General features: G+C 41.2%; 9 protein-coding genes across 9 annotated transcripts; 4 read left to right on the top strand and 5 right to left on the bottom strand.

The window, feature by feature from the left end:
- Window positions 1–8,497: 8,497 nt before the first annotated feature.
- On the bottom strand, window positions 8,498–19,989 carry zdhhc8a (zinc finger DHHC-type palmitoyltransferase 8a). The gene is made up of 10 exons (XM_063889041.1): window positions 19,640–19,989; window positions 12,843–12,964; window positions 12,591–12,748; window positions 12,045–12,217; window positions 11,828–11,930; window positions 11,320–11,411; window positions 11,097–11,226; window positions 10,862–10,976; window positions 10,311–10,423; window positions 8,498–10,198 (listed from the first exon to the last, which is right to left on the bottom strand). The coding sequence occupies exons 1-10, from the start codon at window positions 19,741–19,743 to the stop codon at window positions 8,918–8,920; spliced, it is 2,391 nt and encodes a 796-aa protein (XP_063745111.1). The 5' UTR covers window positions 19,744–19,989; the 3' UTR covers window positions 8,498–8,917.
- Window positions 19,990–21,557: 1,568 nt separating this feature from the next.
- On the top strand, window positions 21,558–22,682 carry LOC134868792 (rhodopsin). The gene has a single exon (XM_063890095.1). The coding sequence runs from the start codon at window positions 21,558–21,560 to the stop codon at window positions 22,680–22,682; it is 1,125 nt and encodes a 374-aa protein (XP_063746165.1).
- An 811-nt stretch (window positions 22,683–23,493) lies between these two features.
- nup155 (nucleoporin 155) lies at window positions 23,494–34,485 on the bottom strand. The gene is made up of 34 exons (XM_063890197.1): window positions 34,355–34,485; window positions 33,931–34,097; window positions 33,149–33,286; window positions 32,932–33,028; window positions 32,755–32,825; window positions 32,572–32,664; window positions 32,136–32,399; window positions 31,973–32,046; window positions 31,778–31,869; window positions 31,589–31,686; window positions 31,323–31,490; window positions 31,105–31,205; window positions 30,756–30,926; window positions 30,554–30,664; window positions 30,267–30,361; window positions 30,096–30,181; window positions 29,766–29,907; window positions 29,574–29,640; window positions 29,372–29,487; window positions 28,901–29,004; window positions 28,631–28,764; window positions 28,286–28,477; window positions 27,820–27,958; window positions 27,572–27,707; window positions 27,329–27,482; window positions 27,137–27,241; window positions 26,749–26,903; window positions 26,513–26,642; window positions 26,306–26,419; window positions 26,077–26,197; window positions 25,855–25,965; window positions 25,379–25,515; window positions 25,132–25,238; window positions 23,494–24,360 (listed from the first exon to the last, which is right to left on the bottom strand). Exons 2-34 carry the CDS (start codon window positions 34,070–34,072, stop codon window positions 24,222–24,224), a joined length of 4,104 nt encoding a protein of 1,367 aa, XP_063746267.1. The 5' UTR covers window positions 34,073–34,097; window positions 34,355–34,485; the 3' UTR covers window positions 23,494–24,221.
- A 923-nt stretch (window positions 34,486–35,408) lies between these two features.
- Window positions 35,409–55,080, bottom strand: LOC134868527 (nipped-B-like protein). The gene is given in 48 exon segments (XM_063889731.1): window positions 35,409–36,409; window positions 36,829–37,017; window positions 37,109–37,283; window positions 37,377–37,569; window positions 37,572–37,737; window positions 37,829–37,975; window positions 38,056–38,256; window positions 38,440–38,547; window positions 39,116–39,306; window positions 39,479–39,652; window positions 39,771–39,861; window positions 39,943–40,097; window positions 40,411–40,504; window positions 40,603–40,743; window positions 41,498–41,634; window positions 41,737–41,845; window positions 41,962–42,015; window positions 42,108–42,206; window positions 42,291–42,425; window positions 42,772–42,918; window positions 43,171–43,269; window positions 43,354–43,456; window positions 43,549–43,763; window positions 43,926–44,012; window positions 44,110–44,253; window positions 44,360–44,492; window positions 44,600–44,682; window positions 44,782–44,905; window positions 45,023–45,123; window positions 45,240–45,320; window positions 45,417–45,568; window positions 45,682–45,913; window positions 46,003–46,089; window positions 46,181–46,281; window positions 46,371–46,460; window positions 46,552–46,623; window positions 46,896–47,072; window positions 47,234–47,365; window positions 47,472–49,022; window positions 49,112–49,636; window positions 49,754–49,844; window positions 49,930–50,048; window positions 50,915–51,063; window positions 51,149–51,248; window positions 52,415–52,515; window positions 52,693–52,858; window positions 53,635–53,782; window positions 54,855–55,080. Coding segments are annotated over 47 exon segments (8,139 nt in total). The 5' UTR covers window positions 53,699–53,782; window positions 54,855–55,080; the 3' UTR covers window positions 35,409–36,055.
- A 2,631-nt stretch (window positions 55,081–57,711) lies between these two features.
- On the top strand, window positions 57,712–60,702 carry mlana (melan-A). The gene is made up of 5 exons (XM_063890173.1): window positions 57,712–57,938; window positions 59,047–59,139; window positions 59,318–59,414; window positions 59,636–59,743; window positions 60,404–60,702. The coding sequence occupies exons 2-5, from the start codon at window positions 59,051–59,053 to the stop codon at window positions 60,470–60,472; spliced, it is 363 nt and encodes a 120-aa protein (XP_063746243.1). The 5' UTR covers window positions 57,712–57,938; window positions 59,047–59,050; the 3' UTR covers window positions 60,473–60,702.
- A 47-nt stretch (window positions 60,703–60,749) lies between these two features.
- On the bottom strand, window positions 60,750–71,042 carry LOC134868840 (uncharacterized protein KIAA2026). The gene is made up of 10 exons (XM_063890172.1): window positions 70,552–71,042; window positions 69,276–70,008; window positions 68,568–68,768; window positions 66,870–68,485; window positions 66,699–66,760; window positions 66,456–66,545; window positions 66,188–66,303; window positions 65,787–65,992; window positions 63,827–65,629; window positions 60,750–63,307 (listed from the first exon to the last, which is right to left on the bottom strand). Exons 2-10 carry the CDS (start codon window positions 69,995–69,997, stop codon window positions 61,458–61,460), a joined length of 6,666 nt encoding a protein of 2,221 aa, XP_063746242.1. The 5' UTR covers window positions 69,998–70,008; window positions 70,552–71,042; the 3' UTR covers window positions 60,750–61,457.
- A 1,716-nt stretch (window positions 71,043–72,758) lies between these two features.
- On the top strand, window positions 72,759–95,289 carry LOC134868598 (E3 ubiquitin-protein ligase UHRF2-like). Its single transcript, XM_063889849.1, has 16 exons — window positions 72,759–73,076; window positions 79,475–79,870; window positions 81,062–81,381; window positions 87,906–88,124; window positions 88,339–88,448; window positions 88,574–88,760; window positions 89,971–90,094; window positions 91,352–91,459; window positions 91,689–91,793; window positions 91,919–92,025; window positions 92,218–92,380; window positions 92,565–92,702; window positions 92,843–93,074; window positions 93,286–93,434; window positions 93,832–93,930; window positions 94,026–95,289. Exons 1-16 carry the CDS (start codon window positions 72,924–72,926, stop codon window positions 94,170–94,172), a joined length of 2,757 nt encoding a protein of 918 aa, XP_063745919.1. The 5' UTR covers window positions 72,759–72,923; the 3' UTR covers window positions 94,173–95,289.
- Window positions 95,290–99,054: 3,765 nt separating this feature from the next.
- oaz1b (ornithine decarboxylase antizyme 1b) lies at window positions 99,055–103,353 on the bottom strand. The gene is given in 6 exon segments (XM_063889474.1): window positions 99,055–100,172; window positions 100,309–100,394; window positions 100,718–100,890; window positions 101,133–101,210; window positions 101,212–101,263; window positions 103,152–103,353. Coding segments are annotated over 6 exon segments (645 nt in total). The 5' UTR covers window positions 103,277–103,353; the 3' UTR covers window positions 99,055–100,041.
- A 2,648-nt stretch (window positions 103,354–106,001) lies between these two features.
- On the top strand, window positions 106,002–125,948 carry LOC134868535 (endoplasmic reticulum metallopeptidase 1). The gene is made up of 15 exons (XM_063889747.1): window positions 106,002–106,317; window positions 108,905–109,209; window positions 111,252–111,379; window positions 111,524–111,629; window positions 111,869–112,015; window positions 112,174–112,266; window positions 114,775–114,987; window positions 115,432–115,652; window positions 117,593–117,767; window positions 118,159–118,349; window positions 118,693–118,845; window positions 119,651–119,853; window positions 119,949–120,064; window positions 120,715–120,878; window positions 121,689–125,948. Exons 1-15 carry the CDS (start codon window positions 106,043–106,045, stop codon window positions 121,863–121,865), a joined length of 2,667 nt encoding a protein of 888 aa, XP_063745817.1. The 5' UTR covers window positions 106,002–106,042; the 3' UTR covers window positions 121,866–125,948.
- Window positions 125,949–127,318: the final 1,370 nt, after the last annotated feature.

Below are 127,318 nucleotides of genomic sequence, written 5' to 3'. Positions count from 1 at the left end.
TTGGTTATCTGACATCCACTGCTCCACTTGACTTAAAAATACCGGCTGATGATCAGCTATCATCTACGGACCAGAGCTAACTCTAATCTGTCTTTCATTTTCTGTCTTTCAACAGCAGCCCTCCATCAGTGACCCTGGAGCATTTAGAGATTCTCCTCATCTGCATATTTGTTCTCCTGTTTTTCGAAACTTTGCTAATAGATAGTGGTTTGTTATCTTTGAAGCAAACACCTTTGCATTTTTGAAGTGAAAGGTATAAGACCTCTTGGCTCAGTCATCCTTTTCTCTTTTTCATTTTAATACCTTGTTGATAACGTTCCAGTTAACAATACCTCCTTGATATTTCAGAATATATACTCAACAGAACAGTAGCCAGGGAAACTGTTAAGGGCAATTAAAAAAGAACCTTGATTATTTTTCAGACATCCAAAGAGATGAGTGATTCTTTTGATCAGTTGAAAAGCTCCCTCAAGGGAAGAGCTATCATTTGAGACATCTCCTTTAATTGAAAAAGAAAAGAGTAGATCTTGTATTGTGGAATTAAATTATCATCTATGAAACAGCATGTTTTCACATTAGAAAGATTTACTGAGATGCGAACAAGGATCCATTTGTTCCAGAAATGATTACCGCTGTTCGCTGCTCTCCCACTGCTCCATATTCACACTTCAAGTTCCACCAAATGGAAAATACCAACATTAAGTGTTTTAATGGTTTTGGGTCACTGACGGACACCAGAGTGGCTTTTTATCACCAGGTGGCCTAGCTTTTATTCTGCTTAACATTCTAATGGAATTTTTGTTTTACTTGATATCCAATAGAGATACAGAGCAGACCAAAACAAAGCTATTCAGTGCAGACATATAGATATAGAAAATGTATAAATAAACCCAATGTCTACTTAGTCACTGGAATTTATTTAGCTAAAAGCTGAGGTCGGCATACCAACATGCTAACATTGAGTATGCACATATTCTAACTAACACCAAACACAAAGTCCACCTGAGGCTGATGGTAAATTATCTTTGCAGGTATTTGGTATCAGTGAGTGTTCAGCTGGCTCTTCACACTGGCGCTACATGAAAAGTCAGAAGATTAGCATTCCACTTCATCCCGAGGGCTGGAAGTGTTCAAACTTGAAAGAAAATGCATTCAATAGTCTACCCAGTCAACCCAGCACTATTGGAAATTGAGGAAATTGGAATTGATGGATCAGCCAAGTGATTACAATTAATCAAATAACAGATTTCACAGTAAGCACGTTTTATTTTTGAAGATTTTTGAAGTCAAAAAACTGTGGAAAAGTCAGTGCCAACCGATTCATCCACTGGGGAACATTAAATAAATAAAAAAACCTGACAGAATCTCTCCAACAGTTCCTATGTATTTTTGTTTGGAATAAAAATTAGATCGACATTGCAATCAAGTGAGCCATGCTGCTAGCATATGGCTAAAAACAAGGTGAAATACTGTTGCAAGTAAAGTATAAACAGGGCAGATTGTCAGAGCAACAGACAACCCTCTGAGGAAAGTATGTTAAACCTTCCTCCATACGGAATTTCATTCTACAGTGTTTTCAATTATTGTGATGTAACTTGAGTAAATATATAAGCTGTACAAAAAAGCCTCTCAGTTTTCCCCCATTTCATCATATATGTCTATTTTTTTTTTTTTGGTTATAACTTATAAATTCTAAAAAGTGACTGCAAAAACTGTATGTATCTTTGTTAGATCAAATACCACCAAGCAAACTATGTGTTTTCAATTGTAAAATGTACATTATGTGAACTTTCTCTGTGCATAACTTTGCATGAGTCATCTGAACCAGCAGTGAAGTAAAACACCAAAAAGTAACCCACACAGGTGATTGGGAGTCAGTGTGAGATAGCAGTGACTGACACCTTAGCGTTAGAGCTGAAAATGTCACTGATGATGGATGAGACCTTTTCATGCTTAAAATAAATTATACTGGAGTTATTGACATTCCATCAGGGTGTACAATTTTGGAAATGACTTAGAGATTATTGCACTTAATGTGACAAAATGTCAGCTGTATGGATCTGAGAGCCAAAATGAATGTTTCATTTATTATAAGCCTGTTGTCGCTTACAATCTGGCAAATTTTACCTGATACCACCTCACGTGACTTGGGTCTGTGTGCAACAGATTGCAAACACAGACAGACAAGTCTTTAACACAACTTTTTCCTCAAGGACTTCTCTCTGATTCCTCTCTTCGGGCTGAATAGAGAAATGTTTCATTGTTGGGCCTGCAGCAAGGACTGCTGTGACAGGTCTGTAACCACCTGATTTTCAAGCGTGTCTTGCCTGTAGGCTCCGTCATTTTCACTAAATTGCTTTTAACTTCTAGGCATTTGCATGCCCCCCCCCTGTGAACTCATTACTCGTCCATCCGGATAAGTGCGCCTTCTGGATATAAACCCCAAATGACCGTTTTTACCCATGTGGGCCATCACAACACACCTTCATGGACTCCCTGCTTCAATGTTAACCTACTTTGGGAGCCGTCTCCCTTAGGTCTGCTGCACGTATAATTACCATACACAGATGTCATTAACATCAACCACTTTCTTCATGTCAGCTACAAACACCTTTATTCCACATGCCGTACTGAAAGCCTAGCATCTCTGGCAATTACGTTTATAATGGACATATTCAGCCCCATTCAGAGTCGAAAATGTTTTATATTGCTGCTCATTCACCTCCAATTTCAATTCAAGGTTCAATTATTGTCATTGTACAACACAGTGAGGGAAAAAAATGCAAGTCCCTTTAGGATGCTCTACATTGGAAAAAATGATGTTTTATGGTTTAGTAAGCTGCCTGGGCATCTATTGTACTGTATCTGTAGAACTGTTGCAACCTTTTGTCCCCTTACAATCTTATTTGTTTAAATACTTGTCAATCTGCTGAATGGATTAACAGTCACATGTTTGTCAAGCCCATCAAACCAGTTTCTGTGGATCCTTTACTTGTTCAGTGTTGTAGGTTATTTTCCTGTTTGTGAGATATTTTAGCCATAGTCATCAAGGCTGCCAGTGACATCAGCGAGATAAGGGGCCCGTTTAAAGTCAAAGACATAAAAAAAGTCTATTCTATATCAGCGTAGCCCTAAAGATGGAGATCAGTACTGGAGAGCTGACCATTTATTATTCTGTTTACTTAAAAAAACTGAACTGGCTGAAATCCAAACAACCATCAAGGTCTATTTGTGGTAGGAAGTAAACGCCTGAAGGAGTTGAGCACTTCCAGGGATGAAGAATTTTAAAGAGGACTATTCTCTGTTCAATTATTGCAGGGAACATTTATCAGTGCTGCAAATTCATTAAATGTGTTCATGTGTAAATTAATTCTGCATAAACAGATAAATTGCAAGGTTTTATTTGAAAAATCAGCAAGTTGGGAAGCTACATAGCAAACAGTTGAATACTGTATATTTTGTATTCATATCCTTGCAGCACCCTGGCCTGGGGTCTTATTACCCTCTCGTTCTCTACATATATTTTCCTATAATTACTTAATAAAAAATCTGAAAAACCTACCGGTACCTGAATCCACAGCAACGACTACCCTCATACTTTGTTGCCACCAAGGACTTTCTGTGTTTGGATAGAAGTGCGATCACGTTGACTTTTCTTTTCATGTTCTCCTACAGTCTACCTGGGCAACTAATGTAGCTTTGAAGTATTTTCTACAATCTGTACAATGATTTATTTTCGGTTCCTATCGCCTGGCCTGATACCACACACAGAAAGCTATATTCTCTGTAACCAGCCAGAAGAAATCCAATTGTGCTGAATGTATTGATGAAATAAAAAGAGGAGAAATAGCTAAACATTCTTGCAATCAGACACATCAGCTTTATGAGTACATATCGTTTTGTTTAAGCCCTCATCGCCACAATAACTGGATCGAAAATTGGCACAACCATGTGACAGAGATGAATCTAATTATTGCTGCCCATTATCTCAACACAGTCGGCAAACCACACAGAAAAAGACATATTACATTTTCAGCATGTATGGAACTGAATGAATTGAAATGAACAGATGCCCACACAGTCTTTGGTGCTCAGCGGGGAATTGTACATCCTTTTCCTGTGTACTCTGCCACACAGAGGCACATTCAGTGCAGATGTTTGTCCTAATTAAAACCCACACTTCTCCACCTCTGCTCTGCTCAGGCTGGCATGTGGAGCTGAGGCTAATTCAATTTAATGCTGAGACAAAACATCCATCAAGAGTTTACAAAAAATATGAAATTGGTGCCAGCAATGTGTTAAATTCTGCTTGTATTTCAGATGGCCCCTTTACACACAGTGCATAATAACACTGGAAATACCAGAAAAGGTCACCAGAATCGGCTTCAGATGGGAAAGGTCACATTTCATTTTCATATTTAAATATTCAAAGATGATCTAATCACATAAGCAACATCAATTTGCAGAAATATAACTGGAAATCAGTAAGTTATGCTACTTCTGGAAAGGATCCAGTCAGATTGAGAGTTTGTCCTCAGACTATAAATGACAAAGCAGCACCTGACGTCCTGACCCTCACATCGACTGCTGCTGCACACCCTTGGTGAGTTTTAGGAAACAACTACCAGCCAGGATCACACACAGAAGAACAACTTCTCCCGAGGCGGCACTACAATACATCCCTTCTCTGTGATTTGATTAATAATGTAAATATTATAAAACAGCCCCCCTCCCATCCAGAGGAGAAACCATCCAGGGCGCCATTAATCCAACTTCTCTTTGTCAACAGTGACTGCAGCAAGTGCTTAATCACACCGAGGGAGAGCCCGGGGAGGAAATGAAATGCATCAGTGGCACTGCAGCTGAAAATGACAATCAGCCAGTTCAGAGATGCCTCTGATGATCAGGCATATCAATGAGCTGAGAGAAAAGAGACTGAGAGGGAGGGAGAGAGAGAGAGACAACCGCTGCTACAGAGAGAGTCGGTGGCACAAATGTAGGTCAGTATGCAGCATCGCTAGAATTATGATAAACAATTTAGGTGACTTGAAAATTGAGTAAATTAACCCAAGTTTAGGAGTCTATGTTCCTCAGATGAACCCTCACACTATTCATTCTTTTTGTATTGCTCTCTGTTTATCAAAACATTATGCATTATGCAAGAAGAACCATGGCAACGGAGAAAACCTGTGGTCCAGAGAAAGAAAACAATGTATATATATGAATGAACTATAGGAAATGATCACCTAATTTTATCATTGTTATTAGATCTAATTGTTTTGGCTGCCTCCACTTCACTGAAGATGCTGTAGACCGTTATTACTCACCAATGACCGCACACAAATTAGTTATATGTAGCCTAAGGATAAAGAGACCTAACAAAATAATTGAACGAGTGAGGCCAGTTCACCCAATGTATAAAACATCCTCATAATGGTATCTAGCCATGAAAAGGGTTCACGATGTTTTTTGAACAAATCAGAAAAAACCGAGACTGTTGAAAGTCTACACACCTTTTGAAGACTGAAAACCCACTTGGTTGGACACAAATAAAAATAGGTTATTTAAAGATTTAGCTCATTTGAACCTCAAGCAGCAGCAATAACAATGGTTTGGCTTATTTGCTTGCATGGTTTATTGTGCTTATTGCAAGTCGTTTTGGATAAAAGCTTCAGCTAAATAGAATGTAATGTGAAATAAGACATGTCAATTTGTATTATTTTGATTTCATAAAGGCCCCCTTGTTTTGTAGCTGCAACACCATGTGGTATCCCTCTATAACCACCTACAGGCTACATGACATAGAATCATTATGAGAGAAAGAAAGTAGCATACACAAGACAAGAGATACACAGTTTGAACAACAATCCATATTAGCTTTCTACTCATTTTCTTGTGATTTAATCACATAATATGATCCGTATAAACACTCGTCTTGTCATGCAGCTAGCTTGTTGAACTAGCCATCACACACACCGTTAGCTAATTGGCTGCCCAGCTGCTGCTCATTAAACAACACACACTCACCTGCAGGTATAATTCCGCTCCATTAAGATGCAGGTTTGATGAACTTCAATTTCACTGCGTATACAACACTATCTGCCCATGACTTGTTATAATCGGTAGCTAAGGTTTGTTTACTCCACCTTGTTCAGGTGCAGGGACTAAACCTGCCACCTGCTTTCAATCAACCAGAGACACGCCCCTCCACTTCCCTCAAAATATGAACAGAATATTTGCTTTAATTTTTGACAGCTGTGTTTTTTACCAGCATAAAGACAAAAAGAACATCAGAAGATCAAATGTTTATCCTAGCAAAAATAATTTTAACAATTTTAGCTTGAGCAAGCAGGTCAATAATATGGATGTGAACTTGATTTTCAAACAGGGATGATTGTAAAGTGTTTCCTTTTGAAACTGTGTCTTTTTATTTTATTGTTATACTCTTATTTGAAGTGCTTTTAAATTGGTGTAATTTACATTTTGAACATAAGAAAAACGAATTAGTGTTTTCCAAACTGAGTGGGATAGGACATTTTTGGTCATGAAAATCAGTGTTTACAGAGGACTGAAATAAAACGTAGATGCCCTCTTACACACAGCTAGCATTTGTAAGGTTCATCCACTCTCCCGATCATTATGGAGCCCCTTTGTGGGAGGAGAAAAACATTTCTTATATAAGAATTATTAAAGAAAGGTTATATTCACATTCAATATGAATAGAAGGAACATTTGCAGGTACCAAATACTGTTTCAATGTGGGCATGGGATAAACTGTGAAATTGTCGTTTAATAAACAGGATATTTTTTAATTCAAGGCAAAAACATTTTTGAAGAGAGATTCAAAATGTAATCATTTGAGGCTACCTAAAATGATGAAAGGCTCTCTTTTTTTCTTGTAGAGCTTTGAATTTTTATGACGACAGGTTTTTCAAACTGCTGTAGCTTAGACAATGATTGCAGCGGTTTCTGGTCGATATTGCACTTTTCCTTGTAAAAGTGTGACTGTAAAAGGAAAATAATCGCTGAGAACTAAACCACTTGAGATATAGCCTGCATATTTGAGTAGAGGATGTCGATGAATCTTGTTCACATCCCTCTTCTAATGATGCTTTAGGCCTCAACATATTCAACAGCTATCTCTTCTGAATTCCTTACAGCCGTCTGCACAATCTCCCGAGTGAAAAGACTGTGTAATATCATTTGCAATCTTGTTTGACATAATTTTGGCAAGAACTAAATGCTCCAATGAATCCCGAACAATGCTGTTTACACTTTCCTTGTTATTCTCTGGCACTCGAACTGAGAGGCTTTTTTCTGTTCATGCATCACATCTTTGTTGTTGTCAGGTCTTTAACTAGGCATTCACAAGCAAGTTTTTTACATCACTGAATTAACCGGTCTGATGTGAAATCTGTCAGTTCCTCAGCTGTGTTGTAAATTCCTGCCAACAGTTTAAATCACTAAATCCTTTCAAGCTTTCCTGTTGTCGAGTCTGCACCTGCTATAAGGTCAAGTGCAACTATAACTCACATGAAAAGCTTCAACGTCAAAGTCAAGCCTTGTCATTTATTGCCTAAACACAAAAGTGTATTTGTCTATCACGGCGATAGGTAATTTCTGCCGCAAAGACCCTGAATGACTCATGAGGCTGTCCTGAGACTGAAGGCCAGCCAGAAGAGCAGACGTTTGAAGAAAAATGCAAAATGAGTCACTGGATTTCTCATCTGACCCTAGAAAAACATAAAGCCACACTTCCTACAGATGCCTTTTTCTCTTGTAGATTAAATGAAAAAAAAGGAGGAGATTTGTGCCTTGTCAAGTTTTTATATTCTTGATTTTCTTATTATTTTTTAGTGTGAACTACCTGTAGTGATAATAAAATGCAGTGTGAAATGGACTTCCTTAAATATAGGGCACACTATCCAGCCGCCCTAGGACTTTTCCATTAGTTGTAGTCCGTGACATCGACAACATGCTGTTTTTTGGTATTTTCCACACAATAGCATCATCTGCTGGAGCTCACTGCCTAACCAACGCCACTCCTCCTTCTGAAACTGTTCACTAGAGGGTGCCAAACTCACATTCAAAGCAGAAACTGGCATTGCAGATCCAGTGAATCAATCCACCACATTTAGATGTATTTTAAACTTTCCTTTACATGCCTTTTTTTTTCAACGAGCGCTTCAATCACTGTTGCATAGGTGTATGAGCCGTCCCAGTTTCTAATAGAAATGACTGTAAAGTGTATAGCTGCTATATTTCAGTAAAGCATGTCATTTGTAATGAGAACAAATTATCTTTAGGATTTGGAGCAAGTGTTGTAGTATAATACTCTGTAGCAAGTTAAATGACCAGCAGCAAATGCATTTTTCTTTTTGCAACTTAGAGCAGCAGGTGCTTTAAATATGTAAAACCTCATCCATTTTATTCTGCAAAGCTGCGCAGGTGGCTTTACTGGCAGCCATTCAGATAAGAAAATAGCATGAAACAGAAATGAAAATTACAAAATAAGTTTATTCATATAAACAACTACAAAATTCTATTAAAATGGGTGTTTTGCAGCGGGAGACATATTGGATGATATGGTATTACATTGTTTCACAAAAGCAATATCAAAACACATACAAACAGATAATAAGTTAACCTGTATTCTTCACATAGCTCTTCTGGTTTGACTGAGTTTTTGTAGAGCTCACTCTGTGTGTAAGAGGAGGCACGACTATCCTGAGATTCACCGTTTTGCAGATTTGGAACTTGGAATAATTCTGTTATTGTCCTTCATGTGTATTCACCCACACCCTCCCACAGATGAAAGTCCTGCATGGCCTCTTATTTACAAAGTATTTGGGAACTGTGAAGACCGAGACTAACACTGCATAGATGATTCATTCACACCATCAAAAACATGGAGTATTTATTTCAGGGCTCCCAGAGTGACTGAGTCCTTCCCCTCGGAGGAGAATGGGAGGGAGGATCGTTTTGTGGTGGCATAGGAGGCGTACGAGGGGGTGGAGGAGGAGGGTAAACGGGGCAGAGTGGATGTAGAGGAAGGGAGGGGTTGAGTCTGTCTGTCCGGAGGGCCGTACGCCGGAGAGGAAGACCTGCCCTTGCTTTGCAGGCTGCTGCTGCTGCTGCTCTGCAGAGGGGAGCTGGAAGTTTTCGGGCCTCGAGTCAGAGACGATGTGGAGGAGCTGGAGAGGGGTGAGGTCCTCAAGCCGTACCCGAGGATGCCTGTACTCATCAGGAACTCCCTGGAGCCGTAGGCCGGAGGAGTCGGTCCGCGGGAGCCCGTGGGTCGGGTGTTTTCCGGTGGTAGACTCCTCCTGCTGGGAATGTCATAGATCCCCACATCTGGGCCATACATGGCCTGGGACCTGGCTTGGAGACGCAGCATCCTCTCCCTATCATCCATCTCTCGTCTCTCGTGGATCGATGCCATGATTGTTTTGGAAAAGCTATCATAGCGTGCAGTGGAAGACTTCTGAGGCGTCAAACCCTGCGGACCCAGATCGCGAAGACTGTCTCGGAGACTCTGAGAGGTCAGATCTCGCATCGCCAGACCTGGAGGGGCAACTTCCCGTGATGTTAAGCTTTGGGTGGCAAGGTCCCTCGGCATCAACCCTTGAAAATTAGGAGAAGGGTCTCTTTGGATGAAACCTTGGAAAGACGGTGAGGGATCTCTAGAGGAGAGACCCTGCATTGAGGGGGAGGAGTCTCGAGGCTGAGGGGACTGCCTGGTGACGCCCATAAACACGGGACTGTAGCCGTGAGGGGAGGCCCGCTGCACCACAGTCCCGTCTGAGCCCAGAGTCATATAGTGAGGGTGGTAGCTGACCGGAGGAGCCCCTCTCTGTGCCAGGAACTGAGGGTCTGCAGGGTTGATAATGTTATCGTAGGAGAGGCTGCTGCTGTGGTTGGCAAGCAGGCTGGACGAGTTGATGATTCCCGGTGGGGGATTGGATCCCAAACCATCACCATGCATAGGTAGGTGGGATTTGCTGCCATGGCGATTGTTGTGTCTGAGGGTGAGTGAGCGGGAGTTGAGCGTCAGAGAGTTGAGCTGCAGTAGGCTGGAGCTGGTGTTGGTCTGGACTGGAAGGCCGGCCTGCTGGCTTCCTCTCGCAGGGCTTTCTTTAGGCTCCGAGCGGGAGTCATGACCGTTGGTGTTTCCTTGCTGCTCTGATGTCTTCAGCAACTAACCAACATCAGAAAAACACACACACCAAGTCACACAAGCATAACAAATATGGACTTAGATATAGATGTAAATATTTCAACAAAAAAACACAAATCAAACTGAAAATCACCTGCTCCGGGGGAATGGGTGACGATCCTCTGGAGATGGCTTCCAGGACAGGCCGTAGCTGCGGCACAGTGGGAATGGATACAGGAATGATAGATTTGGTATGATGTCCCATCTCTGAAAAAGAGAACACTCTGTGAATAATTGTAGGATACAGATGAAAGATTCCATAAAAAGACCAACTAATGTTGAGTTAACTGGTATAATAAGTACCTAGTGAATATCTCTATCTTTAAAAATCATGTTAAAAATGTATATTTTACATTTCACAATAATAAAAAATGACATCCTAGACACCTGGGAACTCTAGTTTTTAGTAAACATACTTTAATAGGAGGAAAATATAATTATATTCTAGCCTCTATCCAGTACGTATTTTGGCACCATGATTACAACCCTATGCTGTTTAGTCTTTAAATAGGACTGGACAAACACTCATACTTCAATTGATTCTGCAGGGTTATAAAACTATGCGAATACTATACATAGTAAGTTAAGTATGCAATCAAAATATTTGTCTGGCTGGCAAATTGTATACGTGTCATCCAACAGTACCATCCATAACAGTAAATTGGCTTTTCAGCATGCCGTGGTCGGGTTTGGGTGGCAGCGGTGGAGGAGTCTTTATCTGTTTGATGTCTGACAGCTCCACAGCTCCGGCTGACGTTCGCTGGCAGGAGTAAAAAACACAGAGCATGAGTGATCTGATCTCTTGACAACTGGAGTTACAATCCTAAGATGTCATATGAGAAAATATTTATCTTTGAATTTGGCATTTGTTCATGCGTACTTTGTTTTGAAGATCCTGACTCTGTATCCCGTTGTCCTTGACCTTCACCGGCCTCTGCCTGTCAATCTCCGGTCTGAGGAAAGGAGCCTGGACATGGACCACTGCTTTCTTACAGGGCCTCGCTGTGTAGCTGGAGTCACATGACAAACAGGGCGTCAGCCAGTGAGTTAAAATCTTCCTGAAAATCTGAAGATTAAGTAGAAGTACCGGTAATGGATCTTACTTTGGAGAGATGGGGCTGCACACCAGATACTCCAGATTGTTGCAACAACCTCGTGTGAAAGGATTTACTCCTCCTTGAAACTTCCCAGTGACCTGTGGCATCAGGAAAAGATGACAGAACACATGTTTTCATTATAATAAGATGTAAATAAATCATGTCAGGGATAATACGTTGGAATAACATAGCTGGGAAATCTAGGGATGGAACGATATAGGATTTGATCTCGGATCGCATTAAAAACACATAATAAGTTGATCAAGGTGATTTTTATCTAGATAATCATGAATGTAATCACAGTAATTACTATAAAAAGCTGATACTGGTTTGAAAATACAGAAATTACCATGTAGGAAAGGAATGTTTTAAAAAGGAAGTGTTTCTTGACAAAATTGAAGGTAAAATGAATTCAGCAAAAAATGATTTACAGAATTGTCATGACATGACATTTTTCTTGGCTAGTTGAGTGTTTCAGAACCTAATAAAGTTCATTTTATTAAATCAAACTGACTTGTTCATTTGTGGTGCGTCCCCGGGACACCAGGTACAGGTGGAATCCAGCGAGTCCCAGGACCGGGATGATAAACAGCCCTGATATACTGATCACCACCAAACTGTACATGCTGTTAAGGAAAACTGCTTCATATAAGTCTCATTTAATGTTGATATATTTAAATAAATGCACAGATAGATGCACTCTCACACATCTTCAGAGTGTGTAAGGATACGTGACAGTGCAGTGCAGCTTCCATAACTCGTCCCGGTGATGCAGGACGTATATGAGGCCAAAAGTGAAGACACAGATCATGTGAGCTGTCAGCGACAACAGAAACAGGAAGAAGTAGCGGTAGTTTCTCCTCCCGATGCAGTTATTCACCCAGGGACAGTGGTGGTCAAAGTCCTGAGGGGACATTGTGGGAGAAAATTAAAAGACATAAAAAAGCACACCTACATAACGCAGCAGTATCCGATGTGCTTTGTAAATACACTTTGTTTAATGCTGGCGGTTTGAACCCTTTTTCAAATTGCATTTCTACAGAGACCACATAGGACCTCAGAAAAGGATTAACCTGATTAATGAGATCTCTCTCGCTCCATCACACTCTGTCCATCATTCACTCTGCAGAAATCCCCTTTATTGACTTTCCCCCCACACACACACTGCTGCACTACCCCAATCTGTCCATCCACGCTGTTATCACTCATTCTCTACGACTGATTTTCTTACTAAAAACTATTGATGCCCAGTCTCTTCTCTTAGATTTTGCACTGACCTCCACACAGTGATCACAGACGCTGCAGTGGGAGCAGCGTGGAGGTCTGTAGAAATGACACGAGGCGCACCACTTCATCCGCACCTGGACGCCCTTCACGTCCACATTTTTATACAGCGGAGCGCGGAACTCATCGTCCTTGTCCTCGTCCTCGTTAGCTGGAAAAGCACATATGAAAATGGTAAAACAACACCTCCACCAATCAAAAAGTATATATTTTACTGTGAGCATAACATCACTTTGATTACTAACCTATTGGGAGCACACCAGCATCCATAAAGGTTGCCATGGTGAAGTTGGCCAGCACAAAAAGGAAGAGGATGGCACAACATGGTGGCACAGCAGGGCTGATGTTCACACCCAGCCACGGGCATCTGAGTATACAAGCACAACTGAGGGTCAATTCAAAGCAGAATGCGTTTTGTAAATCAAAGCTTTTCCAATGTGTTTTGAGCCTTGCAAGTATCCGTCGTGTAGAAGTCGAGGGTAAGACAAAGCAGGGCGACAACAAAGATTCTAAGGGATAATCTTCATCCCATTTATTCTGATGGGAGCAGAGGATCACAAAAGTAATTGTTTACTGTGAAAGATAAGCATGTATTAGTGCCCACAACAAGGGATTAAATGATGGGGTCTCCACTGGCAAAGGGTCTCTGAACCCTGGAGTAAAGGCACGCAACTTACTCTAGCTGTGTTACACAATGAAGCAGGACTGGATACCACCACTAAGATTTGTTTCCATTATCCAGTCATTATTTGGGCATAAAATGTCAAAAATATTGAAAGATGCATGTTGAAGTTGGTCATTGTTGATGTGAGGTTGCGAACGATCCAAAACTCAAATATATTTAATTAACAATAGAATTTAAAACAGCTTTAATATGTAAACCCTCACTTTTGTGAAACTTGAAATAGGAAAACATCTGGAATTTCTTCCAGAGAACATTTACTCAGTTTTTATATAAGGTGTTTGATGTTGGGACAGCTTAGATGTTCATTTAGATGTTATCCACTGATTAATTGATTAGTTCAATTAATCAGTGGATAAAATGTTAAATAGGGTGTCATTTTTTGAAGCAAAATGGCAAACATATACTTCTTTCTGCATTTCAATTGTTACAATTTGCTGCTTTTCACCATTTTTAAAACACTATTAACTGAATATTTTTAGGGGTGCGTCTGTTGGCCAGAGAAAACAAGACATTTGACACATTTGTGGTTGTTTCTATCTCGGAAAAGCACTGACCATAATAAGAAGTCAGATAGCCATGATAAAAGTTTCCAATTCAATTAAATGCAATTCAAATAGATAAGAAGATTAAATAAAGCAGATCGAATCTAATTCATGTAGGTGCTTCTTAACTCATTTTACAAAAGGACAAATGGATTTAAGTATAACATCTTTCTTACTGGACCTAAAAATGTTAGAGAACCCTCACTTTATTTCCCACCGACACACTGTGTGTGTTTTGAGTTATACTGAATGGGAGTATGATTATATCTCTGCTGTGTGAGATTAGAGGGAGGGGTTGTGTAATCAGGTTACACAGAGGAAAATATTCACTTGATTATATTAAAAGTGTTTGATTGAACATCACATGTTAACCTACTGTGTGGGAATTTTCTATTTGAATAAGCACATTTTAATGTTTTTGGTATGATATAGTTAGAGAAAAAAGTGCCTGATAGGACTGTTGAAAGGACAAAGGTATAACAGGTGTCTTAATACATTTTCTAAATCTCTTTTTCCACATATATTCTCCATGGGCAAGTTACCCTTAAATACATTTGAGGGATTCAAACAAAAGGTCTTATGGAAAGTGAAAACTCTGAAAAAATTCTAAGTCATCCGCTTCAATTATGCGCCTCATCCCAGTGCAGCTCCAATCCCCAAACCCCCCAGCTGGTTTAAGGCTGTGGGGGAGGGGTCCACCCCCCTCGAGAGGAATGCCTGCTGATGCCTTGCCAGCTGCAAACCCAGTAATCCCTGGATTATGATCTCTGGATTACAGACCATTTCTGCCCGTCCAGTGCATTGTGGCTTCCTCACGTTAGATATTAAACACAGATCGGGAGGTCACCATATATCACACCACACATTACTGTATACTGTATATCATGACCAATCGATTCACTAACGGCTTACCTGAAGATGAACCCCTTATAGATCGTGAGGAAAGACTGGAAATAAAACAAGATTTTTTTTGTAGACTTCAACAAATTTAGAATAATGTCATTATGAGGATCTTAAGATGCAGGGAAATGTGACAAAAAGATTAAGGAGAATAACATGACCCCCCTCTAGGCTAGTATTTAGGATATGTATCAAACTTATTCTCACTAAATATGATCTTGTGTTAACATGTGCTTATAGCTGATCAGATGCATTAATCTGTTTTAACTTGAGCTGGTTAGTTATAGCAGTCAATCACATCTTTCTACGAAAAAATGCCAATAAAATACATCCATTCAATCCTTCAATCATAAATTATAACCCTTAGATTTTGAAATGTTATAATATATCTGATGTTCTCTATTATCCCTTCAGATATTTGAATACATTCACCAAATTAGCTTGTTATGACAAATACAGGCCTGTTCCAAATCAATAATGGCGCTGCAGATGAGGCACTGAAGGTGAACTGGAAGCATGTTAAGAGTTCATCCGTCTGATTTCTTATGCACCAGATTACAGCGTGGACAGCCAGCCTCCATCATCGCTCTGAGGCCATCTGGACCTCAGGGAGAAACAGTTCATTACACTGCAGCGCGGAAAGACAAGCCCCACCTAATGAAACAGCCCGGACGGAGCTGTATTAAATCACACAGAACAGTAAGCTGCTCTCGCAATCTGCACGCTGCCCCCATCCCTGCAGTGGGTCAGTGGCACAGCAGACGCCGCACAATTGGTCAAGCAGCGAGCTCGCCACTGATGACAGCCAGAGCTCCCTTTTCTCAAACCGGCTATTGTCACGGTTACATAAAGGACATCACTGCCATGTGATGTGTCAGATTTATAAATACATCAGGGCAGAAAGGACTGGGGTTGCATGCTTTCACACAGACTCATTTGATCCAGGACTTGGGTCATCCTTATTTCCTTATCCATGTTCTCGCTGTGTATTATCCGATAGAGATGAAGTACATTCAGGATTATGATTGTGGAAAAGTTCTAAAAAATGCTTTCAGTTATGGAGTTATTTTTCTGATTCACACAAGTAAAGCTTTCCTTCATAATAGAGGATAAGGATCTGTATATTCCATATTTCGATTTTAATAGTTTTTTTTATGTTTTTCAAAGCAGAAACAACACATTAATCTTCACAAATGAAAGTTGAAATCTTAAATCCTGTGTGTCCCTCTCCCCTCTTTATCAAAAAAGACTGGAATCACCCTCAATTGTCACTAATTCATCATCACAGTCAGGATGGTGGAGTGGTAAAAAGAACAGTAACTTATTCATCTTGCATCATGTCTTACTTTAGTGGATCATAACACACCTGTTTGAAAATAACATGCTAATGCTGTTCAACAAAAGACCACAGTTTTTCTATGGATGTCAGTTTCTAAACGCACCCAAGGCCTAGCCAAGCTAATCGCCGAGAATGCATATTAGCTACTGAAGTGGAGTGAGACGTCGGCAGGTAATGAAGGTATAACAGTTGCGAATCAGTGCAACCACAAGAGATCCATGAGCATAGAGTTGCACATGAGCACCAAAAGTATTACGCTGATGGGCCCAGTAGTATGTGAGTTTAGCTGCTGACATACAGATGCACACACACATACACACACACACACACACACACACACACACACACACACACACACACACACACACACACACACACACACAACCAAATGCATGATCTCCCACCAGGCTTATGCTTGACGGAGATAATAAAAACAGTCGTACTCAATTCAATGAACTCAGGGGTTTATCAACTTAACCTGCAGCTCCTCTTCAACATTTCACATCCAAAGAATAACATTCCTGTCTGCAGCGTTTCAACATGCACGTTCCAGCTCGAGCATATCACAACTGTGGGCTTTTTTTCTACAGATTTCTGTATTCTAAAGCAATTTTCTGAGCAAGAGCAAAACACAACCTAATTAGCAAGGGACATTCTTCTGGTCGTTCTGATGTCAGTGGTCTTTGTTGGGCGTAGGCGAACAAGAGTTTAACAATGCACAAAACCTTGAGCGCCAACCCAAACAACAGTTCAAGGTCAGAGGAACAATAGCAGGAAATGATGATGAATTTTAGGAAAACAAAAGAGCCTTTTTAAAGGTTGTTTTCTTACTGTTCCAAACCGGCAGTGGAAACAGAAATGGAATGCACACTTCCACTATTAATGTACTTACACACACTGCATGAATATTGGATGATAAGATGAAAGACGTTACATGCCTGCAGGGTTTATGATACAAATTATGGGTAAAAGGGTGCATCAAGCGACCAAAAAAAAGGACTCAAGGCTGGATGATTTTCTTGAGTGCTCCCATCATTCACAGCAACCAGGGGTAAAAACAAGGTGAAGTTTTGACAGATGACAAGCGGTGTCCCTTTGACTCAGTGTTACAAAGACGAGGGTGACAGAGCATGGCACCTGTCCATCTCTGCTTCTGGGGGAAAGGAGTCACTGTCGCTGCGGTTGCTGACTTGGTAGACACACAGGATATCACACCGGATATTGGTCAAGTGTAAAATGTTTTGGTCTGAGTATTTTCCTAAGTTTAACGTGGAAAAAACGATACAACTTCAGGATGAGAACATTTTAATAAACTTTATAGATGATGGATTTGATACAAATATTGTTTTTTCTTTCCAACATGTTGTATTTGGGGGAACATGTCACAACCACAAGAAGAAATGGACTGACTCTAAACTACATATTGCACGTTTCTACTTAGAATTACAACAATATGGTACCCCTATTGAAAAGTGTATTTGATCAATATTTTAAATGAAATATTACCTTTTGTAATTATCACTATTTTTTGACTCTGTATTTGTTCCTATGTACCCTAACCCTTGAAGTCAATGTTTTTTATGTATATAATGTTTGATATGATTGACATATTTCCTTGAATAAAGATAAATATGACTCTCCCTACATTTTGAAATATCGCAATAACAATGTGCAGACCCTCACTATTGATTTATTTTAAGCCATGAGCTCTATTTTACTTACTGCGTTAATTAAAAAGATGGTTAGGTTATAAGATCAGTTCAGCTGGAATGCAACGAATGTCCCATAAGAAGCCGCAGATTCATCACTTGTTCTTTCAATCATTTGCAGTGTCCTGGTTTTGCTGGTTTAGCAATCCAGTCCCAATTAAGAAGTCTCATCTCAATCTATCACGTCAGCAGGTCATTGATTTCTTTTTTCTCTCACTGAGAATGAGTTGGGTTCATCTGGGTTTTTTCACCTTTTCTGGCCTGTGAGCCTGCCACTACTTCCAGAAGGCTTCATGACCTCAGCATTAGCTGCTGTGAATATTTTTGTATTATAAACAATTCCAACTCCCTTTAAGTCATGTCTTATATTACTGAAAGATAATAAGACAATAGTTGGATGTAACCATGCAGCACATTTGAGTTTGATGAGATTTGCTGAGAAATTGTATCTAGTATGTGCTTGTTATTATTAATTTAGACTAATTGTGTCTGTGTGTATGGTTTCATTACAATATGATATGATCTTATTGAATTAGCGCTCAGTCCTACCCTAAAGTAGAGAAAGTGTTTTATATACTTCTCACATATAAAAACTAAACTCAATTTCTGTTGAATATTTGTTTTTCGCAGGATCTCCAACAATCTCCAACAATCAGTTATTTAAAAAAAAGATCTATAAAGAAAAGAAAAGGGGGCTATGAAAAAGATAATGGAGCTTTCTGAAAAAAATATTAAAACTACTTATATGCATTTTTTAGTGAAATTCATTCCAAGTGAATTCACTGACCCCCAGACTCCATTTTTTCCAGATGGGGGATCACATGGCATTGAAAAGAGGATCCTAATCCCAATCTGGTGTCAGATTTCCAGTGGAAACGGTGCACTGCTGGAGAACACGGAGAAACTAGGACAGATATGGCTACAGAGGTTAAAGGTCAGTTGACTAGCATGGAGCTGATGAGGTGGGAGCCTTCTCAGTAAGTCATATCATGTCAGAGGGGTTTTCATTTTGAAAGGAGAGTAGCCTACTGTTATATGTGGCAGTGGTCTGTTTTTTTTATTTTGAATTTACAAGTAAAGCCTTTGAAATATTGATAAATCTGACAAACCTATAGGCCTCATTTAAATTGGATTCGAGGGTATTATGAGATATTGTGTTTCATTTTTTTCTGCATGCCAGCGTTGGCTTTAGTGCAGCCTCCCACTAGTTCCTCACAAATAGGTCAGAAACAGGAGGCTAAAATTATCCATTTCACCACCTCTTCACCATGTTGTATTGAAAGTTAGATTTCAAATCAGCTTTTCTGATCCTTCCACAAACCAGAGAGTATTGTTTTCTTTCAGTTATATTTATATTACCCATGTGGGTCATAATGACACTTTGATACATGTTGATTGTGGGTGGCTTATCCCCTCAACTGTGCCTACTCCGAGTCCTCAGGGTGCACTGGGCAGGCACCCAGGATAGCCCACATTGAGAGCCAACAAGGTCAGATATACCGTCTGCCAGCAGGGTGAAGTCAGTGAGGAAGGAATGGTTGTTTTGTACATTTATAGTTAAATGGTTTTATGCTATTCGTAAAGCAGTTTTTTTTTTTTTTTTTGTTGTTATTTAGAATTAAGTAAAAAACTAAGAATGTGTAAAATACTGTACAATATTCAGCTTACAACCATGAAAGAAGAGAATTGCCAACATGTTATACTCAAAATCCACTTCCACATGCAAATAATGACATCGTTAAAGGAAAGAGTACCTGATGCATGGTGGATGAACAGCGATGGGTGTCAGGATGGATGGATGATTTTTTTCTGTTGCGCAAACCAACAGTGCATGTCTCCAACTTTTCATTTGTAGGGTCGCACTTACGTGAAGACGAAGAACAGGGAGGTGGAGCCGACTAGGAGGCAGGCGGCCGTGCACACCGGGATGAAGGCGCTGGGCTTCAGGGAGTCTGCGCCGCTGACGGGCATCCTGTCCTCTCCGCACTCATCAGAGTCTCATATTAACGGGAAGGACAGCGAACGCACCGCGCAAGGACCTGTTTGTGTGTCTCTTTCTCGCGGACTCAGCCCTTCGTCAACCTCAGGGAGCCGGAAAGCGAAAATCATAGTCGAAAAAGGAGTAAAAAAGAAAAAAATCCTGAAAGCTGAAAGCCCGCAGCGGCACTGCTCACTCCCGCATGCCGTCCTGTCCGTCTGTCCCGCAGGCAGCAGCCGCGCAGATGCCGCCTCTGGTTTATCCTAAAGGTGGAGCTTTTACTCATGGATCACGTGGAGCACTACTACACCATACCAGAGCCCCGCTGTGAACTAATGATAGCTTCTTCTTCTTCTTCTTCTTCTTCTTCTTTTTACAGAATTAATAGGCAGCCATGTCTATTCTTTGCCATACTAACAGATGTTATTAAATGCATTTCATATCTAAAGAAAGATCTGATCAATCCTTTTTAGAGCAATTTTTTTCATCCCATGTCAACGCTTATTGACTGCTTTTTAAATTGATTTAGATTGAACATCCAGTTCAAACTTCTTATCAAAATATTTAAATAATGGCTTTATTAGTTTGGCCTAATAGAGAGGATTATAGTCTTAGTTAATTTATCATTCTTTTCCAATTTGACATTTTATTTTTATAACATTATTTTAACTGCAACATGTAATTTAACATACATAAATAAACCACTGAACTTTAGCAGAATACCTTTTTAACGTGCTTTCAATTGACAAATGCAGACAAGGTGGCTTTAGAAAACAGCAAGGAACCCATGAGCATTGATTAATGGATTATAATGACACATTAACCATTTGTAAGGACCTTAGTTCCTCCTGTATTACCTTTTATACAAAAAGAAAAAACAACAAAGAGAAGTGGTACCAAGTACCACAGAAACATGTTACATTTAAAGGGGGAATGCCACAGTTGTCAGACATTGCATGTGGTACACTGAAAATACTGGAACATTGAGTTTAGTTAAATGTATTATTTTAACACATTTCCGTTAACTGTACTATTAGGTTAGTTGAAAGCAACAATATTAAGTTGAACCTTAATTTGAAATGTTTTATTTAAACTTAATATTATTGTTTAAGTTTCAACTAACCTAATACAGTTATAGGACATTTGTTGACATACTACATTTAATTAAACTCAATATTTCAGTTTCTTTCAGCGTAGTGTAATAAAATGATTGTTTTGAGGATAAAAGAAGAGAAAAACAGGAATTTGTCTCACCCCCGGGTGTAAAACCATGTCCAGCTGCATCAAGCTGGAAGATAAGAGGTTTTTTTTCACAGATTATAAAAAATTAAGATCCCAACTTCACTCAAGAGTTTATTTTGTCTTGTGCAAGGAAGCAGAACTGAACTGGAGAGATGATAAGGGTGGAATCCTTCTTAACCTAACCTAACCTAACCTAGAGTGTAGAGACAGATAAGTGTTTTTCCACCCATCATAACATTTAGTTTGACACTTATCAGAGGACTCTGAGCTTAACAGTTAACAAGCTTGCTTAACAGGAGGTTCTTCAGGGTTATTGATTGCTGTTCAGATACTACTCAAGGGTAAGTCAGGGGAAGCTCATTGGGTCATGGTCTCAGTGGGACTAAATTGTGACAGCTCATTTATGGAAAACAACAGTGAGATGTTTGAACTCTACAGTGATTGGGCCTGGCTTCTTACCTACCTCTATAAATATCTAAAAGAACAAAACACATCACAAGATAAGGGAACTGTGAGCCCAGTCGACCGAGTAGTGAAGATCAAGTGTCAACTGATGCTGTGAGCGATGGATGCTGAACAGCTGATTGAATCCCTTATCAGGTCACTCATGTGTTTGGCGGGAATTCTGGGAAACAACATGCTGGCTATACGCTCCCTGCCTGGGAAGAAGTCTGGAATCCGCACCAACGAGTTGCTTTTCATCAACTTAGCCGTTTCGAACCTCATCACCAACTACCTGGTTGACCTGCCAGACACCATAGTAGACTTCGCTGGACGTTGGTTCTTTGGGGAAACATTCTGCAGAGTGTTTAGTTTTTGTGCAAACCTCTCGGAAACCAGCAGCATCTTGACGACCTTCTTCATCAGCATTTTCTGGCACCAGAAGCTGGTGGGCTCCCTGAAACGTGGAGGAGCCCCAGTGCAGCTGGACAGCCTCTTCTTGGTGGGCTGTCTGACGGCTGGGAGCTGGACAGTGGCTGTGGCCTTTAACGTGCCACACTATATCTACGTCGGAGTGGTGAGGGGAAATGAAAGTCACTTAGACTGCGTTGATATGTTTCCTGAAGCAACAGCCGCGCAAATCTATGAAATATTCTATCTTACCCTGGCTAATGCTCTCCCTATTGCTGGTATTGTATGTACCTGTGTACAAATTGTCATCACTTTGTTTCAAAACCAGAACCGCATACGGGGTCATGATTCCGACGCTACGAAGGCGATAGCTGAGGATAAACATAAAGGGGTTGATAAGACAAATGATGACAGATCAGTCAGCACTATTGCTGTTGGAGGCAACACAAAAGACTCTCCAATCCAAGTTTACACGGGCGTGCCTCCTTCTTCTGGTCCAAATGGAGGCCTGACGGGTAACAACACCCCTTTCAAAAAGGAAACAAACACAGACAGCGATGATGGACCACCACCAAAGCCTTCAAAGTCCAGCAAAATGCCAGCTAAGCCCAGTCACTCTGCAGGCGCTCAGGTGAGGGCAGCCAAGAGCGTGGTGGCTGTAGCCAGCGTGTTCGTGGTCTGCTGGGTGACTCATCTGCTGCTCCGCATCACCAACAACATCCACACATCGTCCATGGTGAAGGAGGTGGCCAGCTATATAGCAGCCTCCTACACCTGCATCATCCCCTACATATTCCTGTACGGAGTGAAAAAACTTTCTTGCTCATGCAAAAGGTAGAAATGTGTAGACAGAAGCAATGATCAGATTGTATAATTTAAAACAGCCTTTAGTTCTGCAAGAGATAGGGATGAACACATAAGGGTAAAGTGTAAAAGTTCTCGCCAATTATGAGATAATCTCCTTTTTTTCCTTCAGTACTAGTTTGAATCTGAAATGTTTAGCAGTATAGTCTTTAACTAAATCGTTTCTGAAACCAAACACCAAGCATTCCCTAGTTCAGGTCTGCGGAGATGAGGATTTGCTGCATTTCCTTCCCCTTATGTGATGGTAAACTGAATATTTAGGGGGTTGGACTGTTGTTCAGACGTATAGACACAAGTATAAAAATGTTGGTAGTGGAGAAAATAGAATACTGCAGTTCCCAAGAGAACAAAACATGACTGTATTTTAGCTACCTGTTGTGCACAAAGAAGCATGAAGACATTATAAACATTTAAAGTTCCTCACCGATTACATTTCTTTCCTATCTGGCAAATGTATGCGATATTTTGTGCGTGTACTGAGATATCAACCCACTATCAAGTAAAAATGATTGTTTTTTTTATGAGGCTACAAATTGTGCACTTGAGTGTGAAGCTAATTGGAGAAAGTACTGCACTGTTGTTGGTGACAGTCAGAAGTCCTGAGTGCCCTATGCAATTAAAGATAATTGTGTGACTAAACAGTGACACCATTAAGTCTAATATTGCACTCCCTGTGCAGTGTCACATAACCAAAGCAATTAACTCCTCCATCCTGCTGATAATTATTTGCAATGTTTACTTTTCCTCGTGTTTGCAAAACATCCACACACAAAATCCATGACACGTTTTATTTCTTTATAAAAATGTTTTATGTTTTTTTTCTCAACGTTTTCGGTGTAGCACTGTGAACCGCACCGCGATAAAAACTGGCTCTACATTCAAAACAATCACTTAAATTGATCAGCCAAAAAGACAAAATGTAAATAATACACATGGGAAAAAATGTTTAGTTGTTTGAATGACCTTTGGGAGAAGAGACGACATCATGGCCAAGATATTTACATAATTACAACATCCATCTCTGGACTTTGTTTGGAGGCAACGTAGAAAAATGGGAATGATTCCCCTGTGATCAAAAGGCTTTAGCCAGGTATCGTTACCAAGGGTAGACATAGGAAAATATCCCAAATTCATTATCAATGACTGCCTTTTCGATATATGAAAACTCTTGTGTAAAGTAACCCAAATATCTCTTACATTTTAGATATCCATCTTTTCGACCCCGCAGTAGAACACAATGCAGATAACCAACTGTGCCTTGCTTTGCACGTCGTATTTCAGCATAATGTTCAGACTTATAACAAAATGTATTAAATAAGTTATAAAACTTTCGGTCTCCCTCCTCAGAAGGCTGAAGAGTTATCTGCGACCAATGTCCGTTACAAATCACTCGCTAAGCTGGAACGTATCAAACCGAAAGGGAAAACGAAGCAAACTCGATCAGCTGTTTAATTAGGGCTAACAGTGCAAGACCCAGAGGTCACCTGTCCCTTGAAGAACGGCATTGCTAACGTCAGTGGAGTTTCTCCAGCTTCGCCTGCAGAGACTTGAAGTTTCCGATGGTTTGTTGAAGGGCCGAGTTGGGGCTCAGAGACTGCAACTCCACCAGGTATCCACATATGTTGTCCAGACACACGTTAGTGAACCGGCGTCTGAAATGGAGGGAATACAAGCCGTTAAACCGAGTAGGTTTATTGCTAGTTTGCTCAATTTAAAAAACACACTAGGTGCCTTCCTGAAGCTGATATGAGCTTCTGTATTTCTTATTTCTTTCTTCTTTCACCGGACAGCGTTTGATGGCTGAGATGCAATGTAGGGAAATTTGTAGTTAAACGACATAATATTCATCAGTGTTATCCATCTTTTACATTAAAATAGCTTTAGGAACACATTGCTTCACAGCCTGAATGGTCAGGAGTATGTACAAACCGCTCAATAAACATACAGGCATGTGAGCATTGTTTAAAGAGGTTTCTGTGTACTGTGTTGAGAGGGTAGCTGCTGGTGGAAGCACAAAAGTGATTGACAGACACGATGAGTTGCCTAAAGAATAGCAAAAAGGCCTCGCCCTGCACAGAAAGACATCCGAGTATGATCAGGATGAGAGCTGTTTTTCCAACGATGATTTTTCTGCTGCTCTTACAGGAGTTATTGGAAATGTAAATTATTCCTCCAGTGTACAAAGTGGACGGTTTAATCTAACACCACATTTACAGTTTAGGATCTTTTCTAGAGAAGCTCAAAATAAAGTGAGTGAATGGGGAGAGGTTCTTGTTTTGCCCTTGGAAACTTAGGTATGATACAGCGTTAGCTACTACATGGATTTAAACCAGGGGCCATGCTAGCGTCTCTGTTAACACACGCCCAACACTACAGCACCCACTGCAGGCTGGCAGCTGAACAGCTCCTACAGCAGGGATTACCTGTCATAGGTCGGTACTCTGCTGGGATCATCCACGTATCCTGACAGAAGAACGTGGATGCACTCCACCAGGTGGAGAGGTTTCTTCAGCCGCTGCCAACAGGGATCCTACAGGCATCGAGGCAGAACGGTGGATTAAATAAAGTAGTCTTCAGTCCACAAAAACAACAACTGCTTCTTATAATCATGCGCATACATTTCAGAAAAACTATAAACAATTAAGCATTAATGTTTTTTTAAGCATGTACCCGGGTTTTGAAGAGCTGGTCATAAACCTCGAGAAGGCGCGGTAACTGTACTCCAATCTCCTGCATGGTGCAGGTGACGAAGCCCACGTCCCAGTTTAGCCGACACACCTCCTGCTCTAGAAACTTCACCAGGAACTCTGAAATCACAGGACAAAAGGACACTTATTAACATTGCAAAGTCAGCAATGTGTTCATCACTGGGGGGGTAGGATTTTGGATTGGCATAATTGACTGAGTGCGTGTGAGTTAGTCCCAGGGATGTATATAAAATGAATCACTGTCTCCGCAGAGAGGACAGGTTGGAACAGGTTGTCAGTTGCGAGGGTAATGAGCATGACCCTGCAGGCCTGCGCCCGCGAGACGCCATGAGATAAATGATGCAAAGGGGAAGTCTAATTATATTACTGTTAACAAAGTACGACGGAAAATACTAACGAGGAGAAAATGAACGTAATTACAGGAAGGTATATGCTCACCCAGAGGGAAATATCTTGGTGTTCCGGCGTATATTCTTCCCAGTGAGACCAGTTTCAAACTCAGAGACCTCATCCTGTCTGCTGGACTCATGGCCACGCTGTCCCCCAGTTCTGGAAGAGCCGAAACAATCATCACGCACACATGTAGCTAATAAAAGGCATTTTAAAAGGTTTGGCAGAAGCACTTTTTCTTTTTTTGTTCAGGGTTGACAGGTCACTTGCCTTTCTCCATGATCTCCTGCCACAGCGAGTGCACCAGGATTGGGTCGGAGTGTCCCGCACAGTGAATGATGGCCAGTTTGCACTCGGACAATCTGAAATGGTCCGCAAACTCCCCGTAGAGCTGCATCACAGAACAATAATCCAGCATTAAAAAAGATTCCCTTTCACTTTAATGAAGATCTTCCCTATCCCCAAGCCTCCTCATCATTATTCTGCGGCTGTGCGTTACCTTGGTGATGTCCATGAGCTCAGAGTCCAACTGAGAGATGACATTTTTCACTGAGGGGTGATGGGAGTACTGTCTGATCAGGGTGTCCTGGATCTGGACTTGAATACGCACCAGCTGGGGAAGGGGAACAGAACACAGGAAAATGAGCGGTGACGACGCCTGATCACTCCTAGATTTCTCTCGGCGTGATCGCTGACACACGCGTACCTCCATCTTTTCTTCCAGCTCGTGGAGGAACTCTCCGTCGGACGCCTGAGCCGAGATGCAGGAGGAACTCTTGGCAGACAGAATGGCTCGGGCGATGTACTCCAAACGCTGCTTGAGTGAGATCTCAGTGCTGCAAAATCAGAGAAGGAACATCGTTTTAGTCCAACGTCAGTGTAAATCCATTTCTGGAGGCATGTCATTTGAATCCAATTATTATCGCTGTTGTGAGAACAAACCTGTGCATGTCAGCGAGACGGGCGAGTACGTGAGCCGCTTTGCCGAAGTTACGGTTCTTCTCGTAGTAGCGCCACAACAGGTCCATGTTGTGCACCTTACTCTGGTCCTGCTTGATCATGTGCATCAGATGTTCCTCCAGGTACGGGGAATTCACCTGAACAACCCAAACAGCTATCAGATATATGACCAGCGATAACAAAAAAAGGCTGAATAGTGTCTTGATTCATCAGAAAACCCAAAAGTTGACTAAGTTTGGGGCCATAAACTCTGAATAATTAGCTCATTTTCAAAGGTCTGGGGTTTTTGATTAAAATAGGCAGGGAAAAAAAAGCCTAGATACTCAAAACATAAACAGGAAAAGAATTAAGACAAAGATGGAATCCATACCTCTAGCAGCTTGTCAGTCAGGTCGGCCTGAATCAGCCAGTTGTACAGAGCGATGTGGAACAGCTCGTCCTGAGAGCGCTGGGCCAGACCCAGGATCTGCTCAAACTACAGGGGAAACATAGTCATTAATAATGCAGATCCTGAACACTGCTGTGGTGAGAACTAAGCATCAACTGTCCCCTTTACACTCACATGGGCCGTAGCTTCTTCGTTACTGAGCATGTTGGGGTCAGAGGTCATGACAGGAGGCCCGGGCTGCTTGGGTACGCTGGGGGACTGAGGGGCCGCCTTGCTCTGGTTCACCAGCTCCTGCATGGTGTCTGTGATGCACTTATAACAACAAAGCCTGGAGCAGACGGAGGAGGGGGGGAGAACATGTTGGAGGAAATGGCTTTCAACGCTGCTGATTTGTGTGCCTTTTGTTTCCTGTGTTACCTTTCGTGGAAGGCCTGCTGTCCCGCCCCGTCCTCCTCGGGCTCTCCGTTCTTGTAGAAGTGGGGCCCCAGCCTCTGCGGGTCCTTCTTGTCCGCTGCTGTGAGGCACAACTCCAGAACGCCCTCGTAGAAACGCACTGAGACAATATAAAAGCATTAGTAATGAAAAAACAAACAATGGACATACATAGAGAATGTGAGTGTGTGTGTGTGTGTGTGTGTGTGTGTGTGTGTGTCGTGTGTCCTCACCTTGTCGGTACTGGGAGCAGACCAGCGGCAGATCTGTGTGTTGGCTGATCTGCTGATAGAGCCGTAGAGACTCCTTCAGTGTTCGCTCTTTATCTGCTTTATTCTGGATCTGCTTAGAGCTCTGCAGCAATTCATTAGCCTGAGTGGGAGACAAAAGCAACAAATTAGGACACGCGAATCAATGCGGCTGAATCAATCCCTTTTAATGACTCTGGTGCACCCAAAAGCACCCTGAAGTTTGCAAGAGATGTAAAAGCACAAAGACATCAGTGAAACTAAAACTCAGACCCCGAAGGCCATAATAAAGACTTGAGGGCGGGTCATTGTTTGTTAGGATAGTCGTTCAATTATAATAGTCAAAGAAAAGGAAAAAGGTTTGAAGAGGTCCTACTTTATCCAGAGCATTTTGAAGGTCTTAACAAGAATATATTATATTATAAAAACCGATAATACTTAATGTTTGTACCTTGGAGCAGACGCTGTCGTCGCTGCTGTACAGCAGGGGGCAGATGTCGCGCAGGTGATTGCTGATGGCCTCCACAGACGCGTTATCTTTGATGTAGACATTAATGACGGCTGTGATCAGCGCTCCAGACAGCTCCTTGCCCCGGATCACTACATCCTTAAAACTGGCTGCCTTCATCTGTTCCTGAAACTCCTAAAAACAGAAAGAGTGGCAGTGGGGCGCAGGAGTAAGAGAAAGCATGGAGGAAACACATAGTGTACAGTGTCTAAAGATGAAAACTTGAAATGCACGTGGATGAGTAATGCAGAGAGGATGTAGGAGCATCTGGTTGAACACATGTTGTACCTTTGGCAGCTCAGACATAATGAGGCTGAACTGATGGTCACAGAGAAGCTTCAGGAGGGCCAGAGTCTGGTAGGAGCGATGCACCAACTGCTGGATGCCCTGCAGAGAGACTTTCTCATACACCTGAGCCTTGGCTGGAAAAAGACAGAAACGAAACACAGAGATGCAGGAATAAGCATGAATAAAGACATCAGTAATGAGAGACATCAAGATTATTTTCATTTCCATTCTATATCCAGAAGAAAGGGGTAACCTGCCCTCATTACTCACTGTGATATTTCCTCTGGAGTTCCTGCTGGACCTGCTGAGAGTTGGTTCCGTCAGGACGCATAAATCCAAGCAGCCTCTGCTGCAGGTTGGCAGGGGAGCTGAAACTGACAGGGAGCAGCACAGATGTTGTTCAGTAGAGTTTTATCAGATCTAGTCCCTTTTTCTTGCACGTTTCATGTAGTAAGTACTATCAGTGACAACGTAGAAGTAATAATGAAAGGGAACGTAGTTTGTTGTCACGTTAGGCCCTAATTAAAATGCACTATTGATCTATTTCTCAGTATTTATTCTTATCAGCCCAAAAAGGATCAATACAACCACCTGTTATTACATGACCTTAGTCCTGTACATCAACTTATGTTACCTAAAGGGTCAGGAAATGTGTGCACTGATGCGTGTGAGAATTACAGAACCCATCAAGACACCCATTAGTGCAATGTCAGACTGATGAAGCTGAGTAGGAGGTCTTACCTTGCAGCACCAAGAGCGGAGGGACTGAACTGAGAGTTCTTATCCAGAAACTCCCTCAAACCGCCGAGCTCCATAAGTACCGACTCCAGATCAAATGAACTAACGCTGCTTTCCAACTGTGGAGACGACAGATAAAAGGAAGTGTTATCGAAACCATTACTACCGTTATCCTAAAAACCTCAACTTTTAAACTGTTACTCACAATAGTGACCGTCTGACTCCCATTGGCCACGGTTTTCTCAAAAGCAAGACTTCCATCCCAAATATTTCTGTTCGAGAGAGGTCAGCAGGGAACAGGGGAGAAATGCATGATCAGTACTGACTCAGACTTAAGAAGAACATATTTTAGAGGCAAAATGTGTCGATGTGACTACCAATGACAGGATTTACTTACCCAAGAATGCGAGCAAAGTAGATACAGATGCCGTTGTGTTTCCCTGAGAAGATCACCTCTGGGCCGGCAGTCATGGGTGTGATGGGGGCTGACGCAGGGTGCATTGGTGTGAAAGGTGAAGCCAAAGCTGGGGGCACGATGCCTAAGGGCAGAGGAAGAGGAGTGACTACATGTTTTTTTATAATAGAAATGATAAAATGTGGTGTTTGGAATGCTTAAGCAATAGATTCTGTTTGTATACCCCAAATAGTCTAATACTCACAGACGGGGTGAGTTTAAGCTTCCACGTTAGTTTTAATTCCCCCCACTCAGTATTTATATATAATGTACCTGGTGCTGGAGAGCTCATCACGGGTCCAACGGTGCTCGGAGATGCCATGGTTCCGGGGAATCTCATCTGTGCTTCCCCTCCATATCTGATCACCACAACAACAAGCGTTTAATTGTATGTGCCGGGCAAGTCATTGTTAATATGAGCATGTTTTAAAGATGTTTTCTGACCTGAAGAAAGCTCTGGTGGCCCACTGTGAAACCTCTCTGTCACAGGCGGCACTGGAACAGGCCAGGATCAGGGCTGTGCCGCAAGCCTGCTCCTCCTGTAGGGAAATTAACTCAATGATATACTGTGGGAAGCATCTTTGCACACTGCTGTAAGGCTGTATAAATGAAGTGATGATGCGTGTGTGTCATGCAGGCTGCTGGCTTATAGTGTGTAGCCTGAGAACATGTGTGTCTCATACAGGTTTAAGGGGATTTTAAACATTTTATAGAGTGAAAAAGCTTAGTACCCTGTGCAGCTTGAAGAAACGCTCCACCTCTTCACTATCTCCTCCGACACAGCTCACCAGCAGGTGGCGCAGCTGGTCTACGGGCCGCAGTTTTTGGAAGATATGACTCCCCTGCAGGACGGCAAGGAGTCTACAGTTAGTATTCATATTTTTGTCACACTTCGATTGATTGTGTGTGCAACACCATGGAAGCAGTTTTGACCTTTGCAGAGAGAAGGACAAACTTCTGGGGAGGGATGTTGTGCTGCTGGACCACCACAGGGGAGTCTGTGATGGGGATCAGGGCCATGTTCAGAGGAGAAGATATCTTGGACGGTCTCTCCTCATTAATGGCACAAAGAGCCCAAGAGTGTCCATCCACATTAGACATCATCTGCAAAAGAAGAGGAGAAAAAAGAGCCATGATGTAAGGTTGTTTCAGTGTAGCCTGGCTTTCAGGTGGTAAAAACTCAGCCAAAGGGAAATGATTTCTGACCAAGGAAATAGTATAAATAGCAGTAACAGCCAGCCTTAACTGACACCAATTTATTGTACATTTCTTATGAGCCCACCTGAGTCTCCATCAAGGGCTTCTTGAAGGGGAAGGAGTCATGGTTGATGCACCAGAGGATGTCGCTGTCTTCTGTCTCTGAAGCAGCCATCAACAGAATACCTGCAGGATGTAAACAAAGAAAAGACAAACGCTATTACAGGTATTATTTAATATTGGGGGTTGTTGACTGTTATTGGGTCCTTGTGGTGAACTGAATAGCAGATAGAAGAGTTTTACCATTGCTGTGTAGTGCCTTATGGACCTTTGCAGGTTTCTGGAGGGTGGAGGATGCAGAAAACCCGGGCGGCAGGCGGACATGGACCAAAGCCAGCAGGGTAGGTCGCACTGCCAGATGCCTCTGGTGTGGCTGGGCGAAAGGTGTAGTGCTGAAGTAGAGACGCACACCTAGAGGAAGGGATATGGTGCACAAAGTATAAAGATTTCATATAATCAACACACATCTTACTGTTTTGCTACCTTTCGTTACTCTATGATGTCTTTACCTGCATGAGTGACAGCGAGCAGGTGACAGTCTGACGATTCAGATCTGTCAATCACAGAGATCTGGATGATAGGTTTGAAGACTGAACGATCTATTGTCCTGCAAACGAAGGACAGACAGAAAATGATGTATTATCCCGATAAGGGATGTGAAACAAACACATTTAAGGATCAACAAACCCCGGACATACCTGGCAATGTTTCCAGCCGCAGCAACGATTGTGTTCTGAGACATGGTTGCCACACGACTCATGCCCTGCCCATCAGTGCCCAGGTCATACACCTGAAACACAGACAAGTTAATAACCAATTAATCACTGATATGTTCCCTAATTGATCAGAAACAGCACCACATGTGAAAATGTGAAATTTACTAAGCGCTATACCTGCAGGACGCCTTTCTCTGAGCGTGTGAAAAGGGTGTTGCGGGAGTTATCAATCGCAATCTGCACTATGGGGTCTGTGGAGGACAAGGACACCAAAAAGGTTACATTTCATTTGAATTAATGAAGAACCTTTTTTCACATGGAATTCTGTCCCTTTCCTCACCGTCTTCAGAGAAGGAGAACTGGAGCACGGAGGGCACGAGGAAGGACAGAGAGCTTTTAGAGTGATTGATCTTTCTGCAGCGCTGGCTCAACCATCCCGCCTCGGCCTGGTAAGCGATCTCGTAAAGGCAGCCGTCCTTTCCTGCCATAAAGATGCGCCCCAGGTCTGTGGAGGTGATGGAAATGATGTACGTGTTGTCTGTGGGGATGGAGAAGAGGGGGTCGGGAAGCAGCTGCATCGCACCAGACATGCTGTCATTCAAACCTGCGACAAAACAAAGTGAAAGGTCAGAAAACAGTCAAATGTGTTGACCAGTGTTACTCAAAGCCCACAATGACTTCCACTAATGTCTTGTTTATATTTCTAATACATTAACTCTCAAAACCAGAAAATATTCACAATAAGCTGGAACCACAACATGTAAAGGAGGACTCACCAGCCTGGCTCTTGGGGAAGCTCAGCCCGAGGATCACTACATCCACAGAGGTGGCCAATACTAATAGGTAGTGGATATGTGGCTGTAAAATCCCTGAGAAGGAAAACACAACAGATAAACATTATTCAAATGAAAGCGCTTAAATAAATAAAAAAGAGTAATCAATGCTGAGTTTACACATACCTTGTTTTGGTTTTACAAGGCCCACTGCGAGAATCGTTTCAATAAGGCCATCAAAATAGGCCACATCGCCTCTGCAAGGAACAAAGTAGAAAAAGCAATTCATTTAATCCTCTGCGTGAGCACTTCAGCTGGTGCTCATGATCATCACTGTGTCCCTTATAAAGTACATGCACTCACCCATCCTCATAATTCCACATAAAGATGTCATTGTCAATAGTCAGCCATGCTCGAGAGATCTCTGGAAAAACTCCCATCATGCAGTTACATTGCATATCTGTGAGACTGTTAAGTTGAAACTCAAATTCAACACAAAACAAAAAGAAAGTGGCCAACTAAACTGTGTGCCATATGCTTGATGGAAGCCTAAATATTTTCTGAATGATCAAAAGGATACGGCTGAACTGCTCCACCAGCTCCGGCGGCAGAGGGACTCGGCGGACTGCACTGAGCTCCGGGAGGTTTGGCACACTGAGTAAACCCGGTCCCTGGAGCGGGTAGTCCATGTCCGACACTCCAGAGAGGGATGGCATATCTGTCAACACATACAATAACAACAGATCAAGCACTATCCAGGGCAACATTTAGTCACAATACAACAATTTTAAACATCAAGGAACATTTCAGAGGGAAGATTTTGTGTGTTTGAAATGTTTTCAACATTCTACCTGGCCTTTGTTGTTCCTGTTAATAAAAGGGCCATACAACTGTTATGTTTAAGAGGTACATAGTTTCCAAAAGGCACAGGATTAACGAGAACACATATGATGTCTGTAAATAAATGTAGTTAGTGTTTGATCTTTCTCTTTATACAGTTAGTGTGAAGAACCAATCTAAATATCAGTGTATTATTAGGAGTTAATATGGAAAAGGATCTCTCTAATCGTGATCAATGTTTCCTCTAACAGTGACTGCCTTTACTTTCAATAGGACATGATCATATCATATTCAATTACATAGGATCATTCCTGGGAAATGTATTTACGTTAAAACAATCTATATAAGCAAAAAACACCATTCAGTAAAACCTAAAGCATTATTTGCTTTCAAAAACATGATCATACCTCCTACGTTATCCCATCATTTGTACTTTGGCATGGCAGCCCAGGTGTAAACAGAGCCACATAAGTTTGATAGCTACAGCTAGGTTTCTCTGATCCATCCCTCCAAAAGACTCACTGTGACAGGGGACGCTGAGCAGCTCCGACAGGTCAGGAAAGCATCGGTCCTCCTGCAGGTGTTTGTCGATCAGCCGGGAAGAGTTTTCCAGCGCTTCGGCGAGTGCAGCTGCGGGGCTGCTGGGTCCAGCGCCGGACGGCATGGCTGAGCTACCTCCGCTAACTTACCTACAGACAGAAACCGTTGAACCAGAGTTTAACGACAGTGTAAGCAAAGTTAAGCCTGATTTTAAATCGTAATAATAAAGATTTATACTGCCAACTTCGCAACAAATCAGACGTTGGTGCTAGCTAATGTTAGCAGACTGATGGAAGACTACCGGTTAGTTAGCCCACTGCTAGCAGTCACGTCTTATTATTTAGCATGCAAGCTAAATGCTAGCTAAGTGTAAATTAAGTGTTGTAAAGTGAACTCTTTGCTTTACCCAATTGAAAAGATTCCGCGTAGTAATGGGTTATTTGGCAAATAAGTTTTGTTCGCCACTTGAGCAGCAGAATTTGAACAAATACATATAACCAGCAGCCCGCCAACCTCATGCACACACAGCGGCAGAGGTGAAAGGTTTTTTTCCGGTGGAGAAACTTCTTCTTCGTCTCCCAAATCTTTAGCTGACTGGGACAAGTAAAACGTTATGATGCCACCTACCGGCCAATGTTATTTTATCTGACAGCACAAGGTCTCTAAAATTAATAAAATAAAAATGAAATAAATAATTTAATTCAACTCGACCTGTTGCCTAAGTGTGCAGCGAAGAGGTAAACTTATTCTATCATAGAATATATATTGTTTCTCTTCGTAAAAATATTGCAAGTTGTTTTGTTTTTTATTTCAGCTTCAAAATAAATAAAAATCTGATTCCCTTGACATGATTTATAATAACTTTGTAGCACTTTTAAATGTTATAGTAAACGTGCATGTTATGAGGTTTCCATCGGTTTCCAAGAACTTCCTGTGTTTCTCTGTTTTCCAAAAACGAAGTGACTTTATAGCAGTCATAACTTAAAGCATAAAGAGAGGGGAAAGGAAGCAGAAAAGGGGCATTCTTGTTCGAATGAATAATCATCTGCTTGATCTAAGCCAAAAATACAAAAAATTCTAAAGAGAACCAGAAAATTGTACACAGTGCCTCAAACACTAGTGGAGAAAAAGATTTTTATAAAATGACTTGCCAGCTGCTAATGTGCACATCTTTCCAGTCATAATCAAGGCAAGATGATCTGTGATGGAAAAACATTGGCAGCCTAATGAGAGAATTAAATAACCTTTTAAGATGGTGTTCCTGAGTTATGGTTTCGGATAGAGTTGTTCGCCTACCAATTAGATCTGTAAAGAAACCCTCCAACACTTTCTTAACTATTCTAAATCTCCGTCAGACAGGTGGGCAAATCACAGTGCAGCCAAAAAAAAGAAGAGGCTGTCGTTTTTCAAAATGACACAATAACTTTTCTTAGGTGAGGAAAAAAACGCAAACAAGTAACAAAGACGTAAGAAAAATTTATTGCAGTATTTGTTTCACCAGAAGAGCGGGGGATAATTTTTTTCTTGCTGTGTTCTATAACATCAAAATCTATATTAAAAACAATATAACTTCCCCTGCATATAGGCACAGATACTGCACTGCTCTTAACATAAATAAAACATATCAAAGATACTCCATTACACAGTGTAGGTAAACAACAAAGTGTTTGAAACAAGAACAAAAAGAAAGCTAAAAGTTCTTGGAGCTCAGGTCAAGTGAATAAATCCATCTGGTGCTAGTTTAAACTCCAAAAACACTTTATTAAGAACATCATCATAACACTAATTTCCAACATTCAGTTTACTTTTTTACAGAATTATGTTCAGATATAAACATGTGTTTAGTTAAACTATGATACAGTGGGAGTAAAAATCAAACAACGAAGTTGCTGCACAACAGCGAAGGAACTCCCACACAATGTTTTCCCAAACATTTCCTTCTTGTGTTTTTCTCGTGTTTAACTTAAACATGTCTGTATTCAAACAGATCACAATACTTCTCCTCCATCTGGTCCTTACATCTAAAGAGGTTTGATTTCCTCTGTGAAACATACTGGGTCCGCACAGGTTTGGGATGTGAGGGGTTTCTGTCCGTTTCATTTGACTCTTACTCCCCGTCCTTGACAGCGTATAGATCCCGTAACGTCTGTGCCACTTTGTTCGACAGCTTCTGTCCACTTGCGAAGGATATTTTCTTGTAAATGATGTCTGATTCTTTGATGGTGTCAACCCAAGGCACCTTTTTGCGACCTTCCCGTTTCTTTACCTCCGCCCAGGACCCAGAATAAGAACCGGTCATCCAGTGTATGCTGTAGCCAGTTTTGATCCTCTGGATGACCCTGGCGATCTGTGGTCTGTCTTTGAATTTGGGACAGCAGAGGGCAATGATGTCCATGGCCTTTACTCTCTCCTGCAAGTTGCCTGTGTCCTCTGCCGACTCAACGCCTTTCTTCGGTTTGCGCTGTTGACAGAAGAAAAAGAGGGTGTCCCACATGAATAAAAACCTTATTACACAGGAGACACCACAGGAAAAAATTCTGTTGGGATAATGTGTGAAGCTGCAGTAAAATAGGAATCAAAGTTGAGTTTCTGTCTGCAACAATACATTTAATCCAACATTTCTTTGATTTTGGTGGAGGTCAGGGGCATTACATGGTCATATCATGTCAAATTGACATTCTGTACGGGTGGACAGAATATATCCTGTATTTAATCACGATAAAACATTTTCTCTTTTATTTCTTATGAACCTTCCTCAATCCTTCTGGTTTTTAACTTCAATTTGATATCCACCTCACTATTGCCCAAGTTGATGTGGTCTTATTACAGCAGAGTTAACATACACCTATGAGTGTTCTAAATTTGTTTTAAAACTCCTACCGCAGGGGGCTCTTCAGCCTCACTCTCCTCCTCCTCTGACTCCACTGGAACGGTGTGGTTATTGTGGTTGTGGTTCACTGGTTTTGGGCCCTTCAGCAGTGAAGTAATGGCTTTGTTTCTGGCGTTTGCATTTGCTTCACCCTCTTGGTCCTCTTCGTCACGATCCAAGTGCTCCATCAGGACCTTGAACTAAGAGATAAAACAGCAGATGTATTCGTCAGACTCCTGAAACTGAAACATGAATAAACATTAACTCAGAACATGGTGCTTGAATGCTTACATCCAAATACTGTTTCACAATATTCCTCTTGGTCTCGTGGCTGAGCTCCGTGTTGGCGAGATCACTCTTCAGGTACAGCAGTGTCTGGCCGGGGTTAAAGTGCACCTTAGATTTCCTGTTCACTGCCTTGTCGTACACTTTGGCAGACTCTGTCGGGGAATACTTCTGGATTTTGCTGAAACGCAAACAAAAAATAAGTTTAGTCTCTGTCATATAATCAGTTGCATTACTTAGAGTGGTCAAACCGTCCATTTTCGATGAGGCCTACCTGTCTGTTAAACCGTACAGATTCTTCAGATGTTGTTTGAGCATCAGCAGCAGCAGAATGCCCTGTGAGGAACTGGCAAAGTCCAGAAGAGGGTTGGAGTTTTCTGGCAGACGGCACATCACTGCATCCTCATCTTCAAAGTCAGAGTCATGATCCACAGGTTTCTTTCCCCTGTGCACAACCTCCTCATCTCATCACTGCTGCTGCTGCTGGAGGAGCTGCTGCTCTGCTCATCGTCCTCGTCTTCATCGTCCTCATCCGAGCCGAGCTGTCTCTTATGATGCTTCTTCTTCTTCTTTTTCTTCTTCTTCTTTTTTGCCTTCGTCTTCTCTTCCTGATTGACAGGCTCCTTCCGTAAAGACTGCACAGAGAAGAGAACACATACAAATTATTTAGAAGATTTATCACCCAAGCTTTTATTATCGTCGTAGAAATTAAACAAAGCTTCGTACCTCCTTGAAGGACTGGAGCAGGTTGCTGCCAGACACTGACAGAGTGATATCCACATGGTGCATAATGAAAAGAGGCTCCTCCTGGGTCTGGTAGGGGAAACAGGCTAAGTTGTCTGCTACGAACAACAGCATGTTCACCTCTATTTTCTGCGGGAGACAAAGAGTAGAAAATGGTAAATGAACTATGCATGACCAGCAGGGAAGCTTGGACCCTTGAAGGAACTTACTGAGCTGTCATCAAATAGGTTGAGCAGGGAAATGAGGAAAGCCCGTCTGTGTTGTCGGTTCCCTCGCACCAGAGCGTAGAGATGAGAGCAGAGCGCAGTGTCTGTGTCATCCTGACGAAAGCCTCGAAGCAACGGGCCTTTTGATCCATTTATGGCCTGTTGCACCTGATAGGACATCTTTAACCCTGCTACGGCCTTCATCTGTGGATTCACAAAGAAATACAACTCAGGATGCATGCAGATAATAGAGATAGAAATCCTGCCGATAACTATCACACATCTAGGAATAGTTTGAACAAAGTACACTATGAGATGTGTCAGAATACCGAAATGTGAAACCTTTCCACATTTAGTTTGCCGTTAATAAACCGTCAAGTCACTCACGTGGATGAAGCCTATATATTTCTTGTCAATCTCCACCAGTTGTTGATCGGCCTTGTTCTTCATGGTTGGCTCTGGGTCGGTTCCCATGGCAATCAAGTATGGCACACACTAAAAAAAAAAAGGATTTCAAATCAGTGAACAGCTCATTGGTGCTGAACAAGGACAAATAAATACATTTCTAACTAATATTAAAGTCAGTTTGCAAGCTTTTAATATCTTCACTAGTTTATTTATTATACACAAGCAAAGTTTCTGTCTATAGTATCCCCAGCACATCATTGGACATGGTCAGTCCAGATATAAACTGCTCTTCCATGTGAATCGAGGTGTTATGAAGAAATAAGAGGAATTCATGCATGAGTTGATGAGATTAACATATCTGTATTTAGCTAATGAATTGTAAAAACCTCCAACATTTTATGAGATTATCAACTGTTACTACAATCCCTGTCACTATGAACTTGAATAAAATCTTAAATAAGAACCACAAGCCGAGTGTAAATATGAACCTTTAGCTGTTTTAAAATGACTCTTCTATCTTTTCACAGCCAGTTTGAATGTGATTTATCGTTCAGAGCAAGTTGTGACTATGGGATGAAATAAATCAGTCAGACATCTTGCTTCTAAAATGTGTTGTATATGTTAGTCTTGTGTGAGAGGGCTGGCGTTAGCATACCTGCACAGGATGGATGAGGCCCTGGCTGAGAGTCAGTATGATGACGCTCAGGGCAAAGTGGCGAACGGTGGACTGTGAGTGGAAGAAGGACTCCAGCACCTGCTTCAGGTAGATCTGCATTATGGAGCTGCTCATGCCTGATGAGATGTCTCCCATTTCTTTCAGATCCTCCTCCTTGGCTTGACTCTTCCCTGAATTTAAAAATCAGCTTGATCAGTCTTAGAAGGTGCTACACATGACATGCTGACATAGAACATTTAAACAAAGCATTAAAAATATGGAGAAGCTATGAACACAGATTAGTAGGGATATTGTCTTTATTCCCAATGAGGGTGACAAGTGGGAGGATTTTGTTAAACTCACATTCACGATCAGCCACCTGCATTCGAGAGTCCTCCTCTTGCAGGTATATCTGCAGGTTCTTCAGCACCTGGATCTTCCGACTGACCGAAGTGTTTTCCTCTGACAGGGTGTTGTTATACAGGACCTTCACATCCTGCATAAACATGAGCTCTGGATGCATGATGAACTGGAAGCCTTGAGAGAATGGAAATCATTTAAACACGATCAATATAGAGGAATCTAAACCCAAAGACATGTGCAAATACAACAAGAAATTACAGTGATCATGTGATGTTAGTCTGAGATAACTTACCTAGACCTATGATGGCCTTGATCTGGACCTCTTCATCTTCATGAGTGGTGAAGTACAACAGAAGCTCCAACACTTTGTCCTTGATGACGATCTAGGTGGAAGCAGTGAGTCAGTTATGAGTCAGGTTCAACAGAAGTCAGGCGCATTCTTTAAGCAGAGTGCTGCTGTTTACCTTGTTAGTGCCCTTGAACTCCTCTTGATCAAAGTCAAAGTGTCGGCAGAGAGCCCCCACTGTGAAGAGTGAGCGCAGGAGAGTAGGTTTGTTGGTAGCCAGGGTGGAGCTGTTGGGGTCCTCTTGGTGCTGGGTCTTCAGCTTTGCTAGAGCTCCTGTAGAAAGATACAAATTGGCATTGAAAACAAACTTCTGTTTCCCTGGTTTATACAGATCAGTTACAAACATCTGGATATCAAATTTGTTTGGTGTGTTCAAAGCTCTTATGTACGTCCATGCGAAATGAGAAAGGGAGTGAGCATAACGTAACCCTTTATATTTGAAGGTGAATTATCATGTCAACAATAATAATCCATACGATGTGTTGGTGTATTTTGAATTGTTCTTCCCACGTCAAGCTGAATGCTGATTCTGGTATGAGAAAATGTGTGCTGCTTATGTTATAATTGATGTTTACAGAAGCCTTACCATAGTAGCGATTGAAACAAGCCCAGACAAACTTGTAGTTGTGTGTGACCTTGTTCACCACAGCACCAAGACAGCTGACACAGTGTTGTACGACCTGAGAAACACACACAACAAATGGCATCAAATTCAAATCTGTAACCTCAGAGCATGTTTTCTTGGGATATATTTGTGAAAGCTGTGAATCACACTGACCGTCATGCCATATTTGATAATGAGCTTCATCAAGTCTTCTTCTATGGTGGTGAGGAAAGTCTCACTTGGGTGCTCGATCAGAGGCACGGCCAGCTCCAGGATCTTTGCCACGTTACAGATCACCATGAAGTCGTTCTGGGTCTGAAATATAGATACAGAGACAGCTGCTCAGTCCAAAGCGGAGCTGCAGAATAAGTTTGTAGATAAGTAATGCCTTACACTCCTCCTATTTGCACAAGAGCGTGGGTTTCTTAATGAGGCCTGGTTGTAACTTTAACATTGTATGGTTGATCGTACAAAATAGAGTTTCTAAGCTTCATTTTACAATGTAGAGCAATAGAGTATTGAACATTTAGTATTTGAGTGATGGGATGTTTTGATTACACAAGTGTGTCTAGTTATATACAGCCACATTTTTGTGGTCCAAGAAAACAATTGATTTCTCACAATAACAGCAAATGTGGGTACAGGAAAAGACTGCGTTCATTTCATCTGGCTGCCACTAGATGGCCCTATAGCACAGCATAAAAACTGGTATTGTTCCTTTCTGTCCTGAGAGCAACAAGATTCAAAGGCCTTATTGTCATATGCACAGTAGCTACAGTGTAGATTTGGCAATGAAAAACTCCCCGGGCTACTCCAACAATGCAACAGGAATATATATATATAGAACATAAAACTAATAAAACCAATACAAATAGTGAAAGAAATAACAGAATAGACATAAAATACTGCAAGCACACTACGGAATGTAAACAAACACTGAGATAAAACGGATTGGAGAGGAAACCAAAGACACGGCAGCCATCCCCACCGGCGCCATGCTACAAATGATATCTCGTACTTTTAGAAAAGTAAGAATTTTAGACTATACATAACATAAGATGATACTCACATTGCTCTTGCTGGTCAAGTAGGGCTGCATGGTCATGGCGTGTTTGACCATCAGCTGTGCTCGGATCTTGCAGAACAGGTACAGAGTGGTGATGCATGCTACCAGACGACCTGAAGTGACCCCTTTGTCCTCACAGTCTGAAATCACAAAGAGCATTGATGAGTCTCAGTACAGTAATGTTTGACACAGACACAATGCAATACACATTTAGTATGCTAATATAGTATTGTTTTTATTACCTGCAAGAGTGTCTTCATATGTCAGTATGTGTTCCACTAGATTGTCCACCAGCTGAACACAGGCCTTCTTGGCGGGTTTGTACGACGCTTGCTCTTCAGACTTCAGCAGCTGAACAGATTTAATACAGAAGTTAGACACAGTAAGATGCCCGAAAAAACAGCTATCATAAAAACAAACACACTGATGGTGAGATACCACGACAACCACACAGGTCAACAACTCACATTTTGGAGAAGCTGCTCGAACCAGTCGTAGCCTGAATCTTTACATGCAGACACCTGGGATGAAATCAAAGCATGATACGAGTCAGGAAATTAAAATGTCAAAACAGGACAATGTTTTCTTATCTGGAAGACACGGTCATACGCACCACATCTGTGATGTTCAGGATCTTCCGGGTCATGGCGTTTTTGTCATGACTGGGTGTGGGGGTGAACCAGATTTTCTGGAATGTTTCATTCACCAGTTTCTGCATGTGAAAAGAAATGTATATTTTAAAAAAAAACTAACAGTGCCTCATGCAAGCAGCATTCAGATCATAACACACACTAACCTTGATACCCTCTTCATCGTTGACCCTTCGGATCATCCTCACACACATCTCAGTGACCTTGTGGAAATCCGGCTGCTCCAGGCAAATATCTCTCAAGATCTTGATGACCCTCTTCCTGACACTAATACCCGTGTCCTGTGTGAAAATGGATTAAAGGGAAGGTCAGCATAGATAGAAATATCTTTCTCTATTGCATTTCCAAACTGCTTAATTGTTGTAGTTCTACATTTGATCTGTAGGTGGCAGTGTGGGAGAATAGCTTTAACCTCAGTTGAACTTTTGCACTTTAAATGAACTTATTGGTCCGAGTTTGCTGAAGTCAGTGGGAAGGTTCCACTTCAGTTTGACTTATGTTAGCCATTGCCACTTCCACAAACCCCTAGGAGGGCAATGATGTGACCCAATCATTTTACCACCTGAGAATGAGTTGAAGCTCTCATTGAAGTGTTCAAAATGTAAAGAGAGAAGCTTAAGAAATTACCAATATCCTTTCGATGAGCATGTCATAGTACTGCTCAATGAGCTCCGGTCGACTTAGCACAAAGCGGCCCAGCAGCTCCACGGCAGCCTCTCGCACACTGGTAGAGTTATCCATGAGGCGACAGTGAACCCCACGCTGCATGTCCAACTGCAAAACAAAAAGGTTAAGAGACAAGTCAAAGCAAAGAAACAACTTACTGAACGTTAGGGCTGCTGGTTAGAATGAAGTAAACTGGTGACATTGTAATGGTACCACACCCAGGATTAACAGAATTTCCTGTTATTATTGTTAGATTCACAGTAAAAAAAAATGTTTTATATGTAAAATAAAAACATTTAGTGCTACTTCTATCAATCCAGTAGTATAAGCATCATGTAGCAACAATACAGGATGACTTACCCGTGCCAGAATACTTGGATCCACAGCTACTACTTCAGACAAACACTTCATGGCTTTAGTTCTGACTGCGATAGCACTCTCACCAAGCACCCTCAGAATCTATTACAAAAGATTTAGAAAAGTTAGTGACTACCAACACAACAAAATCTCTCACTGACCTTTATTTGCCACGAGTCCTCTCACCTGTGATAGATAAATATCGAAGCTCTGTGCAAACGGCCTCATGGAGGCCAGATATCTGACAATCAGACACGAGTCCTCGTATTCTACTGTGTCAGAGTTTACCCTGGAAGAAAAATCAGAGAGGAGCGTTCAGACACAGGATTGGAGATAAAGTCAACAAATCAGTGCAGTGATCCAGAGTGGAGTAACATTTACCTCAGAGAATTGAAGTCTGATGGTGATGTCCTGATGACTTTGCGGAGGAATTTCTTACGTGACTCGGACCGCTGCATAATCTCCTCAGTCGAGTCTACTTCCATGGAATGATGAAGGCCTTTCACTTCCTCGTCGTCATTCTGAGACTTTATCGCTTTCTCGGCCTCAGTAGTAGCATCCCTGAACCACTGGGCGATATAAAACTTCCTGGCAAACTATATGAAACAAATGCATACGTATGTAATTAAGAGGAAGATAAAGTAAAATACCAATCAGACATCAAGGAACCCTGAGTATCAATTCCTCACAGAATCATCAATGTTACTGAAAGGAATTCTGTACATTCGCAGTTCAGTGTATGAATATGAAACACTCACCACTAGGGATGGTTCTGTCTCAATGTTTTCATTAAGGTAGTACAGCAAGGCCTTCTGGAGTTGCTGGATCTCATCGCTGCCTTGAGTCTGTAAGGAAATCAATAAACCAGAAGCACCTCAGAAGCAGTTCAACACCAGTATTAATGTGGCTCCCTGAAAGTAATTGAGTAATCATCTAGTCTACCTCTTTGAGGATGCGGTCAATAGCCTTTTGGTCCATGTTGCTATTGACAGCATCTTTGCGCAGGCGAGATGCCACGGTGCCGAGGTAGTCGAGCGACGCCACCCTGAGCGCCATTTCTGTCTGCTTGTTACTGAACTGGTGCACCTGGAGCACAAGAAGTGGGGCAGAAATGTCAAAGAGGAAATCACTAGCTCTTTCTCCCGGATAGAGGATGGGTGGGGATACATTTAAAGTGATTGATGTGACTCACCAGCAGCCGGCCCAATAAACTGAGCAGCAGTTCAGCGACGGGCCACTCGGGCCTGTTGACTGCAGACAGCAGGTCATGAACAAAGTTCTCAAACAACGGCCTGTAGTCCTCCTCGCCCTGCTTACTGCCACACCTGAAACACACAGAATACATATATGTTTAATAATAGGTCTGAACACCAGTTTAATTACATTTTTCTCAGACGAAAAGGATACGGCACATAGTGTTAAAGTGACTTACTTCTTGAGAAAAACTGACAGGAAGTTCTGAGCTGTCCTCATGGCAGTTTCAAAAGAGTTTGTGATGAAGACATCTTTATCCACCTAGAGAAAAAAAGCACCCAATATGTTAAATCATTTCTGAATAGAAGCATAATTTCCAATAAACACGGTTTTAATATTTTCTAAATCTGTGGTGGTTACCTTCTTATTATGATCATCGTCTCCGTCCTTCTCTGAGGGAAAGTGAACCACACACTGGATGAGCTGAAGAACCAATGCGGTGACCATCTGGATATACACATCTCCTCCTGAATCGTTGTTTAGCCTGGGGGAGAACGAGACACAACTAGTGTTAGATTTACAGAGAATCGGGAAAGGACTTAATTGATAACATTTCTGATTCGTGTTATTTTATTTTAATGTTCACTACAGATATAGTAACCTGAAGTTCCTGAGGCTGCGTTTATTAGTTGGCAGTCGAGCCAGGGAGGTGAAGATCTCCTCTAGGATGAGTTGCCTGTGCTTCTCGTAGCGAGTGAACACCTGAGGAAGTGGAAAGCAAAGTTAATAAGCAAAACTTAACAATCAAAACACTGTGTGGCTAAATAGCAAAACTGGCTGCTGGAATCAAACGAACATTGCATGCCATGGAGACTTACCGCTGTGACTAGTGTGATGGCGCATAGCTGCAGATCATTGACATTCTCCACAAAGAAAGGTGTTATTCCCAGGGTCGACACCTGAAAGTGGGCACAAAAGCAATCAGGTGTGTTAGAACTCAGAGGTTAAACACAGTCAGGAAGTGAAATGATGAAAGGCAGGATAAAGAGTGTCACCTGGAGAATGGTTGTGTCAGTGAGCAGCTGGATCTCCAGCAGCTCTGACATGTTGCTGACAATATCACACACTTTGTTGTAGAGCATGACCACCACCTTCTGCTTGTGGCTGGAGCTCTTTGCTTTCTTGGACTTTGGAGTGTGCGAAGATCCTTAGGTGAGGAAGACAAAGAGAAATCAGAGTTAAAAAAGAGTGAACACATGCACAAAAACACTCCGTTAGATCAAGACTTTGTAGAAAAACTAAGAAGAAAAGTGTGCTGACCTCCATGGGGGTCCGATCTGTAGGCGGGGTCATACTGAGGGTACAGAGAGTTCTGCAGGTGGTACTTGGAGTACTGCAGCACCCTCTCAATCACGTCCTCTATGTAAACAACCTTGGGCATGCGTGGAGATGTCATGATGTTGAGTGCAGTCAGACAGGCATCAGCGGACTTAGCCACACGCTCCATGATGAGGTCACGCCACAACCGCTCCTCATCCAATGAATCATTATCCTACAGATTTTTTTTAAAAGGAAAAAGGTTACTGAAAAGCTCAAAAATAAAATCAGGTAGGCAACAAAAATGAGTACCTGGAAACTTACATGATTCATTAGCGTGGTTAGTTTGACGCTGTCCTGAATGTTCTTCTCAAGGATGTTCAAGAATTTCACCAGTTTGTCGGATGGAAACTATGGAGCAAACGAATGAATACCTTCAAACTTACACAAGCTTAATATCTACCTGTGTAACCATGTCAGTGCACAGACAAACTCCTCTTACCTTGTGGAAGATGCGCATAGCTTTGAGCTTAGTGGAATCACTGCAGAGCTCACTCAGCTGGTGCTTTCCGAGCAAGAGCTCTTCAGGTATGCCATCGTCATCTGCTAGTGGGCAGAGAGTTATAATAGTCACATTATTTTCTCAACAGTTCATCAAATGTCACGAAAATGTGGCAGCACTAAATGTTCACCTGTAGCAGTGAGGTCCACATCCTCGAGGCTCTCAAGGATGCTGTCCACATTGGCCATGAATCTCTTAAATGAGGATGAGTCCATCTTTTCTGTTGTATATAAAACAAATTGATTAAAAAAACTGATTTGGCTTTAAAATGTACAATTATTGTACAAGTAATCATGGTGGTAAAACAATACCCTCTGGTGTCAGTTTGCAATCATACGCCTTCCTGTTTTTCTGTTTCTCCTTCTTCTTCAATTTTCTGGCAGCTGAACAAAAGGAAAACAACATTTGTCAAATCCTTGCAGCAACTCACCCTGAAGCTCTGAATATTTATTAGACAAAGACTTTGGCCAGATGGATCATTGATTTGAGATGGCAATAATTTGAATGACAGCTGCCTGAAACAGCAATCACAATTTCCATTGGCCGACAGCATTCTCGTTTGTAAGGTTAAAACTGAGGTCATCTCAAAGATACTTAACAACAAACTCTTTATCCTTTGATTTATTTATATTTAGCTCATGGAAAATAAACTCACAATCAGTCAGGCTTGGAGTCGGGCTGCCTTCATCTGATTCACTTAGTTCACGGTGGCGGCCACCGGACCCCCGGCGAGCAACGTGGGAACCTCCACTTCGCCGGTGCTCTCCAGAGCCCGCCCTCTTTTCGGACTTAGATGGTTTGTCGTGACTTTTCTTAGACTTTTTCTTTGGAGCTGTAACAACAAGAAAAACACAGAACCCAGGTCAGAAAATAAAGTTAAAAACATTTTCATTTTTTATTAACTAGTGTATTCGTTAAACAATATTATAGCATAGGAAGTGCTTTTTCACATATTTTGTGGTATGTACAAGCATTCTTAGGTTGAATACTAACACTCATTTTCAGAGTAATCTTCATCTTCAGCTTTGTCATCTTCTTCATCATCATCATCCGACTCGGCGTACTTGGATTTCTTACTGATCATACTGTGATTTCGCTTGTTTGTCTTCTCACCAGAAGACATTTCTGTAAGAACAAGAGGTGCGTTAGTTTCTTGCACAGACACATCTGTACTTAAATATCCATCCACTACAGTTCTAGGGACATATTTCATCAACAAAGTGAATCGTACCTCTCCCTGAGGTCTTGGATTTGTGTGAATTCCTGCTTTCCTTGATGATGGTTTTGACTTCATCGATACTGAGTTTGTTGAGCACCACCAGGGGTTTGGCTCCCTTGTTTAAGCTCTCCACCAATGACACTCTCTCCAGCCTGACCAGGGGCTCGCTCTCTGTCAGTTTGCTCAGGATTTGGGGCTCTTTGTCTTTCGCATCGCGTTTCAATTTAGGGATCACAAAGTTCTTCAGACTCGACTTGCCCCCCAGCAGGTAGGCGGGGAACTCGCTCGGTTTCGCCTCCACAGGCTGCTGTTTGCTTCCAGCTGGGCCAGTAACGACGCTCTCCCCACTTTTCCTCTCTTTCTTATTTTGGGAGTTTTGAAGGCCGGAACTGTCTTTCCTCTGTCGGCCATTGAGGTCAGCGGATTTTCTGCTACCGTCCTGCTTCACTCTCGGGCTCTCAGGTTTAGTATGCCGGTCAGGAGAGGGTCTGTTGCAGTTTTCCCTTGACATCTTGTGCTTCCTTTCCCTGTCTCTTTCTTTATCTTTATCCTTATCTCTCTCTTTATCTCTGTCCTTATCTTTCTCTTTATCTCTGTCCTTATCTTTCTCTTTATCTCTGATAGTTTCTCTATCTTTCTCTTTATCTCTGATAGTTTCTCTATCTTTCTCTTTATCTCTGACAGTTTCTCTATCTTTCTCTCTCAAAGTTTCTCTATCTTTCTCCTTCTCTTTATCTCTGTCCTTATCTTTCTCCTTCTCTTTATCTCTGTCAGTTTCTTTATCTTTATCTCTGTCTTTTTCCTTATCTCTATCTTTCTCTCTTACCTTATCCTTTTCTCTTTCCTTATTTCTCTCTTTTTTCCTTTCTCTAATCTTATCCCTATCTCTATCTTTTTCTTTATCTATGTTTTTTTCCTTTTCGTTATCTATATCTTTTTCTTTATCCTTATCTTTTTCCCTGACTTTGTCTTCTCCATGTTTGGAGTTACGCTCCGCCTTGCTGGGGGTTTTCGGAGTCTCAGGTTGGCTGACGTTGGATCGATGACTGTTGTGGTTCTTTTCCTCTTTGTGGCGTAGGTCTGAATGCTTGTCATGTTTCTGACGCGGTGTTTCTGGCTGTCTGTCAACTTGTCCCTTGCCACTGGTAGCTTTGCCGTCATGTTTGTGTTTGGAATCACGCCGGCTTTCCTGCTTCTGTTTGGGGGTTACAGGTTGCCCCTCTGAGCCAGACTTCCTGGGGTTGTCAGATGGCTGTTTGATGATCCCAGGTCTGTTTTCAACAACTTTATCTGCATTTGCATCAGTCTTAGAATTTATGTGCAGTAGGTGGTCCTCACACATCTTCTGTGCTTCCAACACCACGACAGGCTGTCTTATCATTCTGCCAGCTTGCTGCAGATCAATACTGACCATCAAAGCAGGCCGACCGGCACCGTTACTCGCAGCATTCGTCTTCTTGGGTGTCAACTTGCTGTCAGCGTTGCACACTTGTACAGCGTCATTGGACTCAGCTCCGGATTCCTGAGGATACGAGTCTTGCTTTCGTTTCTTCAGTGGCTTATCTGCAATTTAAAAAAATTGAAGATTAGATCTTCTACCAACATATGGAAACTGATACAGAAAGCACAAGGCAAAGGCGGAAATACATTACCTTTATCCTGAACTTCTTTAGACCACCTTTCTCTCTCGCTGGCAGACTCACGGTCTATTCTCTCGATCTCCGTTAGTGTGTCCATCTCAGCGTCATCAAACACAACCCCGCTGACGCCTCCGGACTCCTTAGTGTTTGGCCGAACAGGAACCTGCTGACAGTTGGGCTGCTCCTCAGCACCTAACTTGTGTGACAAGTCCTGGGCAGACCTTGACAACTGATTAATGTTATTATACATCAGATCAGTTTCACGGTCTGAGTCGACCCGTGACCTGGGAGGAGTTTCTCCAGTTTCATCCAAGTCGGAATACTTCATTCGGGACAGTTTTATAGTAAGCTTGGCAGACTGTTTAGATGGAGAACTGACAATGTCGTACGAGACATCCTTATCCGTGTGCTCATTTTCTTCTTTACTCCTTTCCTTCTGCTTCTTTTTACGGTCCCCAGAGCTGAGGAGCATGTCAGCTGCTGCACCTGGCGGCCCATCGGGTGGAGGAGACTGCATGATGAGGGGTGGTCTGGACCCTGTTTAGACAAAAACACATTTAAGGTTAAGGCCACAGCACAGAATAACTCTTTGCAAAGAATGTACTGAATAATTGTGCATTACTTTTTATTTAAATTAAGAAGAATTGATCATACTTTTTGCAGCCTCTTCACTCCCAGCAGGGGAACACACAGACTGTGGGGATTTCACTTGGAAGGTGGCTGCCCTCATGGAGGGGTCATTTACCTGTTGGAACACCACACATTTAGTATCACGTTTAACAGTCAGCATCTTGTAATTGTATGTCCGATAGATTGATTCAATGCAATACCTCATTCCCCAGTCTGTGAGCCATGTGGATGTAGTCCTCATCTGAGCCTAGTCTCGCATTATGATTGGATGAAGTACCTGACAGCTGACCGGAGACCTTGTTGTCATGGATGGTTCGAACTTAAACAGAGCGAAAGAAAATATCCAGGTTAATAAGTGGTGACGTGCAAATGGCTCGTGTCTCCCTGAGAGATAGATTTATTATATCCACTTTTATAGACAGCTGCAGTTTTACCATGTTACATATAGAAAGTGTCAGCTTATCGATTGACCACAGGCTTCCACAAGTTCATTCACGACTTTCAAGATCTATTTCAGACCTAATTGAATCACATTTTTAAGTATTGTTTGTGTCATTTTTCCCTATATAAATATATGATAGATTGGAAAGGGGGAGAAAGAGGGTATGATTTTGCACTGTAATGCAATGAGGGTTAGACCATTATTTTTAATATTTGAAGTACATTTTGAGTGTCTTGGAACCTCAGGGACCATGTTTAAATAAATGTGAGGAGTGATTTAATGTAAACTAAGCATTTGGACCGTCGAACAAGAAGAAACACCATCTAATTGGTGGAAGTGTTTTCCCTCAAAGAACAGTGGGCAGATTTCCAAATGTAGTTACCTAGATGGAGGTGTATCTAATGTTCTGTGGGGGAAAAATGTGTGATCACCGCCTCAGAGCCACACCTTGAATAAGTACTATGTGTTCTGTAGTCTCTTTCAGAATCCCTTCCTGTTTCAGGAGGAATGCTCGAGTAAAATATGAATTCATGTGGTTAAACAAAATGGTAACGCACAGTACTTTTCTTGTTGGATTGTTTCCACCTTGACTTGTTATAACAATAGAGAAAATATCAGACAAAATACCAGTTCAACAACTGTTCTATGTTAGTCATTAAAATCCAAATGTTTGCTTTTTGAAATTCATCCCAAAAGTGTGGCGGGAATCTAGTGACATTTTTCTTGATTTTATTGGTGCTTACCTTGCTGTGTCTGTTGGTGTTGGGAATAACTGGGTGGATTGTACTGCATGTAGTCTGCAGGACTCTGAGGGGTGTACGGACTGGGTATAGGGCTGTTCTGCTGGGGGACGAACCGAGCACCTGATCCAGACTGTGGCGATGTAAAGCATCTGCAAAGGAGGAAGAAGTACTCCTATTATAAATACAGATACTTCTACGTCTTTATCATTTGACTGTATGCCGGCTATGCCTTACCCAGCTGGGCTTTGAGTTTGCTGATAGTTTGATCCTGGACTCCCATGCACCTGGTTTTGAGAAATCTTAAACTGTTGCACCATTGGCTGTTGCATTACACCTACGAGATAAGGATTTAAAACAAAACGTTAGTTCAAAGAATGAGCTGAGCATGGACAATTCCACAGCAACAAAATTTGCCAATATATCTTGGGAATAGCAACTCAGTAATATAGGATTACATATTTGATAACATAAGCTCTTCTTGAAATAAGGCAGCTCAGGTTTAACAACATCTTCAAAAGTGAAATAGAATAACAGTCTGCAGCTAAACCAAACTCCATCTACTCTATACCAATATATACCAAATAGTGTCACAAAACAACCACCATATCCAACGTCATAAATTATAATATTTATTTCCACTCTATTATATAAAGGGTTATATGTAGGGTTATATATAGGATGTGTTGCAGTACAGTAAAGTACTCAAGATTTCAGTCATACACAAGCTGTTTAGTTCACAATTTGCACACAGCTTTTCTGTCGTTTTTCTTTTTAGCACAAATAATGATTTAGTATAAAAGTGGGCACGAAAACTATGTAATTATAATCAACTGTAATTGCAGTCTAGTGCATCTGCTTATAAAACTAGAAAGGCTTCCCTTAACAGAGGTTAAAAGAGAAATGTTCAACTATTTACGGCAATTAGTCATATCATCTCTGATAACAAAACACAGCTAAAGCCTTTAAAAGCTGTGTATGGGTTTATTAGTACATATTTGTGTGTTGTTAAAAAAGTGCTATTCTACTCAAACAACTATACACTATTGCTTAAACTTTCTAATGAAAGAAGTGTATCTGGGCCCCGGCCGTGGCGCAACTGGCTGGGGTACCTGCACCGTATGCTGGCGACCCGGGTTCGATTCCCAACCCGTGGTCCTTTCCGGAGGCAAAAATCCCCCCCCCCCCATAAAAAAATAAGTGTATCTGACACGCTGTTTACCATACTAAGTGGGCCAGGACGAGATGCTTTATTCCCAGACGCCAAGAAAAGATGTCATCTCTGTGCTTGTTAGTTCAGCCATAGGACTAAGATTTTTTCCTACTGTACGATACAAACTTCATTTTCACTTTCATGCAATGTTTTCCTCTTGCAATACTTCTGCACCCAGTTTTAAAGCCACCAAAGTATTGCATCGGACCGAGGAAGTCATTGTGTGCAATTAGGTGTAACTAGTGATACTGAAAACCGAGAGTACTGAGTAATGTAATGGCTTGGCATACTTTTGTCCCCGAAGATTTTGGGGTTTCTGGACAGCAGAGTTTGTAGAAGCGCTGGCATGTCACCCTCAGGTTCATCATTCCCCAAGTTGTCCTTCAACTCTCTGAAAAACAAACAATAGTATAGTCAGGTTAAACTAGTGATTTAACTCCACTGTAAACAGTAAACTATTTAGTAATTTCACACTTTAAAACAACCAACTGTAGTAGCTACTGGCTACTGGCTTTTGTCTATGTCCATTTTTAAAAGATGTTGTGAAACATCAGCAATTGGTACTTACATGTGTTCGGTGGAGACCTGGTTGAGGCTATGGGCCAGCTGAGTCACCAGATTCTCGTCCCGGCACACCAGCAGGTTGCTGACCTCTTCTGAGATCCTTCCATTGTAGAGCAGACTCTTAGCAGTGGTGGCAGGCAGAGGAGAAGGCAAGGGCAGCTGGTTCAACACTAAAAGGATGATACACAGACTAGTTAGGTTGGTTGGAAATTAAAAGAAAGAAGGATGGGAAAGATTTAAAGTAAAAAAGGTTTTGGAAAAGTATTAGTAGACCATGCAACTACTTGGTAGTATTGCCAATTGTCAATGATACACTCTAATTCTCTTTTTAGAAAGTACATTTTGGAGATGTTTATTTAAGATTTATATAGTTTGGCTTAAATGTAATGGATTTAATGATGGTGTTTTAACATTTCTAATCTGTTTCACCATTTTAAAGACCTCAGAATACATATGGAAAAATACTTTTTTTTAAAGTTTTGGCATCTTTATAATCAAAAAGCCATCAATATATGTAACATTATATTGAAAGTGAATGAAAGAAAGAAAGGTCCATCAACCTCTACATTTATTAAGTTTGATTTTTACAATCTAATGAAATCAAATATGAAAGTTCTGCAATCAAACATATCTTTTTCATTGGTGTAATTGTTGCTTCAGCATTTTTCTCAAATCAAAACTAGTTTGAGGTCTGTAAGACTACAACTTCCCTTTTTTAGGAACATAAGCCACTTCACTCGTCTGCCCTGAAATCAGTAGTAGTGAAAACATCATAATTACCAGTATTTAGCTTCCAGTCTAACTACACATTATACTAGAAGCACTAGAAGACTTCACATAGTAACATTTTGGCAGTCAAGAATTCCTTAACCTCGCCATAACTTGGTTAAAATGTTAGTATTTAGGCTGTGTGGACAGCATTAGAGAGAGAGGATGTTGCACTTACAGTCTGTCAGGCTAGCAATTCCAGCAAGAGTAGTGATGGGAACATGAGGCATATCACCATTCATGCTGAAGATGAGGTCAAGAGGTCGTGTCAATGCACAGGCTGCTCAATATCACCAATCTCTTTCTATTCCTCACATCTCCAAATGCTGCGGAGACAAAACAAAAAAATGGCAACACACACTTTTACATAATGTTCACTACCATGAAGGTATCAATGCCATTGCATGCAGCACTGTTCATGATAGGAGTATGAGAATTCATATTTTTCCCATATAGCTATTGTGTGCTTCTTCTAGGATGGGGATATGAAGATGTGTCAGCTTATGGGTGTGCATTATTACACTGCCAACATAACTGCAACTCTGACTAGACAGTTTATACCAGCCTTATAGCAAGCCTGGGCATGCCGTACAAGTTATTGATTAAAGGCAGCTTCTGATGGCAAACCATCTTTTCCCCTGCTGGTCATTCTTCCTCTTTGCATACACAGCTTATACGCACAGTGTGTGTATTTATTTACGTGCGATATTCCAACTTAGGTCAAACATTACATAACTGAAGAAACATACAATTAAAAAATATTAGCTCTCATACAAATGTCGTGCAATACAGTGGTGACAAACATAGCTAGCTATCTGGTAGAATTAAGGATGAAAAAAAAGTTACAACAATTGTGTCTCACTCTTTCGGTCTCTAACTTAAAACGTCAGCTAGTCTGAGTTTCTATTTATTGACGTAAACATGAAGTCTACTAGCAAAGATAATTCAAAAAACCTCGTAGTTTTGGCTAAAATGATTTCTTTTGTTACAGTATCAGTTAAGGTTTCCGGGGCTGACCAAACACACAACAGCAACATTAGCTTATCTTATCCCCACATATGACGGTATTATTACTCATTTCCTATTATCTTGGCGTTGTAGACACTTGCTAAGAGAACTAAAATCATAGCTAAGTTTACAAAAGTGACTAAATCAACTCGGGGTTAGCCGATTAGCAGCGACTGGAGATGTAGTTAGCTAACGTATGCTAACTGGAAAGGTGCTGTAACTTGCTTAACGTTAAGCTAGCATCACCGGGAGTGCATCAAACCCGGTTAGCATACTCTGTATCGCTCTTTTTTTACCGTGCAGGTCGTGTATGGGTTTAGATTTTCACCTCACACTTACTATGGCCTTCCCTGACGCATCTCTAGCTCACAAAGTGGACCTCGGACTTGCCTTAGGAAGCGTAACCCCGACCCGACGCCAGGGAGGCAGGGGTACAAAGCAAAGACCCCATCACAAATCAGATCGCCTTTAGCTGATCCCGGTAACGGTTCCCAACGGCAGCCTGAGAGTGTCTGACAAACCGGAAACACTCGGGGAAGGTGAACAATTCGTCTGAATAGAGGTTGTTATTGTTGAATCTGGCTTATTTACCTCTGGATGTGATGAGAAAGAGAAGTGGTTCTGGTGGTGTAGGAGGAGGAGGGGGAGGGGGAGGAGCAGGAGTAGGATGGCAGCTGGAGAAGAGTCTCTAGCTCCCTCTCCGTCCCACTGTTCAAACAGCTCCTTCGATTAACAGCTAACACAACGGCAGTGATCCCTGTCGGGAGGACCGGGGGCTTCTGTTCTCTCTCACGGTGAGCATTTCTGCTGGGAGCCGGGGAGCATCCTGTCAAAGCCAGGCGACGAGTTTATCAGACGCTGGATGTTGTCTTTGCGAGTTTATTTTCGGGAATGAAAACAATCGAGGAACAGAGAAAAGGGGGATCCACATTGTCTACCCCCTACCTCTCTCTCTCTTCCTCTCTTTCTCTATCTCTCTCTCTCTCTCAAAATGCCGACCGGAAGAACCGGTAAAGGGAATAACTCCCTCAACCGGTGAGGAGCCAGGCTAATTAACATTGGTGACCATTGACAACTAACAGCAAGGACCTCCTGGATACCTTTAACGTTATTACGGTGGTACATTTTTTTAGAGACAGTATGATACATGTCAAATAATGAAATGAAGTGCCTTCCAGTCAGCAGCTATAACGCCATAATTGATGTATTAAACTCTGCACAACTGAGTTAAAAGTACAACAGTTGTGTACAATAATGAACTATGTAATAACAATTCAAATCTGATATTATTATTGCATATATGTAGCTACTTTTCAACATATTTTATAGACCACTCCTGCATGGTAATAGAACTATTTTTTAAGCATTATTATGTACACTGTGTTATTGTCATATACCCATATACATATTTCTCATTTATATTTACCTATTGATTACTGCATGCCTATATATATATATATATATATATATATGTCTATTCTACAATGGGAATAACTGTAACTTAACCCAATTTCCCCTAAACTAAACGTGTCATTATGTGTGTTTTTTTTCTGGTCAGATGCCATTCACTTTTTGTCTTTCTAAAGAGAAGTGAGGTATGTAGGCTTATCATCACAACAAACATCAGCTGACTGCTGCCCACAAAACAACTGACCCAGCATTACCCAAAGCTGCTAAAGTTAGGGTTTTTTGCATTTCTCCAAACTGTTCAGGGCTGTAGAGGTATAGCAAAAAGTGAGTCAATAAGAAATATTTATAAATGTATCTAATAGGCCAACATGTAGGCTTTCTTGATAAGCACTGAAGTAGTAATTTTACAGCTTGAGACAATACTGACTCAATTTCATAAACAGGTTTTGGTCTCCCTCTTGTGGAGATAATTTGAAGTGCTTTTGCATAGTCAACCAAGTTTTTCAACCTTCCAGTTTGTGTCTTATCCAGTTAACCCTTTTGAGGGTCACACTTTCCATTTTGATGATCAGATAAAAGAATGTGTGCAGTTATTTTGTGATGATGTAAACAAATAAACAAACAAAATAAACACTTTTTATGTAATTGAGATTGATCCACTGTACGAAAAAAAACACTTCTACACTGAATTGTAATCTGGATGAAGTCTTATATCAAGGATCAATTGGGTGATCCATTGAAAAATTAAACTTTATTTTTTTTATTCATGAGCATAATGGACCATATCATATGACTCTTATCTGAGACTATTAAGGATGCCTTCAGGGCTTTTTCTGTGCTATAGCATGTGATTTAGCTATTGACTCATAAAATGCATGTCATCTGGATGTTCTTTCCTCCTCTGAAATTGGTTGGCCGAGTTCATATCTTTGCACCAATCACAGTTTAAAAACACTGGTATTTACAGTATATCAACTTGTATTTTAACAGGAAAGAGACAACACTGAGCCTCCATCTTTCTTAAAAGGTTACATTGAATACTTCTAGATTTAAATACCACAAACTGCTCCATTTAGGAACATCCTTATAGTTTATTGAATGGTGACCCTACAGCAATACATACTTCCTGACTTTAAAATTAATATGTTCAAACTGCATTACATCCATGAAAACATCAAACCACATTTAAAGAGCAACAGCAATGTTTTTGAGAAGTTTTGGTCTTCTTTCTAAGTGTAGTGACACCGTCTTGTCACAACTTGTTGTCCTCATGGTACACCTATTATTAGTAATGTCCTCAGTTGCAATACACCAGTTGATTAAAGGCTTGGTAAGGTTTATAAATTATATCTTTACAAAGATGAGATGACACATTTGAAATGGTATAGGGACATTTAACTGGAGCTATTAAGTGTTGTGTGTCACCTTTGTTTTGAAAGTCTAACATCTCACAATCCATAATATTGGACCTTTTGGAAAGAAAATATTTGAAATATTCATTGAGTTTCTACTTTGCTACCGACTCATGATAAGAAGCTTATCAACTAATATTTATTATGTAACCTTTTTGATACAACCATACTATTTCCAAGGAACCTTTAGCATGCTATCCCCAACAATTTGTTTTATCTATTATTTACACATAATCTATACAGTTACTGTAACTCATAGATTAGGGTATGTGGGAATAACAATACCACACATACGCGCGCGTGCACACACACACACACACACACACACACACACACACACACACACACACACACACACACACACACACACACATTCATATGAAAAGCCAGCAGCTGACGACTGTAGTTCCACGAGTGGATAATAATGTTGCGTTCAGGACCGCGGGATTTCACGGTAATTACTCTGCTTCAATGGGTTTATCCATGAGCCTCTAACCCGTGACGGTCATGAGAGTGTTCTGCCCCTCTCTGTTCTCCGGCAAACCGAGGCAAGATATTTGAGGAGGGAAGAAACACAGAGCTAGGGACCAAATCATTTTGAGAAGACATCCAACCAGAGGAGCTGCTCCCTGCAATCAAATTATCCAATTTGGTAAGATGATGTTTTTATTTGTTTCTCTAGCAGAGCAGTATTGTGTAAATCGTTGCTTTTAATGAATATTATAACCCAAATACTTATTACCTGAATTAGTAGGACATAAACATTGGATGTTGCCTTACACTTTCTGAAATACATTCTGAATTAAGTAGAACACTTACTGTTACTAAAATAAGTGATGCTGTCACCCAACAGAATAGTGACATAACGTGCTATTAAGAGATCCATATTGGATGATCGATAGATTTTCGATTGGTTTACCATATGTAAGCCTTTATTTACAGCCTGGATGTTATCTTCTATGCAACCTATGTTGAGTTGTAAAATACATTTAATTTCGATATGCATTTTCCTTGATCGTTTAAACATAATCACGTCTTTTTCATATTTTTTTAGTCATCTTGTTATCAGAATTACAGTGCTCACAGGCATCAAGCAGTATTTAAGAGAACGTTTAAAAAAAAAAAACTAAACAGGCCACATTCAAAAAGATATGTTTTCATAAACTCAACTTTTTTTTCCTTCAATTCAAATGCATAAAATTCCTACCCTAAAAACTTTAGTTAAAAGCCACTAAACATCACCACTGACACATGGCACGTTTAAGGCTTGTCAGGGAAAAGATTAACAACATATATCCCTTGAAAGAGTTTTAGGAGTAGGGTGAGGAAAGCAGCACATATTAGCAACTAGTAAGAATGGTCGAGGTTAACAAAGAGATCTTTCAAAGTTTTGGGGGGGAAATAGTAAATATGACAGGCAACATTTTCACAATATTTCCTATTCCTGCATCTTGATCAGATATAACTAAGAAAATAGTAATATGGTAAAGAGCAACAAATAAACAATGCACAGCTTCAGCATAAATAAGTGTGTGTAGACTATATTTATAACTATGCAACCTAGTTTTAAAATGTTGTGTTGGACAAATGCATTTTTATTCTTCATTACAGCAGACTTGTTTGATACACCATGACAGTCTAGCTTTAGTTATTATAAAGACACTTTATAAAACATGTGTTTACACAATGAAGGTCTTATTAAACTGTACAAAGTATTATTGTATACTTTAGTTTATATGGAATTTTCTGTTGATTTTCAGTTAGATGCCACGTAATTGTTCAGACGGGATGCCTCGTGGAGACTTCAACATTTATTTTTCCAGCAGCAGGCGAGGATTTGTCAGAGCTGAAGAGTAAGTGTAACTTTTTTAAATCAGGATATAATGCCTGTGTACCACAGAGCTTTTTGCATTATGATCTTACCTATATGGATCTATTATTGTGGTGAATATTATAAAACTGATGTTTTAATATAATAGATACAACCATTAACTGAAATTGTCTCTGTTTGAATTTTGCTGTGAACAACAGGGCAGTGGGTATAGTTCTGCTAGTGGTCATCCTTGCAGCTCTCCTCATCATGGGCTGCTGGTACTTTAAGAAGAGGAGTGGCTACAAAATAATCAGGGTGAGACTATTTTGTGAAGTACCAGTCTTTTCATGTTATACTTCAAGCAAGGATTTACCTGTGGTATATGAAAAGGCCGTCTTAATCTGACCTCATATATGTATGTTCTGTATTTGCATAATTTTTCCACTCTGCTTTACCTTATTTCTCCCCAATATATCAGGCCTTCCTCACTTCTTCAGCTGTTCTCACAACTCCTCACATCTTTCTCTTGCCTGCAGAGCCCTAGATCGGGGTCTCCACGTCAGACAGAAGTCCATTTCTCAGAGTCGGGAACTTCAGCAGATAACAAGATGGCTCTCACTGATTTCGGCAGCTTCAGATCATCGGTGAGGCACAGGAAGTTACCCCATCACTGAGTTTCCTGTATCACTGTACCTAATCAAGTATTTGCTAAGCCACGAGAAAACTGGCAACACAGTCAACACTGGATACATAGGATTACATTTGCCTATTTAAATTATAGCTATAATTTGTTCAAACATCATAAATCAACAGTTCCTAAACTTAAACTCTGTATACAGTTCTCTACACAGGCTACTTGTTTAGTACAAAAGTGTAAAACACGTGAAGCTGACGTAATGAATGCCTTTAGGGGGGATTAATGTGTCACCAGACCAAGGGTAGGTCTTAAAAAAGTTTAATTCCTGAGGGAGGTATGTGTATCCATGTGTGGGAAAAGTGAGGGGGTGGGGGCAGATCAGCACCCTCACATGTGAGACCAAGTTGGAAAAGCACAATGTCCATCAATGCTGCAGAAATCACCAGTTCTAAGAGTAATCGAAGTAAAGTATCTAATGTGATACAAAGAGCAAGATTGTTTAAACCAACAGAGTGCTGAATTCCATGTGTAGATAAAGCCTTACATTCAAAAGTAACATGGTTTGAAAACTTAATAGAGATTCAATGAAAATATATAACCTTGTCTGTGTTTGGAAACTTTGTTTACAGCCAATTCATCCAGATGTATTTGTTCCACTCCATTTCAGCTTCCTAATGCTCCTCCAGACTACGAAAAGATTTCTGAAGGGCCACTACCTCCTCCCTATTCCCCCTAAAAGGACTCCTAGAAAGATGTCTGAAGAAGAAAGGAAAATACTGGAGAACAAACTCTCAACTTCATCTGTAGTCTGATAGAATGTAATCTGTTGTCACTTTAGTGCCTTATACCTTTATGTACCATTATGTGGAACTATTCTATCCCTCACTTTGTACAATTATTCCCATGAACAAACACAATGTACTGTATATACTGAAGGTTGATTCAATAAACAATATCAAAAAATGATTCCACAAGTCTGTCTATAATGAAGCAGCTCAAACATACTTGCTGGGGACAGTTGCATTGTTTATTCCCATGCAGAAACGTCCACATTTGTTCAATGAAAATGTACCTAGTAAATCTTTTTATTAAAAATCTATATGGTAAAAATAAATAACTGAATTCAAAACATTTTATATGGGGTGAAACATGTAATACAAATGTATCTATTAGATATTTATATTTCTAAAAAGAAAATTGCAGTTGGAAAGAGGACGACATGACATGGACTTGAACAATCTGTATTGTTAAACAGACATAAAGTAAAGCAACTTGTACCGGTGAATAGAATATTTACTATTAATTATTGAAGCAGTATGTTATGGCATTGAAAAGTATTACAAAAACTGTTGACTTCATTGCATCTACCTTCCCTTTGTACTGCTCTTTCATAACAGGCGTCATTACTGGCCATCACGTTAAGAAAAAAGGAAAGTCTCTAACATTCATCTTAGGGCAACCTCCCCATTTTTCACTTGTGAAAACCATCAATGTACACATGTTCAGTATGTCTGATTGAGCATACCGTTTACCTATAGGATGCTCTAACCGGAGGGTATAACCTACTACATTCTAAATGTAAGTCGAACTACAGCTGGATAGCAGTTCTTTTTCAACTCACCCCAAGATTTCTACAAGCATTGGTATGAGTCCTGGAAAAACTAAGCAGCTGAAAGGTCATCTGAGTCGTCACATTGCTGTCAAAGTCTGAGATTCTTGTTTCACTTTCCGTCTGTGTGTGAAAGTTGTAAAGAGGAATCATGTGTGTGTAGTGCTCCAGTGGAACTGTTGGGGGAAACCAGTAGTGCATCCAGCGGTTTGGGGCAGGCAGTCAGCTCAACTGGATTGACCCGGCACTGAACTGTGTTCAAAACGGCACCATCAGGACTAATGAGTAGCTTGGATGCTACACTGGTATGCAGAGAGTGCTTTTCAAGTGCTTGATTGGTCAAAATGAGAGGTGGTCGGATGGTGTTTGTCTTCAGTAATGTGATTGGTTGGGCTGGAGTGCTGATTACAGTGCTGCTGGAGGAAGGAACAGTGACCACAGGTGCTGTTTCACAGGTGTTGACAGTGCTTCCGTTGGGTGGAACTGTAGCAACAGGCAGAGTCTGCATCCTAGATACTGCACTTACAATTGGAGGGACAGCCACTGTGGGCAGTACCTGTGTCCGTGTGCCAGCAAGAACTGGTTGCATGACTGCAGGCGCCATGTTTTTGACTGCTATGTGGCCTAGTCCCATGTGCAGTAAAGCCTGTGATGGAGCTGTGGAGGAAGCTGCAATTCCAACTGCTGTCTGCTGGGGCTGTGTGCCTGGGCTTGTTGCTGAAACCATCTGCTGGGCAGGAAGAAAAGAACGCAAAGCTGGGGCGCCTGCTGCCACAGGGCTTGATAAAACAGGCAATGATGATAGAGGTGCGGACAATGTGGACAAGGGGGGTGCTACTGCAGGTGAAATGGTAGATGAACATTCAGCTGGCATGGGAGTGCCAGCAGCTAACCTGAAGGTAGTGAGTGCTGAGCCGAGAGCAAGAGAACTGGTTACCACTGGGGAAACTAGAGCTGGTACACTTGGTGTGGATGAGACAAGAGAGGGTGTGCCTCCAGGTGGAGAAGCAAAAGCACAGGCATGTGCAGTTGCCAGCCTCGGCAGAGCAGACACGACATTTGTTTTACTGGGTAACCACGTGGAGCTCAGACATGGCGGGACATTTGAAGTATTTGCTAGCAACGATGGGCCAGCAGCAGGTGTGCAAGCTACAAAAGGGGAACTCACGGCTGGCACACCAGGCAGCTTGGCAGGGCATTGGGGTAAATTTGGTGCTCGAGGGGCTACAGTGACATGACTTGCCACTTGGGCAGGACCTGATGCTCCAGGGCTGGCAGCAATGGCAGTAGGCACTTTTTGTGGTGCAGGGCTAGAGATGATGAGGACATGGCTGCCTGGGCCCAAACCCTGAGGAGGGACTACAAACCTTGCATTATTGAGGAGGATCTGTGTACCAGCAGCAAGGGGTTTAGAGGTGTTGATGACTATCCGCTGCTGGATTGTGCCAGGAGTAGAGGAGGTGAACGGGGTATTGGTGGTAGATGCCGAGGGGATGGTTGTTTGGGGAGATGAGAAGGTAGTGATTTCTTTACCAATGCCACTTTGGATATTTGAATGTTGGCGAACAAGCATGGATGTGGAGGTTTGAGCCAGGTTAGTCTGCACAGCAGTAGTTACCTGAGCAGGTGAGTTGCTGAACAGGCGACCTGCTGGTATACCAACTTCCTTCTTGGTGATGTTTCCTGCAGGCAGCGTGGCAGCAGTAGATGTGGAAGAGAATGGTTGGGAGATCATGCTGAAGGAGGAAATACACTTAAGCTGAGAGCTGGGGGTCTGAGACGCCTGAGAGGCAAGCTGAGCAGAACAGCTTGTAATGGTATTTGAACTTGTAACTGGGACCAGTCCAGTGGTGGTGGCTGTCAGACGGGTTGTGTCTGGTGTGCTCTTAGTAGGAGAGCGCGACAGGGCACCTATGGTCTGTCCAATGGTTGTCGTCTTCCCTGACAGCTGGATTTGAACACCTGGAGACACATACGAGATATCCGTTTGATTAGTTCAGCACTGACAATGTGGCTGAATTTATGGCATACTACTAAACACTGTAACATAAAAAAAAAAACTAATGTAACATCCAAAAAAATAAATCTAAAATTAAAATTAAAAAAAGACATTGAATTCAATATTTATAAATAGAAGTGTCCCATTGTTGCAACGTTTTCTAGGGCTGAAGCTACCAATTGTTGAGTATATCTTCCAATTATTTTAAATGAATAAATAATTGTAAAAAATAAATGTCAAAAAATAAAAATAAAACACAGAATGACAGATCCAGATATGGTATCAGGTGTATGTATGTATATATTGTTGTTACCATTTATGCTTGAAAACTTACTGAACCATTTAAATGAAAATCAAAATAGTTCCCAATCTTTTTGTCTATTTACTAATCATTTCAGATTTTGAATTTACCGACGGAATCCAAAACTAAAAATACAGCAGACATGAGAATACCATTAAAACATCAACTCAGACAAACCCACCTGAGGGCAGAGCAATGTTCTTGATCTTGGACAAAGCTTCCGAGTTGAGCGCAGGTTGGCCTGTGCTTGACCCCATCTGTAGAGTCTGACCTGATGATGAAGTGCTCAGCAGCTGTCCACTCGCCCCTGTTGCTATCGTCTGCTTTGGGAAGCTTCCCATAGAGGTTGGCGATGATGTCGCTGTGGGTTGGCTGATGAACATGACTCTTGAACCAGGAAGTGATTTGGTGAAAGAGGGAGTACCTTTTGATAGGGCTGAATTAGAGGAAGAAGAGGGCGTAACTAGGATGAATTTAGTCACTTGGGATCTCTCCTCTGTACTGGCCCTCTTCACACCAGTCTTGCTGATGAAATCAGCTTGTGTGAGAACTTGGGGAACACCAGAATTACCCAATGATGAGACAGCAACAGGGTTTTTTCCAAATGAAGCTGGAAAATGAGAACCAGGAGCAGAAGTCTTTGCTGAATTTCTCAATCCAGCTGATGTGATGGGGCCTTGATTTCCTGTAACCGTAGTGCTTGACGTAATGCTTCCTGGACCTGTAACAGGAATGCCACCAGTGAAGGCAGGAACCTGCTTCTGATTTTGGGCCACTGGTATATTGGTCACTGCTGGGACGGTGCAAGGGGAAGTCTGAGAGGGCGCCGCATGAGCCTGTGATGTCTTGGACACGAGGAAGGCTTTAAACTGGGGTGAGATGGTGATGACTGGACTGTTGGTCAACGATCCAAGCGCATTCTGGTCCGAGGAGGTCTGGACCCTGACGATGCCTGTGTTCCCTCCTCTAGTTGTAACCAGGATGGACTGCGAGTCACGGATACACACAGTCTTCAGCTCCTGTTTAGGGTCCGTGGATTTATCAGGCTCAGTAGAAACTGGAGTTGTGATTGGTGATGGGTTTGGCGTGACACTTTGAGGTTTGCTAGCTTGGGGACTGCAAACCTGTATCCCCTTGAGCCCTGCTGTGTTCAGATGAGGGAGAGCAGAAGGAGAAGGTGTCCTGGCATCTTTTAAGGGAGCCACTTGCTGAATAGGGATTTTGTTTTCGGGAATAGTGAACCCAGGCACATTGGTAGAGAGACAGAAGGGGCTGGCCACTTTAGAAACGGGGACCTGGATGCCCTTAGAAGACACATTTTCAGTTTTATGAAGGAGAAGCTTGGAAGGCAGAATCACCAATTGCTGCATGATCTTCTCCCCGGTGTTCTGGTCCAGAACAGGATGAACAGAGATCTTGACTGGGCTCTCCTTCCTCACAAGGTGACCCAGCCTCTCGGGTACGTTGTACACTACTTGGACAGGACTATTTTGTACAATCTGTGTTGGTTTCCCCTGTTGTGATTTCGGAAGAGCTGCCCTTACTGTAGCAAATCCTGGCTGTCCTAGTCCGTGAATCTGCATTTGTCGCGAACTGGATGGAGAACATTGTGCTTTTGAAAGTTGTGTGGTAAAATCAGCAGGCCGTTTCATTAAGGTCACTTTGTTTCCCACACTCTTAGCCAGTAGGGTGGGGATGGGCGTGTAGCCCTTAGGTAGTCCAGTGGTGGGATGGAGGATGGGAGTTCTGGGTAATGATGGAGCCTGGGTTGAGTTTGAATCCCTGGATTGATTTGATGATATCAGTTCAAATCGACACTGGTGCCCAGATTCAGGGGTTGAATGATTGATACTGCTGCCAGCCTGACTTCTTGTCAGTGGACTGATGTGTGTCTCTGTGCTGGCCAGGGAGGGTTTTAGGTGGTTGGGGGGTAAGTAGGTCACCATATCTCCAGCAGACTCAGCCACAAACTCCCTGTTACTGGCTGAGAACATAATAAAGATGTCTGTTAGGGATGCATTGATTAATTAGCTCTATACGGGTATAATAAGATCAGAAATGTGTATCTGCAGCCTTAAGGAAAACACATTTTACAATTACAGCCAAAATCCAAATATAAGATGTGTATTTAAATACTTCACCTCCACTCCAAAGACCTCTTGGAACAATATGTTCCAGGTCTTCATCTTCATATTTTCTGTAATTATCCAAGGCTGAAACCAAACTGCTCTCTTCCTCATCCTCATCATCCTCATCTGAAGATGATGATGAAATGCACTCCTCACGCACAAAGTTGTTGTATTCTGGATGCTTCTTGAAATCGTCACATTCCTTTTTCAAACGAAGCCTGAAGAAAAAATTAATAGAGCATAGAGCTTTATCTCCAGTCCAGCAATCATTTGTTTTTAAACACAAATGTGGTCATTGCTCATTTTAAGAAATACTGTGTAAGTTTGTATCATCTTTCTAACACTATGTGAAACATGAAATGAGTATGTGGCGCTGGTGTTACTCTCATATGTCAATTTATAAACAGTTGTACCTGTTCCTTTGGAAGGCTTTTACAAGTTTGGGTTCCCAGAGTGAAAGCTCATTCAGTAGTCTGATTAGAGTGCTGTGGAGGTCTTTTACAGCTTCTCTCCTGTAGTACCACCGACCCTGTCAGTCCAAACATGCAGATAAAACCTTATTAAAGTCACCATGATTAAATATGAGCAAAGGTTTGACCGCATTGTATTTTCCACCAAATACAAAGAAGCTTCTCGAGCATGGAAGTATATCGTCTTTGCAGAACTACGAATGCTACCTACCAATCTCTTTTTGGAGCTCTCCAGATCATCAAGCTCATCTTCTGTCTTACTGATCAGCTCTCGCAGATCCTCCAGACTGCTGCATACCAGCTACAGAAGAGAAATAACAGTATGATTGAATAAGAAAATCGAAACAAAAAAGGATGAGTATGTAAAGACTGGATATAACATTTGATTGTTAATGCAAACTCATCAAACACAGCATTCAAATACACTCCAACACGCACAATTCAGTGCAACTACCTTAAATGATGGCTCAACTGAAGGTTCATCTTTAACTCTCTTTGAAGATTCCAGCTTTTTCCCTGTCAAAAAGATAACAGATGCAAGCACTGAATCAACAAGTTATTGTTCTAAAACTAAATATTAAATTAATTTAAGGAAGTATGACATAAACTCTGAGTTTTTTCCCACCTGTTTTATGTTTTTTCTTCCTGTCTTTTCTATTGATCGTTGTGGCAACTTTCCGCACCGCAGACTTGGTAGTCTCAGCTGGGGACAGCCTTGTCCTGTCTGCAGGCTGCAGCTGCTCGTGCTCTCCCTTCACCCTTGGCAGCTGTTCTCTCCCTCGCATTTTCTTTCGCTTTTTTTTCTTAGTCCAGATTTTTTCATTCACCCTCTCGTCACTTGAATTTGGAGTACTCTCAGAAGACAACTGTGTTGCTATCCCTGATGTGCCACAGCTGCAGTCATGCTCCTTAGATTTAACATTACTAGTTTTGCTTTTACAACAATCCAGACAGGGAGACCTTTGCTGTCCCTGACTGGGACTTTCTCCTCCCCCTTTGATTGATTTGGTAGGGGAGGCCAGACTCACCAAGCGAGCAGGTGACCTGCCTGTGTAGCTGTGCTCCCCTACACTGAGACAGGGCTCCTGTGTCTCTGCTTTAATGGTGCGCATTGAGCCCAATGAGAGGCCCTGCTCCTGCTTTAATGTCCGTTGCTTGGCTTGATGCTCTAGCTCTACAGTTGCCTTATTCAAATGTATTCCTGCATCACTTCCACCAATAGGACTTGTGTGTGAAATTGTTAAGGAATTAGTGTGTTTTTTAAAGTCCAATTTATCTTCCCAGGAGTCTTCCTCAGAGGACAGTGATTCCGACCTCTCCTCCTCCTTCTTCTTCAATGACCACGATATAAACTTTTTATCTTCATGTCCATCCCCATTTTCCCAGAGTGTCTCTGCTCTCACCTTTCCAAAGTCATCAGACTCTCCTGTGTCCATTGAGCCTTCATAGCACCCCACACCACCTGTAACCCCCTCTTCTTTCATTCCATCTGACTCTTCACCCTCCGTCCCGAGCTCAATTTCAACACTTTTGACCCACACAGACGGGAAAGGGAACACTGGGGTTGTGCTGGGGCTCTGGCAGTATATCCTCAGGTCTGCCCCACAGAAATGTGGGAAATGTATATAGGCATTGTCCTTGCTGTCATATCCCAAAATAGACTCCCTACATTCATGGATTGGCTGGGCCAGGAGAGCATCCTGCACATTTTTCTGTGTCTCATACACATGATCACACAGACCCTTCAGAAGCCATACTCGCTGGTAGAAGGGCAGTAAGTGAAAGGGTTTCTCCTCCAAAGGGCTCACCTCTCCAAGGGTACTGAAAAACGTGTGACAGAGTCCCAGCTGCTCAGCACGACCTGGCTGGTTATGGGAAGCGCCAACAGCTCGATACCAGCCCATGACCCGCTGCCTGAGTTCTGACTCCCAGCGACAGTAAGGCAGTACAGGCCGACGATGCAGAGTGGCCCTTCGCTGGTATGGGGACAGCAGGGAAGACATGATTTTGGACAGAAGGATGCTGCATCGGGGCATCAGCAAACAACGCTCAACATCAAAAAATACAATCTCTGGGAGATTAAGTGCAGTCTGAGCTAGACAGAGGAAGTGCCCTATAGCAGGGATTTCCCAAAGTGTGTCCACAGTGTGGGGGGAAGCCTGAGACAGCAAAGTCAGCTCCCACTCTTCCACCTCTTTGGCTGACATTTCCTCCGCCTCTTTTTTCTCAAGCTCACGTTGCCTGAAAAGTAAGAAAAATAAATGTATATTTTAAGTGGGTTTACAACAGTATGTTTATTTTTCTCTGTCAAATACTCACTCACCTCTTCTCCTCCTTGGCCTTCTGTTGTTCTTCTATCCGTAGGGCCTGGACCATAACAGACTCATGCCCACCGACAGTGATGGTAGCCAGGCTACGAGGTGCCAGCCTCCTCCTCGTGGAGGTACCCCCTGAACTTCGTTCCTCCTCTGCACCGAAACGTCCTTTAGAAGTCACTGCCAAGGTCGTCTTCTCTCGCAGCATTCTGGTATGACAGAATAAGAAAAAAATGGTTTCAATATGATTAAAGTTGCTTGATTGTAGCCGTCAGTATTGTTTGAAATAAACAGACTGTATATCTACACCACTGTCACCTAACAGCCATGACATTTAACAACGGTTGTTGAAAATGCATATGTTTGTTTACCTTTTTAACACATGTAATTGAGAACTATTATTCTGAGACCATAGTGTGCCACTAAACAGGCACATATGTTATCAATAAAATAACAGATATAGTTTAGACACTTTTATCTTATGCCATGTTGCAATATAGAATGGCAGAGATGTAATTCTACTATTATGTTTAGAAAACTTTATTAGATGGCGTTTTTTTAAATACGCTACCTACTAAATGTTTGTGGGCTATCCTTGACAGAGAAACATTTATTGACTTGCAACACTTACTTACAGGAACATGTGTCTATTTTGGGGGGTTTTAGCATTCACAAACTAATCAATTTACTAGAAAGTGTTATTAAATTGTGTTTACCTGGATAGCAATGTAAGCTTCTGCTCCAGCATGATTTCCAGCTTTTGAGCCTGTTTGGAGATCCAGTGGTCCACCCCATGGTAACGGTAACAGTTCTCTAACATCAGCCTAAAGTCTGCAACAAACTCTGTAATGGTCTCGTACTCTTGGTTGATAAACTTCTCCTCCATCCTTTGCAAGCACATCAATTGCCTGAGCTGCGCCTGACTCCAGCCCCGGACACCTCCAATGCCATGCTGGGCCTCCTGGTGGCCTATGGGCTGGAGGAACGGGCTAGTGATCCCTTTGTGCTTGTCCAAAAGAAAGCCATTGAATATCCGATAGGCTTGCTGCACCTCATAGTTCATATCCTCCTCAAAACTATTGCTGTTGGTGGAAATGCAGACCTCAGGCAGAGAGAGGTCACTGTTAGAAATCTCTGAAACGCCTTCATTGCTCAGAGCAAGGTGGTCAACCTCAGCAGTGACATCTTCACTCTCGCCAGGACAGTGTAATGCTACCATTGTCTCAATCTCACAGGTGCCATTACTGAGCAGATCCTCAGTTATGATCAAGTCAGTCTCTTCAGTTCTGCTGCTGCTCACCCATTTAGATTGTGAAGACATTATGTTGGAGCAAGGCTGCACGGGGGATGATTCCTGGGCCATAGCTTGGTCTTGGTTGGGGAACAACGGTTGACGACAAGCTGCTGTGATTTGGTCTGTCATATCCACCTGATCCATGATGAAGACACCTGAAGTGGGTAACAGGTGTCACATACACTGAACATTGATTCAATCAACACTCAAATACAGTTTTGACAAGAGGGCCAAATAAATCACGACAGATAAACAATGTTTACTTTGCATTTATATTGTGAGATGAAGAAGAAATGAGAGCAGGGAGATGAAGCGCTCCTACCGAAAATACCCGAAATGTGTAGGCTACACTACATATCCTGTCATAGCAGATGCTCACATTGTTAAAGACTTGATGCTATGAACACTGAAATGTTTTCATAATGTGATTGTTTAAAATATCTAGGAGTTAAACTCATTTTATCCATCTGCCTGATGTTTCCAAACTTTTATTTTTCCTCGGATCAATTGCTAGCTAGCTTGGAGTTAGCAATTAGCGAGCTAGCTAACGGTAGTTAACAGAACAATAAGTAAACAAACTTTGTCCTGCTCGCTCATAACAACACATACAATGTACTCCCTTATCATGGGCCATCACGTGTAGATAATGACCAAAACAAACAGACCACAGGCAGAGCTTGGCTGGTTAAATAACATACCTCGACGTTTCTAGTGCGGCTGCAGACACGCACCAGCTTTTAGCAACCTTAGCAGCAAAGGCAACTTGCGAACCAGGTTAGCTTGCCATTGTCTCCAATCTGGGGCCTGCAATTGCTGCGTTCGCTGTCCATAATGAAAAACGGGTAGCAATAACATGTCCAATAGATAAAAAGTTATGCACACATCTCATATCGTCAGCGTACGGAGTGATGTCAGTGACAGGAAGATGGCTAAAGCAGCATTAGCCGGTGTAACACTAGCTGATTGTCCGACAGTTCATTATCACTAGCCGTCCAGCTAACAAGCTAGGTTTAAGTTAACAGTCACTTTATGACAAGTAAAACAATCCGGTTTTACTTTGGAGACACATTTGCGTCATGTGTCAGAAATATTCTCAACCATGTTGGCTTTATGGGAAGCATGTATCCCACGAACTGCCTGTCTGGTTTGCCTGAAGACTGTCCACTCCACTTCCACCCTGGGTGCGCCCGATGCAAATGTGCGCTGCTTTACGCACGATAGCTAAATGATCCAGGGTCATTTTAAATTGTTAGTTTGGTTTTAGATTCCTTGCTGACACACACACACACACACACACACACACACACACACACACAAACACACACACACACACACACAAACACACACACACAAACAAACACACACACACATTCCCTTGACATTGTATTATTCATTTTAATGTGATGTGGCCTCTCGTTGAACTAACTGAAAGAGGAGCATCTCGACTCCGCTGTCATCCGAAATTATATTTAAAAAAGGCTCAATATCGATACGCTTCCGAACAGAAAGCAAGCAGCAGCATAATGTCAACTTATTTCAGTTTGGATAGCCTTTCAATTAGTTAAAGAACACACAGGAGGAACTCCTGCATGTAGTGTAAACTTAAGCAGCACGCATGAACTTCAACCGCTAGATGTCACCAGTCACTAATGTAACTGAGGCACTGGCGTTAAAGGGCTCACATGCCCGTTGTTTACTTGAGACTCTTAGGTAGCTCTTGACCCCAGACTGTTTATCGCCTCCAGAAAGCTCCAACACATGTTTCTTTCCTGTTTTGGACTACTGTGTGTTAATCATATGTGCACAAAGCTGAAGGTGTACAACGCTTGAGATAAGTGATCATATTTCTGGTCATATTTAGCACCCCATGTTCGTTTAATACTACTACCATTCAAGACAGGACACACAGCATATACAAAGTGAACAAAATACCTATTATCCTCTCTTATACTGACAGTTGAATATTTTTCAAAAACAGCTATTTGTAAAGGGTGTTAATATAATTCACCATTACATCTCCGTATGAAAATGTTATATTGGTTATAGTTGGGAGAGATGGCAGAGTCATGTCAATTCGTCATGTATTTATTGTTACATAGAAATCCAAGATTTTGATTAACATAAAGGGCAAGGAAATACAACATTTGATGCATAGCATGTAAGGATTTATTGTCAGCAGCAAACTTAATGAGCTGCAGTTATAGCCTACATTTATATTTATGTTCTTAGGATTAAGGTGGGTAATCCTAAAGTAAAACAATATATTTATCCAACTCTGGATTCATTTTCTGACAAAATCGGCCAATGGCATACTCTGAGAGGTCAGCAAACACGTCAGGGTCACTAGTGTCTGCTTTGTTATTTGAATAATGGTATTCAAAATAAAAATATGTGCACTGGTCAGTAGCTAATCTTGAGGCCTTTAAGGTATTGAAGACTATGTCACTGACTGTGTCAAAGTCTAGATAAGGACCTTAATTATCTCAGGCGATATACATGGATCAAAGATGAATTTGTCCCTTGCTATGCAGTAAAACTAAAGTAAAGTATGAAAAGTGCAGCAGAATGCCCCCCGATATTATATTATTACATTTTGGCCTATATATATTAGACTAAGCAATGTATTTTATGTGCTAATATTTTATGAAAATTAGCAAAGTAACTGTCAGTTAGAATAGTGTTTTAAAAATACAATCTAGAATAAATTGGGAATAAATAAGTGCTCAATTTATGATTTTTTTAACCGTGTTGACAGGTAAATATGTTATAATACTTTTCTCAGAACCACCACTGCACTGTAAACCTTGCCCTTTGTGTACATTAAAGGGAGAGCTGTGCCTTTAACTGCACTCTGTGATCGCTTAAACGTTGTTTCGCGAGATTTGCTTGGCGCCGCGACCTCATGTGAGACTACTGCGCGAACCAGTCCGACGTTACCTCTGCAGAGGAAAACGCAATGGATCCCTGATCGCTTTCCTTTCTATCTCCCTTCACGCCTTGAAAACAAAACTCGCATCCAACATACTGCTTTATCTACTATTTATCTGAGGCGTTACAGGGCGGTGCAACAATGTGGATCCAGGTTCGCACGATAGACGGGAAGGAGACGCGAACCGTTGAGGATCTTTCTAGACTGACCAAAATTGAGTCTTTACGTTTGAAAATACAGGACATCTTCAGTGTAAACCCACAGCAGCAGCGCCTGTTCTACCGAGGAAAGCAGGTAAACACAATTCCTGTCTCAACCCGTCATGCAACAGTCTGCTTTTGGATGTTTTGGTGCTTGTGAAGAGTGAGTGGTCCCTGGTGTTGTAGCGGGTTTCGGACCCATGCAAGCTTCCTGTTTTGATAGGAATTCGCCAATAGTTCTTGCGCAAGAGCCTGGGGTACGCGGTGTGCCAGCCCCTGACAAAAACATCAACATAGTATGGATGCATGGCCATATTATAACACTGTACTCAATTGTTTGGGTTTGCAGTGCGTGCAACAAATGTCTCACTGCCGTAGACATGTTTGTTTACATTGCGACGCGAGAGAAAAGAGAACATCGCACACACAAGCTAGTGCAGTGCAAGCAACCACACCACACCACACCACTTGCTTTTATCCGTGTGTCAGATTCAAAATATCCTCTCTAAATCTGTAATTTATTGTTAACATGTGGCTTTTAACTGCACTCAGTGGTCCAGGAGGCTCGTGCATGTAGTGTATTATGATGATGTTAATGATAATTTGAGGGAGGAGTGGACTCGTGGCTCCACGTGCCTTGACATCCAAAGGCAAGTGTAGTTGTGTTTACACCCTGGCGTCACTACAATATGCATTCTGTACAGTGAGGACGGACAAGGCTGTCACCTGTAAAACATTATTCAGTGTACAGACGTAATAAGCTTGCTTTAGTACCAAATACATTTGTATTACAAAGCGTTATTATTCACTAAATGTCAAATTATAACCATTATGTTAATGTGATCAGTCATGATGATTAATAGGGCAATCCTGCAAAAATAGTTAACAATTTTTAGATATATATGCTCACCCCACCAACAATTTAATGTAGCTTGGGTTTACTACATTACATACCTGTGTAATTGCATCAATAGTACAGACTATACAAATGAGTGTATACTGAACCTATGTCTCCAATTACTTTATTCCACTACACAATTGTATCATGTAACATTCCTTAAAGGCGTTGTGATTTAACTGTGATAGATTTAGATGTTTTGTCGCAGCAGGAGATCTTTGACATTTAAGAACAAATACTGGTAATATTTATTCTGGAACAGAGCAGGGTTGACATAAATTAACCCTTTTTACCTACTTTTTCTAATACTGTTGTAAATGGTAAACATTATTTAAACTACTTGATATCACTGTAATGCTGCAGTAATTAGACTAATTAAAATACTGATTTTGTCCAAATCACCCTCCCAACCCTTGTATGATATTGTCTTTGCTTATAAATGTATCAATCCAAATTTCTGTAAAAAAAATACTGTTGGTTATTCATCACAGTTTCAACATGAATGTGATTTGACATCCTACAATATTATTCAGAGAATTTCTTGTTTTTTCCAAATATATGAACATAAGGTCAATATAATAAAACATCTAGCCTATATGTAAAAGACAGGGAGACACACTGTATCCTAATGTGTACGTTGTGTTCAACAGCTGGTATACTATCAGTAATATGCAGGAGATGATCGCTGCTGATAGGACACTGGTGCCGTGATTTATTTAGTATTTAAGAATAACATTACAAAACTGATAACACAATATGAGTCAGCGAGACAGATAAGCCCCCAGGAAGCAAACAGCCCACATGGTGTGTTGATCTCATATTGTTTACATTTAGTCACACTCTCCTTCATTCATATGTGCCAGGCAGAAATGTAGGGCAAACAATTCCCTTACAAATGACTTTCTGCATGTTTCGAGTTGTCTAACCTACTTCCTGTTGGGTAATTAATGAACTCTAAATTCTGTACAGGCCACTTAGGTTGATTTTCTTTTCTGTTTGTGAGCTGGATAAACTGCAGGATGGAGAGAATGAAAGTGCTTCATGAACTGTTTGAGAGATGGTAATTCATAAATTGCGTTCATATTTATCTCTGTTGGCTACAGCACATGCTTTTTGTCAAACAATGGTTCACTTGGCAAACCAGAAATATTGTCTTTTTTGGACGAGTGCCCCCAGAAGCCTTTTTAGTTATAAACTAGTTCCAATACAGGCAGTTATGACCAATTTACTTCAACAGAACCCTTTTGCAAGTTAAAAACACCACAGTGAACAAGCAACATTGTAGAACAGTAGAAGCCACAATGTAGTTCATTTTTTAAAAATGTGCTCTATTAGCAACTAATTATCTGTCCCGCTTGAGTTTAGTGTTCTGTTGGAGCTGTGGTTGCAAAGGCCAGGCCTGTTTAGTAAATCCTTTGCTTCCTTCGCTACACTGGAAAGAAAGTTGGGAAGGTTGATTAGGGGATTTCCACATGTTAAGTACGGCATGGAATGAGCCAGCGACACACAGCGTATGCTAGCTAGTGCCCTTACATGCATGTTAGGATTTGGACTTGTAGCAGAAAAACTCTAATTCTTTTCCAAAATGGCGTCTTGTTTTTCCCTCCAGCTCACTGCTCATGCTGCCTCTCCGGTTCAAAGTCATGCTTGCCCTTGACTCGGAAGTGTCTCGAGCCAGCAGCCGCACAACTTGGCCTCAGTGTTTGTTTTTAGTTTTTTTGACTAGTTTTGCAGTTTGCCTGTCAACTCCTCATGTCTCTGTTTCACACGGAGCAACGTGTCTTGTCGTTCACGTTCACGGGCAGACTCACACACACCTTCCAATGTCCATGCAGCCTTTCTGCTACACCCCTTCATTCACTTTTTCAGAGCACTTCTTTACTAATGAAAAAAAAGGCTTTTCCTGTTCATTAAGTGGTTTAAAGCTCAGATTGTATTGCGTCTGTTTGCTTCAAATAGGATGCTGGTCACTTTTTTCTAGCGAGGAAGCAACATGTTTCACGTTTAAATGATTGGGCTTTCCTCCACTGTTTGTTGTTGCCTATTGTTGGGCTGTAGGAAAGCTTTATTGGCTCGCCTCCTTTCGCGCAGACAGTTGCTGTGACCTAGATATATCGTTACAATTTGATTATACATGCATTGATGTTGTAGCTCCTCGATTGATGGGTTTTCTTTGGACATTGCCAAGCGGTAGAATTTCAGGGGAAGCGGATTTGGCTGCAGCCATGCATGTACACACAGTCACACCCTTCTTCGACAAATAGGCTGGACAAAGAGCAAAGACAAAGAGAGGCACTAAATCTAGAGTACAACTGCATGCTTTCTAACACTCCCACATGTTTTCATAGCTGAGTTCACTCTTGAAGTAGCTCTAGCTTGCTGGTGGTCAAATGTCCTACACGCAAACTGCTGTTGCCTACACTTGCATCGTGAATAAACCATTTATTATACAACATGCTATTTTATTATAATGAAAAGGCTTGTTTACCTTAGTAATGTTTATAATGTAGATTTATACATGTTGGTATAACTTATCATTTTATCATGGTCATTTTCACATCACATTGCAAGTTTATGCTCACAGTAAATAGCTTTTTAAATTCACTAATGACAAAGAATCCCATTGATCATGTATAAGGTGGAAGTACTGTGATTTAAGTAAGTATTAAATCTACTTTGTCATACAGTAGGAGATTGGTCCCATGGGCCCTTGAATGTATTTTGAAAAACATTTCAAGGTGAATATCGACCAAATGTTTATTATTTGCACAGTTGTTAAAGTCTACAGTAGGAACTAACATCAGGTTATCAAACCATAGCAAACGAATAACAAGCAAGCTACCTTTGTCACCTTTCGGTTAAATGTGCTAATTAACACTGGAAAATGTTGGTGTGAAATTGAATGACTGTGGGCAGAGTGAGGGATAAAAGACTGAACATTAGCGCATGGTAATGGAGGCGCACAGACACACCCCATGTCATTGTTTTTGGAAATCTGACCTATTTTGCTCAGCTCTTCGCTAAGACTGACTGTGGGCGGAGAAGAAGAAATCGTGTCGGAGTAAGGGGTTTACCCCACCCACGGTTTCTGCTCTGTGATAGTTATTATTGCGTGTAGTTTTATTATAATGTTAACACATTTGTTTCATGACTGATATTAGCTTTTATAGAATAGGTAGAACGAGGAGAACATTTTCCAGGTGTTTTTGCAGTCTCTATGCAGCCACACATTTTTCTCTTGTCATTGATTGACGTTCTTTCTGACTCTGTACCTTTGTTCCTCTTACAATTTTAAAATGAGTATTTGAAAGACTGCCCGTCGAAACAGAAATCATCCTAGCAGAGAGGTGTTCATTTTCTTTTACTCAACAATGTTATACACACATACGTAGACACAGAAGCACACACACACACCGTTGCCATTCCAAGGATTTTCGACTGTGATGTGTTGTATTGTTTTATTGAGTAATTTATTGTTTGTCTAAAGCTTTGTTATGACCGGGCCTGTTAACTAAAGTCTCCCTCTGACACATATTTCCCCAATCACATAACATAGATACCAGAATGTGTTTTCTTTATTATTCTGCATTATTTATGATGTAGGAGAAAATGTCCTTGATGATGTTATTCGTCCTACACGCTCAAGAGAGTCACAAGGTAATATTTCTGTCAAAGAGATCTTGGCCTCAGTGAATATAGGAAAAACATGTCTGACTTTGCCTGTTTAGATGGCGGTTATTTGTTTGAAGGATTTTTCAGATGGTTACTGATGTCAGGGCTGTTGCACCTCACAGTGAAAGGCTGATCGCACAATGAAGGTGCTGTGGAAAGCGGTTACAGCTTAGATATCAATTGTGAGGTTTGCTGCGGTGCATAAAATTCAACCGTATCTTTCCTAATACTTAAATCTGTCGGCGTACCAAGTACTTCTCACAAGCAAGGGGTCCTACTGCTCCAACAATCGTATTGTCTGTGTGTTTTTGCCTTCATTTTCTTAATGCAGTATCAGCAAGCAAAGCACAGAGGAGGATAAACAATTACTGAGACTAAATCAAAGACCGAGTTTAGGCAGGGGGACAAACAAAGAAATGCTGGGATACAGTACCCTATAATAACAGATAGACAGGTGAGTATAGCAATCAGTGTATCACTGTGTTTGCACCACTGCTCCTCTGATCTAAATTTCATGAGACTATTAAAAACAGGGAGGGATGGGGACATTGCGCTGGCTCCCTCTCCTGCTACGCCTCCGACCGCTCTCCTGCTCGCTGTCAAATAACGAAGAGGAGAAGGGTAGCGCGAGCAAGAGTGGCGGCCATGCTCGTCTCTCCAGTACAATGGGCTTGTGGGGTTGAGGGCTGAAATAAATAGCTGATGTCTATAATGAGTTGGCTTGCTTGCCATAAGCTCCATTCCTAAGGCAGTAGCTGTACTGTATACTTAGCAGTAGATTAGTTGTGGTAAAAAAAAAACGGGTTTCTAACGGGCCCTCAGCGTTTCTTCCAGAGATAATTTTTCGAGAGAACCATTTTCTGATGCCCATACACGCCGCGCTGCCTGAAAAGGGTCGCGGTGATGATGGCGGTGGGTTGGTGTCGACAGAGATTGTATACATGATTCAGGTTCATGGGGGTGGGGGTGCTCTCTTTTGGTTGTCATAGCAACCCAGTTCATTTCTTTCCCCCCAGCCACATCTCCCATCACTTTAATTCATGCATTCGTTTCTTTTATTTCTTTTTTTTCTTCTTCTTGCTGAAAAGCGATGTGGGAGTTATGCGAGTCGAGCGCCGGTTTGCAATCCATGTCTTTTAGATCGGATATGTCCACCAATACAAACGTGGCGAATCAGTAATGCCAAGTAACTGGTTACCAATCATAATAAATTATTTTGCTTACCTTGTTTACCTCTTTTATAGACAAAACAAAAACCAGTTCAGAGGTATATAAATACATTTAATAGCTAATAGCAAACCATCAGGTCATTTGTTGACAGAGAGCAGATGTTTTTGCTGTAAACTCCTTAGCGTCTTCCTCAACCACCACTGGTGTATTTAAAGTGCCGTGTGTGTGTATTTTGATGTGTTCTGTATGCTGTTGAGTGCAGTAACAACACCTAATTGTATTCCCTCAATGTTGTCTTCCGTCTTTTTCGTTCTTTGTTTGTCCTTGACAAGCAGCAGAGTGTATTTGTCTGAGGGCGCTCTGTGGCACAGTGGTGTTCGTTTCATACCACATAGATGCCTATTATGAAATATTTGTGGTACAATATTTAATGAAATATGTCTTCATGGACATCTATGTCATTGTCCACATAAACATCCCTGGGCAAGCTTAAGATATAAGTAATGCTGCTGCAACAACTCATTTTCAGAAAATTTGTCGAATCATGTTTTGTTCATAAAGGACAAAACATTTTTAGTCATAGCTTTTTAAATGTATTGGATTTAAAAAAAATATGTGTACACATTATATTGAATACTTATGGTGTTTACTGACTTGAAATAAAACAAGCTATTTTAAGACTGAAATTTAGCATCTGTAAAGCTGTCTCTATTCAAGCATGTCAGTGACTTTTAAATGTATTATCTTTTCAGATGGAAGATGGCCAGACGCTGTTTGACTATAACGTGGGACTGAATGACATCGTGCAGCTGCTGATTCGCTCGCAGACTGACCCTCCAGACAGCCCCGCCACCAAGGACTCCTCCGGAGTGGCCTGTAGTTCAGCCCCCCCGACGGACTGCAGGTCAGAAAGCCACAACTCCCCAGCTCCCGGCTCCCCCGCTGCTATGGAAATCTCCCCCAATATAGACAATGAACGCAGCAGCGTCAATCCCAGCACTGTTAATGAAACCAAGCCGGACACCAGCGCTACCGGTAACTCAGCCAGTACCAAAAATGGGTTCAAGCCCCCCAGTCCAGCACGGGACACTCAGCCCCCCACATCCAGCAGAAACACACTAGTGGACCCAGGAATTGGTGTGTACAAGGTGAGGATGAGAGGGTTAATTTTTTCTAATGTGTTTGCAAAGCTGCACGTGATACTGGCCTGACTCTTAGCTAAATTACAGAGCATTTGGGCAAATCATTGCCAGAGTTTCTTGGGCTGGGCACTTTTTATTTATCTTGTGCTCCACTGCGGTTTAAAACTCCAAAACCACTCTGTAAATCGTTCGCATAATTTATATATGAGATGTTACAAAAAGTATATGTTTAGTTGAACAACAACAATCTTAATCTGCCTTCATAGATTTCTTTTTTGTATTTATCAGCGGTTTGCTTAACAAAAATACCAAAGGAACAACACCATAATCATTTTTATACTCCCGCGTGTACTTTGTGGTTATTTCTTTATTTTAAATTACTGAGCAGTCCTATATTTCTTTCCCCACTGTCTTTTGCTGTAGCACATCCGACTGCTTAGATATTTATTCTCATTATTTACCTCTCGGTCTCACCCTGAATGCCTTGAATTTATTAGGACTAATGACATGCCACACGAGCATGTGGCTAACTTTACCAGAGAAGCACAGGCCAAGCCACGCATAAGAATCAGATCTTTACAACCCTGTCACTAACCAATTTACAGATTTTAAATAGACTGCAGTCAGAACCAATGCGATGGTGAGTCTACTCTAATGTGTTATGAGCTCTGCTGGCTGGCTGACCCACATGTCTGAGAATTAAATTTGTGGGACTCTTTTGATGGATGCTAAAAGTTCAATTCTGCATGCAGGGAGATCAATACTCTAACTAAGTAGATGAGATTTAAATTCTGCAAGTTCACTGGCTATCAGGGTCACAGTCTTTAAACATTCACCACACAATCTGCTATATTTGATGTGGTTTTCCCAAAGCAACATATAGCTTAACGATACAAGGGGTCACATTTATTTCAGAAGAAGAAATGTGATGCAGAGAGCTATTAAAAGTATAAATGTTACATGTTTTTTGCATGTCGCTTTTACTACAAATTGCCCATAACTTTTAATACCCACAGTATTTTAACAAGTTGTTTTCCTACCCAGGGGTAGGGAAACATTTTCTTTAAATCTGATACTCTCTGTAAAGCTGGTTTTAATGGCCTGTAGCAAATGGGTTGAAACATGGCATGTTTGTTTAAACAGCAGACAGAGAAGATCAAGAGGCCAGGTGTTATTTTTGTGTTTGTATCTCCTCAGATTTACGAGCTGGTGGACTGCAGAGACGTCAGCATCGGTGCCTGGTTTGAGGCCTGCATCGAAAACGTGACACGGGCTCCCAAAGGACAGATAACGCCCACCAAGGGCAAGGTGGGCCGGCCCCCAAAAAGGACTAATGGAAAGCTGGAGGCCGAGCAGGGACAGGCCCACGGCCAGGGCCAAACCACAGACAGTAACAGGAATATTGTTGCGTTAAGCTCTGAGAGTAACGGAGCCTCCACCTCTCAGACAGACTCTGCAGCAGCTTCAGAAACCAAGGAGAGAGAAGAGGATGTAATGTACCATATTAAATATGACGAGTAAGTGACGGCCCATAATGCTCTGTTCCTGCTGCACCTGAGCTGATTTTGGTTTTTGTGATAACAAACGCATCATCACAGATTTGAATAAAATAGCAACGTAGATTTTTGTTATAAAGCAGACATCTGCACAGTGTCAGTGCTGCTGCATTTTGGTCTGGTAAATTATTCTAGATGATGAAAATCCGTTAAGGATTGGGATATGTTGCAGTGTTGTGGCTCTATTAGGATACCGTAATTCTTTACATGCATGGTTTTGTGGCATGGTTCCATTGGTGTGCATCAGTTATGGGTGTTTGGTGCGTCGGGAATTGCAGCCTCTGCTTTCCCCTGGCAGTTCAGGGGATGGAAAGAGGGGGTTTGGGTAGTTGATGCTACAATTTGGACTCTATCTCTTGCGCTCTGCTTTTCCAGCAAATTCATTCAGAAGCCGATGTTTCCATGGTAACTCACGAGTTCTCAGGAGCATTACTTCTTTGCTTGCCTCCTTCAGCTTTGTCTGTAATTGCTGTGCACATGCCACCGGTGAGACATAGCCTCCTCACTGCGTCTAGTGCGTGTGCCTGTGAGTTTGTATGTTTGTGTGTTTCTGTCACGGGATATTATGCCAGAGAAACGGCATCAAGGGCTGTTGAGCAGTAAATGTGGGTTTTTCTGTGAGGCAGACATCATTCCCATTTGACGTTCTGCAATCTTCCAAATCCCTGCTATTTGGCTTTTCTTTTTTTCATCATTTGCAACAGGACAGTGTTTCTGCTGGGAAAATGCAGTAGTACACACCATTTGTGTGCCCCTATTTATTTAAATTCAGAGGTGTTGATTATTTATCTGTTGGTTTGTTTACTCAGATTATTGTTTTCGCCTCATATTCCTCATTTGCTTTATTTGATAGCTGACAGTCAGAGGCAGAGAGGCAGGGAACGTAGCGAGAGTGAGACACAAATGACAACAAAGGGCCCACGCTAGTTTTAAACCCAGGATGTCACTCTCGTATGTGATTTGCATTTTCACCAAATGAGCCACAAATGCAACCCCGGTTTTGTGTGCTGCTGAGAAGCCGCAGCAACAACTGCAATAGATCTAAATTCTCACATTTCCGTTTGTCTGGCGGTTGGTCAAATATACTCGTTTGCATTTTACTAAATGCTTAGTATTCTGTCCTGAGAGGCATTCCAGATTTCTCCCGACATGTTTGTTTGCCAGGGAAAAGTGGAGGGTGGGAATGATCGCTCCGCCTTCCCACGTAGGCACACATACTCCCCCATTAAACACCTGCCTGCATAGAAATGAAAACCAGCCCTACAAAATGAACTCTGTTTTTAACAGAATGTAATGAGCCGCAACATCAAAGGGATATGTAGGGACAACCTACCCTCTGCTGCCACCAGGAAATAAAGGTGTGTGTGTGTGTGTGTGTGTGTGTGTGTGTGTGTGTGTGTGTGTGTGTGTGTGTGTGTGTGTGTGTGTGTGTGTGTGTGTGTGTGTGTGTGTGTGTGTGTGTGTGTGTGTGTGTGTGTGTGTGTGTGTGTGTGTGTGTGTGTGTGTGTGTGTGTGTGTGTGTGTGTGTGTGTGTGTGTGTGTGTGTGTGTGTGTGTGTGTGTGCATAACAAGACTTTCAGATATGGTTTCCTGGTTGAGCTCAACACATGTTTAAGATTCTCTACTTTCTGGTGGACCATTACATTTGTAATATGTAATGGCAATTAGCATCTGGTGGTGTCTTAAGCCAGTTAATTTGACAGAGGTGCCAGAAGAAGAAAAAAAAACTACAAATGTAATATCTAGTAAATAAATACAGTACATCCTCTTACATAATTTGACTAAAATGTAATAATTTATTCAGGTTTAAGCAGAGTTTGTCAAGTTAAAGATTGAGCACTATTCTGAACTCGTGGCAGATTTTGGCCTGATAAATCAAGGGAAAAGTACATGCCTAAGCCACACGATATGTCGTACACTATTTTATATATATATATATTGCCCTCCTGACTCAACCTTAGTGCAACCACTAGACAAGAGGATTTGTCCCAGACGAGCTTGCAGAATCTACAGCAGCATTGTAGCCTTTTGGCAAAATGGAGGTCAATTGTACAAGTCTGTGAAAAAGCCCCCGTATACATAGTGAAAGTAATAACATAATTCCATTTTGTTTCTTTGGTCTCCGTGTTGTTCATGGCTAACTGTAACACTGTCCTGGTTTACTTAGACCTCTGAATATAATAGAGCCTTTGTAAATGTTCTTTGTAACCCATGAGCTTTTACAATAGCAAGTCAGAAAGCTGCTATTGGAAACTGGGTTTTTGCCATCCTTATCACTGCACTTTGTGAGAAATCCAGATTGTTTTTTTTAATAATGTCTCATATGTAGCTATTTAAAGTTATATTAGTGATTTGGGAAGCTTTTTTTTAAAAAATAGAGGCTTAAGTTCTTCTTAAATGGGCTCTGTCTGCTAATTTTCCAGGATCAACGTAGCAGTGGAAGAGATCTTACCAGCAGCATCTGGCAGTTGTTTGAACGCGGCTGATATCAGAGTGCCTTTCTCAGAGTATTTTTTGCTACGATTCCAATTAAGTAAGCGATGTTGAAATGAGGATGAAATTAAGTGTAATTTCAGTTTCATATTAGTTTTCTCTTTCTCACTCGCCCACTCTCCATCACCATTTCTACACAGTTATTGTTTGACTGTTGGGTTGCATTATACAGTTATATTGGTGTGAGCAGATATTATGCATTTTGGAATAGGGTCATGTTTACTTGTGTAATCTTTGTCATGGTGCTTTATAGGCCTTTTTCACATTTTTACCTGTCACAGTTGAGATTGCACAGGTGTTATTAATAGACTTGCATGATTGCTCACCCTTCGTAAAATGTTATTAGTAACACCTGTGCGTTCCCCGCTATCACATGTAACAGCTGTGTAACAACATGCCTTACATAAACATCTTTAGTCCAACTTTATAAATATACATCATCAGACTCTTTATTAGACTTTATTAAACTGTGACTGTTTTCACCGTCACAGTTTTATATCTGTATGAGCTTCAATAATCCCATTTTTGTCAACCTGTAGTGTTATCCCTCATTATATATACGGCAACGTGAGGTAAGAAGTGGAAATGCCACATTAGGATAATAGGATTCAGGTTTAAAATCACCAAAGTGGCTCTTTTTAATACCTGAAGTTGTGTTTTCCTCTCTTTCTCATGACTTAACTTGAAAATGTCTCATCCTTACATTCACATAATTAAGATATATATTTATGAAAGAATCACAGCCTCACATTTTGCCCTCAATTACTAACAAAGCCAAGGTTGAGAGAGTCTGCAGTCACTCTCCCTCACTACTGTTGAAGCAATTATATTCAGCTTGTTTAGTGTCAGAGCATTTCTAGCTCGGCAGCTTATCAGCAAATTGAGGATTTCTCATTTTCTCCGCCGCCTTTCTCCCTCCTTACAGGGACCTCGGCTAAGCACACAAAACCCTAATGATGGGTTCATAACAGAAAAACTGTAAGAGCTCGTCTGTAGTCATCATTCATGTTGTCTCAATTTCATTACTGATTATAAAGGTTTCTACATTCTCTGTAGAACCAATGACGTGACTTGGTTTCTGGTTTACCTCCTCTAAGCCTGAAAATCTATCCTCTTTCTCCCCACGACTGAAGGGACATTTACTCTTCACACCTGGCTCTGGGTTCATCCACTGTGCTAACTCCTGTGTGGGGATTTAACCGTGATACCTAAAATGTTCGACTTTATTACAGCAGACTTACAGCACAGATTCTTATTTTGCTTGTTTGGTATCTGTAGGTGCAATCACTAGCATTTTAAATGAGGAAAACACTGTATTGGGTTTAAAAAGAAGAATGTAAGATGTTTCCATTTGCAAATTGATATTTTATGTTATTCCTAGTTGATGGAGTAGGGCCAGTGTGCAACAGTACAGACAGTGTGAGCTTGTGTGGTCTTAAACTCGGGTACTTCTGCTCCCCTTGTGTTGCTCCGTGTCCTCCTTCTGTTCATGCTGAGTCCCATTGTCCTCCAAGGTTGATATTCCGCTCTGCTGTGTGTGTGTGTGTGTGTGTGTGTGTGTGTGTGTGTGTGTGTGTGTGTGTGTGTGTGTGTGTGTGTGTGTGTGTGTGTGTGTGTGTGTGTGTGTGTGTGTGTGTGTGTGTGTGTGTGTGTGTGTGTGTGTGTGTGTGTGTGTGTGTGTGTGTGTGTGTGTGTGTGTGTGTGTGTGTGTGTTCACATGTTCATATTGGTGTGTGTCTGTGTGCGTTTGTGTTGCTTGTATTCACCCCCCTTACCCTAAACCCAAAACTGCAGTAATCCCTTGGGCCTAAAAAGGAAATCCCCACACTGTGCCCCGGCCTCCTCTTCCTGGGAGAACTCTAGCTGTGCGCTACTCTTACAGTCTGCCTCTGTAGGACCTCTCCTGTCGATTTACAATGGCTTAAAACCTTCAGCATGGTCTTGTTAGTTAGAAAGTAAAGCTTAAGTAGGGCATTTTTGGACTGAATAACATTTTAGATGTCTGGAATTTTAATTCATTCATTTTTTTCATCAGTTCAGACTCCCAGAGTACCACGTTTAGACTCAACTTTCCCTGAAAAACACAGTTGCATTGCTTGTTCATGCACACGTTTCTCAACTTCCCCTTCCACCTCCCACTGTGTAAGCGGCCCTGAGTGTGCAGGCTGTTGTGCAGTAAAACTTCACTGCCTACACATTGTACACATGTAAGCATAATTCCAGTTATTGGCAGGCAGGCAAGCTGTTAATTCATCTGTGAGTCAGGCCTGATCCTAACAGTTAATGATGATTGGCAGGCAGGAAACCAGCACGATTAACCTCAGATTCCACAGCTCCAAGTTTGCCACACAAGAATACTTTTCAGACTTATGGCAAAGAAGAAACATTTTTAGTTATCTTTATGGGCGTTAAAACAAAAAACCTTATCGCAGTTTTAAAAAAACAACACACAATAGTGTATTTGATTGTTGATTCTTTGATATAAGACTGCAAATTTTAATGACTATGCGAAACATAAAGCTAGTTAGTGTAGCATAGCACAAAGACGAGAACAAGGGGTAAAAAGTTAACTTTGAACAAATGCAGCAAAATCTGTTTACTAGCACCTTTTTTTAAGCTCACTCTTTTGTTTAATCTGTGCCAACACCAAGGTATAAAAACATCATGTTGGGGTTTTAACAACATATGAAACATAAATGCATTGTTAGGCCTGCGGTTTTTATCCTGCTAAATATTGTACATTTCCTAAACAAGTCAGATTCTAGTGTTGGGTAAAACCCTTACAAAATACTGTTGATTATATCGATGTATGTAGCCCTTTTAGAAAGGTTTGGTAAACATCTATGCACATGTTTTCTTCATCATTACTACCTATTTGTTTCCGCTGTTGGTCATCTTCAGTCACCTCACATCTTTCCTCACTCATAACCAGAATGTAGGAAACTCAGGCCTGGTCATCCCAGGCAGGAGTTTTCTCATTTGCATAGTGAGCAGAAACAATATTCCTGAATATAATGCAGTGCTGTGTTCTGTCCCTTAAAATACATATCCTATATACGACATATCCTGAACATTTGCAATTCAGCAAAAGAATGTGAAGCGTGCTGGCGACTGATTCCTGTCTATAACTTTTAAAAGACTGGTTAAAAGACTGTTTGACTAGTAAATTCACTATGGTTGTAAGGCTGCTGTAGTTTGTTTATATCCTGTTTATATTTACAGGGAGGTAGAGCGAGGAAATTGCAGAGAATACCCTTTATAATTCTTTGCTCCAAAACCCCAGTCAGGATGCTGTTGTGCGGAAGTGCCTTTTATAGTATGTAGAGCCAATTGAAATCTACAGAATATAAGAAGAGGTTTTCATTGAAAAAAAGCATCGTAAAATAATTTATGTATAATTAGCTTTTTTTTTTAAATGTCCTTAATCATTGATTTATTCCTATAATCAGCAAATGGCTTTCTGTGAAAAGTCCAAATGCATAACAGTGTTTGCCTGTAGAGGCTTGGGTAGGTCTCCGCAGACTTGCATAGACTTGCATGTTCCTGCACAAAGGCTTGCATTGCTTATCAACTGGACAGATTGTGATTCTCTTAATGCATTGAACTTGCAAATACTTTCTATTCAGATTCATATTTTTTACCAAACACTGTACTGAATAGTTGCTTTCTGCTGAGAATTGTTTATTGAAGGGTGAACTCTTCCAAGCCTTGAATCCATTAAGTATAAAACTCAATAGTAGTTCAACCCTTTCCATGGCGAATGTAGCTAATGTATAAGTAGTGAAGTCTTGTAATCAAAGAATGTGACTTTCATGAAGTGCACATTACATTTAATCAGAAATCTGATCTTTGAAAGGAAAGGAAAGTGTCTGTAACCATTTACCTCTGACTAACTGGAATAGATAAGACAGGAGTGTGAACATCAATGTGATGACAGCAGGCAGATGTCTCGCTCCTTAAGAACCTTTCCTTATCCCCTTGTCTTTATCCAGCTATCCAGAGAACGGTGTGGTAGAGATACGGCCGGTGGATGTTCGGCCCCGTGCCAGGACCCTGCTGCGGTGGGACCAGCTGCAGGTGGGCATGCGGGTGATGGTCAACTACAACATGGAGACGCCAGAGGAGAGGGGCTTCTGGTTTGATGCCGAGGTTCAGGCCCTTAACCAACCCTCCCGCACCAACAAAGAGCTTCGAGTCAAGATCCTCCTGGGGTGAGGATCTTCCTTCCTAGGTGGGAGGGTATGGGGATAGCTGCTTTTTTCTTTTCTTTATGAGAACATCTGCTTTGCCAATGATTCTTTTTTTTGCTCATCAAGATGCTCTTTTAATCTGTAACCTGCTCAGTAAAGCATCTTTTTATCTTCCTTTCTGGTTTTATTTTCTTGTGCTTTCTCTCCCATCCTCTTATTTTTTTGGCCTACATAGGGGTCCTGGAGATATAATCGGGGATTGTAAAGTTCACTTTCTTGATGAAATCTACCAGTTGGAGAGACCAGGAGCTCCTGCCCTCTCAGCTTCAGATGGACAATTTAAACGTAGGCAACAGACTGCACACACATCTGCAAACACACAGTGAAGTTGTTGCCAAAACATGTCCGTGACCACAGCAAAAGAATAAACATGTGTGCGTGCATGTGTGTATGAATGTTTCCTCCTCCAGGGAAGAGCGGGCCAGAGTGTAAGCACTGCAAGGCTGACCCTGAGGCCGAGTGTCGCTTCTGCTCCTGCTGTGTGTGCGGCGGGAAGCAGGATGCTCACATGCAGCTGCTGTGTGACGAGTGCAACATGGCGTTCCACATCTACTGCCTCAACCCGCCGCTGTCCACCATCCCAGATGACGAGGACTGGTGAGAGAGAGCGTAGCTCAGCAATTAGCCACAACATCCGCCACTTCCCAATCAATTTAACAACGCTGATTAATGGTGGTCAGTACATGCTGAAGTGCATTTAGGCAATAATTAAGTGGTGATTGAGGTTATAATCAATTTAAAATAATTACATAATGCAGGTGTGAGTTTGTCTAATGCAGCAGAGATGAGGGTGAGAATATGTTTTTATATTTTAGCAGTTACCAGAGAAGGGATCCTTGTCATGCTTAACACCTCGTATGTGTCATGCATTACTCAATGGCCGCAAAAAGTTAAACATTAAATCGACCAACATTATTGGTCAACCGCCTCTGGCGCCAGCTTTGTGATATTCATTGAATAAAAAAAATGTAGTTGTTGCAACATCTCTCTTAAAAGGTCTCCTATTATCCTATATTTGAACAGTATATTGTAGGGCAATATCTATACAAGTTGTGTTTTGCTCAAAATACCAAACAGATCACCCATTGTAGCATGCCTCATAACCCTCTATTTAAGCCCTGTTCCTGAAGTGCTGATTCTGTGAGTGTCGCTTTAAATTTGAGCTGACCTGAAGCTGGCCACGCATGCAGCTCTCTGTCTGAAGAGAGTTTTCTACTGGTAGAATCTCAGCTAAACGCTGCCGTGATTAAACGCCATATTATTGTCAAAACCACATCAAGCATTATTTCTGAAACACTTCTCAGTGTTTACCTCTAGAACAGAGACATTATATGTATTATATATACAACAACTCTAAGTCCCTCCTGCAGACATCCTGCTGAACACACAGACACACTGAGGTGCTGCGGAGGGGATTCAGCTCGCGACTGTATATGGGGGATGATAGGTTGGGACGTGTCATGTGGGCGGGACGTTGGCAGGAGTTCAATGTAAAGCCGGCCCACATTTCGGTTATGACATCATAACGGCAGCAAATCTGGATCAGCTCGTTTGTACCCCCGTTTTTAGAGATGTGGGTAAGGAGGAAAAGAGAGAGGGTTGTATTTTCTGACACTTTGTGAGTCTCCTTACACACCGGGGACACATTTATGTATAAAAGACATCAAAAAGTGCATTTTGCATAATAGAGGACCTTTAAGGGCATTGAAAGATGTCACAGTCTTTGCTTTCTGGCTAGTTTGGGGCCTTGTTGCTGCTTTTATCAAACACTCTTACTCACACACACGACTGCCTCTCATTCTGCCAGGTACTGTCCCACCTGTAAGAACGACACCAGTGAGGTTGTGAAGGCAGGCGAAAAGCTCAAAGCCAGCAAGAAAAAAGCCAAGATGCCTTCGGCGACAACTGAGAGTCAAAGGGACTGGGGAAAGGTGAGACTGGAGAGGGTACACACGCACTAACACACACTCACACACACACGCACGCACACACTTAATCTTAGGGAAGGCCTGTGATTTCTCCTGGAATTGTGTAGAAGGTACAAAGAACATGCACCTCCCTTATTGGGCAAAAGTATGCACATGCTCCACAGAGACAGAAGGATTTTCCACCATCAGATGTACCCTGCAACACTTGCTGCAAGCAATTTTCAAAAATGTATTACATCATCACCAAACTGCTGAGAATAATCACAAGACATAACTACAAAGCTACATTTGCATATGAAACTGTCACTTTCCAATGTATTCAGTGGGCCAGCATTTTTCAGTACTGAATGGGTATTTGAGTATTCAGCACTTGGGGTGAGCCACTCTGTAATTAGCATTCATTCAGCGCATTATTCCTGCATCATTTCATCCCTTTCACTTCCTGCAAACAGGTTTGTTGTTCAGTGTATCTTTTATGCGTTCAATACCTTGTGTAGCAAAGTAATGAAGAAAGTCATCTTATCTGTGCTTTGGTTTCTGTTCTCCTTGTGAAGAGTTATTAATATTGCCTAAGCCCCCAAAACACTTTTTCTCTAAAATCAAACTATAAGATCAGAGATTTTTGATCCAGTCAGCAATACTTGAAATCTAGTTTGACTTCCAGACAGGATTTTGGTAATGTAGGTTGAGTCATATCACTAATCAAGCTAAAATCACTTTTATATTTTTCACACGGCAACACTTAAATGATCCCATGCTGGCTGCTGGGGCAGAAATGGAATCGTGGGGGACCGATGACTTTGAGATCGTTCTGTAAAAGCGTCTGTTTGAAGCGTACTGTTAAACATTTTTTTCTCACAATCTCCTTGGAGTCTTCTCATGGCAACACTTTGAGATATTGTGTGGCTCCTTCCTATCCTGGCCTGGCTGTCTCCCTGGTGTAATATGAACAATGCCATTAAGCATGACTTAGCCACTTTCCTGGAACTGCCAACGGAAAATAACTTGTTTCTTTACTAGAATGCTCTCTTTCTCTGTGGACTAATTGAAAACAGGCTGGCTTGTGTGTTGGGGCACATTAAAGTTCTGTGACTCACACAGCATTTATCCATGCTTTTCACATTATTGCAATTTGATAACCCTTTAAATAAAAAACCTTTCTTAGTCTTCTCACTATTAAAATCTGATGATTTTTGGTAAAACTTCTATTTCTATGCACGCAGTTAACATTCTTTGTTGTTTTTCTTGATGTAATTCCAGGGTATGGCCTGTGTGGGGCGTACTAAGGAGTGCACAATTGTTCCTTCAAACCATTATGGACCCATACCTGGTGTTCCTGTTGGGACCACCTGGAAATTCAGAGTTCAGGTCAGTCATTTTTACAGTGCATCATAAATGAAGTGGGTTTACTTTTGATAATTGATTTAAAATCTGAGGAAAATTGAGCGGTCTACCATGTCTCTTCTTATTGACTTTATAATATGAGATTAAGGATCATAATGCTTAACTTTTTGTAATTTTGTATCTGTAAATCACTGCACATATCATCAATGTCTCTCTTTCATTTTTTTCTCTCTCTCTCTCTCTCTCTCTCCAGGTGAGTGAGGCAGGCGTTCACAGGCCGCATGTTGGTGGTATCCATGGGCGCAGTAACGATGGCTCCTATTCGCTGGTGCTGGCTGGTGGCTTTGAGGATGAAGTGGTGGGTTTAACCAAATGTTTTTAGATATCTATTAAGTGGAGAGCATTTGTTGCTTTACTCTTTAGTCGTGTATGCATTAGAGGATTTTCTGATCACCTATTATGTCTAACATGTCTTTTCTGTAGGATCGGGGGGATGAGTTCACCTACACAGGCAGCGGGGGTCGTGACCTCTCAGGCAACAAACGGATTGGAGAGCACTCTTTTGACCAGACCCTGACACACATGAACAGGTATAACCCTTAAAGATGAATAAAAAGAACACAGATGTCTGTTTACTGTTTGATTTTAAAGATAGATAAGCTTGAGGGGTGAACTTAATATAATCAATCATTAACATATCATTTATTACCATCCCTTTATCCTTAGTCAGACTCAAACATCATTGTGTCTTGAGTATAACTCTTTGATCCTGACTCCTGCAGGGCGTTGGCTTTAAACTGCGATGCACCGCTGAACGACAAAGACGGGGCAGAGTCCAGGAACTGGCGGGCAGGAAAGCCAGTGAGAGTTGTGCGCAGTTCTAAAGGTCGACGCATCAGCAAATACGCTCCTGAGGAGGGAAACCGCTACGATGGTATTTACAAGGTACAAGCTCACATAAACTTGTTTTTCTAAAGTTTTAAAGAGGTCTGCTAACCTCAAGTAGAGCCACCTCATATAGAAATAGATATGGGCTGGGGCAGGCCAATGTCATTGAGACAAGTAGGAAATATGGGAAAGCATGAAAGCACAGTATTTAATGTTATACTGGTTTATATGCAAATTGTAGGTGGTAAAATACTGGCCAGAGATTGGAAAGTGTGGTTACCTGGTGTGGCGGTACCTGTTGAGACGGGATGATCTGGAACCAGCACCTTGGACACCTGAAGGATTGGAGAGGATCACAAAACTGGGCCTTGCTGTTCAGGTGAGACTGCGAGTGCATTTGGTTGTGCACTACAGATATCCACCTATGTGTCTCTTTGATTTAAACTTCTCATTAAGTATTGTAAACATTCTGCATCTAGTATGTTTTTCACATATTTACTAAGTAGCACTTGTCTGCAGTACCCGCCCGGCTACTTGTCAGCCATGGCCAACAAAACAAAGAAGGAGGCCTGTGCCAGACCTGGTCGTGGTGGCCGCAGTAAGCACTATCCCGGGAGGGGGAGACCACGGAGACGCAAGATCAAGGAGAAAGAAGAGAATGACGACGATGAGGAGTACGGGAAGCCAATTGCCAGTACGGATGAAGAGGAGCCACAGAGTAATGGAGAGAAGAAGACAACCAGAGAAATTGGTGGGTGATTTTACAAGAGAATCTCAAAGCAGGTCAGACATGGTGTTGTGGGAAGAGTACAGGTGAGAACATCGTGAACAGTAGCACTTCTTTTAAGATGACATCAACATCTTTACCACAAGAATGCACTATTTTAGACTTTATTTTAATCTTGCTTTTTATTCTCCAAAAATGTCAGTATTTCTCAAACTTATTTGTGGATTTTTACCAGAATCATCACCAGCTGCAGAGCCTCTCACTAAAAAGGTGAAGATAGAGGAGACTTTCCAGCTGTCAGAGCAGCAGAAGCAGTTGATCCGGGAGGACACAGCTAACAAGAAACTCTGGGATGAAGCCATGGGACACCTTAAAGAGGGACCGGTAGGAATCCCAGTACACTCTGACCATGGAAATAGAATGATTCCCTTTAGTCGTCAGATCTTAAATTCCAACCCAAATCACATTAAGCTAAACATAAAAGGGCAGATCGAGGGAAATAAACAAACTTGGTCTGTAGCTACGTTGTATTGGCAGAAAGTGTGTTGTTAGCAGTCATTCTGAGGAGTCAGAACCATATCAGCATCTAACAAGAACGGAGTGTCATTGCAGATTTTTCGCTCTGCATCTAAACTGCAAACTAAAGTTGGCAGGAAACATGAAAGCAAAAATGCCAGTTCTAAAGGTTCTTGTTACTGTTGCAATTTGTTTTTTCTGTGTGTATTACCTTGCTTTTGACCCCTTCCTTATTAACTGTTTTTCTGTCTTTGCAAATGTATAGAATTTCCTGAGGAAGATGGAGCAGATCTTTATGTGTGTGTGCTGCCAGGAGCTGGCTTTCCAACCCATCACCACTATCTGCACACACAATGTTTGCAAGGTGCGTGCAGACTGGATGTATTTGTAACTACCACATCTCAAAACCCCTGTTCTTAAATGTATATTTGAATTGTTCCTGCCGTCCTCTCTCCTCAGACTTGTCTACAGCGGTCGTTCCGAGCACAGGTCTACACCTGCCCCGCCTGCCGTCATGACCTGGGCCAAGACTACGTGATGACCCAAAACGTGACGCTTCAGGTGCTGCTTGACCAGTTCTATCCGGGCTACAGCAAGGGCCGATGAGGACAAAATCAACTTTATAAGTAGAATACGTACATACGCGCACATAAGCATCCATTCTGTGCACCTGTGTACAAATACCTAGAGCTCCACTTTAAAATGCATTACGCACACATACTGTACTTTCACTCGGGCAAATGTATATTGCATATACAGCCATTTAATGTACACAATCATTCACACACAAACAACCTCAGTAGGGCCTGACCTCATCTGTTAAACCTGGACCGTCTCCATTAACATCACCAGCCTGAAATTCAAAGGACATTTTATAGGCTCCCAACTTTAGCCCCCATAAACGCACAAAAGGAGCCTAAATTCAAACCCACTATCCACCTCAACATATTAGTTTTTTTGTTTCCCGCTCCACTGTGTTGTTTACTCATTTGATACTCAAGTTGATAAAGCACATTGTTTGAGTGCAAATTCCTCCCCAGCAATATTATGGGATCGTCCTTCTTCTCCTGCCAACCTGTATGCAATTTGTGTACCATTTGAGCAAAAATACTGAGCTGCTTCAAATATTTGCAGTATTTTAGGCATCTGGCAAATAAAGGTGCTAGTTAAATGCAGAGATTAAGGCACAGCAGGAAATCACACCCACTGCCCAAGATTCAGAATCAGCAAGAAGGTTACATGACGAGTTTGCATGTAATGGCACGGTAAAATGAACCAGTATGTCTATATAAAATAGAAGCACACATCGTTTAATGCCTTTTAAAGCACTTTATCAATGACATGACTTATTATGTAGGTTAATCTGGAGCATGTGTTAGCAATCTACTAACTGCTCCTGTCACTTGGAAAAATGCCATTATAAAATGTCTTGCCAGAGCATTTCAGAAAACAGAAATTTGGCAGCTGTCTCCGGTTTGTTTGGAGCGTCCGGAGATTTCTGGGTTAAAAAAAACAGCATCCTCGTAGTGAACCTAACAGTGATCATCAGGCACAACTCTTTCAGATTTAATAAGGAGAAATAAAGGCATTAAGTTCATAAACATACCATAGACATGAAGCACTAGATCAGTTCAGAGGCAAATATCTGCAGAATCCGGCCAAAATATGTTGTTTCTAATGAGGAATCACACCTGAAAATAAAATGCACTTATCTCAAACATGACCATACCAATTCTTTCTCTAGTAATGCACTGTTTCCATTTCCAAGCAGCTAAAAATAAATGTACAAGCCAAACGAACATGTTACTAGATCTCTCTCAAGTGCTGTTGAAACCTCTAACACTATTGAAATGATGCATTAAACATTTATATTAGAGACATTTATAAAATGTGCTCTCAATCATAGCTGCACTTCTTCAGTAAAATGTACAAGCCAAACGATATGCCAAAGACTGAACTGTCTTCCTACATAACGTGATCTAGTGGAAATCAAAGACTAGCAGGCTTCCCACCTGAAGAGCTTTAAAGTGTGAGTTGCACTGCAGTTGTTATTTTGAACGACATCTCGAAGGGCACACTGTGGTTGTCCCCGGTGTTACCAAGCAACCATCATCAAGCAGGACTTCACACAAAGACGGTTAGCATATTTTGTGCTCAGCAGATATTCATCTGCTATTGTTCTCTTTGTTAGAATGAGTATAATCTCTGGAGAGCTCTGGATATCCAGTTCAATCTGCTTCTGCTTTATTTAAAAAACAAAAACAAACCGTAGTCTGATTAGGGATTGCACGGCCAGGATGATCATTACATGCAGAAAATTGATTTCTAAGTACTGAAATTTGCATTCAATGCCCGGTTAGTTTTCCAACTTTGCTTTCCTATTCTAGCAAAAATATGCAGATTAAAAATTGAGATTACCATCTTGTAAACGTATCAAGTGGTTTATGTATATTTTCAATCGTGGGAGAGCTTTTCAACAGCATAGCACACTGGTTGTTTGAATGTTTCAGTAGGTAGTGTGTTTCAATCTCCATTCATCATACAGTTGAATAATAATTCAGAGTTTTGACTCAAAAATTTGAAAACCAGCAGAACAACGGAAATGTTTCAGAGTTACTGATCAGGCGTGATTTTTGTACCAAAATACAAAATACAGACACATTTTTTTTTACACAGACAGTTGCTTCCAGATTGATAAAAGTAATACCTTGTTATGGTAATTTCTTATTTGATTTATTAGATTTCTGATTACATTAGAAGGACAGAGGTGAAGGATTTGTACATGCATTAGTGTGCATCCATCGTGTAACTCAAAAACAAAACAAATCTTCAGGTCTTATTTACCATGATCCAAGACTGAACACACGTATCAACATTGAATAATTCTATTAAGCTTTTGTTCCATATAGCCACATGGTAATAGTCATGTCACAGCCGGATAGAAAGAAGCATATTCTGAAAACGGCCCCAACAGATGCTCCGTTATTGAATCTTCACATCTGACACCTATACCTACACCTATTTTCCCCGGGCGCTGCACGATAGCTGCCCACTGCTCCTAGTACTAGGATGGGTTAAATGCAGAGGACTAATTTCACTGTGTGTGCTCTGCTGTGTGCATGCATGTGACAAATAAAGAGGGTTTCATCCTCCGATTCTATCTATCTATCTATACTTATATTTTGCGTACATCATATAGATACTCCTATCTTGAGCAGCTCCTTTCCGTTGCTGATATGGTACTCTAAATGTCTCAGGTTGGCAGGAATGATAGGAACTAAAACTAAAAACAGCCCCGGAGTGCTGAATTTCAGATAAAGCACCCAAAGTAGTTTAAACACTTGTCATTGCTTTTGTGGGAGAATCTAGCCCTCGTTCATTGATATCATCATGCTCACCTGTAACGGCCTTCGAGGCAGAGCCATGTTTAGAGTAGGGCTCAGAGAAATATCACGCTGTTGTACACATCCGTTTCTTACTGCTCTGTCGACATTCAGTTCCCCTATCATTGGCCGGCAGTTTGTTCGTTCGTGGTGCTGTCCTTGTTTCTGTTCAATCATTCAGGATTTACTTTTTTCCGTTAACAACATGCAAGTACAAATGCTACTATGGTCTTTAAAGCTAACTGTGATGTGCATTACTTCCACTGTGGCTCAATCTTGTTCAAAGATTATTTTCTCCCTGCGTTGACTGGCAAGCTTTTAGCCCCGGTTTCTTTCTCTCCTGTGACCTTCTCCTCTCTCTCTCTCTCTCTCTCTCGCTCTCTCTCTCCGCTGTCCTCTGCTCTCCGTGAACCTACAGTACTAACACTTTTTAGACGTCTTGTGGACGCTTGGCTTCAGTGCTGTGTTGTTTTTATTTTTATTGCACTCTGTTGAAGAAAAAAAGATTTAAAAGTTGCATTTAATTTTCCTAGAATGCTTACTATTATCTATGTCTGTATGCCATTTTTCTACTATTTTAGTTGCTTCTCTTCTATTTTAATCATTAGTCATTTTTATGTGGCGACCTCAAACATATGCCAGTCTGAGGAGAGTCATTGCTTCATATTGTGATCTGAAATTTTATACATGTCATAATAATACTTGATATGTACCTATTAAATATTTGGATTCCAGAAAAAAACTCTTCTTCTGTTTTTTTATCCTGTCTTTTACCTATGATAAATGTGTGTTTTTTCTTTAAATGTTCCCTATTAACCTTACACAGATATTTTAAACAATCAGTTTTCTTTGCATGATTGAAAATAAATTCAATGTGAACGTCTTTTAGGCTTGAAACAAGTACCAACTTTCTTTAGTAGTTAACAAATCAAGCAGCTCTACAGGAGACTATACTATGCAATCAGGAATTACATCATAATAAGCATGTTCAAATTACACTTCAGCAATAGTCAATTTCTCTGCTGCAGTTCCAGGGTCCTGTCATGGATTACATGCTTGAATTGAGTAGAGCCATCGTTAATGTCATTAGCAACACCTGTGCTTTCCCAACCAATCAAATGGCTTCTGTCTTAATTAAAAGCCCTGCACACCAACATAGGTGTTTTTGAGCTACTCTTGATTGGACCTCTGCTCACGTTGAAGATGAGAGCCATGTTTGAAATAACACAGAGTCACCAGGCTACTGATCTAAACACAACTATTTAAACTGTTTCAAGATGCAGCAAAGCAATGGAAGGCACCCCATCTTTCAGGCATAGTCAGCACACATACAAAAACATTGCATTAGACTCAATTAAGACTTGTTGTTCAGGCCTCCTGGTGAGCTGCGCAGCACATCTGTTTGTATTACATCTCACACTGAGACACACTGCAGATGCATCTTAATGTCAGCAGTTGAACGGGCTTGAGTCCTGTAGAGCCCCCTGGTGGTGTGCAGATACAGGACATGCTCTGGATGTCTGCCCTGCTGCTCTTTTGTAACTGACCTGATTTCCCCTCAGTTTGTGCGAAATGAGAAGCACACAACACTTAATGTTGGATAATAGTTTCAGTATGACTATTAATGTGCTTTATAGTTTTTTCTGTTAGTTTGTAACATGCATATAAATAACTTTTATATTACACAGATGATTTAATACATGTAATACATTAAATTGTTTTTAGATTCTCCACTTTCCATGCTTATAGAATTTAAGTGCACCTCTGGCAGTTTTATTAGGTAGAACATGTATCTACGCCTTTACAGAACTCAATTCAATGGCTGAATATTTTATTTCTTTATAAAACTAGAATTAACACCTTCTTGATGTTGCAGTTTAGGCCTATGTCTGCTGTATTGTATTGTTATCCTATTGTTTATTTGTAAGACGTTTAGATATGATCAGCTTTAAATCCTTGAGTTATGGTTATTAAACTTGTTTCCAAATTCTTATACTTTCCTGGATTTTAAGTTTGTATAGTATTCCTTCTAACCCAAAAGTAATCCATATTGGGGTGTATTTATTTTATATGCATTGGTGAACAGATGCAGAAAGGACACAATGGACTGTTTTGTTTGTTTTATTTTCACAGAAGCACAACAGGTACCACTATGCTGAACAACAAACTCAATACTATCTTGAGAAAAAGTTTTAAAAAGGAATGCTAATAAAAAGACAAAAACAAAAAAATCTATTCATATCACAGCATTTTTTCAGCCTCCAAAACAAAATACTACATTATAAAGATAAACATGGCCGAAAGAAGCGAAAGCACTTTGGATTATTCCTTTCATGTTGTACCAAAACCCTCAACGTAGAATCTTTACCGTGAAACTGAAGCGCCTACATCAGACACATGCAACAGCATTCATCTTTTCACTCTGCCTCTAATCTAAATGCATTCACTATCAAGCTATGAAGTACCAATTATTGGGGCTGTCACTCAAAAGTAACGTTTGAAAAAAAATCGAAATACTTTCAAGAGAATGTTAGTGCTACATAATAAAACTGGTCCCACTGAACTGTGTGTTATTTCGTTCAGAGAGAAAGGAAATGCGAGACAAATCCAAAGCCATTGTTTAGCCAATCAAAAAAAAGCTGGAGTACCCGAGTGTAAACCTGATGACCTCTTTATTGTACATTCAAGAAATGAAGAATCCTCCCACCTAATCTATCATAAAAAGGAAATATCAATAAAAACAAAGAATTGACAAGTAAGAGAAATTATAACCAGAATGTATAGCTATGACAACTGCAATATGATTGAAAAAACAAAAGAGTCCCTCCTTTTAAGGTGACAACACCAACTAATTCTTAATGTGAAAAGAGTGTAATAAAACACAGATAGATGGTGGAAACAGGAGATGCACATCTTAAATATTCCCTTGAACACAAAAAGCTTTGGGGAAATGGATACTTGCATACACAGAGCTACTGCAGAGGGTTTAACACAGACGGTGCTTTATATGAGTAAGCTGGGACGGGATGGACCAACATACAATGGGAGGGAAAAGCGAAGTAGGGGGGCATTGGGGGGGGCTGTCCAGAGGGCTACTCCTCATCCGAAGAGTCCCGGTCAAAGTTGTAGGCCATGAAGAATACGTCGGGTCGAGGTGGGACAAGAGCATGGCCCGGTTTCACAATCTCAAAGCCCAGGAAACTGAATGTACGCACCAGTTTAGCTGCAATAACAAGGCAGGTACAACAGAGTTTAGGTCGCAGGAAAAGTCACAACACAGAAGCCAAACATAATGATGTTATTAAAGTTATTCTGAAGGAAAAAGGTGGGCTGGGAAAAACAGGGTTGTTAGCACATACCACGATCATCTCTGTTCTTGTAAAAACAGACAAACACGCTAACGACTTTCAGATGTTCTTCAGCATACTCCAGTAGAGCTGCAAAACTGGAAGGAGAACAGAGGGCAGCTTTGGGTTAGAAATGGAAAACTACAATAGAACAAAAAAACCAAACCAATATTTTGTTACCTTTAGAAAAACAAAAAAGCATGATCATTATAAGGCTCTGCTAAGGCTTCCCTTGTAGATTGAAAAGTGAGCCTCCCTGACTCTGATCAGGCTGAACTCGATGAACGCTTAAGGTCAAAAAGGGTTGAATATCTTCATGCTCCCATTTTTTTACTCTTAATAAGGCTTAAGTGGGGCATTGTAAAAGCATATCACTGTACTCCACTCGAGGTTTCTCCTGTTGCTATCTATGCAGCCTCACCTCTCCTTGCTGCCTTCAGGAAGAGGGTCAAGAGGTATCTCCACGTAAAGTGCGCTGCTGCTTAAGACAGCATCCCACTGTATCGTCTTGGTAACGGTGGGACGACTTTGGAAGTGGAGGATTCCAGGGCGACCATTCCCTGCTGGCTCCTCCGTTACAGTCAGCTTTCGATCCTAGAAACACAAACACTAGTTAACGCATGTGAAAACAGCAGTGGGTGACGTTATACGTGTCAATGTCTTATATTTCATGTCGTATTGTAATTTAACTAGTATGAAAACGGCATTTTTAATGCTGCCTGTACTGCTGACAAAGCAGAACCTAAGAATACTTTGAACTCTAACAGGAAAGGAGATTCAGTGATGTGTGACTGCTGAGCGACTGCATGCATGTTTTTGCATGATGAGTGACTTACAGAGTGGAGTGGCCGAGTGTGATCCCGTGTGCCATTCCCTCGCCCACCTGGGATCTTCAGGGGTGGGAGAGGGGCATCAGGAGCACCACAGAGGCCCCGGGCTGCGGGTACTACTACAGTGCAGGGACAAACTGCAGGGGAGGAAAAAATCAAAACACGGTTAAGGACTTATAATAAAGGCTGTCTGTAATTCAACATGTGCTGTGTGTTACTACGTGCACATGTACAAAATAAATGTAAAACATATCAAAAGTGGGATTTATAAAGGCAAACTACGACCTCAAAGACATGTCATGGGAGTGACGACGCAAACTATTTCAGACCCCGACCAAAATTAGCAATAAAAAAGAATTAGCAATATAATTTCACAATATATAGTGCACCTTTGTACATAAGTGCTCAATTCACAACATGTGTTACATAAGCAGGCCTAGGTGTTCTTTAAAAGGCTTACAGTTTATGTCCCCCAAAACAAAGGGCCTGTGTTTACAGTGTTGTTAACACAATGTTTTAAAAGCGTGCAGTAACACAGCAGGATGGCGTGGGAGGCAACAAACTGAAAATATTCGCTGCTAAAAGCACAAACCGCTGGAGAAACAAACCATGTCTTGTGACCTCGTACAAAGGGTAAAAGAGGTACTGAAAAAGCCATGGTATTGCTTATTATCAAACATAAGCTTATCTCATTAGCTTAATGTATTAGGGTTGCAACCGACCATTTCTATTGTTGATCAATTTGTTAATTATTTATGTCTAAAAATTGACAAACAAAGACATCCAATCTGTACATTACAGAAACCAGTGACTATTGTATTTAATAGGACACATTGAAAATATATGTAAATAATTTACTGTCTGTCGATTGACAACTCAATTCACTAATTAAGAGTATTTTAGACAGCTGTCCCTTGGGAGTCAGGTAATCCCTCTTGACTTTAGTCTGAAAGTGTGTTATTGTATTAGTTTCTGTAAATAAACACAAAGGCGAAGTCTATCCACAGTGGATGGCTGACCTACTGTCACTTTATTGCGCAAAAGCAAATTAGGAATGGGACAGAAGAGTATCGCATTTCATTTTTCAACTATAACCTCGTGTGTGTGTGTGTGTGTGTGTGTGTGTGTGTGTGTGTTAATTATTCACTATATTGTCGTGTATAAGTCTCTGTCGTGCCGTCACGAAGCTGCGGCAGTAAACTGTCACTTGCGTAATAAGCAACCTGACTCTTTTTAGCTCACGAGAAAAACGTGGCCAGAAATATGAACTGACCTGGCGACTTTACGGGCACATTCTCAGCCTGTTGTTATTTTCCCCTCTATCTCTCTTTTCTTTCCTCGTATTGATCACCAATGGTAATAACGTTGGTTAATGGGGTGAATCCCTACACCGTTTCAACCAAATTTGGTATTTCTTAAATACAGTCTATTGTTTTAACCAACATTTTTCGGCAACAAAGTAATCATCAAATTATTTACGTCCCGGTCTTCTCAACGTGTTGACCGTAAACTGTCAGTCTTTTCCAAATAGATGCATGTCGGTTTGGTCTTTAAATTGGATAACCTAAAAGTAACTAAAACACAAATATATAATTCCCTTGTCGGTATAAGCTCCTTGTTGAAACATCAAATTGAAATTAGTGATTGCTTACTTTCACCGTAACACAATAACTGTTGAAATGTCGATGGAACCAGGTTCAGCTAGGTGACGAAGCTAACTCCAGTGATGTAAGGTTACCAGTTCGACGAGGTTCATAGCTAACGTTAGCTAATGCTGTTAATGAAGCAAATTAATGTCCGTCACTTATTTCACCATGACAATTTTTAAAACAACATTACAACAGTGGCTGTTTCAACAGCTTATGTTTTGACATTGGTGATACACCGTGTAAACATTACATTTAAAGTTTAACGCGTTTTACTTCCGCTTTTCCGTGGTCGCTTGCTGTGTTAGCTTAGTCACCCCTCCCCCACACATCACGGTTAGCCGTTAGCTAGGTTTGGTGTTTTTAATCGTTTACTTACTTCCCAATCATGTCACAGATACCGTTACTTAAATCCGCCATGGTAGTTAAAGACTGCTGTTTTCCTTCTTTCTCGCGAGCAAAGCAATGACTGTTTAGGATCCGCTGGAGGTTGGATTTTACCATCCGGCCTCGGGTAGAGACACGACGGGCTGACTGCTCTCTGCAATGCTTGGCTAGCTAATGATCCGTCAGCGTCAGAGTCGAGAGCTGGTAGAAAAAACAGCGGTCAAGTCAACCGAAATGGAAGCCGTACGTTTCCGTCAGGTTGTTTTCTTCCCCTGCAAAATAATAGTCATATGACTCGAACATGTTTTTATTTGATCATGCACAGTTAAAAGCACATCACATCCTTAGAAACATTTTGTATTGCAGAACACATAATATTTATTTTCATGTTTTTGATATACTGTGTTTTATAAATAATATACCATTTGTATAGCAATGTCTCTGGAATTTAGTTAACATTCGAGGTCCACAATACATTTTTGATCAAAGTATAGTCATTTATTATTTGCATTTTCATTTGAATTTGTTTTCTCAGGTTAATTTCAGTTTAATTGTCTAAGGTGACTTTACTACCCAACAGGAAGGTATAAATGATGATTTTAGAGCATTTGGAAATGTACCAGGATATTACTCCCTCTCCCTCACACACCCGTCCCTCATCCAGCACCAGTCACTTTCTATTCTCCGCTGCTACTGAAAATGTACTTTGCACAAAGTATTTGTTGCACTAAGAACTACTTGCACTACCGTCAAACTGTGTTGATTGTGTCATTATGTATCACTTAGTTGTTTTTTTTTTGTATACCCTTTTTTTCTACGCTCTTATCTTTTTATGTTATATGGTCTTGTTTATATTTGCACTGTGGGACTGCCAGAAACAGTATTTCAATGTTCTGTATGTATAACACATGTGGAAACTTGGACAATAAAGTGGACTTTGACTTTAGAACCTATCTTTACAGATAATCGTTCATACATAACATTGGGCTGTTCTAAAGATCACTGCATTTATTTGTTACATTTTAGGTGAGCAGTCACTATATTGTTCTGTTGACCACAAATCATTTTACACTAAAGTGCCCCCTGGCAAAACAAAGGCTAATATTGGAAGAAATTACCTTCTCTTTAATTTATTCCAGGACTTTTATTTTGAACGAGGAAGCCATACTGACAGCTAAGCCTAAAATGAACTAGCTTCACACACTCTGCTAACAAGCTAATGCTAAGCGTAAATGCTACGCGTTGAAGATCCTAGTTAGCGTGACTGTTACTTCACGATGATGAAATAACAAATAAAACACCGGACATTATCCAAAGCACGACCGTTAAACAACATCTAATGTATAAAGTACAGTTGATTTAAATGTCAAAATAAGTACGTGTCCTTCCTGAATATTGAAAACAAATAGCATTTCTGCTACTTGTGTTAGCTGCCGACAGGCTGGCGGCTATGTACAGTATTTACATGAGGGCGTCTAATGGAAAAGTACCGAGGACATTGCAAAAACAAAGACACTAAAGCCTATGATTTCATTATTTTGTATTAACATTTGGGTTTTTCTGACACTGAGCCCGTTAAAGCAAATGTGTTCATTAACGTAACATATGTGTCTACGTATTAACAGTACTATACTCAGAGATTTTGTGCAGTATTTGTATTTATACTTGTGATTGTTTCCATTTTAGGATAAATGTTTCACTTATTACTCTCCACGTGCTGCCCATAAATAGGCTACTAATTACATGCAAAATGTTTGATTAGTTTGTACCATTTTATATGTTTTAACTACACATAAGTTTAAATAGCAATCCATCTTCCACTTGAACCACAATATTAAAGCATTGTGTGTTATTTTATCAACAGTATGAAAACAATGTGACACTTGCAGTCACAATTCTTATTTCGTGAACTGCACTGAATCAACTGATGATAACGTGTGAAATGATTAGATTCGATCTTCTTAATTGATTAGATGAATATGTTTTGCTTGGAAGCTTAAACTCTTAAAATAGTGGCAGCATAACAGGAGAGATTTCAGTGGTAACACCTCGTCTGCTTTTCTCATCTCGTCCACACGATGGCGACAAGGTAGAACCAAACCTGCATACCCCCAGCGTCACACCAATCAAATCAAATCATAATCTCAGTTCGGTCAGCAGCAATATTACTAAATGCCAACACAAATAAATAATGTTGTTTTTTTATTTTTTGTAAAAAGTTAAATAAATTGGCTTATAAAAGTTAGGACATTTTTTTGTAATAAAGTCTAATAGGCTATGGTGACATGTGTTTAATGTCACAATAGCATGGTTTTCCTCTTTAAAACAAATTGTAGATTGTTTTGTGAATATTATTAGGCATACTTTTAGCAATAAACCTGGTGTGTGTCTGGTATACTGTGTGTCAGGCCTTTCTGGTTGGATTGCGCTAGGGTACTTGTTCAAGGGGGTTCATTGAGTTCATGTTAAAGGAGCAGTTTGACATTTTGGGAAATACACATTGGCTTTTAGGATGATTATTAAAAAATATCCTTATTCCTTAACAATGACTTTTGTAAGCTGAGAGAGTGATATTATCTTGATATGACAAGAGAGAATATATATTATTTATTATAAACAATTCATTATCATGTAAAATCTCTACAACATATTTGAAAGTTAATTATTATTATATAGTATACTGTTTTATACTCAAGGAACAAGTGGGATAGATAAATGTGAGTATGTAAAATATTTGTTCCACTGCCTTTGCATTTAACAAGCGCCTTCGACCGCCCGCCCTCTCAGGAAGATTGTCCCACAGCGCATTCCGTTGTTCGTCCAGAAAGAAAAAAAGCGACGCCTGAGAGCGACGCTTGCAGCTGATGTACCGCTGGCTCAAAAATGGAGAGCGACACCACTTTCAGGAGAATAAAACCCTTTGGGACACAGAATTATGTAGCGCAAGATAACGACGGCTCCCGGGACCGGGGCGTGGATAACGGCTACAACGGTGACCCGAAGAGGAAGCCCGAAGTGAGCCTATATTTGCTGCGGGAAGGACTGGCAGCTTCCCTGGTCTCTGTGTTTATTTTGGTGCTGTGGGGACTCGTTCATTTATCGTTACAGCAGCTCGTCATTGGAAAGCCGAGCGGTGACTTCAACGCAGTCAGAGCAAGGTAAGTTTTGTACCTTGCTTAGTGTAAATACCCCTTTGTCTTTATATGTTGGCTAACGCTCTCTAAGCAGCAGAGACCCAGCTAATCTTTATACTAGACCCGCCTAGAAACCACTACCGGGTATCCCCTCCACCTCCACCTTTTACCTCCAAGGTAACCTGCAGGGCAGACAGGTGTTTCAACGGTTTCTAATGGCTACTGTTGGCCCGGGAGATAACAGCCTCTAGGAATGTAGCCTAAACAACAAAATACCCTGCACAAAGCGTGTTAAATGACCCAGAGATATAAGAATAATATGATTCTTACCTCAAAGCAGAGGTGGGAGAAGTACTGAGATCTTGTAGTTAAGTAAAAGTACAAGCGTGTAGGAATACTCTGTTACAAGTAAAAGTCCTGCATTCATAATGTTACTTAAGTAAAAGTACACAAGTATTAGCATAACAATAAACTTAAAATACCAAAAGTACTCATTACTTACGTTTTTCCATTTCAGTATAATATCTGTTATATATTTTTATTACAATTATTGATGCATTTATGTTTTATCAAAGTGGTAAACAAGTACAGCTAGTATAAATGACTAAAGAAATTACATAAATGTAATGTAGTAGAAGTACACTATTTACCATTGAAGTGGGGTAGAAGTACAAAGTTTCAAAAATTGTAGTCTCTCTAAATTGAACTTAAGTAAATATACTCAGTTACTTTACACCACTGACTCAAACTCCAAACATGGAAACTCAAGCTCAAAAGTAGATTTTTTTTGCAGGTAAGGCATGTGTCGTAAACTTTTTTTCCAAAGGTAGCTGAAAGTGACCTATTTCTTTCAACATATACTCTTAATACTTCTTTATGAGTCTTTCATAAAAACAAAATATTTCCATTCAGTGACATTTTTCATTCAAATCCCCTCAAAAGGTGCAAAATGTTTCACTTCCCACAACGACATTTAACAGAAAATGCATCATTAAAGATGAACTCAATGTAAACACTGTTGTTGTTTTTGTTAATGTTAAAAGCAAAAATAAAATGTCCATATATTTGTGAGCAATTTCTCTTGGATGTTATTGTATTGTGAATATCTCCGGGTTGTGGGTCCTTTGAAAATCAACAGTCATGTACAGTCAATTAAATTGAACTTCAGGCATGGTCAGAAAAAATAGGCACTTGATAAGTTGACATTTCAGACATTTTATAGAACAGAAATTTGAACAAAGAAATCCAATAAATATTATACAGATAAATTCAATATAGACATGTTACTGCACTATAGAAAGCTTTATAACGCTGGTTAATTCCAAGTAGCTGCAACATTTTCAGATTAAAGAGCTCTTCAGATTTACAGTGCAGCAGTTTTTATCAGATTTACAGTCCCTGTGAGAAGAGAGACAGGGATTATGCTGAATCTGAGGTCCGCAGGGCTGCGGTTGAGCTCTTGAAAGTGCTTGGGCGACGAGATTTGCCATCATTTGGCTGGTCGCTCTATAAAGGAGTCTAGCACGCGGCATTGAACTGATTAGGGCTCTGAGCTTCTTTGGTCACAATCGTGGCTTTCATGAGTCCATGCCATCCTGCCAATCCAGATTTAAATGATGAGCCTGAGCATAAAACCATGCTTTAAATGCTGCTTTAAGAGCAGTCTTGTCTAAGACCAATTTGTCACTACAAGAGGAATGCATTTAAGGACAGACTTTGTAAAAAAGAGCAAACCAAACACAAACATGCTGTGTTTGACCTATGCTTGGGGTATGATGAAACACCACCAGCAGCTGCTTCTTTAAAGAAAACATATGCATCTGTTTTTCTTGCCATATAGGTTCCGTAGATTCATATCCTGCTTCCATCCAATCGTCTGTGTAGGGATCAGGTAGATCAGGTCACAGAAACATGGAATAGCATACCTGACCGGGTCACGGCAGTGCTCCAAACTCAGGACTCTGCTAGCATAACAGAAGCAGGTTACACCCTGTTTGATTTCAAAACATTATTCTCTAATGTTATCTTTGTTGGATGTTCCGGTCCAGTTCCTTATGTAAATATATGGGGTGTCGCCTAATGTTTTAGCTTGTAGGCTTTCACTTTGTGTTTATTGATAGAGTTGTGTAAGAAAGCTTTTTCTCTGACCAAGGACCAACACATGTTTTTATAGGCATCCCCGCCATTCATTACTCTTTAATTGTCTGAAATAAATGAAAACGAAACGTGCATAATTGTTTCTCTAAGACCATATTCAAGATAAAACCAGAGTTGGTAAAGATATCTGGTTTCACTTCAGCTCATCATTTAAGTGTCAAAGTCAGGCAGTATCCACTCTCTGTAATATTTAGAGAAGGTGTATCCTCTGGAACACACTGTCCTGTAAATGCCAAGTCAGCAAGCACAACAATATCTCCAGGAGACATTTGATTTAAGACTTGAAACCTCAAGGTGGTTTTAAAAACAGAGCTATGGACTAAGATGCAATGATGGGCTTTAGTATCATTGACCTGCAGGATGTTATTCAGAAATGCTGTGATGTGGTAACAAATAGGCTTGGTTCTCCTCCTTAAACAGCATCACAACCTCTTTCTCTCTCCTCTAAATCTAGACAGCACTTGGAGAAGATCACCAGCGTGGGCCCCAGGCCAGTGGGCAGCCATGAGAACGAAGTCCTGACAGTTGGCTACCTGTTGGAGCAGATCGAGAACATCCGGGTTGAGACGGCAGCGGGCCCTCATAAGCTCACGGTGGATGTCCAGCGTCCCACCGGCACTTTCTCCATTGACTTTCTTGGAGGCTTCACCAGCTTCTACGACCGTGTCACCAATATTGCTGTCCGGCTCGAGCCCAAAACCGGGACGCAGCATCTCATGCTCGCCAACTGCCACTTTGACACAGTGGCCAACAGTCCAGGTACAAAATAGTTCCTCCTATTCTTTAATATTCAGCTGAATGTGTGTGAACTGAAGTCATTTGCAGCGTTTTAGCCTCAGGTGAATAGTGTTAGCTCTCAGTTTGCATGTAGGAGCATGCAGAAACCATTCCCACCTTTTTCAAACCTGAATTACCAGAAAGGAAAAGCCTTAATATCAATCTCTTAGTAAATGAAAGTGATGAGAACACCTCCTTTTATATTTGATCATAACTATCTTCTTTACTTGATTGCAACTTCTACAATTTGCTGTCCCCTAAGTGCCATTTTGCAGGTCTAAAATGGTCTGGTTTTAGGTTATATTGCTTTTCCATGTCCTGATTATGATCTGAAGAGCATTTTATAGCCAATTCTTCTTTTTTAAATTTATTTTTCTGGGCAACCAGTGGCTTTAATATAGTGCAGTTCAGAAATGGGGAGACAGAGGGGAAAACGCGCGGCAGAGGGACTCGGATTCGAACCTGGGTCCACCGCATGGGGATCAAACCCCAGTATATGGCCTGCTCTACCCACTGAGCTATACGACAGCCTAAAATATTTATTTAAAGCCAAGCTAGCTGTCCTAGGGGATGGCAATGTCGAAGCACACTGATTTTGGGAATCCCCTGACCCTTTTTTTTGTAGTACCACCCCAAGGTTCTCGGGTGTGGTTCACAGTGAAATATTCTGATAACTACGGAGTGTTTTGTCAAGAAATGTAGGTCAGGCGTTCATAGTGCCCAGAGGATAAACTGTAAAAGTAAATCCTGTAACTTTACTCTACTTTATGTTTACATAATAAGCAGAACTTAAGCTAAACTAAAACAGGGAATATGTTAAACATAATTCCTTTCCTAATATCAACATGCTAGCCTTGTTATGGTTAGCATGCTAGTGTGATGATATAGCTTTGAGTGCCATGGTACAGCCTAGCAGAGCTGCTGGCATGGCTGTGGACCTTTTTCCCTTACAGTGTGAAAAAGTCTCCAAGCTGCAAGTCATGTGGACCACACGGTGTGAAATGTAACCAATCCAAATCATTTGGATATCAGGGCATGCAAATGGGCTGTATCATTCATACCCACGCTGCACAGTCATAACACTGTTTGTCGATGATTGCACATCGTGGTATGCAGGCATGATTTATTAGTCTAAATTTGGGAACTTTCACCGTTGCTCGCCACGCCCTGGTGCTTGTTGGAGAGACATATTTTCCCACTTAAAAACATACACATGTGTACACACAGCTCTGGGAGCAGAAGGAAGTAGATCCAAGAGGTGTGGACCAGGAAGTTGCACATAGGTTTAATTGTCCACAGGCTCCCTGCCAGGCCTTCTACATCTACACACTTATTCCTGCTAAAAATAAAGGGGGCATTGTCTTTTTTTTGTTTTACATAACATTAAGCACAGGGGAACTATTCAGGCTTTGTATTCTGAAGTCTCACAGAGCTTTTTTTGGGAGGGGAAAGGTTTAATACGAAGCTGACATAAGTGGCAGTGACGGCAGCATGAACGGTACGCAGACAGACAGCGAGCAGACTCTCAACCTCGTGAACACAGTCAATCCAGAAAGCTGGAGCACATGATGTCTGAGTGTGGCTCTCTGATCTCTGGGCATTTTACCTCCCGTTCCCATTTATCCTCAGTGAGTTGTGTTCCTCGTCACCACCAACCTGTCTAATCTTTCTGCATCACATGCCCTGTTCCCATGCTCTTTTCCTTTTCTTCTCCTTTGTGTTCTCACCATTATCCAAGCAGTGGGAGCCGGGGTTTATACCAGCTAGTCACATTCTTCACATGTTTGCACTCAGAGCACACTCCCTTCGCTCTCATGTGTTTGTGATATTATAATACACATCAACTTTATCTGTTCCATGTGTTTTAATCTCAGACTGAGCCCCGGGGTTTGGGAACACTGGGAGATCTTGTTGCCAAGATTCTGTTGCCTGACGCAAATGTGAAATACAAGACGTTTTTTAGTATTTTTGTCACACACGTGCGTGCACACACACACACACACACACTGGTTTCAATGTTTTAGGTGCCAGTGATGATGCAGTGAGCTGTGCAGTGATGCTGGAAGTCCTCCATTCTCTGGCCAACCAGTCTTCTCCTCTGCGTCACGGAGTCGTCTTCCTCTTTAATGGGGCGGAGGAAAATATCCTGCAGGTGAAATGACACGGAAACATGATTGACACAATGGATGTCAGACTAGTTTTGAACATCTCCCTATTCTTCTTTAGTTTGAGCCCTCGGTTTCATTCTTTCTTTCCCTCTCTCTAACTATTTGTCCCCTTTTTTATTCCTCATCAGGCCAGCCACGGTTTCATTACTCAGCATCCGTGGGCCAAGCAGGTGCGGGCCTTCATTAACTTGGAGGCTGCGGGTGTCGGGGGCAAAGAGGTTGTTTTCCAGACAGGTACTGTACCAAACTAAAGTTCGCATGACCATGTGTTCCCTCTGAATTCCGCTGCGTTTTTGTTTCGCATATATTTGTTCTTGCAGTCCTCTTTCAATATGTGTTTCTCATGTAACTGGAAAAGCATGCAAATAATTGCAATACAGAGCGAGTGAACTGTCTGAAGGTGACACCAAGCATCTCTATCTAGATATCCGATATAAAAATGATCTTGAAATGTTCCTTCCTATTCCCTAAAGGTCCAGAGAACCCTTGGCTGGTCCAGGCCTACGTTCAAGCAGCCAAACACCCCTTTGCCTCTGTGGTTGGCCAGGAGGTGTTTCAGAGCGGCATCATCCCCTCTGACACTGACTTCCGCATCTACAGGGACTTTGGTAACATCCCAGGTAATGCAGAACAGTCTTTACAGGACAGAACTGAAATCTGAATTCCATGTATGGTGCATTTATGTGTCAAAAAATTATAAAAACAAATCCAGTGGCTGGTTCATTAAATGTACATTCTGTTTCTTTTTCTCCCCCTTTTTTATTGATTGTTTTTACAGGCATTGATCTGGCTTTCATTGAAAATGGCTTCATTTATCACACCAAGTACGACACTGCTGACAGGATCCTGACCGACTCCATTCAGAGAGCCGGTATGCAGCACACACACATGCAGTCTGCTGGGATTATATAGGACTTTACAAAAAAAACACTCACAATAGGTTGATTGTGGTGAATTTCTAGTCTCTGGATAATTGTGAACATCCTTTAAAAGCTCAAAGATCAAATTTATATTGCTATTTATTTATATTTTATTTATACAGGTATGTTATTCCAGTATGGTTTAAAGCCAAATCCAGGATAAGTGTGACATGAAATGATCAACTCCTCCCATAGTATACCCACTTAAGCTTAAGTTTTATAGGTTCATCTTGTGCTTTTATTTATCGCTCATTGCAAATAGATGCAGCACTTGTGACTGCTGCTCGTGCCTTCCAGTTAAGGAGAGAGCGGTCACCGCAGCGGTCGACCTGAGTTGTAAAAACGACTGCCTGCGCTGTTTTTCTGTCACCGACACATGCTGTCCTCTTGTTCTCCGACCCTCTGTTTCAGACGGGTCAGCACTCTGCTCATCTCATTATGTCCCTGAGAACTAAGAAATGCACACGCGCATAAACACTGTACATTGCATCGCCACACTTCTACTGTTGCCCTCATTTGTGCATCTGAATTATTTTTTGCTTTACTTAGCAGACAAATGTCACAGTCAGCACTTAAACCTGAGACGCTAGGCATGTTTCCTCTCTCCATCAGCAGGAACCATACATCTCCCTCCTCTTATTCTGTGAACACTAACTCCCCATAAAAGGCTTGAATTATTACAGAGAGAAATTGAGATCGCAGAGATAGGGAGAAGGAATTTGTAGTAATTGTAGTCTTTGGTCTAAACGACTCTAAAGTAAATCACTTTCTTTAATGATCATATTATAGAGTTATCTAAGAGCATGGCAATATAACTATTAAATGGTACTGTGAGTTAAGTAAGTAAATATCATTTTTAAATCTTATCTTTGTTTTTGTGTTGTCATAGTTACATTTGAAAAGATGGGTTGTGGGTCCCTATAGAGATCAGTGTAGCCAAGCAGAAAACCCAACAAGAACAAGTAGATGCTGTACGCTTACTTGTTTACTCTTTTAGGCCACAGTGAGCCTACCAGGCGGCAGAACAATGGAGCTTTGTTTGGGGGGGGGGGGGGTGAGTGTGTGTGCAGGCAGGCAACAGTACATAGTGCAGCACAGATAAAAGAAACTTGGCCTTGGTGGCAGTAACCCACACAGCCACCACTTACTGATCGTTTTTACGTTGCCAGATTGTTGATCTACATTATACATCATTACTTAAAGGTCTTCTATTATGCTATATTTGAACAATATATTGTAGGGCAATATCTATACAAACCATGCCTGTGAAGAGTTTTGCTCAAAATACCAAACGGATCACCCATTGTAGTCATGCCTCATACCCCTCTATCTCAGCCCTGTTCCTGAAGTGCTGATTCTGTGACTGTCGCTTTAAATTTGAGCTGAGCTGAAGCTGGCCACGCCCCTTTGGAGCGCCATGCAGTTTCTAACGGAGAAACTCAGCTAAACACTCCCGTGATTATACCCCATATTATGTTCCAAACCACATCAAGCATTATTTCTGAAACACTTCTCAGTGTTTACCTCTAGAACAGAGACATTATATGTATTATATATACAACAACCCTCAGTCCCTCCTGCAGACATCCTGCTGAACACACAGACACACTGAGGTGCTGTGGAGGGGATTCAGCTCGCTGACTGTATATGGGGGACGATAGGTTGGGACGTGTCACATGGGTGGACGTTGGCAGGAATTCAATGTAAAGCCAGCCCACATTTTGGTTATGACGTCATAACCGAAGCAAATCTGGATCAGCTCGTTTGGACCCCCGTTTTTATAGATGTGGATGGCATTACAGGGAGTATACATATTCATTTACATCTAGACGGCAAGTAGACGGCAAAAGATACTCGGCAAATATTTGAAATTCAATGAATTATTTAATATGGAGATTTCCTGCTTTTCTTCTGTGTTTTTGTACATCATATTAAATGGAAAGGTTTAGGGGCTAACAAAACACAACATGATCACACATGACATTTTTCACTGCCTTCTGAAACTGTAAAGACCTAACGATTATATATTTTAATTTTCAATTTAATTTCATGGTCTCAGTGCTGCAGAAATACTGCCTGGGTGGCCGTGCAGGAACGACAAAGACCATTACATCAGAGTAGCCGGTCCCTGCTGGTCAGAAGGTTATTCTGAGTCAGCAATAAAATGTTCTGCGAGTGTTGTGTCAGCTCTATGAAGGATGAACCCTATGTGTCATAAGGAGAGTTATCCCTTTCATGTTCAGTCACAGCAACCGCTGTCTTCCTGTTACTGTAAGGGTGGAAGCACCGAAAAACAACTATAGATTAAACTCAAAAAATATTTATTTCCCATTTTGTCTCTTCCTATAAAGTTCTGATCAGGCCTGTACCCTCTGGTTGTCTCTATTCTGCAGAAATCAATGCAGCTCAATGCTTTATTGTGTCAGCTTTCAACCTTGAAACTCGCTTCCTGTCTATAGGCGACAACATCCTGGCAGTCCTGAGGTACCTCGTCACATCAGAGAAGCTGGCCGATTCCTCAGAGTATCGTCATGGCAACATGGTGTTTTACGACCTGCTTGGGGTGTTTGTGGTGGCTTACCCCGCCCGTGTAGGCACCATCCTCAACTACATTGTAGCCACAGCCACCTTCCTCTATCTGGCAAAGAAAGCCTCTCTGCCAGGCAATAGGGGTAGGTCTCCATTTCCTGTGGTGGATGCATGTGTTGAATATTTTCCCCTTTGCCACTTGTTCAAGTGTTTTCTTGCAACCTGTAGTATTAGAATTTCCCAGTCCAAAGGTAGATCCGCAATGACTATTTGATCAACATTTTATTGTGATAATCATAAAACTTTTAAGTTGTTTTCTCATGCAAAAATAGCAGAAAAAGTGAATTTTTTCTCTGTTTTTGTATAATTTGAAAATGAATTTCTTTACGTTTTGGTCGGACAAAACCAAAAAACAACAATTACTTAGAGAAACAGGAATGGACATTTTACAACCAAGTGTTTAATCGATTAATCAGGGAGATAATTGGCTTGTGGGGTCAAATCTGAATGTTTTTTTCTCTTTGCTCTAGAAGAATTAGATGAGCTGTGTTGGGTTTTCACTCATCTTTCATCTGCATCTCTCTCAGGTGGCCGGTATGTCCGGGAGCTGGCCTGTGCCACAGGTGTAGTGGTGCTGAGTTGGTTCGTCACGCTGCTGTCGGTGCTGATAGTCGCTCTGCTCGTCACTCTGCTGGGCCGCTCCATGTTCTGGTACAACCACTTCTACGCCTCCATCTGCCTGTATGGGGCCGCTGCCACGGGCAAGATGATCCTCATCCACACCCTGGCCAAGAACTTGTACTACGGAGTAAGTAGAGTGTTTCATCTAAAATGTAAAGGTATATGACATTTTGAAATGGATGTCATAGCTCTCTTAAGGTTTTCAGTGTTTATGCTAAGCTAAGCTAACCTCCTGGTTCCGGAATTAACTAACTCTTGGCAAGACGGCAAATGAAATGTAAATGATTAATTCTTGACCTTCCAAATCAGAGAAGTGAAATAAAGGGGAATTGGAAGATATCATGAATAGAAACCATACTTTTCGAAACTATAAAACATCAAATCATTTCTTTCTAAAAATCCAGCATGTAGAAATGATGTGTAGCCATAGGTCAAGTCTGATAGTGATTGGTTAAATATTTGCTCTGTTGAAGTGTAATGAATGTCAACCGGCTAGATTCATATCTTTTTGATACTCTTTGTAACACGAAACATGTTTTTAGAGAGAGTGCTTTTGCTGAATAAACCCAGTAGGGCAGCCCCTATTATATCTCATGTTGACCGACTGAGATCATGTTTAATGGGGACTAAAGTGCAAATAGGAGAAACCCAGACAGTTCCTCTTCCTCCATGGTGACTAGCGAACAGCAGCTCTTTGTGTGTGTGTGTGTGTGTGCTCGATAATAAAACTGGTGATGTGTAATACCAACAGCCATATGTCAGTCACATGTATGGACTCCTTTACCAAATAAGTATTTACTGCTGACACACGATGGCCAGAGACAATGTTTGAGCCTTTTTGGTAAACTCTTCCACATCTCTACTTGTTCTTTCTGTAATTTTAGAAGCTGTTCAGCTGAAATATTGCACCTCTGACATTTTGTATTTGAAGTAGAAACCATTACGGAAGGTTTATTTTCATCTGGAGGCGAACACATTGTGTATTCCAGCTTTTCATGGCCATTTTCCAGGAAGGACACAGACTAACCTTTGTGCCAGGCCACATAAGGCTTCATCCTCTAATGAAATGAAATCTCTATTGAAGGAGCACAAGTCATCTTTGGCCTCATTTTTAATGAGATTTTCTATGACGCAAGACTCAAGTGTGTGATGCCTTGGGTAGAACTCTTCTTATTTGTACAAATTGCTTGGCAACTGTTCATTTGGTATACCGGTTCTGTGGTTTAACGATGCTGCGTTAACATCAATCATATGTTCCAAATGAACCCATTTATGATGATGGTATTGATTTTAAACTGAATATAATTTCCTATAAATGATGTTAAAGTGGATTTAATAGTGGGTTTGTTTTTTATTCAATAGAAATGTCAGTGGCCTTAGCTGTATGTTCAAACCATTTATAAGTTAACTCTAACTTTCTCTGTTTCATGCTTTACTTTGAGCTATTTGACCTTTTTTCTATATTGATTCCAACCATTTATAAGTTACTTTTAGCTAACCGTGCACTTGTCTGCTTATCCCTAACTTTTTCCTTTTGCACTCTGAAATAAAACATCTCTTGAGTGTTAGAGCTGACTTAATTCAATCATACATTATTTTTGAAGAGCAGGGCGAGTCCCAGTGAAGCAGTGATCCGGAAGTTCAGATCATTGTGGCCATGGTGTAAAGTTCCAGATGTAGAAACGAGGAAGTTGAATGATTGATACTTTGTTCCTGCTTGGTTTTCATCCACCACAGAGGGAGTGATTGTCTCTTTCGCAGTGATTTGTAAAAAGATGACTATAATTGGATTTTGGATTTTTCTTCTCTATAAGGCAGGGACTGATCTGTCTTCATTAAAGTAGTCCCCTATGAAGCAACCTTCGCTGCTCTGTGTTACTCTTTAATTAACGTGAGGCTGTTTGTGACGAGTGAGGAGCATCAATTTCCAACATTTCTAGCATACCTCAACATATTTGAATCCAAAGAGTATTTTTTTGGCAAAGCACTAATAAGAGTTCCTTATCAACTGATTCCACACATATCTGAGCGTTGCATTCTGACCTGTTGTGTGTGTTCTCCCTGCAGGGTGTGCGTTTGGTGGAGCTGGGCGATCTCTACTTTGATGTCAGCCTGTTGCTGTGGTGCTGCAGCCTGGTGTTGCTCACCCATCAGGGCCTGTGTTCAGCCTACGTCCCCATGCTCATGGTGGCTTTCCCCCTGGCCACCAGACTGCTGCTGGCCAGAGAGTTTAAAAACAGAGGTAAACACTCAACTCAACTTTATTTTAGATGGAATTGATTTACTATAAACGGTGACACATTTGAATGGAAAATAGATCGGAGTTGAAAATAAGACTATAATACAGTAAAAAGTCTTTTTTTTACACAACAATTAAATAGAAGCAATGCTTGGGAAAGCAAAATATCAGTAAAGCAGCAGTTTAGGGTTATGTGTTATTCTTGCAGTTGTACACACTTTGGTCGACTTTAAATAACTGGCATTGGGTAACGCCCTTTATCCCAATTCATACTTTGATGATAATGTTTAGTAGGGTTCGATTGGGAGTCTAAAAGCTACAGGGCAGCCAAAATATTCTTTAATATCGGGTTCAGTTTGATCTGAATAACAGTTTCCTCTCTATCCTCCCGCAGGCGCCTCAGTGAAGTACAGTGTGCTCTATCTGTTGGGCCTGGCGCTGCCTTACGTCCACTTCATGTTCCTCATCTGGGTCGTGTTTGAGATCTTCACACCTATTATGGGTCGCAGTGGCACCGAGATACCGCCTGAAGTAGTAATGGCCACCCTCGTCACCTTGGCAACCATCTTCCTCTCCTCCTTTTTTGTGAGTTTTCCCACATTGTGTACAACAAGGAATAAGAAGTATATTTTTTTCCTTGTAGATTCATCTTGAGGTCACATTGGGGAGGAGAGAACACTGGTATAAATCTGCTAGCAAAGTTTTGTTTAAACTGTTTATTGACAGCCATTATTTGCCTACAGATAAGCAAACCTACTGCAGTGTGTAGTTGACTTATTGAGTGGCAGTAAAATGTTATGTAATTCTAGCATTGGTGGAGGCTTGGATTTTCGTCTGTTTGAATATTCCACTGTTTCACAAAAGAAATCCTCCTATTTGTTGTTGATTGGTCCTCCCATCACATCCTATATTTCCCTGTGTGTCTCAGCTGCATTTCATCTACTTGGCACGGAGCACTAAGTGGATCTTGGCTGGTCTGGCGTCAGTGTTCGTCGTCACGTTCCTGATGATGTCCTCTGGCCTCCTCTTTCCTTATTCGGCCAGTCCAGACAGCCCACGGCCAAAAAGAGTTTTCCTGCAGGTTAAACGTCACATCACACTCACAGAACTCATTCATACACATATATTCTAAAACGGGCTACGGACAGGACAAAAAAAACAACAATTTCAAAAGTATAGAATCTTTCACTTTTTGAATTAGAAAATATCTTGCTAGTTAAAAAGGTATACATGTTGTTTTGAAAGTGGGAAAAATCCAAATCTGTTGCAGAATCATCTTGCGTTACTGGTAAATGTTTTGGCCTGAATGAGCTGTCCTGCTGTGCTGCCCCTGCTCGACTGATTAAAATCTCTTGTTGACAGCAGGTGAAATACAAAGCCACTATTCATCATGGTTTTTTTTGTAACTGGGACACGGCACACCAGGACATCTCTCAACAAGTTTTAGTGATTGGATAAAAGTGCTCTGATTCCACTCCTCCTCCTGCTGATGTAACTCACAGAGAGCTCCTTATCTGGCTACAAAATCAAATCAAAGGCTTAACAAAAATTGCGTTTCAGGAGGGACAATATTGTTTATGCATGCACTGGTCAAATTTGAGAGGTTTGGCTCCCAAAAGATGTCTTCTTTCAAACTACTGGAATGAAGGCATTACAAATACAGAGGTGTTTATTTTAATAGACCTTATCTATTTGCCTCTGTAGATTTCTCCTAATTTCACTAAAAGTAAGCATTACATAACTCCTCATTTGGGTATAAAAGACAATAATTGTAAAACTAAGTAATAAACTGTGGAAGTTTCATCCTGATGTCTATTTAAATGTTTACCCTATCCACCTGTAGTGTCAAAGTGCATGAAACCTATTTTGACTCCGACCTCCCGCAGCATACAACGCGGACCTTCCACAACCTGCAGGGCCAGGTGGAGAGCCGGGACTCAGGTCTGTGGATCAACAGCTTTGACTACACAGGCATCCAGCACATCACGCCTCACATCCCCGCTATCAACGACAGCATCCGCACCAGCTGCCGCGAGGACCGGCCCTTCTGTGGTTACCCCTGGTTCCTGCCCGTCAAGTTCCTCAGCAAGTCAGTAATGCATAAGTTGTGTTGTTTCCCTACCCTTTGTTCTTATTTGCTCGATCTAATCAACTTCATGCTCCTCCCCTCATGTGTTTTTGCAGGAAGAACTGGTACCTCCCCGCTCCAGAAGTGTCTCCCAGCTCTCCTGTTGAGTTCAGCCTGCTGTCCAGAGAGGAGACCAGCTGGGGGACGGTTAAGATGACCTTCAGTGTGAAAGGTCAGGAGCATTTAATGCAGCCTAATCTTAAATACTACACTAAAAACACACTTTCCTCTAAGGACCTGCAGGCAGAGAGATGAGACACAATACAAAAAAAACACCCAATGTCATATGACATCAGTTGAACTTGAGTCAGAGGATTAGTGCAGAAGAAGAATCTCCCTGATGACGGCAGCATATTCAGACCGGCTGACGGGGCACACTCAAAATATCTGGTTACACATAAAATGAGAGGCAGAGTTTATCAGCACTGAGATAACGTCTGTGCTGGTATTTTGAAAACGGTAAGTTATTGATTGACAGTTAATCTTGTAAACATGATGAAAAATGACTTTACCCAAGGTCCATTTGGTAGCTGCTTTAGAGCTTTAAATGTTCGTCTACAGCCACAGCTTACCAAGTTGTCATCGAAATGTTCAAGTTTATGTTTGTCTAAGTACATGCCGTACCCTTTGCCGAGGAAGAGCATGTGATACGCATTCATTATTATAGTGTATTAAGTCGTTGTTTACATTTCAGTTTAGGTGCCAAGCGGTTCTGCTGTAACCAATAAAGTACAACCACCGTCAAGGATACAAACTATAAATAATGGGATTCATTCATTTCTCAATTGGCTAACCTTGATTTGAATGTGCGTTAACTTGCAGGCCCCAGTCACATGTCCCTGTATCTGATGCCTCATCGAGGAGCCGGCCTCTCCACGTGGTCCTTCGGTGACGGGACGCCTCAGTTCGATCTGAGTGGGGAATATTTTGTGTTCTATTCTCACGGTCTCGACGCTCCCACGTGGACCTTCTGGTTTGAAATACAGGTACTGTCTGCCGCTCGAGAAGAGTCTGGACTCATTGTACTCATTAACATTTGAAGTGCTTTAGCTCAAACTGCTCTCTTATTTTGGTATGACAAGAAAATATGTTAGTCAATTCCATCTGTTGGCTTTGGTTTTGAAGATAGATTGCAAAGGCAGAACAGTTTTATATCACTGACTGATCATTTCAACCTTTTCCATTGTAAGGTTTGTTTAATAGGTATTTTTATTATCTGTGTATTGAAAGGAAATGATTGACACTGGATTCCTCTACATTTGGACGGTGCCAGGCTATTTGTTTACCCCTGCTCCTGTTTTTATTCTAAGCTAACCTGAGCATCTCATAGCTGCTACTTGGTTTTAGAGATATGGCTGTACCTCAAATAAGCATCAAACTTTCTTTTTTTTTATTGCACACAATATTCTATGATTCATCAGGTATCAGGCTGCACCTTTGACAGCAGAGTATCCTGACAGATGTTGAGTTGTGTTTTTATGTCGTTCCTTTCATTCCTCACATCTCTGGATTTCTGAATACCTTCACCTCAGAGTTAAGCTCCTGGCAGGACACCGTTGGCCTGTGTTGCTGTCATGGGAGAACCTTTAAACTCCCAATTATGGAGACTTACTTTGACCAGTTGCATTGTTGAGACAAACTCTGTGACCTTTTAAAGACTCTTTGGAAATCCATTGTATAAGCTCAAACACATGCAGCATTATCGAGCCAAAGACCAGGTGTTCTGTTCTAAAGGCCTGGAAAATCTGCGGCTCCTCTCACATGGTAACCAGGGTTCTGTCTTTCTCCTCTCTTAGCCACCCAGGGACCCGGACCCCTCAGGCCCCGAGGGGATGATCTCCGTTGCCATCTCCACCCACTATTTCTTCGGACAGGACAGTAGGACTGCTCAACTGGAGGAAGTCCTCCGCAGGTTTCCCACATGGGCTTTTCCTTCGTCTTGGGTCAGTACCTACGACATGTACCGATACTGAGGACGCAGCATATCACAGAGGACGGCGCTGAGGAGAGCTGAGGGGTCAAAGGCCCCCACCCCCCCGAGACATACAAACAGATTTTAAGGAACAATACTGAGGACCAGCCTGGGCGCCTTTTCTCTCTGACACACTCTAACACACCCTCCTGCTCCCTGAGAGACCCCCATCACTGTGTCAGTAGGCTTAGTAGCTAACCGAGCAGGAAGACGCGCAGAGACACTGCAGAGGTAAGCTGATCAGAGAGCTTACAAACTCAACGGCCGAGGCACCGGCAAACTCAAGCCTCGTGCTCTCTCCTGGGTTAGTGAAACAAAGGGGTTACGTTTCTTCTCTTTTTTTTATCAATCTGTCGTGCCTTTGCTTTACTCGATCCATCCCACCCCCTCCTCATGCTGAATTCTTCCTCTATGAATTACCACTTCACCTGCTCACACCCTATCAGCTAACCCCTCAGATTAGATCTGGCTTCCTATGCAGGAATTAACTCCACCACTACCTGCACTGTCGGAGTAGATACATACCGATGGATCTGTTTGGATAGGAAACTGTTTTCAGTTCGACCCTTTCTCTGACTTTGACTGGAAACGTTGACACTTTGAAAGTTGCTTTTGTTTATATTCTGAGGTTTTTTTACCGGTGAAATTGCTCCTTATAATTCCTCAGTAACACCACTGATTTGCAAGTCGTACCCCTGTGTTTACATGAGGGAAGCCAACAATCTGCTTTAACTGTCAGAGATCTGGCATGCAGACGCAGAACGCTGTGCCTGTTAGATGAAAACAGCTGACTAGAATCAAATTGTCAATGTGTCCTTTTAAAGGAGCAGCCTTCCTGGGGAATCTGTGCAGAGGGCCACGTAAGTCTTAAAGTTTTCCGCCTGACTGGATCAAGTAAACTTGTATCGAATCTGGGCTTGATGAGAACTGGCATGGGAACAGGGCAGTCTGAACGTCCCGATATTAACATTATTCCGCGGGGCCTTGAGGGTGACCGGCCGGGAAACCAACGAAACTCCACACTCATTACCATCACCGGTGTCGGCTTTGTGGGAGCATTTGCTGTCATATAGTTGTTTTTGTTATTTTTTTAACTCGACTATGCTGTACTAAGATCTGCCTCCAGCAGCACCTATGGAAGATAATCAGAAATAATAGATCATTTAAGAAAAAAGGAGACCAACAATAAGACTTTAAAAAAAAAATGTTACCAAATGTAATCACCTTCTACAGAAGAAGTGCTTGGAGGTCATTGGGAAATAACTGACATTAGCCATCACCAAAAGCAGTTATTGGATTATTTGAGGGTAAATTAAATGTGGATACCTTAAATAATTTCTGCTGTAGAAAGATGTTTTTTAAAAAGCATGAAAGATGCATCTGTAAATAAATAGCCATAGCAGACTATTGTTATTTTGGCCCTTTAGTTGAGAAACCGTTGGTTTTTTATCACAGATTGTCGAATTACACTGTGCTCAACGGTTTGTTTAATAAGGTTGAATTTGAAATGTGTGTCAGAATGTATATACTCAAACATCGGTGCTGCTGCTGACAGCTCTGTCCGGTATCTTATCTGTGTGTGTTGCTAATACTTCACATATTTCACTCATCTCACGTGGAGCCTTTCCGTCTAAGTATCACAACTTGCTACTTCAGATAGCCGGCCCCTCACAGCACCACGGTACAGTCGGGGCTGGGTTACACTTGAAAAGAAGCGGTTCTTGTTCACGTTGGCCTGCTCTGGAAGGCGGAGTGATCGGAGCGATTACACACGGGGATAAAGGTCAGTTAGGAAGTGTTGCACTTGGTCGCTCGTGTGTGCCAAGAATAAAAAATAAAAAAATAGAGAAAGGTTACATTTCTAACCTGGATCACCTTAACAGAGCTGGCCATTTATTTGCAAAGTGGTTGTTAATGTCGGTGTCGGAAAGTTCTAGAAACATTTAAATGAAAAGGTGTTGGGGAGGGGGTTTACGGAGCTGTTTCACCACCTGACAAGCCCGTCTGAGGGAGTATACCGGCCACCACTACCTCTGCGGTGATCAATACTTCGAGATAACAGCTTTTATTGTCCTTGTGAAGACTGGTTTGAATGTGACTGTTGGAAATATGGAGATGATTAGCTAACTAATTTTAGAGAGATTAATTTAAATGATTATTAAGCACCGTTATGTTTGTCTGTGGGCTACCTCTGTGGGATAAAAGGTAAAACCGTCCCCTTACTGCCGCTAAGGAATCTGTGTAATGTCCACTGATGCCGGTCTAAAGTTTGACTCCTTCTCTACGTGGCATCATGTTGTTTAGTTGGGAGGTGAACTGAGCTAAACTCGTCTTTTGTCCGCTTTGTGTTACACATGTTTTCCGACATGCTGACACTAAGGAGGCCTTAACATTTTGCTTCCGATGACACGCACTATTTACTGTCGCGGACACAAACGTCTCGGTGGTTTTTAAAGCCGCCAGGTGCTGCACTGTACAGAGTTTACGTACGGGAACTGTTGGGGAGTTAAAACTTAAAATCCACCACAGCCTTAGACGACACTTGGCAGTTAACGGTCCTACTCTGCTCTTTCTCTTATGCACAAGTCTTCAAAGTATCTGTGTGTGAGAGGAGATGTCAATCAGCTGGATGAAGACAAATCTGTCCTCAGTGTCCCTTTATAAAACTAAATACATCAGACCTCTTCTGTTATGAACTAACTTAGACTAGGACGAGTTTTTTTGTAATTGGCCGGTGATTGACAGAGGGATTTGATACTACTCATCACATGTTTTTATTTGTTAACCCTAATAGGAACATCCCTGTGTTTTGTGTGCGTTTTAGCCATTAACCACAGATACTACAACAGTGGAAGCAGGTTGTTCACTTTGGTGGATTCCTCTACCGAAAGCTCCCCGGTATGGACAACAGTTGGCAGTAATGTAAATGTGTGAACCTGGAACAGAAGCTACTGCATTAACTCAGAGATGCTATACAACCTCAACACACACACACACACACACACACACACACACACACACACACACACACACACACACACACACACACACACACACACACACACACGTACCCATCAGTGTATAGATGCTAATTTAACGGACATGAGTTGATCTAGGTCTGTTTTATTGAAAGTGAATATGCAGAGCGTCAATGGGAGAAAAAGCTTTATTAACTACCGTTAATGGTTATTTTAATAGTGATTTTTGTTGAAGGAAAATGTGGAAATAAGACTGAGTTTGTTCATATTTCCAGCAACATAACAGTTTATCAAATGACCCTCAAAGTGTCTATCTGACTTTCAAGGTGTGCTTAGAGCTATAATGTTAAATGGGTTCACGGTTAATGACTAACACGTTTGTTTGAATAAAAGCACGATGGCAAGAGGAACTGCTGTAAACGTCATACACAGTACAGTTGAAAGACGTCTCGACTTGAAACGCTGTGAAGCGGCTCCCCTGGCGCCGTTGGTGCTGCCACTGTTAGACTGATAGAGCTAAACATAAATTAAACATTGATTTTAAGAAGTGATTTTAAATAGTTTGCGACAGAATCTAATGTAACTCAGTTCTGAGAGGCTGCGCAGTGCGTTCTTGTTGTGCACACTAGGATGTAGCTTTATCTTCATCACATAAATCAGTGTTCCTGTACTGACATCTGTTCTGGGATACACATGGAAATGTCTTAATGCCTTCGTTAAAGGATGTCCTTATTTTTTAAAAGATGTTCAAATTGTTTGTTGTAGTTGCCTGTCTTTTTTTTGGTCCAACATCTTGACTCATCACTCATGCCTATTTCTCTAACTGTTGTCTGAAAGTTAAAGTAAGTTGTTTTTTAAAGACTGTTTTTTTTTCTTTTTTGGGATTTATTTTAAACTTTCAATAACTCCTTGAACTGCTGTTTTGCTTCTTTTTTAAAATTGCATTTCAGTCTGTCAATTGTAAGGAACTGATTGACATGATTGGTTATTGGGATTGATCTGGTTACAGGGTATCCATCTTATGATTGGACGGGATGATTTTATCTTATGCAAAAAGCTTGAATTAAATCACCTGTACAGCAATTAAAAACGCTTATTACAATGTTGTTGTTGGTTGTATTGTCCATTTTAAACCCAGTTCATCCTTCAATAGCCTCCGTGTCATGTGACCCAGTGGATCCATACCAGAAATTGTAATTAAACTTTGCATATAAGACACAACTCGTTTTATTAGATTTCACAGCTCTCTGAGACCCTGACTCAATGCAGCATTATATATTACGATAGGACAGGACTCATCTCTTTAATTTCAGGATTTTATTTCACAGGAAAAAACTAGTTTTAATTAGAAACTTTGGGATTTTTTACAAGAATAATCATAGAGAAATAAGATAAGAGTGAACAACAGGACAGTACGGATTCAAACATGGTAAAAAAATAAATAATACAAACATTTAAATGTACTTTAAAAGAGAAAATGTTAAATCAGTTCATGACAATTTCATCAAAAAACTAAAACATAAGACTAATTTAATATAAGTGTGTGTATATATATATAAATAAATAAAAATGTTTTGATATATTTATATGTATATACAGTGGGGCAAAAAAGTATTTAGTCAGCCACCAATTGTGCAAGTTCTCCCATTTAAAAAGATGAGAGAGGCCTGTAATTTTTATCATAGGTACACTTCAACTATGAGAGACAGAATGGGGGAAACAATCCAGGAAATCACATTGTAGGATTTTTAATGAATTTATTTTCAAATTATTGTGGAAAATAAGTATTTGGTCAATAACAAAAGTTCATCTCAATACTTTGTTATATACCCTTTGTTGGCAATGACAGAGGTCAAACGTTTTCTGTAAGTCTTCACAAGGTTTTCACACACTGTTGCTGGTATTTTGGCCCATTCCTCCATGCAGATCTCCTCTAAAGCAGTGATGTTTTGGGGCTGTCGCTGGGCAACACGGACTTTCAACTCCCTCCAAAGATTTTCTATGGGGTTGAGATCTGGAGACTGGCTAGGCCACTCCAGGACCTTGAAATGCTTCTTACGAAGCCACTCCTTCGTTGCCCTGGCGGTGTGTTTGGGATCATTGTCATGCTGAAAGACCCAGCCACGCTTCATCTTCAGTGCCCTTGCTGATGGAAGGAGGTTTTCACTCAAAATCTCACGATACATGGCCCCATTCATTCTTTCCTTTACACGGATCAGTCGTCCTGGTCCCTTTGCAGAAAAACAGCCCCAAAGCATGATGTTTCCACCCCCATGCTTCACAGTAGGTATGGTGTTCTTTGGATGCAACTCTGCATTCTTTCTCCTCCAAACACGACGAGTTGAGTTTTTACCAAAAAGTTCTATTTTGGTTTCATCTGACCATATGACATTCTCCCAATCCTCTTCTGGATCATCCAAATGCCCTCTAGCAAACGTCAGACGGGCCTGGACATGTACTGGCTTAAGCAGGGGGA

The sequence above is a fragment of the Eleginops maclovinus genome, chromosome 8, assembly GCF_036324505.1.
Source record: "Eleginops maclovinus isolate JMC-PN-2008 ecotype Puerto Natales chromosome 8, JC_Emac_rtc_rv5, whole genome shotgun sequence".
Classification (NCBI taxonomy): Eukaryota; Metazoa; Chordata; class Actinopteri; order Perciformes; family Eleginopidae; genus Eleginops; species Eleginops maclovinus.
The sequence above is the reverse complement of the archived record's forward strand: the minus strand, read 5'-3'. Positions and strand labels throughout refer to the sequence as shown.

What these genes read in the sequence shown, in the direction of transcription:
- LOC134868535 (XM_063889747.1), top strand. Translation starts at nt 106,043, where the DNA reads ATGGAGAGCGACACCACTTTCAGGAGAATAAAACCCTTTGGGACACAG. An exon ending in GGACTTTGGTAACATCCCAG is followed by an intron (nt 112,016 to 112,173) that starts GTAATGCAGAAC and finishes TTGTTTTTACAG; the next exon opens with GCATTGATCTGGCTTTCATT. An exon ending in CTCTCTGCCAGGCAATAGGG is followed by an intron (nt 114,988 to 115,431) that starts GTAGGTCTCCAT and finishes CATCTCTCTCAG; the next exon opens with GTGGCCGGTATGTCCGGGAG.
- nup155 (XM_063890197.1), bottom strand. Translation starts at nt 34,072, where the DNA reads ATGCCGTCCGGCGCTGGACCCAGCAGCCCCGCAGCTGCACTCGCCGAA. An exon ending in AGCCCTTGATGGAGACTCAG is followed by an intron (nt 30,927 to 31,104) that starts GTGGGCTCATAA and finishes CTTCTTTTGCAG; the next exon opens with ATGATGTCTAATGTGGATGG. An exon ending in ACGACAGCGTCTGCTCCAAG is followed by an intron (nt 27,959 to 28,285) that starts GTACAAACATTA and finishes TCTCCCACTCAG; the next exon opens with GCTAATGAATTGCTGCAGAG.
- mlana (XM_063890173.1), top strand. Translation starts at nt 59,051, where the DNA reads ATGCCACGTAATTGTTCAGACGGGATGCCTCGTGGAGACTTCAACATT. An exon ending in GTGGCTACAAAATAATCAGG is followed by an intron (nt 59,415 to 59,635) that starts GTGAGACTATTT and finishes TCTTGCCTGCAG; the next exon opens with AGCCCTAGATCGGGGTCTCC. An exon ending in TCGGCAGCTTCAGATCATCG is followed by an intron (nt 59,744 to 60,403) that starts GTGAGGCACAGG and finishes ACTCCATTTCAG; the next exon opens with CTTCCTAATGCTCCTCCAGA.
- zdhhc8a (XM_063889041.1), bottom strand. Translation starts at nt 19,743, where the DNA reads ATGCCCGTCAGCGGCGCAGACTCCCTGAAGCCCAGCGCCTTCATCCCG. An exon ending in TCTGTGATCACTGTGTGGAG is followed by an intron (nt 12,218 to 12,590) that starts GTCAGTGCAAAA and finishes ATGTCCCCTCAG; the next exon opens with GACTTTGACCACCACTGTCC. An exon ending in TGCAGCCCCATCTCTCCAAA is followed by an intron (nt 11,227 to 11,319) that starts GTAAGATCCATT and finishes ATGTGACTCCAG; the next exon opens with CTACACAGCGAGGCCCTGTA.
- LOC134868840 (XM_063890172.1), bottom strand. Translation starts at nt 69,997, where the DNA reads ATGGATCAGGTGGATATGACAGACCAAATCACAGCAGCTTGTCGTCAA. An exon ending in AAGGCCAAGGAGGAGAAGAG is followed by an intron (nt 68,486 to 68,567) that starts GTGAGTGAGTAT and finishes CTTACTTTTCAG; the next exon opens with GCAACGTGAGCTTGAGAAAA. An exon ending in GAACATTGCTCTGCCCTCAG is followed by an intron (nt 63,308 to 63,826) that starts GTGGGTTTGTCT and finishes ATGTGTCTCCAG; the next exon opens with GTGTTCAAATCCAGCTGTCA.
- LOC134868598 (XM_063889849.1), top strand. Translation starts at nt 72,924, where the DNA reads ATGTGGATCCAGGTTCGCACGATAGACGGGAAGGAGACGCGAACCGTT. An exon ending in TTCAGATGGACAATTTAAAC is followed by an intron (nt 88,449 to 88,573) that starts GTAGGCAACAGA and finishes TTCCTCCTCCAG; the next exon opens with GGAAGAGCGGGCCAGAGTGT. An exon ending in GTGGCTTTGAGGATGAAGTG is followed by an intron (nt 91,794 to 91,918) that starts GTGGGTTTAACC and finishes TCTTTTCTGTAG; the next exon opens with GATCGGGGGGATGAGTTCAC.
- LOC134868792 (XM_063890095.1), top strand. Translation starts at nt 21,558, where the DNA reads ATGGATGCTGAACAGCTGATTGAATCCCTTATCAGGTCACTCATGTGT.